We start from the raw sequence: 134,081 nt of genomic DNA, 5'->3' as shown, positions 1-134,081 counted from the left end.
GCATGCGCAGTAGCTAGCAGCGAGACCGAACCACTATATATCAGTGGACTGAACACTTCCCTTTCATCCGGCCGGCAAGAGGGGTGGAGACGAAAACTTGGAAAACAAAGTCGAGCCAGATTTCAGCGCACGGTTTGTTAGTACAACGTTAGGCCGCAGCAGGCGCCGTTGACATTGGTCGTTCAACTATTGTCATTATTGAGCAAATGTTGTCAGCAGGGAGAAAGAGAGGGTTGTTTGTTTACTTATTTCGAACGACCGTAGAACACGAACGCGGCGAGTGGAGAAGATCGGCACGACTAACTCTGCCCTCGACACAGGGCCACTTTTTGCTGGCACGCAGGTTTGAGTTTCGTCTCCTTTTCTCTTATTATGACTACTGGCCCACCCAGATCCACCGAAGCGTCATCAAAATTTATCCGCAGCCAGTCATTTTCGCCTACTCTTTCGTCAACACTTGGGTCCGGGATTATCACACTGTATGCCGTGCTATATGCACGTAATATACATGTTTGTTTCACAGTATTGGGAATGAGTTTTAGCTAGGCACACATGTATAAGTTGTGAGAGAAAATAACGCTTACAGCAAGAGGAAGACTTAATTGGGACGTGAGCATCCTCCATGGATTTACGAAATGCAGATAGGTATAGGCTGGCAGACGACGAGTTTAAAGTATCCAGTTACGCGTGAAGCAAGTTTTATGTACACGCATCATTTAAAAACAAAAAACCTCTCACAATCATTTTAACTAGGTAATCACCATCAGATGAAAATCCCGATAAATACCTTTATACGCATATACATGCAGCAACTATAGTTAATCGTGCCTATTACCGATTGTGTATTGCGTTTGATTCCCTGTCGAATAGGTGTTCGATTCGAACCCATGCAGACACGTGATCATACCCGGCAGTCTAGTCTAGAGGCACGCCGGCGCATAAGTGGGTAACGAGAGAGCGAGCGAAATTAGTCTCTACCGAACCCAACGATCTTGAGTACCGAGTACCGTCTACGGATGGGGGATGAAAAAGTGACTATTGATTAGAAAGAGAGGGAGTTAGGTTTGAGCCTGGTTCTATCGTTATCCTTTGCATAGTCGGATGAGCCGGATACTCGGTATACTCAGTAGGAGAAAAACAAAATGTAATCGGAAACTCGCATTTTCTACTTCTAACTAGAAGTCACATCGCCATTGGGTGATATCAACGGGATCCGCAGTCTATCCGTCATGTCTGATCGAATCCATACGTGCGCCTATGTTATGAAAATTCTTTACCAGTCGCCTTTCACCAATGGACGTAACCTGCCATTAAAAGCTCTGTCCGTTAGCTCCATTCGGAATCAGTGCCACGTGCAGCCGCAGTGTGCGTCGGAGTGTTTCTTGACATTAGCACGATCACTTAGATCGCATTAAAATTGCAATCGGTTCCAAAGTGAACACAATACACGACTACTATCAAAGATCCTTGAATTTCAACCCACTTCTCTTTCCAGTATACACTAACAAATTACCACGCGTAAGTAGAATAATTTATAATGTATGATTGAGATCATCTATGATAATTCTATATTCTTCAGTCAACGTCGGGTGCAAAAATTCTGTCCGAAATACAGTAGAACGGTAACCAATATTCAAATGAGCATGCTAGATAGATCATATGAATTCAAACCAATTTGAATTTTATGTTATGGAGCTTCCAAAATGTGTTTTCGATCAATTCGATTTGAAATGGCGGTTTAGTATCAGTGCCACGTGCAGTTGCAGTGTGCGTCGGAGTGTTTCTTTACATCCCCGCCCCACTAACTCCGGGTTATCGTGTGACATTAAAATTGCAACGCCACGACTTACATAATTTCTGTACACGTATCTGCATTTCCGGTCTCCAAAACATCACTTGCACTCGTGCCGTGATTATTAATGCACACTGCATCTGCTAAGTTATAAATCTGATGCAACCTACTTGTAATCAGATGCAATCGGTTTCAAGTGAACACAATATAAGCATTACTATCAAATATCCTTGACTTACACTCCGCTTCTCTTTCAAATACACACTCATAAATCGCACGACACGTAAGTTGGAATTTCAGAGTTATGAAAAATTTAATAAGGCTCCGTTATTGGGACTCGTTGCATATCTTACGTGACAAATCTGCTTCGCTTTTTCGGTTAACGTAACTCCACAGAAATAATTTTTTAACCCCGACTGGGTGCATGTCGTTTCTGCCAATAAGTCGCTGCGTGGGATCAAGTCGGTTAATGATGCATTTTTGTGTATACCCAGAATATCCTATAGGATATACCTGTCAATTAAATATTCCGGAGACTTGTGTCGTCCAACGTTTTTCCGTGGCTCGAAGACCAGATAATTACCATGATTTGAGTGCAGCAACAAACTGTTCTTCTGTCATTGTTATATAGCCAGTAGTACCCGGATACTGTGATCGTGAGGTGTTGCGAGAGTTGATTTCACATTATTCGAATATTGGTAGCCTATTATGCGGAATGGAAGAGCATATTATGTACTTAAAAAGCCAGAACTTGGTCTTTTCTGCCCGCGTGTGCTCTCTACATTAAAATTAGTGAAAATTCACAGTAGGTATAAATCACTGGAAAAACTCAGTGCATATACACTGACGACTCAGTTATTTTTCACTGACATTTCACTGATTTTCAGTGTATATGGGGCGTTTCACGCCAAATCGGACGGTTTGAAAAATGTTGATTTTTTATTTCCACACGATTTCAATATTTTTTAGTACCTCTCAAAAAAGCGTTTCTCATAAATTTTTTGATTACTTGTTAAAAAAATATTAAATTAAAAAAAAAAAATTGGCGCAAGTACAGTTTTGCCTCTAGTCCTAGTAAAATATAGTTAATTTGATGTTGAAAGTCTTTTTGTACGAGTAAATAAATAAATTTGTCAAGTTTGTTAATTTTGAAAAAATTTGCAAAATTTTCAGTAGAGTCCACTCTGCTCGCCGTACCTCGATACGTTATCACGGCACCGGACTTTAATCGTATAAACCGGTATTGATAGTCGGTTCTTACTGTCTAAGCTCGAAAAATAATTCGTTTCACATGACGACACCACACAATGTATTCGTTAAATCAGTACTGTAGGAACACATTTTTCAGTCACTACAAATATCCAACAGCTTTCCCGTTGCTTGCGTTAATAGGCCATCGAAATTGGCTTGATTCGCGCAACAACTATTTATTCATTAAATTTAGAAACCATATACAATTTTGTCCAAAAAAATTAAAGTTTTAGAGATTATTGTGAAACTTACGTGTTGGCAATGGTAAATGATCCATTCTCTTGAAATTAGGTAGTCTAAAATTCACAGGTACCTTATAACCCTCATTGTACTATTTTTTTTTATTTGGATGATCGATTTCGTTGAAAAATCTATCTTTGTACCTAGAAGCTCGTTAGTAATTTCTCGATAAATCTGTTTTCCCTTGCATTAATAAAAGAAATTCGATCGCTCAGTAAGCCCCACCTTTTGGAAATGTGTGGAATCTGGGCTGTATTCGGCTTCAACAAGGATGCCATCCAACATCTTAGTAACTTTACTAAAATCAGCCACCGAGGGCCAGATGCGATGAGAGTTGAATCCACCAGCATAATTAAGGTAATGTCAATGTAATTTCAATTCTACATTTCCATTATATACTTGCACATATTTTACCTATGTACGGGGTCATTTACTGAATACTGGCCACAAATGCAACTGACGCAGTCAATTTCGGACCTAAGTCCGAATAAGCGTCCCTTCATCACTGAAGGGTCGTGCGGCCAGTACTCAACAAAAGTATCTATAAGTAGCAAAGTAGGTTTTATCGCAATGAAGTGTGTAATTAAACACTTGACTTCCGAACGCATAAGATAGGTATGGGTATATGAAGACAATCACACTCATGCAAATTGAATTTTATTACACTAATCAACACGTTGGAAGGATTAATTATAGATGCAGATATATAGGGTAGATGCACCCTCTTAGACCAACGTCCAACGTTGCGGTACAGCGCCGGATTGACACGGGACCGGATCGACTCCGACGCGCCTGGCTGCGGCATGCCCCGGCTCCGCCCGACGACGCACAATACGGCACTTTAAGTGTTTAATAACAAGGAGGCAAACGTGGTCTTTTCGGGCCGAGCGTAAGTTTGCAATCTGAGTCCCAAGTAAGCACGCATACCAGCCGAAGGCAAGTATGCTTGTGCGAGCCGTAGACGAATATTGCAAATACGCGAGGCAAAAAGTCCTTTGCCTTCATGTTGCAGACGGTACTTTATATAACGAGAGCATGTTATTTCGCGTTTTTTCACGAAACACGAAATTGAGATTATAGGGTCGCGAAATGTCAGATCGGTTCACTGTCCATGTCGCGATAGCGCATGAAAGCTGTACAGAAATGACCACTTTTAAGTCCTAGGAGTTAAAAGTGGTCGTTTCAGAACTCCGCGCATGCGCATGCGCAGACTCACTGGACCGTCATAGAACCGGGTACTTTGTGTACGGAAAACATCCATGAGAAACGCATAAAACGTGCTCGCGTTATACAAAATTATTTAAAATAGAGTTTTCAAACACTAAAAGTACTGTACTGTGCGTCACCGGGCGAGGCCGCGGCACAGACGGAGTCTTGCCGATCCCGCGCTGTAGCGCAACGTCGGGCACTGGCCTTTTTGACCACTTCAATGCCATCTATGGCCATCCATTTATCCATTTGTGGCCATATCAATTACATGTAAATACGGAAGTGGCCCTAAGTGGTACATAACTTTATTAAATCAGCTTTGATCATTGTTAACATTGCGGGTAAGTTTTCGTGATGAATTCAGTAATTAGATGGATTTGTAGTATATATTACAAGCAAATGAAACATTTCGGAAGGGGGCCAAAGGTGGTGCCTGGCCACAAACTGTGCTTCTTACGCTACCATTATTACAAAAGATTTTTCATCAACAATGCTGCTATAACACAAATACTGTGATTTCAGAATGGTCTGCTTGGTTTCCATAGGCTTACCATCATTGATAGTCTCTATGGAATGCAACCTATGCGTCTACATAAATACCCTCATCTTATTCTGTTGTGTAATGGTGAAATTTACAACTTTCAAAAGGTGAGCACTCGCCCAAAATTTCATCATAGTTTTGTAACGACAAGGAAGTATGGTATCTTTTCAGGAATATATTACATAGGCAACAAATTATCTACATACATATATACAAAAAATTTTATGAAACAGTTGACGGCCGTGGTATGAATATTTCATTATCATTGTTTAACTAAGTTTTAATATCACACAGTTACAGGCACAGGGCAAATATCAATACGAGACTTCTTGTGACGTAGAGTCAATCCTGCACTCTTATCAAATCCATGGGGCAGATACCACCGTTCGTTCCTTAGATGGTGTTTTTGCATTTTGCTTAGTAGATATGGAAAAAAAAAAGTTACTAGTAGCCAGGGATCCGTACGGTGTCAGACCACTGTTTAAATTACACAGTGATAGCGGAATGCTTGGTCTGTGTTCTGAGAGTAAAGTACGTATATTTGCCGACTTTTTAAATAACTACGTGTATGCGATCCATTGAAGTGGCTTCTGATTGATGACACCTTTCTAAAAGTCTAAGGATTCAATTGTTTAGTATATGACAAATCATTGAGAAAACTCTCACTTTTGATTGCTACAGCGCATTGAACAATTCAGTTAAAAATATGCTTTTATTCTGCTTCAACTGGTATTAATACTTTGATACTTACAAACGATGCACATGGAGCGAGTTGATTTTACAGAAACAAAAATATTTTTCAACTAAATTGGAATGTTTTGTTCAGGGTCTTATGGGTTTAATCGAAACGATGAATGGAGGCTTGGGAAAATTGGAGCCATTTCCTCCTGGTCATTACGAAGAGTACTCAATTTTGGAAGATGGGTCCGTTGAATTATTAAGAAGAATACAGTACCACAAACCTGGTGATAAGCCAAGTTTTAACGTGCACGTGCCTTGGGAAAGTGTGTTGACTTGTAGATAATTATTGTTTTTGATCCCTATTTTACGTAGCTTCGTTTGCAAATTCATACTGCAATACAGGTTTGTGATATTCTAACATTTTATAATGGAGATATTGATGTATAGGACTGAGTTCACCAGATGTTTGTGAGAATATCAGAACTCTTGTACATGGCGCGATTGAGAAACGTCTGATAGCTGACAGACGGATTGGTTGTTTATTATCTGGTGGCCTTGATTCAAGTTTAGTGGCTGCGTTAGTGACCAAACTAGCTAAGGAAAATAATTTTCCGTACAAAATTCAAAGCTTTTCAATTGGCATGGGTGAGAGTCCAGATGTTCTAGCAGCCCGACAGGTAATGGCAGGAGCAAAGACGTAATTACTATTTCGACCCTCAATCACTACACTGGTATGATTTCGCAACAGTAAAATTTATCATCTTCTGTAACAATATGAGAGTCAGGTAGAAGTCGTTTATCTCCATTACCTTCGACATGCAATCCAGGTCTATCGAATAAGCTGGTAGCATTGTCTCGGGTGACCGTGCCCTAGGAAATAATTGGTTTTAACCAAAGTTGTGCTATTATGACATTAAAAATTCCTATGTCCTACCAGTGTAGTGTAAAAAATGACGGTGCGCGGTAGGAGTGTGGCAATTAAGGGTTTCATACGTGACTCATACGACATTGGTAATAGGTTGCAAATCATATTGGCTCTGATCATCATGAAATAAGCTTTACACCAGAGGACGTTGCCGAAGTTTTGGACGATGTTATTAATCTGCTAGAAACATACGATATCACCACAGTACGAGCTTCCATAGGGTAAAGTGATGCATCAAATCTGATAATCATTTTTCACACAAACGGTATATTTCATCAAAGATTTTGACAGTTCCCGTATTGATGTATCAATAATTTTTTGATTATCCATTTGCATACTTGGAATTAGGCAGTAGATGTACAGCGTTGAGTGGAGATATACATATATGAAGATGTTCAGCTTTGGATTAATTTGTCCATCGCACTCAAGGGGGTTCAAGACGGTTCGGGAATAATTTTGTGCACTACACTTACCGATGTGTCTTATGGTATCTTAATGACTACATCTCCAGTGCACCTTACGATTATGTCAAAATATATATAGACCGTCACAATTGTATTGGTGCTGTTTTGTCTACCACTATTGGATTGGTTGATCCATTTCGCAAATCAAGATTTAACTATGCGGTATTGACGTAGTCAATGTAAAATAGAATTGGTATACAATAGAATATCGTAATTTTTCAAGAGCCCTTCACCTCCTCTTACTCGTGTACCAAATTCTGTAAGGTTCGCTTTGGTTAACTCTTTATATACCTTCAATCAACGCTGACAGAACTTACAGTTCTATAGAGAGGAATATCATGGTCTCGATGGTCGTTATTTTACAGAATGTATCTGGTGTCAAGATACATCAAGCAGAATACAGACACAACAGTATTGTTCAGCGGCGAGGGAGCAGACGAAGTTGCACAAGGTTACATCTACTTCCGAGAAGCACCAAGCCCTAAAGATGCACACGATGAGTCCATAAGGCTTCTGCACGATATATATTTGTATGATGGACTACGAGCAGACAGGACTATCAGTGGCCATGGCCTCGAATTGCGTGCACCATTTTTGGACTTGCAATTTACTAATTATTACCTATCATTAGATGCATCTACGAGGCAACCACAAGGTACTGTTTAAGAGATCTGAGGCTAAACAGAATTTCCTTTGGTTCGATTTCCACAAATTTGTCGACCAAAATTTTCAAAACAGTCCTTAAAACTGGAAAGTACAAACATGCCAACATTTTATTTAAATATTTGTGGTTATTGTTTCATAAGAAATTATAATATGTCATGATGAATTGATTGGCACACCTTTTAAAATGGTTTGCATGAACCTATGTTTTGAAGAGACGGTATTCGAGTGGAAAGAGAAAACTTTAGGCATCACAGATTGTTCCAATTGTTTCTATAATTAGAGTATTATTTTTAATACGTACGTCTGATCTGCGGCCAAATAATGCTCAGTTAAACACTTGTATTGCATCCTAAATATTTATAGGACAATTTCTATGTATACGTATGCTTTTGCAGGTGGAGTTGAAAAATATTTGCTACGGACAGCTTTTGATAAGACGGACTTGTTACCCAAAAATATTCTATGGCGACACAAGGAAGCCTTTAGTGATGGCGTAGCTTCCATAAAAAAGTCACTATTCCAAGTCATCCAGGAAATCGTTGATGAACGTGTAACAGACAAAGAACTTGAGGAAGCAGAAGTTATATATCCCCACTGTACTCCAAAAACAAAAGAAGCTCTCTATTACAGGTAACAATTTCTGTTTTTCAAACACATGGATGAGGATACAATTAATGTGCCAGTCAACGAGCTTATATTTGTCAATATTGAACGTAATCCTATGTGATATACTGATGAATAATTATAATTTACTTTTTATATATAGGAAAGTATTTGAGACCCACTACAGAGGACAAGCGGAAAAGTTTGTTCCATATTTCTGGATGCCTCGATGGGTGCAAGGAGTTACTGATCCTTCAGCCAGGTTTATAGCTCATTATGCGGCAGATGTTTAAAAGGAATAAATATGTTTGCACACATCTGTGGAGAAAAATATCTGACGAATTGAATTTATCCCTCAACCTTATTGATGTACCTATATAGTAATAGTATACACAGATTATATTTCAAATGAGTGTGGTTTTAATCGAAATTATTCTTTTTTTTTAACCAATCTAGTCGACTACTTTCAGGCGTGTAGTTCTGAGCAAATATGCAGTCAATCCCAATCCTAGGTCCATGTAATGTTCGAGCACAGATTAAAGTGTTTTCAACAAAATTTTCCAATAGGGTCGAGTTTTTCAACCAACGGTAGAATGGTTTTTGCTATGAACGCAGTCGGACGAATATACAGTTTGATCAAAAGCGTTATTGCAATCAATTATTATACTTTTTGATCTGTCTGTACGCTGCATTTTTGATAGTTCAGACGAAAAATATGGAAAAGTAAAAAAAAAGTTCTAATGGAATCAATATTATGTAGATTTCTACATTTAATTGATGGGATAAAGTTTTTTTGGCGAGAGTTTGGTTTTGTTGACGTCCATATTTTGCTTGAAATTTTATATGAGTTTAGCCGACAAATCATCGCACTAATCTATTTTAATTAATGAAATCACTTGCAGTTCGTCTGTAGATGATTGTAGTGCAGTTGGAATTGTTTGATCGTGAATCACTCTCTGAAAAAAAAAAAAAATTCTAAATGTATCTAGAGCAATAATTAATTTATGCAACTGTTTCCTTCTTCTGATTTATTAAAATTATAAAATTGCAAAGTTGGGGTTATGACGTCATTATTGGACAAAGATATCATTGCAGGATGTTTTAGCGATTATTACAGAGATAAGTAAGAGAATCTTGTAACTAGGAAGTATTAAAGTACTACCTAACTGTTTTAAATATCCCTAGGTGGAAATATTGACAAAGACTATTATTCACAGCATTGAATAATACATATAAATGAATATTGATAAATAATCAGTTTGATTTCACTGGACCTATCGTTTTCGTTCCCTTCATTCGTATTTCGGGTTTTGTTTGCAAAATTACAATTAATTTTGGTTAGGTTTAGGGTCGATAGCGCATGCGTTGCATTTGGCTGAACGAGAGTCGGAAGCTACTTCTTTCTCTCTCGCACACGATATCCTGACATCATGAGCGTACCTTTCGGCGTAAATAAAAATAATAAACTGAGACACCAAGAGGGCCTACCCCCACCACGGTCGTTGCAAGACCTGTATGTAAGACCATGGTTCCGACGTCGCACGACTATGAAGTGTAATTTCTATGACCATACCTATGTCCATGCTATGGAGTATGGAGGGTAGAGAAAAGGAGGCTCAACTCGGTGCTACACGTGATGCCAAAACTCAAAAAAATAGCAACTCTTCTTTTCGTCGCTACGTAGCACCCATAACGCTTTTTCTCGATACATATACATATGTTTGTATATGAAAAAACACAACGCTACCCTCACTCCGAAATGGACGAAAGCGCTGCCATTGACAAGAATTAGAACTATTATTTGCCGAAATTTCGGCCGCAGCTAGCTTCACGCACGAGGCCACGAGGTGCCGAGCGTTCCTTCTCTCTGCTCTCCGTAGTCCATGCTGGGGAAGCTACCAAGCCGTGCTACCACCATAGAGATAGAAGAATAGAGTACGTGAGTCAGCCGATACGACCAGCACGCAATAGAAAGAGAGAGAGCAACTAGGGAGTCTGGTAGTCTTTATCTAAGCACGCATGCGCAGCAGGCGAGTCTCGGTCGCACTCAATACGAAAATATATATAAAAAAATTATGTAATCAGTAGTAAGACTATGAATAGTAGTACTAATATAATTTAAATGAACTAATGAATCTCAAATTTTTCAAGGATATGTAAAGGTGACGATTTTTGACCATAGTGCGATTTTTTGGGGGAAGGCAACACGAAGCAGGTTATGTTTGTGTCAATAACGTTCAACAACTTTGGGCACGCCAGCGCATGCGTGATTAGACAAAGACAACCAGGCTCACTAGTTGCTCTCTCTCTTTCTATCGCGTGCTGGTTTTCACACTTTTCACTTACGTGCGCTCCTATGGCTCACGTACTCTATTCTTATATCTCTATGGCTACCACGGACTTACGTGCTACCAGTAACTGTAGGTAACCTCTACCCTACATTTCCGACTGTCCCTATCGTACTGTAAGGTACTAAGTCCGTGATCGTACTATTCGTACTGTTGCAACAAAAATATGGCCGACCGCCCGCGTTTGACTGTCGGCTTGATTATCAAACTAAGTGACCAAACAACAGTATTCACGTAATTAAACGTAATATATTCCATCCAAGGTAGGTCGCTAAATATTTGTTTACTGTTCACAAAACCCGGTACATACATTCTACAATAATGAATTTCTGGTATTGTTATTCGGAGCTTCGATTGAAGATCATAGTTATTAGTGTGATGTATATACGGACGAATTTTTTTGTTTACATGCGTTATTTATCCCTAATAGGTAGAATATTAAAAAGTTTTCAACTTTAATTTCTCAAAAAATTGTCAGCTAGTAGAATATTATCGTCTCATCTTTATGACAATATTAAACTACGACTAAATTTAGCATGAACAGCCGATTTCGATGTTCATCAATATTTTTCACTGCTGCAAGCACACGTTAGTTTAGGTTTTATTTTGGAGACCTTGAGTAGGATCAAATCACTTGAATTTTGCTTCAACATCAAACACAATAGGTATATTTTCAATTCCTTATTCTATTGTAGGCTTACTAACTCGCTTTTACTACATTTTACAGATGATTTCTACAAGATATTTTTCATTCATCTCTGGCATAGTGATAGCTTCAGTGACATGGACTTTTAGCTTATACTTATATTCAAGATTGTCGCAAAACACAAACATAGCTAATCCTACGATCTATGTGCCAGACTTTGCTCGACCTCTGAAGGAATCTGTGTTCGACCAAAGGTCAAATGATCAACACGAGGCAATTTACATCCAGAATTTCCAAGATAAAATTTATAAGCACCAAGTCAGTGGTAAAGATCCATATAATTACAAAGCCCAAAATGACTTTCAAAATAGCAATAAATTGCTGCAACAATTACAACCGGTCCCAGTTAAGCCAGCAGTCACTGTGGGAGGAGGTAATAAATTCAACAGTATATGAATGTTGACCACAGATTCATATTGTTTGTAATGGAACATGATCAATTGGTCCGTATTGGTCAGGGATGTTTTTTCAATTCCGCAATGAACATATGGGTGACATATTTAATATAATTATATATATATATTTTTATTATTCAGTTTTTCAAAGGTACCAAAAAACATTCCCAAGTTGTTCGCCTGCAAAGACAGATGCTTGTATTAGTAATTCTCAAAAGTCATGAAGCACATTTCAAAAATAATTGTCTTTCAATATAAAAAAAACTTGGAGTAGCTGCATTACAAAAAAATCACTCAGACTTATCAATCCATTTGCTTGGTTTAATTAACTGATTATATACTTCTACATAGTTATGAGATTGCTAACCTGATACAATGGTCTGTCACATAGTTATTATTTATTCAAAGGGATGCCTTGGAGAAATATTTCAATCCTTTCCTCTGCATCCCTACGTTATTGAAACGCTCAACACCATCCCGAAACCGTGTACCGGAGGTTGCATCCGATCAAGAGTGATTGGAAAACTTTCCAATAATAAGTAAATGGATAAATGCAGTACATATTCAATCTTAATTTTGCTTTTCTCTACAGCCAAATCAGAATCTCACTTAACTGAATCCAATAAGTCGTTTGAAAAATCAGGAATTTGAAACGTGAACAAACTTTTTGTATTCATAAATTCTAAAAATCACTATTAGCGGGAAAATGGATTTCGGGAAGGTATTGCCTTCATTGTAATTGAGAAAAAACAAATAATAAATAAATCGGCAAATAACGAATTATTGAGCAAGAAAAAAATTGAAGGAAACGTCACTGTGTAAGGACTTTGAGAAACGTTCCTTGTCAGAATGATTTTTACGTTATCCATGTTTCAGAGCTCGATGAAATTGGCATGGTGAAAAATTTTGAGGAGCAACAGAAAAGAGACGAAGGATACAAGAATTACGCATTTAATGTGTTAGTGTCTGATCAGCTGAGCTTGCATAGAGAAATACCTGACACTCGTCACAAACTTTGCCAATCTTTGGTGTATGAAAAATCATTGCCAAATACCAGCGTAGTGATATGCTTCTACAATGAGCACTACATGACACTATTGAGATCCGTACATTCAGTGGTTGATCAGACTCCGGATAAATTACTGCACGAAATTATTTTGGTAAATGATTGGAGCGACGATGACGCCCTGCATGTCAAATTAGATGCCTATATTAAAGAGCACTTTGAGAAGAAAGTAAGATTGTACAAAACTCAGCGAAGAGAAGGTTTGATCAGGGCAAGAATGTTCGGGGCCAAAAGAGCAACTGGACAGGTGTTGATATTCTTAGACAGTCATATTGAAGTTAACAACATGTGGGTTGAGCCACTACTCTCTAGAATCGCTCAATCAAAAACCATTGTCCCTATGCCCGTGATAGATATTATAAATGCTGATACCTTCCAATATACGGGAAGTCCCTTAGTTAGGGGTGGGTTCAACTGGGGGTTACACTTCAAATGGGACAACTTGCCTGTTGGAACCTTGGTTCATGACGAGGATTTTGTTAAACCAATAAAGTACGCAGTATTCTCGAATAATTGTTAACTTTTCATGCATGGTTTCAACAAATCATCAAACTGTTCTTGAATCATTTTATTAAAAAAAAATATAAAGATCCTGTATGCTTACGAACACAAGTCAGGGCTCGCGATGCTAATTATTATTCAATAAACTTTTGCACTCAAAATGATTCATCCAATCTCAGAATGAACATTCACCTTATGTTAAAGACTGACTTGTATTCTGAATAACGCGTTAATACTTATATATCAAGGTGTTCCAAGTGCTTAAGGTCAATATTTGGTTACTAGCTACCGTCTTCATGCATTATCTGAGAAATCTTGATAGAGGCAATTCTGTCGAGGCCTCTCAAAATTTGCCTTGCTTATGGTGGGACATATTTCAATGCGCGAAGGTGTGTCAAGAAACATTTACTAGGAATGCGCGAAAACGATGGCTAGTGGTCACGATTTGACTGTACAGTAATCCGTCTTCTGTTCTCATATACATATATCAAGTACTTTACGATCGTATTTGAAGATACTTATGTAGAATTTTTATTTTCGAAGATCACCAACCATGGCTGGTGGATTATTTGCAATTGATCGCGAATATTTCACGTATTTAGGAGAGTATGACTCTGGTATGGATATATGGGGAGGTGAAAACTTAGAAATATCATTTAGGGTAAGTAAGGCATTATAAATTTTTCATTGATAGCAAATCATTCGCTAATGATATTTGTGATAATTTATTGTGAATATGTGTACGTCAATGAATTCGATTGCGATTCATCGCAACCTTCCTGGTGAATTGAAAGACAATTTAAATGCTCTATCCATTGTTATTGTCATTATCATTATTATTTTGTCATAGATATGGATGTGTGGAGGTACAATAGAGCTAATCCCGTGTTCACGAGTTGGCCATGTGTTTCGAAGACGTCGACCCTACGGTGGGGATGACCAGCATGATACCATGCTGAAAAACTCGTTGCGCGTTGCTCATGTGTGGATGGATAAGTACAAGGATTACTTTTTGAAGGATGTTAAAAAAATTGATTATGGTGATATTTCGAAGCGTGTTGCACTACGGGAAAAATTGAAGTGTCAAGATTTTTCTTGGTACTTGGAAACAGTTTATCCAGAGTTAACATTGCCGGATGATACAGAGAAACACTTGAAAGATAAATTGGCGAAAGTTAATCAGATACAAATGCAGCCATGGCACTTAAGAAAGAGAAATTACACCGATCAATATCAAATTAGACTGGCTGGCTCTGCTCTTTGTATTCGAAGTGAGAAGGATATTAAGACAAGGGGATCAAAGTTGATATTGACACCATGTTTACGAACTAAATCGCAGGTATATATAACATAAAAGAATGGAAATATGCTCGAACATCAACAAACAAGTACATTATGTGAACTAATTGTGAACTCTTCATTTTCATAGATGTGGTATGAGACAGACAAAAACGAATTAGTACTTGGTCAAATATTGTGTCTAGAAGGGAACGAAAAATGGCCAAGACTTGGAAAGTGTCACGAAATGGGTGGAAACCAGGAATGGCATCACAAAGGGACCGTAAGCTCATATGGAAATATTTTATTTTTTCTATTTAGTAATATTCGATTCATCTGTGTTAGTTACTTGTATGTGTATACCTACTAGCCAAGTGGGAGAACAATATTGAGAAGAAATACTCCAGCAGAGCACGTGTGACACTTTGTAATATGCGATCTTTATGCAAGATCGGATTGTAAAAAAATAGGCCGTGACAATCATCTAATCGTATCGTGATAATAGCCATGAGCGCTTGGCATCTCATACAATGAATAATCGGCTGTGGCCATCAATCCCTTCCTTGGGCTGTCTCATTTATTTGTTCCATAACTGATGAGTTGATTCGTGTGAAAACTAAATATGTAGAACCGAACAGATGTACAGCTTTCTGATATTTCAATAAACGGAACAGCAACAAAGCAATTCCTCGCAGGCTCGAGGCTTTCATGCGTGAAGATGAATAAATGAAGTACTTTTCGAATGCAAAATTCTTTTGCAAGCTGTATAGACACAACATACAGCCTGTAAACGCCTTTGAAACTGTTCTAGCAAATACTGTCACTGCTTCTCACCTCTTAAATGTATTTTTCATAGTTGGCAGTTTCAAAATGTCGGTTATGTGTCATTTATCATTTTAAATTTCTTATTTAAACTTCTTGAAATACACACACTTTTGAAGACGAGGTGATAATACTTAGTAAATGTTTTGTACTTTCAGAAACGTATACCAATATACAATATGGCAGCTGGTACCTGCTTGGGAGTACTTAGCAATAGTACAAATGCACTGGTAACCATGAACCTATGTACAAAGCCTGATATATCCTTGATAAGCTGGGATTTGGTTCGATCTGTGTTAGCCGGACGAATGGATAGATGACACGGGCAAGAAAATCGTAAGAATAAACATAGGCCGAATGAAGATTGGCTAGGGAGAAAGTGGTGAAGAAATTTGTGCTTTGGGATCGACAATGTAATCAAACATGGCACTACCCTCGGATTTCATGCCGCATTATAATATGTTACCTGAGAAAAGCTAGGTATCACGGATATACGCATCGTACATACTCATACAAGCTGATTTTTATATCAATGGTGGCGACACGCTGACGCGGTTCGATTACGAGCAGAGGCTTGATACTTATGCTTGTGTAAGTACGCACCTTCCTATGAAGGTAGATGTGTATTGCAGGACAAAAATTATCTACAATAGCGATATTTTATTCAAGATTTGGTGCGTATCTGTCTATAGAGTCGAGTGTACCACTTCGTAGCACTTACGAATAATGGAAAATATTCGACAGCAAATTAATCAAATATATCTCATCCATTGATTGGAGTCGTTACAAACCGTAAAAACTTGGAAAACAGGATTATTTAAGAAATTCTTGAAATTAAGAAGCTGAAAGATTACGCCGATCCGCAGGCATTACGTATTTCATTGAAAATATCCCACAGAATATTTTCAACATATTAGCACATGTATCCTATTTCTAGACAAGACATTCCAGTATCTCGTAAAGCTCACCCGAAAATTCCAACTGTTTGATTTCTGTGTAAAAGCTAGAGAGACGAAGAGTTTCGTCAATGGGATCATGTGGTTATAGACAATATCGGGAAATAGAGTTCTTGGTTCAAGAATCTGAAACTTTTTATTGTAACTACGCGGAGAAAAAAACATATTAGACTTATGTGTGGGATGGGAATTACGTGAACATAACTTTTTTGAAAGGTACCCTAATTGTGGTATTCGAAAAATTCAAAGAACGTTCTTGAATAAAATTTCAACATACTGACAACAAATTCCACCGCAATCCCCGTAATTTTGACTGCAAAATTACCGACGCCTATGTCACTTCACTATATATTTTTCCGTGTGGCTTATGACTGGTCTGTGTATACTGGTCGGTAACGAGTGAGAAAATGGAAAATATTTCCAAGAAATTATTAAAATACGCTTATTACGTTCGTTCCAACTAAAAATAGATCTGCTGGTCGTGTTGATCATCTTAGTATTAATTATGGTGAAGTATCTGACCAAACCGTGTTTGCTACTGATAATTAATTACAATACAACTGTGTACATTATTTATGTGTAGAAATAATTCGGGTTAGCGAAATCATGTTTTACCTATTAAGTAGTAACTAATTTTGTAAATCAATAAAGGTACGAAAAAGAAGAAAAACCTTGAATAATGATGTTTTTTTTTTGGATGTAACACTTTTATAATTGGTTATATCTTTTAATTCTTCGCGAATGAACTCTGAATGGGATTAAAAGACAAGAAAACTATTAATCATTATGTAGACTGAGTAATTGTTTCAGATATTAATCTGGTATAATGTCTCTTCGGTATATCATCGGTTAAAGTACATTGTGTAATTTATATGGTACTTAATTGTATGTTACACCAATGGACAATAGAAAGATATTCCACTAAACGGAAATAAAGGAATCAAAGTACGAACTAGAATAACGCTGAAGATGAGTCGATTTTTAACGAATCAATACCATTTTGTATTACCTAGATTATTCAAAATCCTTTGTTGCAGTAGTTATGTATCAGGTAATTGGCATACTGTGTCCGCTATCAAAATTTGTGAATTCCATAAATGAAGACATGTACACTCGTTTTCTCCACGATCTTTTGCAAAAATTTATGATCAGGCTTGCAGGTCGTTGCTTTTTTTAATCGGATACCAATTTTGGAATAATACAAATAAATTTGGTCGGTACTTTCGACGGTGTCGTTGCGATTTCTAATGAAGTTTCAAGAATATCGATCGATGTATACCATGCATGTGAATCACCATATGTAATAAGACATGAGCGTTGATGAGAAAATATTCGTTTTAAACATTTTCGTAAATAATTGTATTGGCTTGTAGATTTATTACTGAAAAAATACAATTTTTTATGAGAAACTATGCATATTTATAATTTTGTACGAAAACGAGTTTCTTACAAATTTGGACGAAATTTTTCAACATCTCTAAAAATTCGTAGAAATAATTTTTACCAGGGTATATGCAGATAATGATTACTTATTTTACAATTTGCTTTACAAGCGTAAAATGCATAATTGTAGCGCGTACCGAAGTATTCTTGTAGTGCAACATAAATCCTTGCTTATTCCTGTTTATATAAAATTGTTCCTTATACGCTTGTTGCCTGATATTTTGCCACAACGAATTTTGCTCGCATGCCGTATATCCACAGATGAACCTGTAACCCAAGTCTCACGAACGCAAGTAACGCGTTTGAATCGTAGAAAACTATTATGATTATTTAGGCGCCTGCGCAGTTTTATTGAATCCTGAACTTACTTGGTCCGTATGGTTAAGTTACCCAGATTTAAGCTCCTTGTTACAGCAGCGCAAAATTTAACCCACAATCAAAGTCATGAATGTATTTGGTTTACAAGGGATGTGTCTATAATCTTCTGTCGTGTATGATTTCTACAGAAATCGTAAATGGCTCGCACGAATATGCAAGGTTCCGTGGTGTAGCGGTTATCACGTCTGCTTTACACGCAGAAGGTCGCCGGTTCGATCCCGGCCGGAACCACTTATTTTGCCAATTTTTTTCGTCTTGGAGAAATAATAATTGATCGTGTATCAACTCTTACTTGTTCGTATCTTGATAAGTTGATTCTGGCATTGTGGTTGCATAAGAGATCCAAGTTGGTTGAACTTGTTGCAAAACTTGTGTCCTGAAATTAAGAAGTTACTGCGAAATACTTTAATATCTAATTTTATCAATAGACTTGATAAATTTTTTTTCCTACTTCGCGGTGGCTAGTGATTTTGAACAGGGGTTCTGCGATTGCCAAGCTTCTGGGGACATATAAACCTTAAACTATGAAATCGGAGGTAATTTTCAAAGAAAGACAGCTGATAAAAGAAGAAATTTTACTACTTTCTATTTTCATCCTACATTAGGGTCATCTTTGAGGAATATTTCCACAGGTAAACAATTCATTCAACTAATTGACACAGAGTGATTCGCCACCAGTGCGCACGGATTGTACCAATAATATTTTAGATTCGTCCATTTTAGGGTTCCATACGGCAAAAGGAAAACACGGAACACTTATGGGATCACTTCGTTGTCTGTCTGTCTGTCCGTACGTCTGTCAAGACCATTGTTCTCAGGAACGTTTCGAAGTATCAAGTTGATATCAATATCAAAGACTAAGGTCTACGGTGCCTTGGAGATATAAAAAATTCAAACTTCTAAGTTAACGAAATCAAAAGATATGGTTATTTATATCAGATAAGTCTCACAGCACAAGTAAAGGACAAAGTTCGAAAATAGTATAAAAGTGTACTGAGGAACCCTCAGGACACTTGTCTGGTTTTTTTTTTTTAAATATTTTCTTACACATCTCTTTCGGCAAAGTACTTATTGACACAACATTTTACAATTTTTCAAGCGAAATTCGAAATGTAATTCTCAAGTAGAATAGGTTGAGACAGCGCGGGACAACGATACCAATGTGGCCTAGTTCCGAAATTAGGGCCAGAAAATTCTACTGGTTCCGAAATAATCATGCACAAACCGAAGACATCATAGTCCCGAGAAAAACGCTATTGAAAATCGGCCGTGTGCCATTGTCTGTTTCCATCTCGGTTTCCATTAGACTTTACAAACTTAGCCTATCTAGTAAGAAAAAATCTGAATGAAAAAGAATCTGTGCACGCAACACTATAGCTGTGAACTGAACTCCAGGCGCAATGATTCGCCTTCCATAGGTAAACAGAGTCGATTTTGGGCGATATAACATCAGCCTGACAGACACGTACCTCAAGGTGTGTGCGCTCGCTATCGCGATCGAGCATTTATGCATGGTTTTACTATTCTATAGGTATGATCCATTAACGGAAGAAACCTACGGCAATTGACATAATCGTTCCTCATCTTGCATTGTTACGCCGGAGGCGAGTGCCCGTTCGCCCCACTCGTAGACTTGTGGGCTGTATATAGCTTTTATGGAAGGTGTTGAGCGTAGGAAAAGTGGGACGAAAATCTGATGTATAAGATGGATATGTGCGAAAAAAGACTCGCGTAACAGGGGCGCGGAAGATGGGGCGGCGGAGAGAAAGTGTGAGAATCTGCAGTTGTTATCTTGTCGCAGCGGTTGGCGGTTCACACTTCTATAGTCATTCTCTGTGACAAGTGTATATATGCTGTTGAATCCAGGGCCGCGTAAAAGACCGATCACTGATTGCAAGAAGAACTGAACCCTGCCGAATTCGAGCGCATTAAATTTCGCCTCTTCTGTCATCAGCAAACAAGACAGACTTATAGGTATTGATACACATTTATAGGATTGATACAGTGCTCACATCCACAGTATAAGATTGCGGTAAAAAATTTTATCGATGGAGCTATGCTTTTCTCACCGGCATGTAACGGCTAATAAAAGACTAAGTTTTATCTTCTGCTAACGTAAAATCAGGTTCCATTCATTGCATTCACCGTTAATGAATTTGAATATGCGTGCATAGCTTATTGTGCATGCGAAACGCATTCACGGAGTGAGATAAATCCTATGCGAGTGTTAACTCGGTTTGATTGAGCCTTTGGAATGGGAGGAGAAAATGATACTCCGTTCAAGAACATCATGACGTATTTATACTTTCAGAAATATCAGAAATCGTGATTCTGTTCCCTTTTATTATATGCAACGTAAATTACAGATTGCTATTGGTTTTTGGGCCCGTCCCTGGATCCGTAGTACGCGACCCCTGAAAAGGGGATAAAAGGTTTCCCTGTTTAACGAAACAGCAGCTTCGTACCATTAGCCAATGCTTCCACTTCACACTTTTACCAAAATCTAAGAGAGGCAACCCAAAGAATTCTCTGCTAAACTCTCTTCGAATCTTCATTATAGGCGTCGTTGAAGTATACTTTATTGGTAAAGGGTTGGCATAGATTACCGGAGATCTGCAATAACCATCGTCGAAATCATCTGAAAGTGAGAAAAACTTGAAAATTTTTCACGGCAGGTCTGACATATTGCGTGACTCGCCTAATGCGGATTGGGACGGAAAATCGAAGCATTGGGTGAGCTGCGTACCACAAGGATCTCGCCATCATTGATTTCCCTTGAATAAGTAACGACGATTCAAGGGACATTTCTGCCATTAGAATCATTAGACATAATATACCGGCATAGCGTAAAAAGTGGATGTACGTAAGTGTATAGGTGTATAGTGTATACCAGACCTGCCACGCAGCTGGATTACGCCATATCTAACCAACCGTGTGAAGCTTCCAGGTGCATTCTCGCTCTTTATGATTCGATAGCGCTTCCACCAAACCCTGCGAAATGTGATACGATTTACGTGACTGACGCGAAGGTTTGAGATACCATTATGATACAGACAGCCACGTTGAATACTGCATTTTAACGTAGTGTTATAGACACACCTATATTGCTTTCTCGAAAGGATCAGTGTTACCTGCCTACGGTAGTTTCTCGCCGACGATACTGAACTTCAATTTTTCATCTGTGCGAACAAAAGTGTGATCTCTCGAGGTCGGAAAAGACAAAATCCGAAAATGAGAATTGAGTAATATGAGAATACCACAAAATTGTTTTCCATATTCCGTATAAATGTAAAAAAAAGATTCTTCGTATTTTTGTTATATTTTCGCAACTGTTGGTCCTATAGTGTTTCAGATATCTTTTCTGCATTCCTGGGAGTCGCATCAAGAAAGAAAAGGCCGTCCAAATCGATTCTGAGACGAAAAGTTTTTCAACCAGCTTCGAGATTCGGAAAAGAATGGAAAGCTAACCCCTTTGGATTTCACAGTACATTTATTGTGGATTTCTGAAACACTTCACTCAAACGCTATATCGACGTAATTTTACGAGTGAAATCCATTGCGCTTATTGTTGGTCTAAAATCGCTGCGGAGAAACGGAAAAAATTATTTCATTTCGCAATTCATTTTTTGTAAACCGGTTACATTCGTAGACATCTTGAACACTCTTGAATCGTGAACATTTCCAAAAAAATGTACACGTTGGACCATAAAATGTGGCAACATTTGGCGTTGCGTCCGACCGCATAGCCCTCGCCACATTCTTGAATGATCAATAATCTTTTCGAATGAATTTATACAATGTTACGGTCAAGGATAGGAAGCTCTGCCAAACAAGGACAAAAAAACTGAGTTGCCTTTGAAATACTGCACCTTCTAGTTTCTTGCCAAGGTCTATCGCTTTAAAAAAAATTCCACGCCCAAGTTTGGAGACTGTAGAATTTGGAGAGAAACGTAGGTTTGTTGCTCAAACTTTTGTAGCAAAATTATGCGGAGAATCTAGTTGATAGAATGAATTTGTGGATAAGGAACAGATTGTCAAAACTATACAATGCAGATTTTTGTTCGAATGGACTTGCAGGATTTTATATTAAAGTTTCTCTGAGTATAGGGAAAACTGATTTCGAACATGAAATTTTTTCGTTTTTCCTAGACTATATTATTATGTACATTGCATGGGGTGTTTTAGAAAACGATACTTAGCAATTTCCCACCATGGCACCCCCCAAAAAGTTTGTTTAGCTTCAAAGAAAGATTCCGTCAAAAAATGAGCATTTTACGTTATGCGGAAGATCGCGCTCACCTGGTTTTTCAGTTTTTTTCATTTCTTGCAACTAATGAAGTATGGTGGATAAAATTTTTTTTATTTCTTATATCAATCATAATATCAATCTACGTCACAAAGACAACCCATACTAATCTGTAATGTAATATTAAGTCTCCAGTTGACGTTGGAGAAGTGTATCTGACGACATTTTCGTTATTAATCCAATCTCAGAGAATAGTTATAATTTAATCTGAGCTTTTAATTTAGGAGGATAAGATTCCCGGTTGATATATTATTGTGTTATTGATCGTGACCATTTGAATATAAATGCTAGGAAAAAAATAATAATTGAGTGCTACAACATGTTACTTCGCAAGTTAAAAAAAAATATCTGAAAAAAGTGAAAAACCAAATGAGCGCGATCGTTCACATAACGTAGAACGTTCGTCATTCGACGGAATCTTACTTTTAACCCAAACAAACATTTTAGGGCATACCACGGTGGAAAATCGTAAATCATTATTACCTGAAGCACCACAATATACATCTTTGTTACGCTGGAAATACGTATAAAGTTCACACAATTACAATATATCTAGAGTAAGTACGTAAAATTTGAAAATTATTGGACTGTAAAGAGGGAACCTTGTTGCACTTATTATAGCTACCGTGATAGTAGGTTTTGCCGCGCGGTGAAATGCATTCTCAGATAATGATAGACCAAATTTAAGACTATTCTAACTGTGCGTAATGTGCATGTAGGGTTTTTTCGTACAGTGACTCCGAATGACATGAAACTTTTATTGTATTTCAGTAACTGGATAGGTATCTTCATATAAGTATAGAAATTTCACTTATTATCATTTGTGGTGCGTATCTAAATGAAACTGAAAGGATTTTAAAGTCGAATCAGGAGCTCTTGAGGAAATTCTAAAATTCCTTTTTCAGTGAAACATTTTCTTTTTGTTTATCACTGTGCTAAAACGTATATCGCTTCGGTAAGGCCTTCTCATACTTTTGTTTTGATCGTGAGTGCAGTGAGAGGTCTTCTTCATAGTTCGATAATTTCAAAATTTCATGTATTCCCATGCACGTTACTGTTTAATTTTCTTAAATAAGCATTTTTTGCCAAAAAGAAAGTATATTTACTACTTGAAAATACTCTACTTAGCTTAGACCGTGCGCTTTCCCGGGCTGATATGATACTATCGTCGTAGATCAATTAAAAGAGTTTCATCCAAGTTGACATGCTCTGGAAAGCGCAAGACTTTCATAAGAGTGACTGAAAATTTCGGCCTGTAATGAGGCAGCCATACTTCGACAAGTAGGCAGTATAGGTATGGTCGAGCGAGACACGCTTCAAGCATCGAAGGCATGACAACTTAAAACATAGCAAGAACTGATCAATTTCTTCTCCCGCGTAGTCACTGCAGAATTTTGCATTATTTGGAACGACGCGACTGGCGACGTGATTACGCGATGCACTCTGCCATGTGCGTAGCTATATCTATAGCACACTGTGCTTCCATCACAGTTACATCTTAGCCAACCTGCCCAACGTCAACCCCTATTCGGGTGTCGCCAAAACGTAGTACGCGGCACTATCGTGTTGAAAGTGAAATTTGCAAGCTGTCTCTTCATATACCTAACCGATGGGTACTATGCAGGTATATTTCCTAAACAGCCTCTCTTGCGTCGAGTTAAAGCTCTGTTCACTTTTTCAAGATTATTGGCAGGGCAGACGTCCATTCGAGCAGGACTTGCGCGCATGCTACCCACTCGGTGATCACGAGTTGAAAGAGACCGGCACTGTAGGTGTGAAAATAAGTGAAAGCGGAGGCAGAGATGATGACAGGCGGCCGACCGAAGGGATGAGGAAGGTGCTTTCTTGTGGCTTGGTGCTTTTTACGCAAGAGGTTCGCAACCCTCCAATTGCGAGCTTCCCGGAGGGTTGCGGTCGAAAGCTCCGCCTCTCGGCCAACGACGAGTGACTTCGGCCTGGAAGAAGGCGGCGCCAACGTTCACCCTTGGCCAGGATCACGATGGATCACCAGGGCACGAGCTACGTAACCAAAAATCAGGAATCATAGATCACCAGGACACCAAGCCGATCGGTCAATCGGTCGAACCCCTGCAATTATTGATTGGTCCATAAATACTGATCCTGTTCCTCGCGAACCAGTTCCAATTAAAATCATTTCCGAAAACTCGACAACCTTCGGCAGATCTTAGGCGAAAAATATATGTTCGTTGAAAGTTGACCTGTTGTGTCAATTTGTTACGAATTTCATCGGGGATTGTCACTGATTTGAGGGGACGAGACATATCTGACGACCACTGGAATTTTTCACAAGGTGAGTGAGTCAACGTGCAATTTTCTTCATTATGTTTTACGTGCTTTTGCAAATTATTGTGAATAGTTGGGTGGACGGACAAGACCTCTTGCAGGTTTGTACATCGTTATGACTAAACTAACAGGGATTTTTTTTTTTAAGCTCTCGATCACACTCTGCAAAAATTTAGATAGTAATTGTCCTCAATTTCTAAACGCTGATTCGGGTTGCAAAAATCAATCATCCCTTACAATTAGGCCGCAAGTATAATTTTATGATTTGCCGCTAGATAAAGAATGCAAAGGATAACGCCGTTTACGGGCAAAATGTTGACAGTTGTCAATCGCATTATAGTTGCGCAAATTGAGTTTCGGTATACCTACTCATCTTTCCTTCAGTTGGTGAACTGTTTCTTATAATTCTCGCACCTAGAAAAAACAATCAGTTACCGCGCCACGGTGCAAATAGCCTGTTGATAATAGAGACTCGGTCTACAATTTGGATTTTGTTTGAAATCTGTCCGAAACTTCCGCATAAAATCGAAATTCATGCGAGGTATAGACTGATTGTATACTGGCAATCATTCTTCGAGTAGTACAGAAGCAAGTAGGAACTAATAAATTATTCTTATCCTTGGTTACTAATAGTGGCGAATTAATTGAAAACACGAGAATTCGTTTGATTAATGAATAATAATGTAGTTTTATCAAATTAGAACTTCCACAATGTCCCGTGTCTTGATGCACTCGCAAAAATTTGTTCAAAACGTATTCGAAGATGTTTTAACCAACATCAAATTTTATCAACTAAATTGCAGCGATAGAACCACCATGTGTCATGATGAATATTCAATTAACTTTTTCGAAATTCTCTTCATTCGTAATACCGTTACTCAAATTCTTGAATGCCATTGAAAGTTTTCTTACAGGTCGTCGGCTTGCCAATTGTGTAAGGGTATCTTACTGTCGCAAAGTGGGAATATTTTTTATAGCTATCAAAAGCACGTCAAAGGACGATATTCTTCATCTTCCGAGGGGCATAACATATTGACAGATTCGAAATGAAGTAAGCATCTAATTTACTTTGAGCATGCGGAAACTTGATGACTATCACTTGTCAATCACGACGTATTATTCCATGAGAAAATCACGATTAATGAAACAAGAGACCTCGGTAAATTGGATGATCTAAAACTCAGGATTGCAACATTATTCATCTATCCGTAGTAGTAAAGCCGAAGTTTACACGATTTTAACATTGCGATAGAAATTTGTAGGATGATTACGGTAAAACTATAATGCGGTAATATTTGCTCTAATATAATGATCCCATTTGCAGTCTCGTACACGGTGAGCATAACCTACATTGAAAATCCTATCGTGTGCAATAATATTTTTATTAGCGGAATTCATGTTGCTATTAGTTGTCACGATGTATAGTTAATGTAATTTACTGGCGTACTAGCATAACTATAGGAAAAAAAGGGAAAAATGTTTGGTAAAAATATGAAATATTAAGTGAGAATCATCTAATTATAAATGCCTATAAATACATTCGGACGAAATGAAGAAAATCATTCTCAATATCATTATTCTCTACATCCAAAGAAGTTGTAGTCTGAAATCCTGAAGTCGAACAAAACTATTTTAATTCTAAGTAATAGCATAAAAAATAATATAGTATACCATACAGTAAGTAAAAAGATGTATAATATGTAATAAACCTGATGTAACTGTCATTTATGAATCCGAAGAGGTGGTCCATAAAAAATTCTTAGAATGAGCTAGGATATCAGGATTTCAGAATAGAACATGGCATCGTATAGGAAAGATTGATTTAAAAAATGACAATTATTTCGCTGTGCTTAAATATACACTCACTTAGTCTTGTATTTTAGGGATAAAGTGCCGCAATACCAGCTGCTATTGTTAACCTAGTTGAGGGTTTGCCAGTCTTAATTCTTTAAAATAATCTACCGAATCAATGGTATTGCAAATATTATTGAAAAGTATTTAAAGGGATGTTGACTAATTAATTATGAGATTTTTTGGTGAAAATATTCGTATGTACAATGAAACTTGAAAAAAACGATTTTTAATTCATTGCATCACGTTCAAAAAATTTAACGTCGGTGATTTCAGGTGAGACGTATCATGAAAAATTTATGGCAAGTCGTTTTTTTGCAGCATTTATAATGAAGATTCTATGTCGGAAGTTCTAACTCTTAAATTAAATTATTAGAAAAAACGTTTCTCTCATTTCAACTTCAAACCTTGAACATTACGTATACATATTACAAGAATTTTTCCCTTTTTCACTATCAAATTTAATGATAAAAAACCAGAATAGACTCTTTCCTCCATTATCCCTGTATTGAATAATTGGAAGCGGGACTTATTATTTGTGATGGCAGTATCGGACAGTGTCAGACAGTTTTGGATTAATTTCCTACATGACTCTTTGAAGACTGCGGAAGAGTCCGTGATTTGTCAAGCCTGGTTGAGTGACCTGTAAATTGTTGTCCGATGTATGAGGAGACAGAGGGGGGTGAGTCGTCGGTAGCGTTGCACAAAATCGTGCTATAAATCTCGGCTGGGCCTGCAGCTTGGTGTGGTGCTACCGTCGCTTACATGGAATAATTTCCGTAATTATATATAACTATAAACCCAGGCACGGTGGTCGTGCAGGCTTCAGTTCACACAACCAGTGCTATGAAGCATATGGTACACATCAGGCAAATGGGTTGCTCCATGGACTCCCGTGGTTTGCTGCCCTCGCGGAATGAAAATATACGCAATGTCAAGATATCTTCGACAATTGCTAGGCTTCGAAAACTAATATTGGTGAAGAAATTAATGTTGATGGAAAAATTTTATTCCATGGATTAGAAATTTTTAGCGTTAATACAGAGAAAGCAAGTAGGTATTTTAACTTTTGAAGTGACAATTTTCAATGGCATAGCAAAGATCTTGCAAGTATAGAGTCAAGTGAGCTTCATAATTTAGCAGGCTCGTTACTTTCAACTTGCGAAAACCTAACTGACGAAACAAATTTAACTTAGGGACTATCTTTAAATGAACGCTGAAGATTGCAAGTTAAATTTCATACTCTCACAGTTATTCTATGGAATGATTATTTTAGGAACTGTAGGTTAGCTATTTAGAATAGTACCTACCTGACTTGAAATCCGGGGTGTTAGCGAGGTCTACCGTAACAAAAAGTTCGAATGCAAACCTGGTTGGAAAAGTGGAGTAAGAATTATCGTAATATGAGCTCATCAATACACGACGGTGGATGCAACTGAGGATTATACAAGTGGTAGGTACGTCTGTTCGTATGCCGTAACACCGGTAAAAGTCAAGGGGAGGTTCTGCTTCTGCATAATAAAGTCAGCGCGTCACGCAATCACGACTAAAATTATGGCGTGCGAAAGTCGCACATGTTTTGCGTTGTTTCGATGGCGAGAATGGAATATGGCAATTAAATTCGGGATCGACACGAAATTGTGAATACCGTGGACTTAAAAATCGGTTTGGTTTTCGGTCGCTGCAGGTGTCGGAGATTCTGTCGTAATACGTTTGGTGCAATCCATATTGACGGGTATACCGATGTGACGATATCTTCATTGTCTTAGCCTGAGTAGTAAAATTCACTTGGCCCGCGTTATAAGTAAAATCATATAACAACCTCTACGCATATATTTTCCGCCGCATTTCCGTCCATATTTCTTCAACGGATGAGAAATCATCAATTTCAAATCGATCTCTCCATCGTGTTATGTATCAGTTGGCGTATTGAGAACAATTGGCATCGCGTGAAAAAGTGCACGTGACGTGACGAGTTAATAATTTGGGGACAAAAAAATTTGCATATGTATGTAAATTGCGGATATTGCTATATGTGACGTGCATTTTTTATCCACGCCCGTTGGTGACAGTTTGCAGTATCCGGCGCTATTGGAAAGTCATCGGACTACCAAATAGGTACCATCATATCCGTCTATACGCCACAACACTTGCTGGAGCGTGTGAGTCGGCAAGAACCGGGAGACTAAGTAACTTGCCAAACTTTATGATCGATTGCTTGGAAGCGGTTGCAATATTCTTGCCATTATGTGGAAGACCTACAAGATTCGTATAGAATCAAGCAACCGAACACCGACACTGCGATAGAAATTTGAATTCCTTTGACTTCCGTACAGCAAGTCGGTTGACGTCTCCGCGATACGACGCCGCGGTAGGAGTATGAACCGAACGGAATGTATTTTTAAATTAGAAGTCATTAACATTGAGTCTTAATTCAATCACCAGCAGAAGTCGACGAACGCATATCGTAAGTTAACAGATAACTCATTATAGGAGAGCTTATTATAGCTTGTTTAACAGACAACTTAGTCTCAAAGCATGTTCGGCTCTTAGTTAGCGTATGATATCTACCAAACAAAATTCACTGATCATAACGATTTCAGGCTGGAAACACGACCGAGTTCTTAGCACCGAACAGATACTCAATCTACACCGGAATAAATGGCTGGAAATTAGACATTCCGAAATAATTTCCTATCGTGAGCCATGAACGCCTTGTAGCGACATTAGCTCGGATCATTTTGTACTGTGTGTAATTGATGAACCAACGGATGATTATAATTTTTGGATCGGTAAAAAATGGTTTTTGGGGCGAAAATTTTGCAATGCGTAAAATAATATGTAGGGTGAAATCAAACAGATATCCACATGTTATTTCCTGGAGGTGTTGTGTAAGTAACGGTTAAACTAATTGATAGGCAAATTTCTCTGTTTACTTATACGCTATGCCTACGTCGTGTACTATAGGTGGAATATAATCGAGAGCAATTATTGGGTGAAGTTGACGTCCGTCCGAAAGTTCTGCCGCGGGAAGTGTACGACATATGGCGGTGTATTGCGTGTGCAACACGCAGGGTTAAACAATTTACGTACCCGGCCACTGCTTGCCCGATCACGTGTACGTAACATCGAATTCATCGTCTGTAACTCACGACAAGGGGTCACTCGGCTGATCGTGAGTTACATCTACTCCGTTACCGTTACGGTGATTTCTCGGTAAAATCGATTTCAAGCTCATGCCGACAAACTAGGAGAATACTCAAAACTCCGGTTTCCGTTGCTACTATTATTGATAGCCAGTATTCGAAGTAAAACTGACGTTTGATTGTTGTTTGTTTTTCAAACAATAGCGAAAAAATAGGTCACTCGGGGTTATCATAAGGTTATCAATAATTTGTGAAATTCATTCTTCTAAACGAGATACATGATTAGAATTTTTTGGCCCATTATTCTTTTCTTTTTCACCGTGATTTAAAGCAGTTCACCTCATTTATGCTTCATATGACAGTACACTAATTCTGGTGGTAGTCAGCAGAAAATTTACCAGATGTCTTTTATACAGAGAGCTGCTAGAAAGAATAAAAGTCATGCTAGCTAGTTTGGTGCAGTTTCCTTCTCTTTATTGTTTAAATTTACGTTTATTCGTAGGGTAATAATATTCATTATTGCTAACATGTTCCTTTCCGCTAACTTGTTTGCGGGACGGAACAAATGCGAGTTTGATTGAACGCGAATTTTATTTCGGATCGAGAACAAGTTGGCAGGAAAGTTGTGGTATTCACGAATATTACCGTACATTGTCTTTTCCATCCCGACGAAGTTTTGCACAAGTCTTCGTAAGAGCTGAGCTTTCGAAAAGACCTAACGTATAACAACAGCATGTGACTACCAGAGGGAGAGCATACGGTCAACTCGGAAAGAAGCAAAGCCATCGACTTTCTGCAAGTAGCGTCAAAAGCTTACCAAGCTAACGATCACCACCAACTATAGACAGGTATATGGAAACCTGGGAGAGGGTTGCAACGCAACACACATGCACCTATAATGCACGTATACACGTACGCTACATCCATATCTCCACAACCCTGTTCGAAGGCTCGCGGTTTCGACGAAAAGCCACCGCGGTGTTCACCGCCATTGAGTAACAATATTATGACAAGTCGATGCTCACAAATGAGGGCTTCTGGATGTCAGGAGAGCCCGACGCCATATTGTCGCCGGCCTTGGCTACGCCGGAGGTCGACTCTGGCCGATGCTCCATGCTCCCTGCTGCCGCTGCATTATTGAGTCTGGGAATCGAGCAGGTGGTCGACGTAGCCCTATTAGGCCGCGCGGGAGTGACGGAGAGGTGTTGCATCATCGCCGGCGAGGAACTATGGGGAGATAAAGAAGGAGAAACGAGGGAGAGGGTTGTTACAGAAGTCACGAGTGGTCGTGCAGTGGCATTAACTCGGTGGTTTCGAACACGGCGGAGACTTGGATATGAAGATAACATATTTCCCGCCGCTTCATTGCGATTATGCTGCGTTTCGCAGCGGCAAGGAAAGAGGGGTGGTTTTTACACACTTACCGATAATATTGTATGTCTAGGATACAAATTAGATGGAAATAGTAGGATGAATTATTTCCGAAGCATTGTACGGAGAACCATCTGTAATTATTGTTGTGCGACGCATGGAACAGTAGGAAAATTACGTATCACTCGGACACAGGCTTGCCGATGGATAGAAGCTTGATAACAGAATGTTTGTATATGGAGAAAGCAATTCCACTATCCGAAGAAATACTTCGAATTTTCGAAATCAAATTACCAAATTACAAAATTCATCTCAGAGGTTTCACAATTTATATTTAGCCCAGTGATTTAAGCAGATTTTAGGAGTAGTTTCTTTCCGCAGCATGATATTGCGAACAAACGAGCGGACATTGCCTCAATCTAGGGCGTGTTATGTAACAAGAGAATTCGTTCAAAGGCAGCTCACATGATTATACTGAAAACAAACTCCGTCCACTTTTCTCAGTTGACTAAAATTTCACCGAAATGTCGAACAAGGGTCACCGTAGTTGACGATAGATTATTCATTCTTATTGCCATTGCGATATACGAGTATGTACATACAGGGTAAAATATCTCGAAAGTGTAATGAAATAGTTATACATTAATATTCTGACACAAGGGTACGTACGTAATTCGACGAGATATGGAGGAGGGTGGCAGGGGTGAAGTCTTATGCAGAGTATGCGGTGACAAGGCCTCGGGAAAACACTACGGGGTGCCGAGCTGCGACGGATGTCGCGGTTTCTTCAAACGGTCCATCCGCAGATATGCGAGGTAATTATATATTAACTTGATTATTTGTCCACGGTAGGAGAACGGGTGGATTATGCTTGTCGTTTTCGACATTGAAAACCTGCTGTATCGGTTTTCAGAAATCTGGACTATGTGTGCAAGGAGAACGGCCGATGCGTTGTCGATGTATCCCGAAGGAACCAGTGCCAAGCATGTCGGTTCACCAAATGTTTGCGTGTGAACATGAAGCGAGACGGTATGCCCGGTTCTTGTCTGACTTTTTCATTCATTATTATTAACGATGAGCCGGCGGGACCGTCGGAATCAATAGCTGTGAAAAAATGGCAAAACCGTTTAAAAAGTTTCCACTAAGGGTAGGGGTAAAAAACTAGAATTGCCGATTCATATAGAAGCACCAGAATACCTATTGAATGTTCATAGACGCGAAAGTTTTATTCGTAGAATTTGAAAATGTGTAAAGTTCAAGTACAGGAAATTGAAAACTGTATAGCAGGGTCAAAACACGGAACAGCAGAATCGAGAATCTGTTTACGATTCTGTATTATCGAGATGGATTCTGACGATTCTGCAGTTTGACATTCGATGTTCCGACCTTTCTCATCTTTTACGTCTCCATGCTTCGACTCTTAACATTTTTAAATTCTATATATTAAGTTTCCGCTCTTTTTCAATTTTGATATTATGGCCCTTGGATTTTTTCATCCTTCTATATTTTTACCCCCACCCTCCAGTAATGTTATTTGCGCTGATGATAGTAAATACATGAAAACAACATTTCACAGAAATATTCCGAGCAAATTTGAGTAGCGCAAGTTGTAACATCGACAACTTGAGGAAATGTTTCATAATTAGAGCTATATGAAAATAAATATACTCCGGTGGTGTTTTTTCTAAGTTGTAACGTGTTTGAGCTTATGTTATTTGTCAGTGATTTCAAGGGCTGTGCGGGTTCCCGAAATATCGGAAAAAGTAGTTCGGGTTCGGAACGGGTTTGCATGGGATTGAGTTTGTCAGCGATCCCAGAATGGTCGGGAATCAAGAAATTTTTGAAAGACCCGAAACATGGGTAATCTAACTTACCAAATATCTATAATATTGGACAAGTACTAAGTACCGAATACTAATAGTAAATATTATACTTAAATGGCATCAATATTTCCAGTAAAAAGTACATCATCTTTCATCGGGAGGTCCGGAAATTCCGAAAATTTGGACAAAACTGATGTTTCGGGAATCCCGACATTTTCACGAATCCCAACATTTTCGGGAAACCTGACCCGAAACTAACAAATGTTTTCCAACGCGACGTGACGTGAAGAATTCTGGTACCCGCACAGCCCTAGTGATTTCCAAAGCTCACCTGACAAAACATTTTACAAACAGTCATCTCCAGGCAGTAGTGAATAGAACTTTGATTTGTGTAAGTACGATGCAAAAAACATTCGTCGACAGTTTGATTAGCACCTCTAACTGTGCTGTAGTGTGGGATTTCTCGAAAATTTTTGAGGTATTTTATGGAAATTTTATCTTGTCAGCGAGTGAAATTCCCATAAAACATTCGACTTTGATTGGGAGAACCATAGCTAAACCATTTTGAACGTTTCGATCGTAAAATCATTTCTCAAATTTTTGACATCTTATAGTTAGCTTGTATTATACAAATTCGCTTACATCAGCTTCTGTTAAACGGATCCGATGTTGATTTTTCATTTCTTTTCCTGACGTTCGTTTGAAACGGTCCAGCCGATCCATCCTTAATCATAAACGATGGCGATTGTGAGGCTGGTGTCAACCCTGGTGAACAGATGAGTCAGAACCCATTTCACAGACTACGCAGGGTGGACCCAAGCTTACAATTAGTCGTAAACTTTCTTCTGCGAGGCCCTGATTTCGCGCTTCCTAAGATTTCCAGCACTCTGAAATCCTATACTTTCACACTGTTAACACAGATGTATATGACAGCTGTTTGCATGTTGTATTGATTTTCTCACAATTATCACAATTTCCTTCTCTGTTTGGATCGTCACAATCTGTGGATCTGTTCTGAAACATAAAATCTCTGCCGTTAACATGTTCGTCACGGGGCAATAAGCCCCCTCTCATGCCTATAAACATATACCTATATAATATTCGGCCTGCATATTACACAAGCATATCAGACCCACGCTCATCTACATACCTACACAGAGAAAATGCTGGCCGTTGCGGTTTGTCGAGCCACCGCGGTACTTACTCCTCGATCACTTATAAAACGCGTCATACGTCATTTATGTACACATCGTTGTGCAAACACCCCTGCCGTGGCAGTCAGCGAATGCCACCCTGCACCCTGAGAGTGTCGCCGTACGGGCAACCCGTCGTTCCGATACCCAAATAACATCACAATGCATATGCCAAGTGACGTATTTACTTTAGTTGTGAAAAAAAGAACGAAACGAGAAAAAAAAAAGAAAACCGAACGAAAAACACCCATTACACGACGGTTTGTCGGGGCGGGACAAAGTGTCAGAAGCAGGCCGAGGTTCGCAGCTTTTGTAAACAAAATGGTACTTGAAGCGGCGACGCCACTCAATGCCAGAGCCTTCTCCCTTCCCCCTTCGCCCTTCACCAACCCCCTTCACCCACGCAACGTCGATCGAATCACAATGCAAACGCTTGATTCCGCTTGGGTATCAATTAGCGAGTGCCATTAGAGTAGACAAGGGCAAAGGCGGAAAAAGATGCGGTTGCTCTCAAGACAAATGGGGATGGACTGGTTCTACGGAAATCTGTTCTACGGAGTAAAAGTCCTTATATAAAGAATATTCTGTAGGACCTCTGCTAGAGAAATTTCATTCCACAGAGCGGGGTCCTACAGAAAACTTTTGACCTGAAATGATAAACGTAATCTTTTGTATAGAAAGTTTATTCTACAGAATGCTCTGTGCGATTGTACAGAAAAATTATTTACAAAAGTTGAGACCTACTCGTGCGAACACTGGAGCCAAGTGTTCCCTGGCACTCTAAAGGTTGGAATATGTTAGCCCATATCCGGGACCACAGCACACAATCCCCTGATGAAAACGCAAAGGGTGAATGCAGTATCACCCCGAAAGCCAGAACAAGTCAGGCTTCGCTTTCCGTAGAAGCGAACTCTGTAGGATATTCTCTGCAGGACTCTTACTCTATAGGATAGATTTCTGAAGAACTGGAGGTCCGCCGAGACAAATAGACAGGAAAGAAATCATACTTGAATGAAACAATCATAATTCATATTACATTTCTCGTTATTCTCTTGTCTTATTCATTATACTCGCATGAATCAAACGTTTCCACAATGTAGCGGTACAGCACGAGAGAGCACCGAGAAATGTAGCATCTTTTGCGACCACCGTCCGCAGAGTTCCATCGGGGCTTCATCCCGGGATTCCCCACATCTACCATACGGCCACGGGAGCTCCGTATCATCCGCTCATCTACCCAGCCTTTTTCCCATTTAAGCCAACGATACCGACCTTTGCACCAGGCGTGGGTAAGTCGATTTTCATTGATCTATTCTTTTGAAAATTCGAATGGCAACCTGGCCGGCGTACCAAATCTTACCGCAAGTAAGATGATTATTTTCCGACCAACCTTCAAAACTCAAAGAAATGACAAATACAAACGTGTAGCCGATGTGTCGGTCTGTAATAAATGGAGGTTTTATGAAGCCGCTGTTGACCCTCAGGTATAGATTTCAAGTGTCAGGCATCGCCTCCGATTCAGGGGTTGTTCCTGGCGCGAGCTGCGAACGAATCTCTGCCGCCACCTCTTTCAGCCAAGGAAGACGAGGTGACGAGTTCCGAAGAAGCTGCGACCGTTGACAGCCAAAACTCGGGAAAGGGTGAGTGCGTAATTTTATACGTATAACTGATATATCTACATATCGGTTAACAACAGGGTACCCATCCAACGAGAACAGCTAGGATTACGTACGTAACGTGTATAAATATGTATATTAAAGACAGTGATATAGTGATATCAACATGCGAAGCGACGAAATGACTGGCCGAGTTATTGATTTTTTGCAGAGGACGCCCGTGGCGATCCTTTGGCATCCGCGCCATCGAGCCTGGCAACGGCAATGTCGGACTACGCCTCCTCGGGGTTGACGCTGTTGACAACGGAAAATGTTTACGAATCCGCAGCGAAACTACTTTTTCTGGCTGTCAAATGGGCCAGAAGTATACCCTCCTTCCTTCAGGTTGTTCTTCCTGAATGTAAAAAAAAAACGTTCTTCATTTCTCCAGCAATAAAATAAAGAGCGCCGAAACTTTATCGTCGTACGAATGAAAAAATCATCCGTTTGCCTAAAATATGTTTTACTTCTTCAATTATTTCAGCTATCATACCGAGACCAGGCGATACTCCTCGAAGAGTCCTGGAGCGAACTGTTTGTCCTTACCGCGGCGCAGTGGAACTTTCCGGTGGAGGCGGCTGCTCTGGTCTCGGCTGACGCATCCATCGACCGGCGATCTGGCCTCGAAGAGGAGGCAAGAAGACTCAGGGAACTTCTGGCGAGATGCGCAACGCTGAGGATCGACCACTCCGAGTACGCTTGCCTGAAGGCGATCGTTCTTTTCAAAGGAGGTACAAAACCGAACCTTATTACACTTCAGGGACAATGCACCCCCACCCGGCTAGAATTACAGTGAAACCTCAGTTATACGTTTCGCACTCGTAAGTTTTTCTCGGTTATAGGTTTAATACGTAAAATTTTCTTGGTCCTGGTCTACGAAAAGAGGATTTTCACTTATCGTCACTGGACTAACTTTAATCCTGCGAGAACACACCTATTTTTTTGATGATGAGAACACCCACTCTGGTTCAAAATAATCCTGTCCTATTTTTCATGTGTGACCACTTCAAATGTACGAGTCCAATCTACCTGAAAAACTCTAGGGGTATATTTTCACTACCTTAGAATGTGATAATGTAGTTTAGAAGCACAAATATAAAGCATAAATATGAAAAAGAAAATCTGAAAAAAGAAAAATTATTGAAGAAATACTGTCTTAGAAGAAAAAGGTATGGGTCGGGATAACCCAGTATGTTCTTGAGGGGTCAACAAAAAGGAAATCCTTCAATTAATAATATCAGTAAATTTCGCTAGGGTGAATAAAATGACAAGATGATACCTTATAAAAGCTTTGAAACTGAAATTCTTTATCTTCGAATCATGAAGGTTTGAAATATTTGGGCATTTAACTTCAACGTTATTCTCACTTATACGTCAATATTGCCATCAATGGTGCCCTTGAGAAACGTATGACTCAAGTTTCACTGTATACGCTCCTCCAATTTATGAAACAGAAAGTGGGAGGTAAAGGAAGGAAAGTGTTGAACGCCGATCCCTCCTTCGCAGAATCACGAGGTCTAGCCGAGGCCGTCAGGGTGACCGCACTTCAGGAACAAACCGTAGCCGTACTCGGCGATCAGGGCGCGGGTCGCGTCGGACGGCTGCTTCTTCTCCTTCCACCGGTGAGAGCTCTCTGCCGCAGGACGCTCCAGGAGTTGCTCTTCAAGCCGACCGTGGGGGACGTTAGCGTCGAACGGCTTCTAGGGGATATGGTCCATGCGACGCGGCCGGTTTGAGTAGCCATTTTTTTATAATCCAGTTAGGCATTCCTAGTCAACAATTACATACATATGCCCAACATTCGTTCGACAACGTTTATTGTACGTGTTAGTATACCTATACTGTAACTATGATAGCCCTATTTCTGCTCCTGGTGTAATTACTGGAACCACGACGTCCGACGGAGGGCGTTTAGCAGGGGATACGAATCAGCTCGAAATTGAGTGACAACTCTCGTTAATTCGGTTCCCACCGAGATTACCTCTCGGCCATAAAATGTTAGCTTTATTTAATGCCCTTAGTTTGACCGAGGACGATGAGATCCGTATCGCAGCTCGTACCCAGGTCTTTCAGTATTTCACCTGTAGTCCACGTATGAAGTAGGAAAAAATTATTGAGTCTTGGTCGACGACACGCGCGATGCTAGGGCTTCTATTCTAGTCATCTTCGATTGCACTTGTGATTTGGCGAAATTTTGTTGCATTTGTCTGTTGAGGATTATTCGTGCAATACAAATGATAGGATTCCAAAGTGCAGTGGACAACTCGACCACGTTGCATGGCCTATCGCATCGGTCTTGTATAACACAGGTCTGGAAACACCGTTCCGTGTTGCTGGGGTCACAACTAGAATCACCGACCAGAACTAATAACCGCTCGCTCGCAGGCTCGCTGTGATCTCCATATTCACATGCTTGAAATCCGGACGGGTACCGTCAACCATTTCAATGTAAAGAAGAAGAAGAATGCCAGCTATTTCTGTGTGTGTCGCATGGCCGGGAATTTGGATTGTAATGAATCCAGCGGATCAATCTTGGTGGGTCTCACTATAACTATAAGTGAGACTCATTCCCACCAAAGAGTGCAACGCACATAAACTATCACTTGCTTGGGAAATGTGATTTTTTTTCTGCTTCTATGCAGTTGATGAGAATTGTTAGAAATATTCAATGGCGTGGCACACGTTTTCCGCCTCACTGTGAAACATTTCATCGCCGACTTAATTTCACAAATTAAAATATAGACGTACTTGAGGCATGAATCATGCTGCGCACGGAAAATGAGGGAAGGATTTTATTAAATTATTGTATTTTTCTGTGCATGGCTCTTGGATTTCACCGACACGTCAGATCGTAACTACTATCGAATCCCCACTAACGAATCTAGAGTTATTGCGCCCCGTTCTCCAGTGGCTCAAAATCATCCATTCATTTATTTCTCTATCAACATACATGTCCATCAATTTCTTTATTATAGCCTTTCTTTTTCGAAAACACCGTTTCGACAACGAAAAGATGTCTCAGATCCATTAAAAGTAAGGCACGGGACCATTTTGGTAAAATAAATTAAGCCCTACTGATTCATTATAGTATGTCGAAGCTGTATTATGTATCAAGATTATCAGGAGGTTCGCCCTTGCGCGCTTTGCATCTTACCCTGATATACAATATAAAAATTTGAACGTTTCCATTGATTTTTTGACTTCCTTTACTTGTAATAAACTTTTTTTTTAACTATCGTATTTTTGAGTTTACACGAGAACTTTGTACTGTTATATCTACGGTAGGTTAAAACGTTGGGTCGAGAGTAATTCGTTACACTAATACGAACAAATCTTTCAAAGCTTCCCACAGCCGTTAGGATGAGTTCCCGACCATGGATGTCTTACTTCAAAATATCTACACACCCTAGAAGTATGTCCGGAATTAACAAAAAGACCCTAACTTGTTCAGTTTCGTATGACCGACAACTTCACAATGATACAGAATGCTATTGTTGTAGTCAATAACATCGTTCTGAAAACATTTTCTACGTAGGTACAGGAAGACATTTGAAAAGATGTCAGATTTGCACTCCGTGATGCTAAATTACGGGCTCCTTGAAGTATCGGTCATGTTATAGGCACCGGAATCTGGCGTTGTCGAAATCGTGGACCTATGCTGAAAAAGGTGTTTGCCGAAGTGCACATCCTCACACGGGTTACAGTTTAGTTTTCATACCAAATTTTTTTTATCGACTTTATATCTATACCATGGAAAAAATAATATACCGATTGCTAATTGCACATGACTCGCTCGTATTGAAATATATTGCGGAATAACGGGAATTGGGGATAATTGAACAGGACAGAGCAGACATATTTATTAACTAGAATAATTTATTTTTTTTTCATGGTAGAAAAAGGAGAATGTATAATAACTCATGGACTGCATTGTACTCATATATATACAATTACATACAATCCTCGATTGAATGTTACACATAAATTCCTTATAAATCTGATTCTATGAATATTTTGCCCGAGAGCGGTTCTCATTTAATGTAATTTAATATATAAGTGAATGTGTATGCTGCGATACTTGCGAGAGACTGGCTTCAAGTGTATACGTGAATTTACCGACGACTGTTATTACATTATTAATTTTTGGATTTATATGTGTTATCAATGAAGACGAGGCTGCACAATTCTTGTGTTGTAGGTCATACATTTGCATTATATGAGTATATAACGAGCTGTGAATCGGGATTTAATTAACCTGGTGTCTACATATACAACCATTCATATGTTACGTATTATATTATAAAGATAGCAAGCGGTGCCAAAATACACAGATAAGCTGTATGCAGACAATATTCATCGTTCGATTGGCAAATCAAATAATTTACGAATCCCCGGTTATCCCACGGATAGTTCTCAACTGTTATATTCTGACTGTTGTTTAAAAACGTTTTTGGGATTGAAAAAATGTTATTTTAAATGTTTTCTTGTGTTTTTTTTCTCAATAATTTTATTTATCATTATTCTTTAGCATCTAAGCACATAAATCCATTTCGGATTTCCAAAATCTATACAGTGAATTTATTCTTACTTTTTTCCATTTTGCTTTGTTTTCTTAATATTTTAACGGTTTTACATTTATAAATTTCAAGAGTACGTTATACAATAATAATTCGCAATAAATCTTGATGCCACAATATTCGAAGCACATCATTCGTGAGGAATTGTTACCAGGTATTATATTAATACAGACGGCTGTACGCCTATAGGTAAAATACGTTATTACATGATCGGCTCACACTCAGTTTCCATGACGATTGTTGGACAATGGAGAAAAATCGAACAGTTTATACTTTCCATCTTGGCAACTGGCCTAGGATTCATTTTCGAAGAAGAAAGAAAAGTGAACAGCCTTTCAGGTATACGCGATCGGAGAATGCGGTACAACGAAAGAACGGTCAAGCCGGAAACGAACGGCTGTCCGACAGCGCTATTATACGGTTGAATGTTCGAAGAGAAATGATTGATGAATTTTTTCCAATGAATAAAAACATATCCACGGCCACTCTTCTTTCCTATTCGCCGTTCTACGACATTATGTGAGTAAAAAATCAATTACACATTCCGGCACACCGTGACAACGCTCTGCCGCGGGTGAACGATGCAGTCTCGGGTTTCTTTCTACATCTGTATTACACCCCCAGACATTCGGCATACTGTGTTTCAAATATGACCTGTCAACGTGCCAACAATAAGGAGACGATTCGCAGATGATTCGCAGATGATTCGCAGATGAACACACCCACGTATGTGCGATTGCTTAATTTCCGTTCCTACGCGCGACCGCTATTGTACCTCCCGGCTTTACGAAAACTCGTTCCTTACCGGGCAGTGAAGGGACCGACCCTCTAGTCATTTTTTATACCCGTTCTCGTTGGCGTTCTGCCGCGTACTGACTGCCGGGTAAGGCGCGGGCGATTCGAAAAACCGTGAAACATTAAGCTACCCTCGGCGAGGGTGTATAATGCTTGAGGGCGACGCGGGGGTTTAAGATCTTCTCGGCCCTGATCGCCGGAACGTCCGAGCATTGAAAATATACACACCCGTTCCGTCGATAACCATATTATATATGTACAGCGAATATGATTACATATATATATTATATATGTAATAATATTCATTCATCGCACATACCAAACGTGTACCTAACGGGATGGATTGCATAAATCTATTCTTCCAAAATTTCTTCCGCATAATCGTCATTATCGTCGCATGATTATTACCTGCAGTATTCTACTCATCGCACCATCATTACGACGTTTCATTATTCATTATTAATTATTTTATTATTAATTTCTTCACTCCCCGTTAACTTTATAAATACCTAATGTTTCTCTGTAGTATATTTCCTGGGTGTAATTGTGGATGTAGTATGGATTGTAACCTGTATCAAGCGTTACGGGACATACAGGGTAACTTACTGAACACTGTCGACGTGTGTAACGGATGCAGACGATTTTAGCTGCACGAAGCCAGCATCAGTGGCCCTCCAGCGTCATCACTCAAGGATCGGGCGACCAGTGTTCAATAAATGATCTTGTATATGAGTGTGCTAATTCGAGAAAGATAAGAAGACTTGACTGTTGGTTATAGAACTTTTGTTATATACCAACGTTCGAATTTCATTGCACACGTCAGCGTGTGTGTTTGTGTGTGTGTGTGTTTAAAGTAGATATTATTATATAGAATTACAACTGTAACTTTGTAAAAAATCTGTGTTCAACGGTCTACGTAGTATAATTATTATTTTCCATTGCGGATCATGAGGTATGAGTTTTCTGTTTGAATTCAGAGGAATTGTTGAGGTAGCATTGCGGCATGCCGACGTTCCGGATCTATTTCGAGTTGCGAGCAGTGAGTCGGAAATTCTTGTCATTTCCAGCGGACACTGTTAAAGACAATAACAATCATGATAGTGTTGCTGATAGTAATAATGATAACAACAACAATAACAATGGAAGCAGCAGCAGCAGCAGTCATTAGAAGTTATAGTAGTGATAATAGTAGTAGTAGTAGTAGTAGTAGCAGTCGCAGTAACAGTGGTAGTGGCAATAGTGGTAGTGGTAGTAGTAGTGATAGCAGATTGGTATTAGTCCTACCACCGACGGTGATAACATTAATCATAGTAATCATCATCATCACCACATATAAGTATTGGCCGTAGTATTAGTAGTAATAATAATAGTATAAGCATAATTATGGTACTAGTATTGATAATAACAATGCATAGCCGTGCTGGCGTGCGCAAAGATAATTCGCCGCAAGGGCTTGGAACGGTCGTAACAGCAAGATAAATCTCGGGCGTCGGCATGTTTTTACAGGGAATTGTGAATTTGAAACAATCGAACTGTGTGAAAAAAGTATCAATATTAACAATAATAGAGTGAAATTAACGGAAACGCTCAAGCCCTATGCCTGTGTCATTATTGCACTTGTGGTTTGTTTGATATACGGCTGTGGGTATATAGTAACAAATAGAAGAAGTGTAAATATAATATTACGAGCCATAGTAAGTATTGTTGATCGGATAGTTATTTCACCCGTTACGGAACAGACTTGGAACTAAAAATCAATCGTCCACAAATTATTATGTCCATTGTGTACGCGTGAGGACGTGAAGTGTGTATGGAGGTACATACATATATATATATATATATATAATACATGGATATGTATGTGCTGTAAAATTATCGTATTTAGCGAATGATCGCATAGTCTTCGACAGATTTGCGTATCTTAATTTATATGTCGGATCGATAATTTGTCGAAACGATAGCTAGGTATAATCCGTTAGGGTAAGTTTATGGTCGAGGCGCATCCTTCTTTCTTTCATTTCTTTTTTCGTACAACTAATTTTTAAACATCCAATGCAGTAAGGTTTTCACTACAATTTCTGATCTATGGTATGTGGCAATTCCTCACATCAACAAAATTTTAATCAAACTCAGCGGCGAGTTTTCCCTCCACGGTTATAGAGTCCCAAATGTATTTTTGTTTAACTTCATTTTTATTTTATTTCATTATTCAATCAATTTTTCATAACCGCCCAAGTATATCTTTTTCGCATTTCATATGTATTTCAAGCTGGAGCGTGGGTATTCTACCAATACATACCTATATTCTACATATGAGGTATTCCACGCCAACTCGACAAATGGTTTCCCTCGCCATATTTTATTTATTTCGTTGGAATATTTTTTTTTTCGAAATCAAAAAAATGGCGTTTTTTTACATTTAAATTTATAAAAAAATAACGGTTCGTGACAAAAGTCTGAAAAAGTTCAGGAGTGCCATTCAGAATCAGGATAATGGTATAAGAAAGGGCATTTGCCGAGTTGGCATGGAATACCTAATATATAGACCTGCAGGAGATGATCGGATAAAAACCAACGAGATCAAGTAAAATTGACCAGACGTTTCTTGAGCTTGAAATTAAAACGCGTTGTTTGAAGTTGTTCTATCATCTACGATGTGGCGTCATTTTTTATTTAAAACAATTTTGATTGTTGATTAGTTTTACTCAACTTTGAGGTAAAAGTTGTCGACAATTTTGCTCTATGGAGGGATAACCGCACCATCTGTCTTGTCTTATATTTATTAATTTTATTTTTATTCTTTGTATACTTAATGATTAACCATATATGTAGTAATCTTTGAACATTATCCATTAAAAACACCATAACTTTAATTTGTCATCAAAATTTTATGCGCCTTGTGAAAATTAAAACAATATGCAGTGCACAAGTTTTGTTTTTCCATTTTGCGAATACGTAGTAGTAGTAGTAGTAATAGTAGTTGTAGTAGTAGTAGTAGTAGTAGTAGTAGTAGTAGTAGTAGTAGTAGTAGTAGTAGTTGTAGTTGTAGTTGTAGTAGTAGTAGTAGTAGTGGTACTGGTAGTAGTAGCAGTATTAGTAGTAGTACTAGTAGTAAATAAAATTGTAGTAGTCAACATTATAATCATTATCGTCGTCATAATTTTATTTATCAATCATATTTCAAATTTTGCATGTTATTCTGTTTTCCGTCATGATTCTCGTAGAATTACCAATACATATTATATGAAATACAAAAATTAAACAAATTCATACATATGCATTTTACTAAATTCATCAAAGTACAGCAAATAATCAATCACTGAAGGCACAAAAATAGTAGTAGTTATTATAGTAGAAGAAATTATAATAGGATAGTAGCCATTAAAGTAATCAAGGTAGACAAACAATAGCAATCTCAATAGCAATTGTAGTGTAATAATGCAAATGATGTATTAATAGTAATAATAATAATAATAATAATAATAATAATAATAATAATAATAATAATAATAATAATAATAATAATAATAATAATAATAATAATAATAATAATAATAATAATAATACGTAAGACATAATAATAATACATAGTAAATGATAAATAATAATAATAAAAGTGTGATTCATTACCAAGAAAATATCTTAATGGAGTTTCGAACACGGACTCCCGCTCGACCGATTTAAGAGTACTTACGAGAATCGGTCTGACATTTTTCCTCAATAATTCGAATCGATTCGAAGTTGTTTTGAAAATAGATCGTGCCGTTGTGAAAAAAGTGCGCTCTGGTCAGCTATGACTGTATAAATATCATACAAATTTTCAATCAATACATTCCGTTGCGAGACTGGCTTCGATGTTGTACACACAAGCTGACATCCGACGGCGGTTACATAGCACGAAGAATCGTAAATTGATCCGATGTTCAACGAACAAGTGTGATGAAATCTCGTAAGTACGTTTAAATCCGTCGCGTAACCTCGTGCTTGACAAACATGAAATTCAGTGCGTCCTTAGTTTTGAAGCTTGTTTGTGGATCAGAGTTTCCACTTGTTTTTCCACACTGGTTTCCCATAATCGAACAATTTCAATCGCACATCTTGGGCTCGATTATTATACTTGTTATTGTTTATGTGTTTTATTTTATACTTTTATTCACCGATTTCATTCCCTTCATCACCCACACAATATTTTTCCTCTTTATAACTGCAATCCAATTTTCAACGCGACGAATGCGAAAAACGCCAAATGATCGTGCGAACTTGCCAAGGACCGGCAAACTCAAGCAAACGGCAATTATATAAATTATGGTGCAACGAAGCCCGCGCCGCGTTAATTGTTGGTCGTCTACGCATGTCGCGGCGATCAATATAGGTATACCAAATACTGCATGTATAGAACATGTGTCTGCAGTAAAGCGTCATATTATACGCATGCATTTCGAATTAATGATTCAACTGCCGGCCAGCGTCCTGCTGATCAGAATTATACGTGCTACAGCAAGCATCAATACGTTATTCTACATAATCATGTTCCTGAGAAATGAACGCTGCGTTTTCGTTTGCTCGTCAATCCAACGTATTAAATTCTCATCAATTTCATCATTCTTCTTTAGTATTTTCTGCGAGGACTGTTTTGACATCGTCGGTATTACAGTTATCGTTACAGCTATAATTATAATAATAATATTAATAATATTAATTATTATCATAGTAGTTATCATTATTATTATTATTAATGTTTTTGCTATCATTAAATTTGAAAAAAATTATGTTGTAATTATTAAGCTTGTTATAATAATCATATTACAATTCTATCATTTATTGTTGTTGTTATTATTATTATAATTATTATTATCGTTATTATTACTACAATGATTACTATTACTATTATTATATATTATTATTACTATTGGTATTGGTATTATTATTATTAATATTATTATTACTATTGTTATTATTATTATTTTTATTTTAGTTTATCATTATTATTATTATTATTATTATTATTATCATCATTATTAATAATAGTAGGTACTATTCCTTAAAATGGTCACATGCTGCCATTTCATGAGCACGAAACAGAATTATCTCACACATCGGTACGAAGCGTGTGTACTATATCTGTCAGGTGTATACCGTGTAGTGTATTTTAAACCACGAATGTTGTTGGATTATTCCGCTTATGTCGATTCGTTTAATACAGTACATTTTTTTTCAGTAGCTTCTCTGTAACGATCTTCATTTATACTTTACTACTTTATTTTTATGAAATTTTTCTCGATCTCGCCATAGTGCAATAATTGTAATTATGTAGTGTACCTAGGCTTCCCGGCAAGTGTGTATATCTGTATATATGATAATGTTTGCCAGTCCGGTCAGAGGCTGCGGATCGCGGCAGTCGTTATATTGAACTGCATGTTTTCTCTTTTTCTTTCCATTTCTTCATTTTTTTTCGCCGCGCGATCGAACTGTAATTTGTTTTCTAGTCAATTCAGGATGAACCTATTACAGCAGAATGTTACGCGGAGAAAGTCGAAGATCGATATTGTTTTGGGTTCGTGCGTTAATTATTAGAGTTTGGCGAATGAAAAAGGGTCATCTATCGAATAGCATGCAGCCGTTTTACTCGAAGCCCTCCATCTCACCCGAGGGTCCGCCGGTCGGTATTTAATAGATGACCCTGTACGCCGTGTCTGTATCGTATAATATTATATAAATGGAGATTGATTCTTCTTCTTCGGTTGTTGCGTCGGATGGAAAAAAATTGACGGTTCAAGTATACGGTAACCGCAGCAGAATTTATGCAGAATGTCGGATTACGAATACGTATAATTACACAAATCGTGATAACTTTTGTGCAACCCTAGTTACATGGGCGTGTGTGTGTGTTTGGGGGTGTGTGGGTAGTATCGATACGGTCTATATTATCTGTCTTACCAAATATTTCAATATCTGTATCTATGTGCATAGGAGTGTATGTAAACATCTGCATAGACGTATAGGTCTATTTTGTCGGCAATATTTCCGAGTTCCTAATTCGGATCCGTGACCCGACCTAATCCGAAATTAATTAACCAATCGGCCAAAAATTTCACACAGATTTGGCCTCGTCAATATCTATTTAGATTCGTGTAAGCTTAGATCTGTTAGAAATATACAGTGGTTATTGACAAGAATAGGAACGAAACGATCGAACAAACGAGTAAACGCTAACAGTTAAATTAAAATCCTATGAAGCAATGTTCGCCAATTATCTAACGAGATTAAGGCTACTGGATATTTGACGAAAGAAACTTTCAGTACTTGGTCACGATTGTTCAGTAGCGAATATAAATGAAACGTCGGATTGGACACTTGCTCAAGCGGTTAGATCCCAAGTATTTTTTTTTTTCCACATGGTAGGTACGTCACTTTACAATTTTCGTCAAATATTTGCAAGCAGGAGCCTTGTAGTTTCTTTATCGAAACAAAATGACGGTGAAAGTACAAGACATAAGAATCTAAATGGGAAAATATGTGTTAGTTTTTTCCCCTTGCATAGTTTCTCATTCTTATTTTCATTATTCACGAATTTCTTTCTTGGATCGTATTTGTTTCTTTATTGTTATTATTATTATCAGTATTGTTATTATTATTCAATGGAAAAAACCTTTTGGATTTACAGGCGATACGTTGATTATATGGAGAACGCTGTTTTGGATTAAAAATTCAAGGGAATGCAGTGAAAATTACCTATCCGTACATTCAAGTTAAATTCGCGAATGTTCTTTGAACTTGTCAAACACCATAATGTCAGTGATTTTGACCGCAATACAGCGCTGTTCTCATAATTACCGTTGGGCGTGCTATTTCAACAGGTTTTTCCCAGTATATTGTTGTTTTTTTTGTTGTTGTTGTTATTATTATGATAATTATTACTGTTATTACTATCATTATCATGATTATTATTATTATTATTATTATTATTATTATCATTATCATTGTTGTTGTTGTGTTCTTGTTGTTATCTTTATTTGCATATCGTAAAAAATGGTGGTTCTGAGGTATAACGGATGCATTTTTAATTCAATGATGCTTACAACGTTCAACTCATTGTCAATCAGCGAGAAACCTGTGTTTAGTTTCTCTCCGCGACCAAGTTCCGCGGAAACTAAAGTTTGCCTACCACTCTATCGAATCGAAGCGCAGGGCACGTGACGACACGACTGTGAAGTCATGTCGCAAGTAAATTCTGATCCAATAACATTTATAGGGGGGAAGAATGATGGCCTGACGATTCACAAGGCCAATGTTTTCAGTCAGGTATTAAGAATTCACCATTGCGAAGCCTAAGATTTTTCGTAATTCAAACGACGACCCCGCGCTCCCAAAGCGAATAAACGAACTGTTATTATAAATGATTTTGCGAATGCATTTTGGCTTTTAGTACTAACAGGGACCGTTTGGCGCCGAGTCACGGACGTACATACGGAGTGGTTTGCTTTGCAAATGCAATTTGAGCACTTGCCGCTGGATGCGACACATTTGCGATTGCAGCGGTATAATGCGATACAGTCGACCGACTCATCGTGCCTGTGGGTCATTCGAAATCCCGGTAATTCGGTATAACTCATGCGTCAATCGCCATCGTCCCTAATATATGTTACCTAAGCAGTAATCTTATTCACTATTATCCGTAACGAATTATACATTGCGATGTAATCGCTTCGAAGTGATCCGTAACTATGAATTTATTATACTTCATTTTTATACATTCTTTACTGATTCAATGATTATTCGTTTTTTTCTTTTTGTTATTTTATGAATTTTTTTTCTTCCTTCATATTTTCCATTTGTTTTTTCTCTCCAGTTCTCTCTCTCGATTCAGACGAATCGTGCAGTGGAATCAAGACGCAGAACCCAGTAATACCACATCGTATTATTCAATATCTATTTCTTTTTTCCCACCAATCGGTATGCGGTATGTACGAAAGGATTTTCAACGTATATATTTGTCCAAGTATAGGTATAGGTATAGGTATAGGTATAGGTATAGGTATATGTATATGTATATTTTAAACATATGTAATATGTATGTATGGATGTATGTAAGAGACAAGTGTTAAGAGACCCGCGTAGTTTTCATAATGCCCATGCTGGCAGCAATAGGATAATAGAATATATTAAGGCTTGCATATTATCCGCACACATATCGATCAACAGATCTTATCCTCGTTAATATTCTATTTCAATTATATATAGATCAGGTTTCAACAATATTTCTCGTACGTGCGATATTATTATGTACACGTATAGCTATAGTAGTATTTTTTTTAGCGATATCACCACTTTCTCTCTTCGCTTAACAACAATGCCCAACAGTGTATTACTATAGGTAATTATAAGGCCTTCGATCTCTGCCAACTATTCACCTCAACGTATTATATCTTCACCGTTATCTTACTTATATACCTACTAATGTGTATATGTATAATATCAATATGCATATAGGTATGTATGTATATGCAGTGTATAACATATATTGTAGAGTATAGAGTAATTTACACATACACGGAACGAAGGAACGAACGAGCGAACGGATGTATACTGCGGGGTGAATGCCCAAAATTAATAATAGTAATAATATATTACATATATATATATATTGTATAGTATATATATACGTATATTATATATATATATATATATGCATCGACGTATACATATATACATATTGGTATATGTGTATATACACCCACCCACATATATGTATACACAAATTTATACATATATATATATATATATTACTTGTAACACGTGGCGTATGTACGTCCTTATCGGGAATCTCGTTTTTCACCAAAACCATCCGCCCCTGGCTGCGAAGATAGTCAGTATCTATCTATCCCATTACCTATATAAAATTCGCGTATCGCCCCGTGACGCGTGCAGGCATTGTTACGCGTTGGGCCATCTTTCCAGGGGGATTGCCGTTTATACCGATACGGGTGATCGCCCTTTCATTAATACTAAAATCCAAAATGTCACGTCGCCAATTTCTGTCACCGGTCATTACGCACAAAGTATAGTAAGGTCACAGCATTTTGATTACATATTGTATTATAGGTCTTCGTATCCATATACGTAACGTAGTTAAAAGTTATGTATGTATGTATGTATGCTTAGGTGTAACGAAACGCGCGTTATACGTTGAAGCGGGCATAGGTATGTATATGTATGTGTGTATAATGCGTACACGTAAAATTATCTGAAACGTGAGGCGTAAGGTGTAGAAATGATATGGTTACCTAACTGCAACTATTTTCTTATTCTCTCCGTGGGTATTTCAATCTGCACAACGGGTATCTACGTATATGTATATTAATAAGTATCTACAGAGGTATAGTATTGTACATGTTTGATAATATTAGCGTATAAATTCTACACGGATAGCGAAGTTTTCGACGATTCGACACGGTATGCATGCGTATAATTGGCATCAGTGGATTTCATGTCTTGATTCATGTCTTTTTAATTCCGGGTGTTCGTGGATTACGCGAGGTCAAATTCAGCGACGATGCTCAAAAGTTACCGAGGTGCTCTCGTTATCGTTGTTATTACTGTTGCGTCTATAGTTTTTTTCTATTTCAAGCGATTCACTTCAGACTCGTGCGGATAATCCTGATAAATAATTACGTAGTTTGTAGGTAATGGAGCGTCGAACGGCAAAGCAGAAATTTTTTCAAATTAAAATTATACATTCAGCCTTATCGCGAATTGACAATATGGCTGGACGCAAATTCGAAATTACGCGCAGCTGGTGGCGAAACCAGATAATTCTTGCCAACGGAATGATAATGAGGAAAAGAATAGGAAAATAGTACATATATCATTACTCATATGCGTAATACGCCGTCGTAAGGAATGACTATTTGTCGAAGCAGAGTGTGGCGACGTGTTTGTTATGTTCGAAAAAATTGCACGCATACGTGCCGATCTCTGTTGCGGTGCTTCTTGCAATTCAGCTCTGCAGAAGGAGCGGAACAGAGCTCGATTTATTCTGATTCCTATTTGTTGATCATTTCAGCGCGAGATACGATTGTACCTGTATTTCGTTCGATTACTACTTGTATGGCAGATATCATGTTCTGTAAATTTTTGCGCCACGATGAATTTTCAGGTGAAATTTCCATCAAATTATCTTATTGTTCGTTATATTTTTGTTTTACTTTTCCTTTTCCTTTTCCTTCTACTGCTTCTGCCATGTACACTCAGCCAACTATATTATATGTATTTCACGTTGTAGGGCTTAGAAATGGCGCGTTTCATTTACTTTGCCGGCTTGCAGAACTCGCTTGAAAAAAAAGTTAACTAACGATCGTTTCTTTAAACAGTTTACCGTCGGATATGCGGCTACCAAGATATGAAAAAACGAAGGACTCGGGGCTGTTACACCACCCGTTTGGAAAAAATGATTGAAAAAAAATGAGCCAGACGAAAGTTGCACTGATTGCTAGCATTATCATGTTTCTCTCAAGATTTGTTCCGAATGAAACATAATCCGTTAAATCATTCCAAAGATGTCCTTATCCTTCGTGTTTCCAAGCGTTAGCTTGTTCCATCGGCCTTTCGGCGCACAGCCGTGCTTACTTCGCGGACATATAGTTACGACATGATAAAGTTATACTGCACATTTCGCCTGCTCTCTATACACGCATGCAGACTTCAGATTGTTTGTCAGATGATTGTGATACCAGTTAAGACGTTTAACAAAAAAAGGAAAGTAAAAATCCGATGCAAGGTGGCAATTCCCCCCCCCCCCCCCCCCCCCCTCCAAAACCGCATTCCAGCCTAGGTGATTTTCCTCATGGGGTGAGCAGCCTGTGCGGTGTATTGTATGTTAAGATCCTCTTTTTATAGTTACATATTTAAATATCATAGATACTAACGTTTAAATTTTTAGCAATTAAGTTTGTACATTTTCCTGGTATATAATATACTCAATGCATACCACATTGTTTATTTTATTCTGTTAATTGTTAGTTTTTATGCTTATTTTTTAAATCCTTATCTGTATTTGTATTTTATTCTCTTTAAGTATAATTTATAACTTTAAAACGTTTGAAATTATTATATATAATAATTTCTATGCTTCTTTTCTTTTTTTTGATTTGTACATTTTTATGTATCGAGTGTGTTGTTCGTTTCTAAAATGCTAAGGTGAGGAGTTAGTCGAAATAGAGTTAGTTCTTTCTCCAAGATCTGGTTTCTCCGCTTTGTATGGTCTAGTTTTTGTTTCCCTTTCATTTATTTTGAGTTCGAATCTTGGTATTTTTAATGAAATTTTGACGGTTCCTTGGTGTCGCGGGTTTTCATTTATGCATATCATGTCATTTTTATCCTTTGCCTTATGAGTTTAAGAGTTAAGCTAGTAATATGTACAATTAAAAGATTCCAAGCCTTCCTAATTCAAACGAAAGCATTGTATGGGGCAGATTTTTTAAATTTCTATCACCATCATTTTGCTGTTGCTAGCGATTTTTTTCTCTTGTTCATCGAGAGATATGTCCTGAAAGAGGGTGAAATTTGAATGTAGAGTCGTGACTTATTTTCCGTTCATTTTTCGTCTCTCAATTTCGAACGCATTACGCCACATAATATGCAGAGATAATAATTCCTTATCGGTCACGAGGAGCGCTCGAGCGCGAGTAACAACACTTAATTTTACAACGCGATATATCCTTATATCAGCGATAAGGAATAAGGAATTACCAATCCTGCACGTATGCATAATACATCGTATTATTTTGTAAGTGGATTAGATTTTGCGTAACGAAGCGATAATAATAAACATAGATTTTCTCCAATGTATAATAAATAGTTGTAAAATTTGGGCTATAACTTGATGCAGCTAATGGTAATCTTATAACTTTCAATGTTTCATTGGGATGTAAAAATTTTTCAACGACGTGGAAGGAGGGTTAGAAATTGTTTTTCTTCTTTCTGTTTTTTCGTTTTTGCTTTTTATGTGGCCTAATTGGTTTTAATTTCTTCAAATTTAACTGTGAATCAGGCCGCAGTCGGCTTGCGGGCTGTGTTTAAGTTGATAACCATACGTGCCGTTGTGTCCGGCCGGATCTTCGATGACTTTGCGAGTTGTTGTTGTTATCACGCTTATTATTTGTTCCTTGGCACTGTATTTAATTTTTAGAATTTATTTATTTATTTATTAATATTTTTTTTCGCTTTTTCGTTTTTTTTCAAACATTTTTTATATTCACGCTTGATAAATAAACTTGGCGGCCACACCAGCGATTGCGGCGACGGCTTGGAACCGTACCGGATGGGAGGCGTCCATGTTTCCCCAAGCTAACGGATCACATAAAACTGTGAGCCCGGCTAGGTTGCCACGCAGGCGCCAGCCATCGTCAATTTACAAAACCGCCGCTGCTAAAAACCGGTTTCATCACCGTATATATTATATTAAATATATTATACAATTTATCCGACTAAAAATCTCCTTTGTTCCCACATAGTGCAAAAAGCTATGTGCCGTTTCTTTCACGAATTTATCATTTCGTTTTTTTTTTTTTTTTCTAATTTTTTACGTTTAAGTTTATATTAAAATTTCTCCTCATATTTTTGTTTTTATTCACTTACTTTTTTCAATTTGCAATTTGTTTTTTTCTAATCCTTTTTTTTTATCTCTCAATACTTTTAAACTTCGTTAAGTTATTTGAAACATCTAATAAAAAAAAAATCGACAAACAATGAATTGAAAAGAAAAAATAATTTCTTAAATGGAAAAAGGAAAAACCATATCAATAATAGTGAAAATAAAAAGAAAGATTCACTTGAAGATCTCCCCAACAATGTATCAAAAATAAACTTATATATTTTTTCTCCTTAATCCTCTCTCTTAATTTTCATATCTCTTTTCGATAAAATTTCACTTATTCAAATATCCCTTCCGTCTCAGACATGGTAATCGGAAGTTCCCAGGCGATTCGGGGCCTCTTCAAATAACTGATTAAAACACATCGCACGAAACGAGAATCAGTCTGCGGCCGCAACCACCCCGATAACCTGGTCAACTCCCGATTTCCGCTCACTCGTTATACTCTACCCCAAAACTTGCAGCCTTTCCTTAAACTCGTATTTTAATCTTTGTACTAAGAGCGTACCACCGAGTCCCTTAGGCGGTTAATTATCGATACTCGAATAAGCCAGCGAAATACGTTTTATTCACGTATTATGCGACCGATGTAACCGCTTCCGGCGAAACGATGGATGGTACTTCAGTCCAATTTGGTACAGGAGTTTTCGGAAATCGTTTAAATCGCCAAAAAATCACCCGTTTGTATAATATGACATCAAATGATTCATCCTCACGAGCCTCCCTCCCCCCCTCTTCGATATATAATTACGCAAATTTTCAACATTTTTTTCGCATCCCTAACCGCTACAATCCCATAAATCTTACACATATAATATAATCGCTCGGGGCGCGAGGAAGAAGGTAATTTGTAAACCTTACCTCGAATCCCGGATATATAGGTTATCCGTAGATCCATTCATTTGGTTTACTCGACATAATTTCTTGGTAATTTTCCTGCCAATCGTCTCATTCCGACATAATTCCACAAGTTTTTTATTTCACCGCGCGGCCATATTGAATATGTCGTATAGAGGAATATTGATAATATTCATTCATCCCTCGCGCCACGCTGTGTATATATACAATACATTTGGCATGTACATATATACGTATACATATTCTTAATCAGTAATTTATTACTTATCATTAATAGTATAATTCGACACATGCACACTCACACGTTATTACATTCATGATAAAATAAAAATCCCTGAAAGAATTGTAATGGCTGGTTTCTCCTCCCTATCCGCTTCATGTATTAACCACCCATATATACACACACGTATATCATCTATACATATAATGTACAGGCATAGCTGCTGATGTTCACGTACGTACTTTCATATTGTACAATAGTCCTTAATTTGTATAGTGCCGACGCGTATACACGTACATCTATGTGTAGATATTAGTTAGAGGCACCAAAATTTATGCCTGTACGCAAAAGGATAACATGTGAATCATTTTCGAAATCTTCCCAAATCCCGAATAACACCGCGCACTCCAAAAACCACAAGAATTGTGCCTCAATATTTAATTTTTTTTGCGTGTTTTTATCATTTGTCGTTGTCGTTGTTGTTGTTGTTGTTGTTACCGTTTCTTTTTTCTTTTATTATATTTATTACGTTCTCAACCATCCCTTTTTTACCCACCAACTTGATTTGATTTTTTTTACTCTCGACAGACTCTAGGCGCAGCTTTCTTTACGCACCGCAAGATCACCATTTGTCAATGGTGTCTAATGTCAACGGTGCAGAATTTTCGTTGATCCATTCTCCGTTGCCCTCCTTGTTGGTCTTGATGATGACGTTGCTTCGATTACTTCAACACCAGGGTTCAATTTCGGCTCCCGGCAGCGTCTTCGCGTGAGTATGCATACAATGGATATCCCAGCTGCAGCTGTTGCAAGGAACTCTCTCTTTGTCCGGCGGTACATCAAGTCAACTTCCGCTTTTTATTGGTAATGCAGTTTTGTTTCGTCCTGTGAAGTCGAAGGTTTGTTTGCATAACTCTTCGTCACTTCTTTGGTATGGTGCTCGAAATACGAAGGGCCCACGCGAAGATTTTTCATTCGTATTGCTAAATAATCGTCGACGATTCAATCAACCTACCAAACAACCAAACAACCAAACAACCAAACAACCAAACAACCAAACAACCAAACAACCAAACAACCAAACAACCAAACAACCAAACAACCAAACAACCAAACAACCAACCAATCAACCAACCAACCAATCGTCCGTCCGTCCGTCCGTCCGATACATTCATCCATCCATCCATCCGTCCGTCCGTCCGTCCGTCCGTCCGTCCATCCATCCGTCCGTCCGTCCATCCATCCATCCATCCATCCATTCATCCATCCATCCATCCATCCATCCATCCATCCATCCATCCATCGATCCATACATCTATTCATCCGTCTGTCCAGCCCTCCCACCCTCTCATCGGCTGATGCATGCAGGTCCGGTATTTCTTCGACTTGGCATGTTGGCAGCTTGCGCATGATACATAGGATTTGTTCTGATTCGGCTGACAAATTTAGGGTGGGTGGGTGGTCTAGGAGGAATTAATCTGATTGTTAGAAACCAAACGCCGTTATCGATGTCGGCAGACTGCAGCTGTTAGTTGGTTTAGTACAAAACGTGTATCTTTTGACATATCTGTGGGAGGGATTTCCACGGGAACTTGGCAAAATTTTCACAGCCAAGCGTATGTAGAGTACGAAATTGAAAAAAAATTATTTGATTCTGAAATGATGAATTTGTTTCGGAGCCGCCGTAGTTTTGTGTAGGAACGTCGTGACTAAAACAGAAATGATAACAGAAAAAGATTTCATTAGGCTACGTAGTTTTTGCAATACAGATGTTATTCCATTTCCGTTCCAAAGGTTTCGGAAAAATATTCATTCCGGCATCTTGGTGCATTGTGCTTCAAAATATAAGATCTTGAAAACTCCAAGTAATTGTTATCCAAGTATTTAAAACAATTGACTCGGGAAAATATCCAACGACATTGTCAAAAACTTCGTAAAATAGTGCAACGTGTTCATTTTCCATCTTTTTCTATCTGTTACGACTATTTAGGGAGATACATGTCAGAGTATGAAACTTATGACACTCCGGAACTTCCTATTCGAATCGTACGTTTGCTAATTAGAATTCTGTCTAGTAGTAAGATTGAACCCTGTGGAGTATTACTTGATCTAGAGAAATTGTGAAAAATAACGTGGAAACCCCTACTATGTACGCATGTGTACTTTTAGGTATGTATATGCACAGCTTGCACAGCGTTTTTTATACACCATTATTATGGTTGGTGTTTCTACTGCTGCTGTCGTCGTCGTCGCCGTGTTGTTGTTGTTTTTGTTTTTAATATTAGTATTATTATTCGTATTATTAGCCATATTATTATTATTGTTATTATTATTAATGTTAAAATTATGATTAATGTGAATTCTATTATTAATATTATTATTATTATTTTTGTTGTTGCAGTATTTTTTGTTATTAAAAATGTAATGTTACTTAAATTTTAGTTTAAAGTTACTTTAACGTTTTTCATTTTACTTGATATTCATTTTGTTTTGCTTCCGATCATTGTGTCATATTATTCATCTTTAATCGTTTTCAATGAGGTAATAAGGTTGTGTGTATTTCATCATCATCATCATAAACATCATCTTTTTCATCATCATCCATCCATTATCATTCATCATCATAATCATAATCATCCTCAACGGGGTGAATGCGTTACCAGTTTGAAATGTATTCTACCGTGTCTCTTCACCTTCGTCGCCCCGTTAGTGTGGCAGACAGCGAGGGAGAGTGGTTGGCAGAAAGGGCGAGTTTCAAGGTCGGGTCGGGACCGGATGGGTATAAAGGTAGGTGGTTCGACAGAAAGGTGTAGAGGTGAAAAGAACGGACAGAGAGAGAGAGAGAGAGAGAGAGAGAGAGAGAGAGAGAGAGAGAGAGAGAGAGAGAGAGAATAGTGAGTATAGACACGTGTCACATTGTCCCCGTCATATATGCGTGTTATCCGTATACATATTATGTAATGTGTATCTGGATAATTGAGTTGGTAATTTCGCGGATTTCTTGGAATCTTCGAATTACGAGTCCTATCATTCTTATGGTTAGGCTGCAGTTACGAAGCGTTCGTATTGATTGTACGCACATTGTATCAATATGCGTCGATCCGCATATGCTTGTCGGGATTTCAAAATGGTAAAGATCACCCCGTGTGGGAAGAATGTTGGATACATAAATTGAGGCATTTGGTTGGCATCGGGTGGTTTACTTCAACGTTACTGATTCTGTGGTGGTTGTTGTTGCTGCTGCTGTTGCTGTTGTTGTTGTTGTTGTTGCTGCTGCTGCTGCTGTTGTTGCTGCTGTTGTTGCTGTTGCTGCGGTTGCTGCGTTGGTTGCTGTTGTTGCTGGCTGGCAGGGGAGGACGATCGCTGCTGCGACGAGCCACCCTGCGACGTCGCGCTACCATCACGTCGAGAACGTGAACCACCGTCCTGGCTACCGCCACGTCCAGTCCGCAGCCCACCGGTAGGACCGATTCCCAGCGTTCCGCTACCTGGTGCTCCGGATTGTAGTACCATAGCGCGAATTCTTCGCTGTGCCGACTGGAAGAAAACAACCGATAAGTAAACGCAGGCTTTCTTATTGTCACTCATGTATTTTACTTTGCACATATTATGTAAAATGTAAATCAAAGACATAATACAAGTAGATTTTGTGACGAACTCTCGGAGGTTTCCGGGTCCGAGGATACTACACGTCTTTGGAATTTTTCTGCAACTTCAGCATGAAAATAACACAAGTAAATTGACCCTTTGTCCAGGAAAAAGTAATTCGATATTTTGGTAGCAATTTCTAACTATACAAGACATGATTTTCGTGAATTTTTCAGTACTCGATGGTAGGGTATAAAAATACGGGAAGCAATTTCGTCGCTATCTAAAGTATAGTATACTAGCGACCAGGTATGTACAGAGCCGCGTATTAAGAGTTATGCTTCGAATGTAGCCATTTTCGGAAGCTATGTTGATTATTCTTGTGCTAAACACCAAGTTGGATTGCGGTTGCACGAAATGAGTGCTACAGGACATTCAAACGAAGTGTGCATTAAGGTATAAGCGATCTTCTTCGGACCGATCTCTTCTTCGAAACATTGATTTTGGAGTTTTTTTTACCGACAACTTGCACACGATAATTTATGGACCTCACGGACATGAAAGTTGAGGCAAAAAAAAAAAGAACGGAGCGAATCATCACCTGGACAGAGAAGAATGGTCCGATGATGTGAACCGTCGTTTCCTCGTCGGCCTGCGGTGGCGTGGCCTGCTGTTCCGAGAGTTTGATGACACTTCCGGTGACACGTTGTAGCTCCCTGACGTTTTGACCACCCTTTCCGATGATTCGACCAACTTGAGCACTCGGTACAAGGATCTCGATGGTAAGCCTGACGTCCTCCGTACCGGCCACGAAACCCTCTTCCCTCATCTTCTCAAAGATTAAATACTGAGCCTGGAATGGTTATTATTTATGTGTTATATTCATATGTTTGATATTTTTTGGGTATTTGTGAATGGGAAGTTTAATTTTAGTCGAAAATTTTATAACAAAAAGATAAGAATCTAAAATATCCACAAAAAGACGAACATCACATGGTTTCGCATCCCCCCGTGTCCCTCTGCATGGTAATGCCATTTAATCGAAGACCCCCCCCCCCCTGCCCAAAAACAAAAAACACAAAGACATTGATTGAATGACCCCTGTCAAATGCACCACAGCATGTTATTCGACAAAGACATTGAATTTTTCATTCCTCTTTGGCTAGAGCCTCATCCCGTTTCACCCCCAAGTCGCTAGACATGTTCGTACATTCACAGAGTAAGCAGTTGGTCGAATCGCTTCGACTATTGTTCTCACCTTCCACTGTGATTCTGGCGACCCAACGATTGTTACTTTCCTTTCAGTCTGTTGGTCTGCCGGCTTGTCCTGTTCAAGTGGTGCAATTTTGACACTAGCACCCGAGAATCTTATGATGTTCCTTATGTGGGAACCCTTCGTTCCGATGATAGCACCAACGCTGTTGTTGGGAATGTACAAGAAGGTCGTCTCCTGGGTGTCACCGGTCGGAACGCCGCCCTGCTGGGCTGGCATGCTTCCCTGGTAGGGATACGGCGCTGGTCCGGAGCCGTAGAGACCCGGACCACGCGAGCTGTACCCCATACCTGCGGTCGACATCATCGCCATCGGATGGAGTCCAGGGAACATCATGCTTTGGGGCTGTAACAACGGGTAACGGCGTCGACTGTCGGTTTTTTCCTCATTTCACGTATCACAACGCTTCGAAAAAGATATATCAATCATATATCAAATCACGGCAGGTGTTCTCCGAATCAATCTCGAATTCGTCACTTGCCGACGGGGTCAAGGTCTCGTTTCATTATCTGCGTACGAATGTGGCTCGCATGGTTTAACAGCCTGGGCTGAGTATTTCGGATATTCTAATTGCGATAAGTAATTATATGAACGCAATTGATCAATTAACGAATCCGCGAAGACTCTGTCTAACGATAAGAGTCAGAGTCTTGAGGCGCTCAACGGTCGTTCATGCGTTGAAACCATCCGCGTCTATCTCTTTTGCTTCGAATAATTGCGAAACATGAACGAAAATACCAGTGAGACGAACATTGATCGAACATAGACAATTTTATTGACTCGCAATTGAAGTGTTACATATAAGTTGCGTACGAGATAATGTGAGGATGTAACAAAAGTACATACATACATACATGTGGAAGAAACATAATGTGTGTACATAGTACGCGTATTCGGCGGCTATAAAACGTACGTACGTGAGGTACTCGTATACGAAGGCCGGTGTGGTTGAGGTGAGAAAATGCAAAAAAGAAATATGAAGGATAAAAGTAAAATATAAGAATAGAAAAATTTATGCACACATTTCTTTGCCGGAATCGGAAATGCAAATTGGTATTCCTTCACACACACGCACATTATCAAATGCAGTGGTAATACATAGCAGTCTACTCTTAGGTAGCGACGCGGAGACGCGAATATTTTCCTAGTATCACACTAACCCCCGATGAGGACGAGGAGTTGCTACTTTTCCGAGACTTCGTACTCGATCCGGGCTGTTGGAAAGAAATGAGGTAACAAATTTCCCTGTGTTAGGTTAAAACATTTGCCTCTTGGTATACTGTTTGTTTGGTGCTACTGCTAATTTTCAACTTTTGGATAACTGGCCACCTTGAATTCTTTGCCCACAATGGACGATATTCCGTTTTCAACGGCTGTACTAAGACACATAGATCGACGGAGTGAGTTAGCGTATTGCACCCGTTTGAATATATGTTTGAAATTTGGTCTTCGAAATTGTACGCGGCAACGCAGCTTTGTTTTCCGCGTACACTTCGAGATAACGCAAGTCCGAAAGATCAAAGGGGTTCAAGGATGCAGATGATGAAGAGAAAATATTTAGAGAAACAATGGAGTGACGGTAACAGTAAACTCACAGCCATAGCCTGAAGATCATTCTCGTAACTCTGACGGAGCTTGCTGGATATCATGGATTCAGCTTTGCTCATATTTTCAATCGAACCCTTGACGGTGATGATGCGTTCCAGATTAAAGCTGTTGATATCGTTGATGCTGCTCACGGTTATCTTTGAGTCGGTATCCTGCATGATCCGTTTTATGGTGTTACCCCCTTTCCCAATAATCCGTCCGATAAGATTGTTGTGCGCAAGGATCTTCAGGGTTATCTCACTGTTTTAGAAAAATACAAGTTTTTTTCAACGAAAACACTTTTAGTTATGATCGAATAGAGATAATCATCATTAATCACATTACGGTACCGAGTTCAATGGAATCGTCGGACCAAGTTCCCAACCGGAGTCGTAAGACATCCCAAAGATAAAATAGCAATATCACGACGTGTCATCGACTTACCCCTTGTTCGTGTTGTTGGCTTCCTGCTGCATGACCTCGAGAATTTTCTTGCAGGCGTTCGTGCAGTTTTCAGGATTTCCGTATATGGTGATGGCCTTCTCGAGGGAGCCAACGTTGTCTTTCCTGTGCACGTCGACGCGGGCGCGAGTCATTTGAGTTATCTGACGTATCGTGGAGCCCTGTCGACCGATAATGGCACCTACCATATCGGACTGAACCAGAATACGTAGAGGAAAGTCGGTCTGGCGTCCGGACCCAGGCAGCCCCGAAAACGCGACTCCCCCGCGCTGGCTGCGTCCTCTCCGCCGATTCTCCGGACTCGACATCTCCACCTTTAGCGGGTTGCCTTCGTACTCGTACCCATTCAACTGATTTACAGCCCTAAGAAGGTGAAAGAAATTCTTAGGTCAAGCTTTCGACCACTAGGCCTCGCGTCACGGTGAACATTCATTTTTCGAAACTTGGTTCGAAGGCCAGAAGGTAGTTTTCTTCTTAGTCAAATACCTATCGATTCTCCAACTATATGCTTCCCCATCGTTATTTGTAATTAATAGTCTACCTGTGATTCAAAACAAACATGTGCATATTCCGATTATTAAAGTGTGAAACGCAATGTCGTAACAATTTGAATGAGTTGAAATTTTGAATTGCTAGACCGTTTCAGGACATTTCGATGTGAATCACCGAACAATTTTACGAGCAATGGTAAAGAGGAATATACAAGGGTCATTTCAACAGTAAGTTTTTTTCTTCCAATTAACAATGTCCATCAGACACGTTGGAGGTAAGAAATAAACTTTGTATTGAGGTCTGACGATAATATTCAGAAAATTTGATGGGGAAGCGACCCTGGAAATCATTGCAGAATGGTCTTTACAAAGGTGGTCGTTCGTATGGTTACGTTTTTGCGTTTTCTTAGTGAAAAGGATGAAAATACGGCAAAGATTCATCGCAAATCAACTTCCGTTTATGACGGACAATGCATGAGCATTCAAAAGATTCGTCAATGGCATTTAACTGTTACTGGAAGGGTACGCAGATACGAATGACGAAAATGCGCATGATATGCGAGCGGTAACAGGTCTGCTAATCCGATGTTCGTCAAGCATATGCACAACTGTACGTCATTCCGAAAAAGTTGAACGCCGTTGAAGAATCGTTTGGATGCTCCTGCATTGTTTCCCATAAACAGAAGTCAATCTGGGGTGAATCTACGTCACACTTCTATGTTTTGCGGTGAAAGAAAGTATAATGGTATAGATTTCGCATGCAGTCAGACACGACAAATTTTAAGAATATTGTCAGCAGGCTTCAATACGAATTTGATACATCCACAGAACCTGATAGAGGTTGCTCGTTGGAAAAAAGAATAGAGAAACTTAGTGTTGAAACGACCCTCGTATCACAAGTTCGAGGGTCTCAGGCATGTTTTGATAATTCAAATAAATGAGGTTTCACCGGACACCGCAATTTATTTTTCGGATCATTTTTTTTGTTGAATCTATTAATATCTCTTGAAAGCGAAAAATATTTTTTCCCACATTTCTTCACCATATTTGTTATAATCAGAAAATCCTTTCTCGGATTGTACTTGGAATAGTATAAAGACGTTATGAATATCCAAGCTTAACGCCAGGTAATCTCATGTCAATTGCCTTCCAATAAGTAAGTGTCATTATCATAAGCCGTAAATCTAGGTATAGGTTACATACTGTTGTGCTTGTTCTTGCGTCTCATAGCTGACCAGGACTGTCTGGGTGTTTGGATCTCGCGAGGAAAGTTTCTCCACGTTTTGGACCTGTCCGTAGGTCGTCAGGAGTGGTTCGATGTCCTCGAACCTTGCGTGGGCTGGCAAGTTGCTCACCACGATCTTACCTCCGGAGCTGGCGCTGGAAGATGAAAGAAGCATTGTCATTCACACGCGTTGATGTTAACAAAGGGAGATAATAGTTGTACCCGCAGCATGCAAGAATCGACTTATTTGCACGGTCGATGTCTCGATCCGTACAGGCGTGCGGGTGACCACTCAGTTTTCACAGTTCGTTATATATTCCATTCGAGCCTCTGGAAGGGAGGTTGAGGTTTTTTCGTACGCAATAATCACGATCAGGCTTTGCATCGCGAAAGTAAAATCATCACGAGCATTAACGCATATGAGTAACATAGGTATGCTGATGAAATCAAGCCTCCCTAGGCAAAAGTGTAACTGCGACTGTGTATTACATAGGTACAGGTAGTAGGCATGTGCCTCAGAGTACAGCGAGGGCGCGGATCGCTGCGGGTGGGTGCCCACGCGTATGCAGAATGCAGATACACAACGGATACACGACAGGTTTGCACGAACGGCGGGTCTACGGTCTTCCCTTTTCATTCATTTCACTCGGAGCGGGCGGTCGCGTGCGTATTTAGGTGCGTTACCCTCCCCCACTGGAGACCTTGCACGCGAGGAATCCTTATCGGGTCACATCGATGCACAATGCTTACGTACACGGTAGTATGCCAATATACGGCGCTTCGTTCGGCGCACCGGGTTCAGCAAAGTTCAGATTCAAGGATTCTCTGTTCCATTAATTCGGTGCCCTCTTGCGGTTCGCCGATTGTTAACCAGAGGGGGGTGGAGGGGGGGGGGGGGGGGGGGTAGCATGAATGCTATCCGTGCCTCAGTTTATGATTTATCAGCTGCATAATACAATTAATCCTGTACCCTGTCCCCGTCACACGAACGCAGGGTGTGATCCCGTAGACCTGAGGTTCATTTTGGCGTGAATTATACTTTGTCTACATTTTCATCGCCTACAGTCACACTTGTGTTCGGTTACCTTTCGGAAAGCCGGGCAGACGGCAGGTGGATGATCAACGAAAAAAGTAGAGGGAGGACGAGCCATTCTTTGTTTATCATCGTCCGCTGTTCGGGACAATACGTGTATTATACAAGTATACGAAGGGGTGATGCCGTCAGCATGCTCTAAAATGGAAATAAGTTTAGGAAGTGTGAGTTGCAGGTCGGGGTGGATGAAATATTCGACCGATGCATCCACGTTGACAGTCTGCGTGTATACATGACCCCAGGCCTTTGAGGCCATGTAGGTAGATTATAGGTGGTTCTTCCAAATTTCTTACAACGCTGGCTACGAGTATTTCACCAGTGATTTTTGCCGAAACTTACAAGGGTGTCGCGTCGCTCACAATCGACCGGATTCGCCGGGAATTTCGACGTTTCGCACGTTCGCCTTTAACCGTATAACTACCATCGGGCTCGGGTTGTTTAACATTTCACGATTCTAGAGTATAATGTGTACCCATACGCGTTACGCCTACATACCTACACATTTACTAACTAACTAACCTCCATATAGTCATTACGAGTGCGATAGATAGTGAGATGGGGTGAGGTGAAAATATCTGATGTCGAATTGATATTACTATTCTTAGCGAACAGTGATAAGATAAAATAAGATAAAACCGAGCTTCGTCGAATCCCCCCGACCGCACCATAGTGTGAGAAATAAAAATAAAATTAAAAAATAAAACCATGTGATCGATATGTTCGGATTGTCAACCGCAGGTCCCATTGATTGTTGTGCGAGAAACATCTCGGCATACAGACGGCGGTTAACACGATAGCGTAATTAATGAATTCTTCCCCGCAAGGTCATATACAGTAAAAATTTGCGACTGGAGTGAATGAATCGGGATACTGCAACGATTATTGGTCGTTGACAGAAATATAACTAGTCTGCGCGATTCGTCTTTCGGCGGCCTATATGAACAAGGTATATTGAGAACAATATCGTTTATTACAGTGACTAGAAAATTCAAGTTAAGGGCGTATTGTTACAACAACTGTTTAGACACAGTGGCCATTAAAAATATTCCAACAAATTCGCTGACGTTTCCATGACTTGCCCTGACCAAATAATGATTTTTCCATTAATAAAACAGTTTACACCATGCAACAGTTCACACCTGGTAGGTAAACGCGGCACAATAAGCCTACAAGTATGCACATTTGACAAGCGTCTTAGTTTATGTGAATTGGCCATTAGTTGCGAAGTGTTTTTTTTTAGCATGTAGTCAGCCCCCAATCGTCGTAATCTAAGTGAGGTCGAGTGGCGGGTCAGACTAATGGAAAAAATCATAATCGATTAAATTCATTCCGCGGGCTGATTCGACTGCCATCCTCTTGTCCACAAAGTTTCTTGTATACTCTTTATGTGTTGGGTACATGGAACTGATTGAATCGGGTTTTCAACATTATTTCTCATTTGAATTCATAGGAACGACGTACAAAAATTTTCAAACATGTGTTATTCTAAAAACGCCGATCTACAGTTTCGAAAAATTGTGCCTCTGCTTGATGACCAATTGTGTAATTACCGCTAGCCCTTAAGGGATCTTCATTTTTCAGTGTCTAAAAAAATAGAACTCTCTCTTCATCATCTTCCACTCCCTCTTTCCTTTCTTACTATCTTCCTCCGCGGCTCGTACAGGCGTCGGGAAGCACGCGGTGCAGCCTTACCGCCTCGCGCTCGAACTGCACCTATGGCATACTAACAAGTCGACAAATGTTTAGCGTTGCCTGAACGTGCAGGATTGCGGTGAAGCCACGTCACCTTTGTACCAATGTGAGAAATCAGTTCCATTCGAAGATCAAGAGAAATAGGTCTAGGTATCTACTTAATTAGGCATTGCTTGAGGGAAAACGCAGGAAAAAAAAAACAAACCTTACCCTTGTCTAATGTCCGTGAATGAAAAAATGAAACTTACTATATACATAGTAAAGTAATAGAGTATAAGTTAGTGAAACGGCATCGCACATTAATTGTGCCGGTAAGAATTATTATGCAAATCATCACGAGTAACGGGTTCAAAGGCTGCACAAGCTCCGTATTGGAGCATTAATTGTTGACGGTATCAGTGGCCGCGTTGAATGGGAGAAAGGAAAACAGAAGAAACGGATGGGAATAAGTGAGAAACGGGAGCCTAACAACTCTCCTTAACTTCCCCGGCTGTTTTAAGACTGCTAATATTAGACATCATGGTAGTCGAGGCGGTAGTAGTCCGTCCATTGCCTTTAATTCTCGACGCTGCGGGTCTCAGCTTCTCATTTCAATCCTTGTCCCTCTCGCAATCAGCTGCGGGGGGGGGGGGGGGGGGGGGGGGTAAGATCAAGGTCCTCGAGAGTGACTATCTACCCCAATGGTATATGGTATATACGCGAGTGTTCGTTACCTTTATCACTATTGTTATACCATTAACATTATTATTTTTGTCATTTTTCTCATTGTCGTCATCATTTATACCTGCATATAGTTAACGCAGAATTGTCGTCATAGTAACCATCGCCATCGCCATCACAATCACAATGATCATCGTCATTGCGACTATTAACAGGATTATTACCGCATCCCATTTTCAGGTAAATATTTCTGGTCATGACACGTTGGGCTATACCGTGTTCCAGCTTATTTAGACCGCTGCAACAGCAGTATGGCGCACGCGTGTGCGAGGGAACACCCTGTTCATGCTCGCAATCAGCGCTACGCGATACTGCTGCAGCAGCATGGCCGTGAGACACATATAATAGAGTGCATGAATATTGTGCTCACAATCAGTGTTGTAAACTTGTATGTAACCGCAGCAAATATGACGTCGTACTCGACTTTGAATATACTATATTAGTTCTAATCTTTAGAGCTATTAATGGAAACTCGGCAAGTATATAAGGGAAATGCAGTCTTCGAGGCAACTAAAGATTTAACGATGAGCCCGCATACGAGATGATCGAGAGGACGGCTTGAACTCATTGTCAACCTCGTAAATATACAGCGAGAGTATTTACTCTGTTCAGAGGAAGAGGTCAGCGCTATTGTCCTCTAAGAATTGTGGATCGCATAGACATCGTGTAATCTGAGCTCAGCATAAACTGACACACGCGTCGAAATGTAGCTACATATCTTCATACCTCCGGTACTTATAAATGCTGAATTGGCGTGATCTTTCAGAATAAACGGAATTTTTGCGCGCACTGTTCTGTAGATTCGTTGTCTGTGACGAAAGTTTCTTCATTTCTCTGCTTTATATGAATCAACTGGAAAGCGAAAAGTTGACGAAAAGATATTGGCTTCTATATTCAGTTCTCTCTAATACCTTCTGAGAAAGTTTGATAAATGTCGGGCGTGTTTTGTGTAGATAAATCAATCCACAAGACGTTTGAATTTCATTTATGTTCCTGTACTGCCGATAATTTTTTTTTGTTTTTTCGGTGCCATGTCTGGTATTTTTCACAGAATAAGTATTTCATGTGATAGCTAGACGTGAGAAGCGCTATGGTAGAAATACGATACTTGAATATACTGTACAAAAATTGCCTTCTTCGATCATTTTTCTGATGAAATGTCAACGAGAGGATGGTCATGCTGTAGAATACTGACGTTTGTAAAAGGCGTGTGTAACGCCCTTGTCGTTTTTCCGTGAGTAGGCAAGAAATTTGTAGAGAGAAGGGCGATAGTTGAACCAGAGAATAATTAAAAAGGAGGGTACTATTATTTTGTCATACGCAGGTGACTGCGGGAAAAGTTACACACGTATTTGACAGATGGCCAACACACACGCGCGCACACACATACCCTCGTACGCGTACATGTAGCGACGCCGCGAAACGTGTATGCCAAAGTAAACATACAAGGATAACGACTTCACCTCTATCAGGCTTCGTTGCGATTAAATCCGTCTCCTCGGTTACAAACGAGAACTGGGCGAAACGACACTAGCGAGAACGCTCTCTGCAGTTTACCTATGTATGTATGTATGTATGTATGTCCAGTGTATGTACGTTTGTACATATGTATTTATGTCACCGAAACACCCGCCGTTGCTCCTTGCCTCGCTACTCGAAAGCAAAGAATATTGGTCAAGAGTAGGTAAGTAGCGATTACAAAAAATTATTCATATCTAAATGGTAGTTGGCCTCACCAAATATTGATCTGCAATTATATGTATATGTATCGGATGTAGGTATAAGTCGCACTTCTTGCAATCGTTGCCGTATAGGAATAAGATTGTACGCCATGTGTGCCGCCACATTTTAATTAGGTGGTTTTCAAATTTTTGACAAATCGACACAGATATCGATTACATCGCAATAGCGCGACTAATGCAGTACGAAGCTTTCCGATTCAAGGTGTATGTAATTCTATTTTACCAGCAAAGAGTAAATAGCTGAGGGTCGTTGCACTACCGCACGCTATCTCAATGTTCCGTCATCTGAATGCTAATGTACCTAATCGTTCCAATGTGATTATGAGTTTACAACGGTGCGGGCAAATATTAAACTCTTTTACAAGATCAAAGGTAGATATGTACTTAATTATAGAGAGTATAAAGAAGAGTCATACGGCGAGTTAGCACCACATGAGTCGAGATTACACGTAATCTAGTTGTATGCGATGTGCTATAATCGTTGCACCGTTCTCCTATAGGAATAAATCTGATAACATATTCGTATATATAATAGCATCCGTTTTTTCTCGCATTGTTATTCGTATGGATTAGAGAGACCATGACTATTCGTGAAACTAAAAGAAAAATAAAACCATAATAATAATAACGATGACAAGATTGAGGAAAAAAAATCGCGGGAATATCGGACGCCGCGGCTCATCTTTGAAAAGTAATTAGTTACGTCTACTCCGGTAGGTATCAGACGCGACTCGACGTTGCAGATATTTCCGGCATCCGCGTTCATATATCCTGCGGTCCGTTATTGTAGTTACCACACACGTCGGTGTGTTCTCTTTTATGCCTTTACCCCCCCCCCCCCCCCCCCCCCCCACACACACACGCCGCCGGTCATTCCATCGCTCATACAACGCCGCCTGTACGGCCGTTCACTCTCAACCCGTTTGGCGTGAGACACAGATCAAGCAGAGGGAACGTCCTCTTCCCGTCCTCTTTCCCCGCGGTTTACAGATTTGAATCGACTTATTACGAGCAATTAGTTACACAGATGAATCGTACCGTAGGTACGTGAATATGGGTACGTTGCGAGTGCATTTTAAGCTATGTTACGGAGTCGAAGAAACGGGCAATTCCACTTCGACTGAGGAGTCGAAGAATGCAGGCAGCGGTCACGACTTTCAGGAGGCAGCTTGATATTCATCGCCACCAGCTTACATACGCGGCTAATGATGAGCAGGTACTCAACGTAGATGTCGAGTGTCGCGATATTAAAATTGACAGTTCTTACCGTATCCTTTTTCATTCTCCTCGAACGGTCCGCAGGATAAGTCAATTCTGGGGATATTTACATGCACGCGTCTGCAGGGCGCAGGCAGGCGTACACATAGCAAGACCACGTGTGTGATATAGGACAAAGAGCCAAGGCAACGTCGTCTATGATTTGACTATCGAATGATAATAATTACGCGAAAAGCGCGTCGGAGATGCCACGCTGTACGCGGCTGGTCTCTACATACACGGGCGCATAAATTGAGGCGCTAACGTGTGTTAGTGCGGCGAGCGTATGTGCGCACGTATGTCGCGGCGTGATGCGTGTAGCACGCGCGGGTGAATCTCGAGGCGATGCGTGACGTGTGATAACTACGCGTACGTTTTCGCGATGGACAGCGTTTGAATTTCAACCGATGATATAATATGGAAGGCGGAAAATTCAGCGTCAATGAAAATGCACAACACCTCACAGCACTGCATAGACAGAAGAGAGCCACCTCCCTTATACTACATTGGCAAGTTAACGACGAGTGTACTCGTGCGTGTATCCACCTATACCTATACCGACATCTGGGTGAGTTGGACGGGCACGCGAAATGACGAAGGTTCACGAATGACTGTGAGTACCGCGAGAGGCACGGCCCACGCGAAGGCTAAGGCGGCGGCAACGACTCCTCAGTTCGTGGCTTTACGCCGCGCGGCAGCACCGGCAAAAAGCCGCTTCGCGGTGAAAAAATAACAGACACACACACACACAGCGTCCCTTGCGTCCCTCGCAATGTCGAAAAGGGGGGAGTTTCAACGTGCGTGACGTTGGATCACCTTGTTTTCTGCGATGATATGCCTACCTAATGTACGCGTAACGCGTGGACCTCGACGAAAAATGCGAATTGGCGAAAGAGCGCGATTTTTGGAAAGCTAGTGCGAAACCGGACGGTCGGCGGTGTGCTCTGTGCTATGTGATGTGCAGTATCTACTCGCACATCCGTATTGCAAGTAACGGGTGAACCATGACGGGGAAGAGAAACACTTGATGTAGGGAGTAACGTACGGCATGGTTGGGTGAACACCGTTTGTTGTTACGATAGCGTTGTTCCACGTATGTGGAAGGGATTTTAAGCATTATGTAAATCCAGATGTAAACGTGAAAAGTGAGCTTCACGGATGTGTACGCGTTGTACAGGTCGACATTTCTTTTTCCCCTGATTTACATCTATATCTAGCAAGGCCAAATTCCGCACAGACCGTCCTGGAATCGATTGAAACTATTCAGGTTGACAAAAGGGGTCCAAAATCCGAAAGACATGTTATCTGTTACATGAATTTTGTGTAGCATACCTAACGCTGCGTAGGATCGGTGCTTGTTCGTTCCCTCAAGGTGAGTACTGTGTTCGCGAACCAAGATGTAGAACCGGCGAGTCGGTTTAAAAAATAAAACAATCCGAAAAACGTTCGATGAAAGATATAGATCTGGTATACCTGTTCTATCGAATGGTACACTTTTACATTTAAAACCAATAAATGAGAATCAGTAGGTGGTGCGCGGTAGATTTTGAGTAAAAAGAAAAATAATATGAAAAATTCAATTTCAGTTACGAATTATTGGGTTTTACTTTCATCATTTGGTAGCAAAAAGAAGTAGGAAAATTTAGAAGGGAATCAGGGACCATTTTTTAATGAGATCTACTGGTTGGGTGCACGTAAGTATTGGGAAAAAACACCCGTTTTTCATCTCCGATTGATCGAAAGACGCGCTCTTCTCAGACGTACTGATATATATTTCTCATAAATCAATTTTTTAATCAGGAAATTATGTGATTTTAGGTATAAGTGCAAAAGATTGATCGTTTTCAAAATTCCTGCGTTTTCTTCTGACACAGTGTGCGGACAATTGTGTTAATTAAACATATGTGGATTAACTTTAAAGGTCTGAGATAATTAATGTAACCTACGCCACCTGCTTTTCGTGTTTTCCAGGCATATAATGCGTGGTGTAGTTCGGGTGGTGTGCGTTACTCGCGTGTCTGACGTTGCGGAAGTGTACCTCATCCCAGTCCGTGCTTTGGCTGGTTATGGGTATCGATTAATTAGAAAAAGGGGGAAAATCGTAAAGAAAGAACGAGCTGGCGGTGGTGGCGGTAGCTGGCCAGCTGGGGTCGTCCATGAAAAATTTTGGGTACTATTTAATGAAAGTAGGTGGATCGGAAGATAGCTAATTGAGAAGTGAGTCGATGACGACGATATCGAACTTGAAAAGTCAAACGTATTCTCGTTTTGGGTTTAGGTATCTAAGATGCATTCGCATTTTATGCCTGCGCATTATGGGCGAGTGCTGCAGCTTCATATGAAATTTCTTTGACATACTATCAGAAATACCTGTGACTTATGGGTGCGCGTGAAAACTGAGATGACTCACTGTATACTAGCGGTGCCTCATCCGGTCGTGCGAATGTGGCGTTTCCCTAGAGAAAATATTCCTCTTTTCAACCGCTGGAGATGCCGACAGATGGTCGGAAAAGGTTCCTATAAAATTTTTCGTTCCACCCCTTTCCAGCTGACCCGATTCTCTCTTTGACGTTTTTTTTTCCAATTTTTTATATCAGGTAATGTTATTGTAAATTGATACGATCAATTTTACACGACGCGTGTTGTACTGCAGATTTATGAGAACGTACCAACTGCGACAAAATTCGGCCCTATATTTTCCCCCAATTACGGCATAATGTTAGAATACACACAATCACCAATTACCTAACGATAAGCTATCCATATTGCCAAATAGTAGAGTCTGCTTGCTTCACTAAAAACCAATGTTCTAAAAATGTAAATCTCATTCTATTCATATTTAATTGAAATAATAAATGCACAATGGTGATACATTGCAATCTTATCTAACTCTCAAGCTTCTATGATTTCGTGGATAATATTCAACTTTTCAGGCATAGCAATGAAAGTACAATATCCGTGACCAGGTAGAACCTCTCAGTAGTGAGAACTTCCTCGACACAAGTTCTGTAACTTTTGACATTTTTGTAGTAACGGGCACACCTGCCAGAGCAGCTGCCTGCAATCGCTATGCTGCAGCTTTTACGATTAGATGTATACCGGGCTATATTTCGTCCACCATATAGAGACCGTGACTGCAGCCGTCGTGCACCGCCCTCGTCACGAAATTATCTCTGGCTAGCCAGCTCCCCCCTCCCCCACCCGGCCCGTCTTGAAAAACTATTCACAAAAGGCAAAGTGGCCGATTATACTTTCATCCTCGTAATCTTTCTGCTATTTCATAAACAGGGACCGGTGCAGGTGTGGGTGAACAGGGGTTACTTCGTCGCTCTTCGAAGGGTCCCGCACACTTACAGTGGGCGCCACTCACAGTGGGTAATGCGAGGCCTACAATCACCTCGAGTGACCAGATTCGCCTGCTATCACGTTGTATATTCATTTCTGTGTGAACCCCTTTACCACAATCATAAAAATTTCCCACCCGCGAAAAGAAACCGCAAACAGCTACAAGTGCTTTCACATTTTTCCAAATGCACAGTTTTAGAGTCGTGGGTAATGAGGTCTAAAGCACCTACTCCTAAACGGTAGGTGGAAGGAATCTGAAAAAATTAGAAAATGTATATTCGGTGGAGTAGAAGTGATAGATAAATCGGCGACCAATTCAGTTGGAGCGGGGGTTAAACCTTGTTCACCTTTGTTTGGACTACCCCATACGTATTTATTTATTTATTTATTCCACGAACAATGATTACTATTATCAATACGGTCAAAGATTTCGTTCTCAAATTATTTGCAACTTGATGAAAAAAAAAGCTTTTCACAATGACGTATCGCGGTGAAAAAAAATGTATTGCAAGTCTTCGGAAGCTATGCTTGATGCAACGAGGGTTAGTGTAAGGGACACATTCACGCTTTCGATAGTTTTTATTCCTGTTTTTTCTTTTGCTCTTCCAAGTTTCACAGATCAACCGTGATCTCACTAGCTTGGCCACGTTTATTGCCTTCAATTGCGAATTAGAACTCTGCTGAACTCCGCACCCTCGCAGTTTTCGTATGATATCGGTATTGCCCGGGCTAACACATTCACAATCAGTTTCTCCCCGTGGTACGACGTCCGCATTATATCATGAACTGAAAGTTTTTTCAGTTCCGGGTCTAGGTGGATGCAAGACATTGTCAAGCGTAGATGAACGGTCTACATGTGAATCGTGAAAGAAAGTCCGCAGAATATAGAGACTCAGATAGGTGTCTCTGTAGCAACAAATTCAAGGGAATTGGTAGGTACGTAACTGTAATGCAGGCTATAAGCCCAGGATAAAGATGAACCGTGTAAGAAAAGTGCACCCACAGAGAGCTCATTATAGACGCGTATACCATCGTATCGGATAACAACCGACCTCCGTCCAACGTGAACTTTCGATTTCCAGAGGTACGTCGTTTTTTCATATCACCCGATTGGCGAAAGGCCTTTTAAGACGGTATTCTTTCCCGAGGTGAGACTATACGTGCCGCTTTGCTCGCCGAAGTAGGTAGGTACATAACATGTTTCTAGCTGTGGGTATTTTATCGACGATGGAATTTGGTGACGTGTTTGCGGATTAACCAAGGGATACGATACGGCTTGATATCGGCGTCGGGTGGTCGGTAGTATTTCAGAACATATCGGTGCACCGGCAGCAAGTGCAAGCGGGTGTGTAACCTTGGTAAAGAATGTAGTGAAGATATTCAAACGTTAGGATCGATGGTGGCTGCAGTTGGGGCGCGAGGTAACTAGAGCCGAGGGTTTTGCGGAGGGATCACGGAGGGGGTAACCTTGACCCGGGGATGAACGACCCTCTTGGAGCGCGTGGCCTCCTCCTCGCCCTGCGCCGCCACTCCGCCACGATGGGCGCGCACCCTCTACTGTGTCGATGCCTACGCCGGGCTCTCCCCCTCCCCACCCCTGTCCGTTAATCGCGCTTCGTTGACTCGGCTCCTGCACTCTCGTTCTTTGCAACCGGCACAGGACTCGCCTCGAATCCCTCTTGCACCCTCTCAAATTAGGACAGAGCTATACGAATCCGCGACGGTGCGTCGCGGGGCATACCGGGGTGGAAAAATTGGAAAAAAAAACCTGCCCTCAATTTCACTCATACAAGTTGATACAATGGCCAATTACTCGCAGGCTCACGATCAATCGTACCGCATACGTGACGAAGCTGTAACAGTACATGTAATATCTCCTTGCATTGGTGTATCTTCGACTTGATATTCCCAATGGAAACGAGGAGAAACTGACAAGACCTATCGCTGAATGAATTTCGTCCTCCCAATCATGTTCCTTGCTTTCCCGGCGCGGTGTTCAAGGGTGTACATGCACCAGCTTCCTCAACTATTCGTGGTCACACTTATTTGTCGTCCGATAAGAACTACATGGTTTCCGGTCAAAAACGACCCAGTGTAACCACGGAGGGTTAATCTTTACCTGACACACTTCTCGGGGATCACGTGAATTCCATGTGGGATGAATTAGACCCCAGTGCGATAGCTAATGGTTAAATTAAAATCGTTTTTTTCAATTGAATCGCGAGCTAGGATAATTAGAAAAAACGCTTAAGAAGTATTTGTATAGTTGTTATCCTGTACTACAAAATTCTATTATCGATCTGATGGTTAGTGATCGGTGAAAGAGGTATTTTGCGTGTCCAGCTGAAATGCATTATTTAACTACGGTGCAGACTGATATAGTCGTCTCCTTTAATAAGGTACAACATTTTGGAATGTAAATAATTCTTTACTGATATTTTCGGCTCCGAACGATTCCTCGTAGGTCCTAGCATTAAAAAGAAATACCTACTACTGATTGAAATAGTTGATTTAACCCCTCATTGTTAGCATGCGGCCCTTTTTACGACTTCTGCTGGCCAATTCACCATATTAGCACGTGTACAGGCTGCAGGGCCGAACTAACTGGCCCCCGGTCTCTACCCGTTTGCAATTCATTGATGCGTGGGTATTTCTCCGGAAAAAAACATAAAAAAATTCATATAAGACTATACATATGTGCAGTGTGTCTGTTTTCGGCAAGAAACAAGATACATAGCGGTTGCACGATTCCGAAACACGATTACCGCAATGCCCTCCCGCTGCCTGCATGATTTTATATGAATTAATTCTCCTAAGATCTCCATCAATTATTCGAGTAGGGTCGTTAGTCTTTCAAATGTGAGAAGAACTGATACGATGTGTATACGTAGGTATAGGCAACTATAGCCAGCGGGGAGCGAAACTAAGACTTTGAATATTTTCCAACCGAGTTTCCCTCCCTCTTCCCGGTTCACAGATCTCACTCCTATTGTTATGATAAAGTGATTCCTAAAGCGTAGTGACTTACTTCTCATCATCATTTAGTCCTACATTTTAAAGTAGCATCATTGCTCAAGCTCGTCAAGCTCCCTTACCTGCAACAAAGAAGAAAAAAGAAAACTAAGTAAATAATTGATTGACAATAATACAAGTCACGAAATTGCTCAGAATTGTTTTATATATCTAATTGATACATGCTTTTCGTATCAACAAAAGGATCATAATGCAAATTGCACTTTGACGCGATAAGTGTGCGCTAAATGCGTATGGGCCTCGATTGAAAATTCATAAGCCAAACACCAAAGTCAATGAAATTGTGCTTTCGATCGTACAAAGAGAGAGTTTGCTTCTCCCCAAACAAGAACTCTGAACAACGTTGATCTTATTTGTCATAAATGCATCCATTGACGCCTTCTGCGGGGAGCTGTGGCGCAATCCTGGGGCACTGGGTATACATGGTCCGAATTGTGACCAATCGTGGAAGGTGAAATTGGTTCTGTAGGAAGATGAATTAAATTCTCTGAGCACTATCTCGCAAGCAATACTCATGAAATACTTCGGATACCTCAAAGCTTAACTACGCTAACCATCTACATTTTTTTTGACGACAATCCAGAAATTTTTTCCTCAACTCAGGGTTTTCGTACTTGAGCTAGACAAGATTGATCGCCCCATTGTAAGAAGCGAATAAATGTTTTTAAAATACTACCAGTATTCGATTGCAAGAAAACCCAATGGATTTCAAGAAATCCGAATGTACCTAGTCTTAAATGAGGAAAAAAGGACAATACAATTAAAAAAAAGTCGATAATTATACCGACTGACCTTTCAACTGTGGAATATGAATTTCCCTATATCATGATCGGGTGGCGTCGAAAAATCGCATCGAGTAATAGTTGAGTTAACTGTTTAGCACGTTGAACCATCCGATCGTTGAAACTGGAGGGTAAGCGTGTGCGTTGTTACGTGTGAAATATTTACTCGCAGCTTATATAAGTATATTATACATACACGGCGCTGCCAATGTTTGTAGGTATGAAGTCGTGGTACAGGGGATAAACTTGTACAAGCTGCAGCACGCATACATGCGTACAAGCGGTGGAATCGTGCGGCGATTTTGGGGGATGCACGATGCGCGAGCGGTAATCGAGGCCTTTTCCTGTCGCCTTTTGCTCCGCGCTGCTCTTACGTCGCGTCGTCGTCGTCGTCGTCGTGGGCTACACGTATACAGCGGGGTAAGGTAATCAATACTATGGAATGGTGCGTGGGCGTTGGGGATGCCGGGAAACTGCGGGACGAAGTAAGAGGAAACGGAAGAGGAAGACCGAGGCAGAGACGAAGAAGAAGGGCGACGAGCGTCTCTGCGTGTCGAATGATGTAGGTAAGTACTGTATTAAATATTTACCTAATGCGCGGAAAAGCAACACGCGTCGCTGCGGTGATTGCTACTCACGACATTATACGTTGTATATATGATACATTGAGAGCTAGAGATAACTGAAGGGTGTGACCGTATATGAAAAAAAAAAGTACCTACAGCACTGCCAAGAGGGCGTATCGGCCGAGCCAGTGCAGTGCTTTTCGGGGTAAGGATGAAGTTGGTAATATTGTACTGTAGCGATGCATGTTTAGGAAAGATCGTTAATTTCCTTCCACCTCCAACGATATCACACGGTTGTAACGGGAAACGTGTCCCATTCCTTCCAGTTTTCACGTTTCGCTTTGACCGGAAGGGCGTAATGCCAATTTTTTATTTTTGTCGCTTGCGCCCTTCTCGCGGCAACTGCTTGCAACCTATTTCTGTGTTTACAATTTTATTTCGGCCAAAATGGTGTAGGTAAAGATTATTTTTCAATATTTGCAGCCTACGCCTATCTGCAGCCAGTAAGCGCTTGCAATTTTTTTCGAAACTTCTGAGTTTCCTTTCGTAAAAAATGTCGGATTGAGAGAAAATTTTGAAAACAACTTCGAAATGTGTCTCATTGCGTTTTGCAAAATTGTTTCATGTATTTTGCAAGAACGAAGGGTATGTGTGTGTGCACTTTTTCGTTGGTCGAAAAAAGTGCATTGTTTAAATCAATAAAATGACTCATTTGTACAGAAAAATTTTGCGCCACATGGATGTTGTTGTTTGTTTATATCTTCGTCTCGACATATATGCTGAAAAAAACGTTTTTACGTAAAGAAGTGTTTTTTTTTTTTTTTTTTTTTCGCGATATCGTCTATAGTGATTAAATTTTCAGGTTTTTCGACTTGTGAGATGAAATACTGTTTGTTTACGATGAAAAATGAATTTGAAATTTGCAATCCGTAAATCCTTATTGCAAGAAGAAGCGTGGACAACCAGCATAATTCTCAATATGAAACCTTTTATTTGGATTGCAGATGAAAATATTTCATTAAAAAAATGGGGTCTCCGAAGATATCACCGGCTTACTGGCATCACGAAACCTGACGAGCCTAATGAGGGGCTAATTTATAATCATGTATGCAACTTTGTCAGACCTATTGGACATCCGGTTTTGATATGGCGAATTTCGGAACTTTCAACAAATGTGGCTTATGAGCTTATGCAGCGGGATGAATAAACGGTTGAATCAATTTTTTGTCTTAAGTGTCTTCTCGAGAATGCCCGAAAGCTCGTTAAATCACTTTGGAATTTATTAACGAAAATTAAGAGAACATGATAAAAAAAATGACCGCTTTCTTAACGTAACAAAGGCTCGTGCAAATTAATTCACACATTAGATTGACTGTATACGTAATATTGGTAATTTTTTTAGTATTTCTAACGAAACCTATAACAAAGAATTTGAGATTTCAAACGTAAAATTTTATCAGTACAATCCTGAACAGTTGAATATGGTAAAAATATTAATAGATTTAGATTTTGGGGCATGATGCATTTACGTGCGCAAAATCTGGAACTGTCTCTCAATGGAAGGAAGACTCTCTCAATGATTAGCCGATTACGAAATTGAGGTAAACGAGAGAACATTCTTAAAGCAAAGCCTAGAAACAGAAAAACGTGCTGAGCAGAATCGTTTTTTCAAATATAGACAATGGTGCACGATCGTTTTTCAGTTTGGTCAGAAGCAGATCGACCGTTACACCAATATATCTATAAATTTCCTAAGAATTTGATGAAACAAAACATGACTAATAGTTAAAAAAAAATGTCCATAACTAGGGTGTTAGGTCTAGTCCCGTCCGTTATACGGTCCCCCAACTTTCTCACGTTCTTTACTGTAACCCTATAGTTTCCCGCCTGTATTCTTATTTCGTCAAGCTTCGCGTATTATGCACATCTCGACCGTGAACGCACATGGGACATGCAATTATCCTTACTCAGCTTCTTCCTCCTTCTCTATCTCCCTCATCTTTCTCAAGATCGTATACTTCTGAAACCACGCGCTCTTACTTTACCCTCAGAACTATGCGCTAACTGCGTATTTTCACAGGCAAGGAAATATGTTTGCATCGCTGTGTAGGTACATGCACGCAAGGCCTGCTTACCCCGGTAACGCCAAGACCCAAATAGATGGCGCTTATAGTCGCGCACGTAGACGTATTGCGCGCACACACTCACAGCGCGTTATATACACGCATGTCACGCCACAGACGCTTTGATCTGCTCCTGAAAAGATCTCATTTTTCCCCCAACTCTCCCTTTCGCATTCAATCATCCCCGATTCGGCTCACTCGCTGCATCATCTTTGTTACAATAAATATCAAGTGTCATTATCAACGAACCAGCTTGTAATAATATATCCCTTTCTGTTTATCCTCCTTCCCGCTCCTGATAGTAGAAGGGTAGTATATCGTATCACACCCGACGTAAGACGAGGAAAACGAACCGAAAATAGTAACCTACACATCTATATTGGTCGTGGGGTTAACTTTGATAGCCGCTCGTTGCAGTGAACCATCTACGCCATAATTTACGAGAGCATAGAGAGTGCTATGGGTCCGAAACTTTAGTCGTGACATCAAAGTCAATGTAGAATTGCAGATTCATTTGCGTTAAGAATGCACCTGCCAAACGTACATTCGAGTCAAAGGTCTGTAAAGACGGATATATCATGTATCAAAGATTTGAAACTGCAACCAAAATTCATCGAGTTGGATTTAGTTGCAACAATCTTTCTGTGGTTGTGAAACAGAAATTCTTTCAGAGTCCTAAATCTCAGCTACAATAGCACGATTACCGATGGCTTTGAAAAGATCCCAGTATTGAATCGTTTCAACAGAATCGTATTTTCGTTTTGGCTTCTCGATTGATTGATTAATTATGGGTGATGAATAGTCTACCAGTACCTTAATAAAAAATACTCCACCGTTATACAGAGTCTGATTTCGTGGATTTGTAAAGAATTTAGTTATAAAAAATGTGAGCCTTGGTTCATTGTAATCGTTGAAATGGATTCGAAAGCGAGATCTCTTCAAAGTCATCGTAATAACCGTGGTATTTCATCTGAAATTTATGGTTTTCCAATTTTTTTCTGTTTTAAGAGAATATTGTTTCAACTGTACTTCAACTCGATCAAATTCAGTTGTATTTTCGTACCTTCGGTACATCATATGTTTCTCTTTACATCTCTTTGACTGATTTCAAGCTGTACGTTTGATACATATCGAACATGCATGAACTTGTACCAGCGTAAAGAACAGTGATATTAGCAAAAATTTGGCTACGCCCATCTAGTGAAGTGGAATTGAAAAATAAAAAAAGGCGCTAGAAGGATGCACGCGATGATAATTAAAAAGAGACGTCACGCTCTTCTGGTCGGAGTCAAGCTGAGAAAAAGGAAAAAAAAATAAACGGTCACTGCCAGAAGGGCGAAGCATCGTTTTTAAAATAATTTAACCCACGCCGTTGCGAGCACACTTGATTACAATGGAATGCCTTTAAATATTTGCCTAATTATAATGGGTACGGAGCTTGAGTGTTAAAATTGCCGATACGTTCTTATTAGGTATGTACATGGGAATGTGTGAAAGAACAGAGAAATGTCGAAACTTGGAGAAATTATCAGAACCCAACATGGTGCGAACGAGAAAATGACTGCAGACGTTGGAAAATAGTTTCGAACGATCGAAAGAATATTATACAAGCTCTCATGCCAGGTGCGAATTTCTCCGTAGTAAATTCTACTATAACTCAGGGTATTTGAGCAGTCACTTGAACAAAAAACTGCGCCAGTCCCTCATGTTTCGCGCGACATAATAATAAGTCGTACAGTAATTTTTTTCCGTCCGTGATAAATACACACGAACTATTTGTACGTACTGACGTTAGATACTTTCATTTGCCGGTGCAGTTCGACCTACGTTGAACAAAAGAAAAGAATCGCAACAATAAGAAACGGATAAGTTGAATGTGTCAACCGCGAGTGTCAACTGCAGTTACCAGAGCATATTTAGTATGTACAAGTAATTAATCCCGTCGTAGCGTTTGGCAATTAATACGGGAACCAAGAACTATGAAAGAAATTTAAAACTTTGACCCTGCATGTGCCTGATGCAGCAGGGCCACCATGGGTATACCTACTAGGTATTACATGCCCGTGATACGGGTATAATTGGATTGATATCATAGACACGCATGGATCTGTGTGCGTATCCACTGTTTTCAATGACTACTGATACAAGAGTAGAGCGAAGAAACTAGGACAAGTCGAGGGCTACAGGTGATAATTTCAATAACGAGCCTCGTAACTAACTAGATAATATCTCTAATAACTAGATAACGATGCGTCGTACAGAAAATTCGTAAACACGTTTTTGTAGGAAATGAAACGTTCTACAAAAAAGGTCTTTTGTCATTTTACGATAAATCTATTCTTTCAAAAGTTATTTGAGGTCAAACATCAACAAAGGACCTCAAATAACTTTTGAAGGAGTAGATTTATCGTAAAATGACAAGAGACCTTTTTTGTTTAACGTTCAATTTCCTACAAAAACGTGTTTATGAATTTTCTGTACGACGCATCGTTATCTAGTTATGAAAATCGCAAGGAGCAAGAACCATTTTTGCCATGTTATTCTTACGGAAAGTAGAAAATTGCGATGAGGCACTTCTTAGTATCAAAATTAAGAGCTCCCATTTGGACAGGCGCCTATTTTCGGTATTCTGAACAATAATTTCAGTATATTTAAAAAAAAAAAAAAATAGTCAATTTTTTTGATACAGTCTAATATAGATACTTATATCACTTTCCATAATAATACATATAATAATGTGAATTATACATAGAACTGGGATTTAACAGCGATGCATGGCGCAACAATTACTGAAATTATAACCCGTTATTGAGTACGCATCAATAATAAATCATTTGATAACACTCTTCAAATTTGTTATTACTGAGAAATGTGGGGCGGTGTCGAAGTTTAATTTTATATTTTAGATTTATTAATTATATTTTATATTATAATAATTTATATTTAGATTTTGTATAATTAGAAATTTTACAAAAAAATTCGGCATTCTGCGCTTTCGGAACTTTTCAAATTCGGAACTTCAACACCGCCCCAGAAATGTAGGTAGATATTTGGATAAAAAAAAAAATAAAAATAAAAATGATTATAAGAAATTATAACCGACGTGTAGGTATGTATTTGTAAGAATAGTGCATTCGTGGTTCTTGCGGTATAACTGAGGTGCAGGGAACAGACAATCCACAATATTTAAAAGTATCTAAATCTGTATATTTTTATAATCGAAAAAAATTAATACAAATTTATTTCAATGGCCCCAAAGAAAAAGTTGCGAAAAATCTAAATTCCAATCATATCTCACTGCGGAATGCTAATGAATGTCTATATCAGGCCGGTTCGCAAATGGTGGCTGGCGGTGGCCATCCGCCATTTTTACGCGACACGCACTTCGCCAATTAAATTGGCAGACACCCCGAAAAGAACCCGATATTTATTCACTTTTTTACATCATTTTGTTGCGTGAAATGTGTCGAAGAAGGTGGCAAGGCTTAACGGTATCTCTCTTCAATCCCAATGCAGTTTGTAGTCGCAGTGCAGGCCAGTGAATGTCTACTTAGTGCAGAATCGACGCCAGATCAACAAAAAAAATGAGAAGTATGCATGTGTGGAGAAAAATGGCTTGCAGTTCGGTTTTTCGGTACAATAATTAGAGTCTGTCAGGAACGTGTTGACAACGAAATGAAAAATTGTGACGACGTAAAAACTTAGAAATATCTGAGATGCGGATGGGCCGAAAATCGGTGTGCATTACGTACATATATCTGGGTGGTCCTTGCTTGGGGGTCAGACAAATTTTCATCACGTCACCCCCCAGACCTGTTCCAAATCATGAAAAAAAAATAAAATTAACGATGCAGTTTCAAGCCACTACATCATTACAACGGGGACGCGTGCCTCACCGAGTAGATGCAAGGAAATTCTGGTCGACAAGAGCATTGTATTTAGTTGAATTCGAATTATTTTTATAAAAATACGGTTACGGTTCTTAATCTCAAAAAATAATATTCGAACAGAAATTTTTTTATACACGCGAAAATCAACACAGCGGATGAATTTTTTTTTCATCCTGAATTCGAAAATTCAAGCTCGTTGAGGCACGTGTTTCAGTCGATGCAGCGACTTACAACCTTATGGATTTTTCTTATAATTTGGAACAGGTCTAGGAGCGTCAGAATGAAAATTTTCCCACCCCCAAAGAAGGATTACTATAATACATAGATATAGGTATACGTAAGAGTTTGTTCCTCGGGAGAATAAATCGAAACCTACTATCCTACGAAAACTAGCATGACGGAGGGATGATTTTCCGTTGATCTTGAATTGTCGTCTGTGAAATTCGACACACGCGTCCGATACGGTGGACGTACATTGATGAGGAGACCATAGCTTTTGAACTTTGTTAATTTTTCGCCTCAGCCGAACATAACATATTTCTTTGGGTTTGTCATTGAATTTAATGCTGAATGTGGAAATACAAATTTTCTTGGGCATCGTGTGCGGTTCAAAAAGTACAAGAGAAGTAAAACTAACAGAGCCGAATTGGCAATACACAGGTAGGTATTTATATGAATACAACCGTGATTTTAAGAATGTGGTCATAAAATGAACACAAGTGTTTTAAGCTTGACTTTCGAAGTTTCCGTTAGTCAGTTAGAGTTAATACCATGGGTATAGGTTAGAAACGAATATGCTTAGTGTACATATACAATATCTAGACCTGCAGTCCACGATACTCATTAAACCGATGATAGATTGTCTTTCGTTATCCTTAGATCCATGCATTATTTTCGCATTGAACGAAAAATATTGTAGATAGTTTTGTTCGGCATTGAACGTTAAAACGTGCTGACCGCGACATTTTTGCATCAGTGCCGCGTAGGGTTTCATAATAGTCGTAGTAGGTAATTGATATTTTACTGGGCCGGTAGATACTAACTAACTAGAGCATCCTAATAATTTATCAACTATAAATTTTGACGAAACGGTTGACAGAATTAACGCTGCAATAGACAGAGTGGACAAATTGTGAACCACACATCGCGAGAGCTAAACAGCTGTAACGTAAAGAAATAATAAAGTGTAATATTGTGAATGTTGATTGTGTAATAAATGTAATGTAGCAAGGAATCGGTTTGTGTTGATGATGCTCAAACGCGGTAATCTGGTGAAAAAATGAACGTCTTTGTTTATTTTTTATTTATAGGGCTGACCCGTTAAATTTGAACTTTCTAAAACTGCGTAACTTTTTTAAAATCCCTGAGAACTTAGAGATTACTTGTAAGTGAAAAATTTCAGGAGATTAAACTGGAAAGTATCAGGTGATGAGAATTCAATTTCCGGGAGATTGGTAGATCGATTATAGAAATATCGGACAATAAAAAAATTCACATTGGCTGTATAAACCTGCAGATCATCCAGTCGTGACTATTTCGTTGATTACGGACCCTCGTATTATTTTTTTTTTTTACTACTGTGACAATATGATGTTGCTTCAACAATAAATCGACTTTGAGGCCTCATTCATACAAAAATAGGTAATTAATTGAACGAAAAGATGTGCCATTGCCACAACCAGAAAATATATAGTATCGATAACCTATAATCACACCCAATAGTCGTTTCTATCCCATTTTCTTTCGACTACAACAACGTTTCAACCGTTATATTGCAACGATACCCATTCGACTATGATTTCAATCCAGTAACTCGAAACAAACGAAATTTTACACTCGGTGCACCGAGTATATTAACCCTACTACGGGGGATGGGATATTAAAACAACGGGAATTGAAATGATGGTTGATATTATTGACGACGATGCATAAATGCCGGATGTGAGATTGAGAAGTTTCGGCGAGATGATTATGCGGATTGGAGGAGGGAGTCGGGTAAAAGCTCGTTCCCGATGAAACCTTTGATTTCTGGTTTATGGAAAGGGCGACAGCATTACCGACAGTTGCGGGAGGATCTGCCGCGTTAACCGACCAAAAGATAGAGCTACGGACATGCGGCGCCACCGTCTGACGTACGTCTCGACGTATGCCGCGGCGGGCCGCCCTCTACGTCAGCAAGCAGGCTTCCACGCATTTTCCCGTGATAGCCGACCTGACTAATTTCGAGACAGAACACACCTAACACGAGTCAACGAGTCAATCCGGGTACGGCCTTTTCTTCAACTTCCATGTACGATGCGATCAATTTCCGCGTCTCTTACGGGCCGCCAATTATCGGCCGACCTGTTAGACGGACTCGTGAGAGCCGTTTCCCTGTGGATCGACGCGTTTATACGCCAAGGTGATGACGCGCGGGTCGCTTTTTCCAGCAAGATGGCCGCATAGATTGTAATGCTAGGTAGAACCCGAGGCGGGCGTCGAGTATACGGAATTTCAAGTTCCCTGAAAATAATACGGTGTACCTACCTAAGCTAGGCGGGTATGCGTACACGACCCGGAGAAGGATTTCGTTTAGGATTTGCGCATTACATTGCACGCGATCTGATGATCCAGAATTAACACTCATTATTTTCGATCCAGCCGACATCGATGCCGAACCAAGCGATCGACGACCTGAAGGAGAGTTGACATCAAGTCTGGCTTTCAAATAAAAGCTTTGCAAAGATTTTACCGTACGCGGATTGCGGATTGCGGATTGCGGATTGAACCGCATTAGATCCTACCTACCTACCATCCACGAGCTCCTTGAACTCACTTCAATACCGTTTCGACGTCGCGTCTGCGGCGCAGGCGTAGAGGTGATCTCGCAGTCAGTACCTACAAGTCTACGAACGGTAGGTATAATCTACCTAGACAAAGCTATCGAAACTTGCAATGTAGGTACGACGGGTGGGAGGAAAGTTTTCGAAAGTAACCGAAAATTTCTCGACGAGGGCGGGCCGGGCCTTCTTTGACCGCGTACCGTCAGGGAGCTGTCGTATGTTTTTTAAAAAGTTAGTAGATTTGGGGAAATAACCGCGTGTCTCGTCGTCGGCAGCGCGCCGCATCCGTACAAGTTTCTAGCTGCTATATGGGGTATCTGTACATACAGGCGGAATATAACATGCGGCGCGTATAGAGTGACTTTATACACGAGTTGCTCGGGACGGGACCTTGTACCGTTGTGCTCGTCTCGGCGTACGTACAGTGACCCGAAAAACTTCTTGTAGGGTTCGAGGCCTTCTGTGTCTAAGGCTCGGTCTAGTCTGTTAGATAATTCACAGGCATGCGAGTAAAATATACCGTTCGCCTCGCTTATGGGACACGCATCGAAGCGGAAGCCCTCGAACCCTGCGAGACTTCTTCGAGCCACTGTACCTATGCATACACGTGCGTGCGTGTGGCCTGTATATACGTTATGCCTACTCGTGTAGGTACCTGTAGGTAAGAAAGAGTAGAGGTATGGATATGTAGGTACACTGAGAATAGAGTTTATTCACTGTTAACAAACGTATGTTTGGATATGGCGAAATAAATGTTTCGTTCGTTATTATCATCGAACCTTAGTCGAGCCAAATAATGATCGATAAAAATTTGACAATCGTTAACAAATGATATTTGGCTTGGATAAAACTTTGATAATACCTAATCACGAAACATTTATTTCGCCATATCCAAATACACGTTTGGAATAGTAAATAAACTCTTTTCTCAGTGTACTTAGGTGTATACCTAGGTATGTTTGTGCACCGCGATAATATTATGAATCTTTGTAGGTGCCGCCCAAAAGCCAAATTCACTGTGTATAGGTATAATCACGACGTACCTACTCATCTACTTCGAGATGTTGGAAATTTTCATCGAACCGAATTGTGACCTGCTTGTATAATACCGTTCTGAGCTATTTGAGGTTTTTAATGGCGGCCATGTAGCGACAGCAATGTTTCTTGTACTTATGCCAGTAAGACAGTGCACAGGTCTACACGTACTTTCCTGCAATTTCGGCTAAAATCTAGTTGTTATTTCATTGGTTTTAGTTGTTTCGCACCGACGTGTACTAATCTTCAACAACATAATCCGTATTCGGATTTGAAAAAAACTAGTGGATTCCATATGTTATTTCGAATACTGCGTAGTGGAAGAATTTAATAATTTTTTTTGTCGTCCACGAACCATTTCTACCCTTGGTAGAAGGCGAGTCTACTACTAGTTTCACCGTGAAAATTCACTTTTACACCGAGGCCTGCGACTTATTAACTTTCCTGGTTACGACAGAAAACGACGATATTACAAATACGGTGTATTTTCTCAACACTATTAATAACGATGTCGACTTTGGCGCTTTATTTTTGTACAATCGGAGTCCTATTTGCGCCGCTTTATACACATATGTGAACAGACATTTGTATAGGGAATTCCACGAATTAACTGAGTATAGTTGGTGTTTTAGGAAAATTTGTTTCGTTCTTTGTCGATCATCGTCAAGTTGCGTCCCTGGAGAAAATAAGAATCACAGAAATGTGGAGCCTGGTAGCCTTTGCCTTCTAAAAGAATAACGGACATCAAAGTTGACACTTTTCTCTCCATCAACTTCAAGTTACATTTGTTATTATACTTGTTTGCTGTGAAATCTTAATAATATATGTATACGCACAGGAATGCCGGTTCGATCGTAGAACTTTCGGTCATTTCATATAACGTGAAACGTTTCAGAACAGTTGGAAAAGTACCTATAAATCTAATAATAAAACTATACAACTTATTGCTTCTATATAAATGATATTAGGTCAGAAATTATAATGGACAAATGTTGTATATTATTGCGGTATTTTATTTAACGTATAATTTCTTTTTTCACAGTTAGGTGCTGGAAAAATTTAGTAGAATGGGTATCGTTACAACAGCCATTTCTATATTTTCTAAATTACAAAAAAATATAGTAGACGTAACTATTTGGTGTAATTATAGTTAACGATACTACATTTTCTAGTTATTACAACATTAAGTTTACACATTCGGTTCGCTACAGTTTTTCAGTATAATGAGGCCTTGCAGCGGCATCAATTCATGACAATAGTTGTAAAAAAATAGAGATCGCGTGACCAAAATCTAAAGGAATGACAACACATACTAAATTTTGATTACAGTTAGAAAATTAATTTTCATTTTGTAACAAGAACATATTTCGGTCATTGTAAAAAATAAAAATAGTCAAAGACTGTCTAGTAATCTAAGTCTAACAACTAGAAATTTTCCTCGGCATATATATAATTTATAAATCCGTTTCAAAAGTTCTAGAGCAAAATATGCTCGATAATTCTCCTACATTTATCTAACAATCTAATTCTTCTGCCCGAATTCAATTCTTAGAATTTGTATTCGATTAGAAGTTGAATAAAAATTCTTCTGCCGCAAACCTAGAACTGTTCGCAAGACTTTCAAATTACGATTGAAAATGAAAACTCAAAAACAAGTCATAGGGCTGTGAAATTTGATGGTTTTTTTATCACGTTGATAATTAGCTATGATGCGCTGACGGTTACACAATTCCGATTTTCCGGCATTTTTCACATACGTAGATATTGAATAACCGATATGTGATACCTACGATATAATACATGTGTCCCGACATTATTTAATGGTGAAAAATACGTTTTCAGGGAATAACAACGAACCCTTTGTAAACAATTTCTGCATCTAAATTACACCCGACCGATATATCTGTCCACAGCGATACAATTTGAAGAATATAGTGAGTTATAAAACAAAGATAGATGCGAAAGCAAGGCGAAAATATACATGGCGAAAATCAAGTCAGAGGAGGGATCGTGCCTGCAGCAGTCCGAGGTGAGCGTATTCATTCGTTTGCCATATTGGTGCGGAAAACGCGTTGCCTGGTATCTGACTCGCCGCAAGTGCCAGGTCGACCGGGCATCCAGCACTCCTCCCGACATCAGTTCGTCGCCGGGCTCGCGGAATTCGGCGTTGTGCCCGACCCAGTGGTGGAACAACCCGACGCCATTATGGCGGCCCCTGTGACGCCAGGCCTAGGGACGCGATAATACGAGAAGCGTCGTGCCACGTGTGACACGAGTGAGCGCGGGAGAGAGTTGGAGAGAGAGAGAGAGAGAGAGAGAGAGAGAGAGAGAGAGAGAGAGAGAGTGAGAGACAGAGAAAGAGAGAGATCAGGCAACGGAGGGGAGAAAAAAGTTACGAATATGGGAAATTATTGAGTGCGTGTCGTATAGGGAGAATACTATACCGGCGATAATTTTCACTTAGGTATATATGATATTACTATTGCAAAATCGTTTTGTACACAACCATTTTGTCTGCACCGGTATTGTACGTGTGTTCGATATTTCGCTCAAAGAACGTGCCCGCACTTGCCTACCTTCAAGGGATCTTAGGCAGGTACCTACACTGGGTTATCTGATAATTGTGAACTTCCTCACGGTCTAATTAAAGATGCAGAGACCATACACGATACACGCTGGCCTTATACAGATTTTTATCCTATATGCATATGATTGGCATCGCAATTGTAGCTATACTTTCAACACGGATGGCGGTATCAAGTTAATACAGGAATTCAGCATCGGCATCGCAAAAATTAAAGGTGGGTTCGCTATTTCGTACGATTCCTCCTCTACATGGTCAGAGAGAAGGAGCAAGGATCGATACGTATATACCTAATATACCTACCCGTACTCTTGGGTAACTGCGCCTAATGTTTTTTAACGCCGGAACGGTCAGTGAAGCAGGATTTGATCATGGTAAGCAAAATAAACGGGTTGCTATTATACAATTATTACGAGAAAAAAAAAAAAAACAAGCCGCGGATTGTGCGCGTTTGTGGACAATAATAAAAACAACGGGAAAGAAAAATAGAAATGAAAATAGGAAATAAAAATTATTTTCTAATCAATGGTCGTTCTGCTTCTTGGAGAAATTTCCGAAGCTATTCCGTTATAAAAGAATTATTCTCAATTTCCATTCTTGTTGTTACTTCCTTTCCCCTAAAATCGTGTATAACGGATTGCGATAGCTGCAATACCCACATATAGAAACAAGTTAGTAGGTAACTTGTGAACTTATGTAGCATGCGCGCTATTGGATGGATCGTTCAAGTGGCCAACTTTACTTTAAAACTATATAGTAACACTGACAATGAGCCCCATACGTAGGTATATATATACATAAGCCGTGCTTAAAGAAAAGAAAAGTAATCAAAAGAATGAGAGCTAAAAAAAAAAAAAGAAAAATTGACGCGGTCCTTCGGCCGGTCGGTCGGTCTGTCGGTGATGTTACGTAAGGTATTGATGACTCTTGCGCCAGACAAGATTTGCGAGTCGCCAACACAGAATCGTGATATGCTGTGTTCCTTAAAATTGGGCGTATCTTTTTCTGTGTCACTGCTTACTGTATAAAATTATGCCTATAATATCCGTACATATACCGGGACCATCTCTAGAAACTAAACAGGAACTGCGCATGCGCCAAATGATTCAATTTCATTGGCCAGCGAAATTGCCCCGCGGAGTAATTTTCGTCAGCTAACCAAGGCGACCAACGTACACGAAATGTGACAAGGCTCTGAATATCTCGCGCGTAAAGTAGCGTATTGAGGTTAGGTTGTTATTTATTCCTACTTATCGTGAATTTTCTAAGAAAAGTGTCATTCAGCAATACCGTAGTTGATATTAGCAGATATTTAATCGACACAATAAAGGCGTCAATGGAGAAACAAATATCAAAAGCTACAGAAATTGGATCAGTTATTTATTGAAAGAAGAAAACTGAAATTAAATGTGGAACGTCATCAACGAGTGGGAGTCTAGACAAACTGAGGCAGGTAAGTAAAAATATTGTTTATTTCAAACAGATTCTTTATTTACATAAAATTAAAAATAAATGGATTGTTGAAACCCAGTAGAGGGTTGCTCCAGAGTAAATTTGTTACAGTGCAGTGCTCCGGAAGCCAGTAATCAGTGCCAATGAACATGAAATATTAAAATAAAATCAGTAACTAGGAATAAAAGAAATAGTGTATCTTGAAACACAAAGCTTAGGAGTACAAAAAGTAGCAATTCGTTTTTCTGTCGCAATTTATTGAAAATTAGTGGTATTCAAAACAATTAGAAGCTCTTGTCTGATGATAATATCTTTTAATATTTTCATGTGGGAAACAAACATCATCGAAGCGAGACTAAAGTTGTCAGGCGTTGAAGCGTGTAAGTAAATTTCTGATACTATGATATTTGCATATTACAATATTTTCACATGTATTCAATGATAAAATTCGTTTGTTCTGACAGACTTGAAGTTTCAAGTTTGGATAATAGGATGAAAATCATACCTTACCTGATGGTCGAAACGTTTTGGTGGCTAGGACCCTAGTTTCTCGATTGGTGCCACCGTTCCAACCATCGAACCTGGTTGTTCCGTTGTTCCATTAGACAACAGGTATCCGAAGGAATTTCTTCTGGTCATCGCCACCTTCTGAACATCAGTCGTGGCAAAATTGAAGAGCACGACACACTACAGATCATGGTGTTTGAATATTCCATCATTTTAGATCTATCGAGCCAATAGTAATAAGTTTGTTATTCAACAATTGCTGCTAACTAATTTTACAGAGCAATCATTCCGTGCACCATTGTAATCCAAGCAGTATTATTGGCCCGCATTATTTTTCAAATTTTATTTTCGGCAGTTTTGATATTTTATTTTTCACTCTCTTGGTATTCAATTCAGATGAATAGTGTTTCAAGTGTTAAATCATATTCCAAGGATGAATTTTGATGTGTAAACTGAACCAATCTCAATCTAAAAATGTTGGATAACTTCAGTTGAAAATGTCTTTAAAATCAATATTAATCGACAGTATCATCTGACTAGCTAGTTGCAGCTAACATCCGTGCTTGAGCCTCGTTCAACCCCAGCAAGGTCTAAGGAATGCATTCACTTACTAGTACACGTTACAAATGATCACTTTCTCTACAATAGGACTTACTTGCTGGCTAACTTTTTTATGATGAATCTTTATCAGGGAGTCATCCGGTAACTTATTGAAAGCTTGAAACCAGATTCAATTTTATACTCTTACAATGGTCCTTCATTGAAACTGAGAGTTTGTGAATCTCCATTTATTACAATTAATTCTGCATCCCATGTTAACACTGTTCGAAACAAAAAATCTCATCCTAAGATTGGAAATGGAATCTGCAATGCAAAAGTTATCTAGTGGCACAAGTTAAAAACAAAGAACCTTATAACGGTTTCTGCGACAGAGGGATTCCTTCCGGATATTCATGTTACTGGATGATGTTCGGAGCACTATGAACAAGATATTGTATTGGATTTAGGTTTAAGTAAATATTTTCATGAACTTCAGTGAAAATTAGATATTCATTTGTTTCAAAGGAACAAGGGGTACAATGTTGAATCCGATAAGTCAATATTTTCATATGAATGTTCTGAACATTACTCTAAAACATGATTATCCTTAAAGTTAATTACTGAGGCACATTTTGAAAATGTTGATTTTTAACTTGTGTCACAGAATGTTTCTGAGTTTTACTCTTCGGATTAGATTTCTTTAGATTAGATTTGAAATTGAAAGAAACCGTAAGATCTACAACTTCCTTTTCCAACCAACAAAAGTGGCCGATGATCTCTGCATGTGTCACGAATTGAATGGGAAGAGAAGACATCAGCTAACAGCAGAGATGCTATTATTTTGGCTGTATTTTCTGTTGAAAGAAAAAAATTTCATTGTTATTCATAATGTATGAAGTAATGAAAATGATTGAATAAATTGTCCCCACCTACCTGCTTCGTTTCTTCCAAGCACCCAACATTTGAACAGATTTCTTGTTTCAATCGAATAGGACGAATTTTCAAAGAGCATCAGCATTAAATTCCGACCGTTCTTTGAACAATCAATTTTCAATAACAAATGCTTCCCAAGCCTTTCCGAGTGACTATCTCAATGACTTGAGATTCTAACCTCAAAAATGCATGTGAACTACATCGCCGACAGAAACAGAGTTTGACAGCAGGGTCTCGGGGTGGCCAGACTGCACGGACGGCGGATTTAAATTCGCGCATGCGCAGTTCCTGTTTAGTTTCTAGAGATGGTCCCGGTATATACCTATACGTATGTTCGAAAGTACGGATGCGTTTGTCTAGGCACCTTAGAACGGTAATTTGCTTTGCATAAAACTTCATTGACGTATGATAAGCGCAATTGCAGGTACTGGGAATTATCTATCTGTTCACTCTCTGTTGTCAGTTTCTCGATCCTCTTAATTTTTTTGAAGAACGCCGATGGTGGATATGCGGTGTCCAGCATTCGTTGAATAACACACCATGCGGTGATGTTACGTAAGAAATAGGATTGATGGCGGGGGGAGGCTCGACTCTCGCGAGAAAGTGGTGCGCTGCATTGGACAGGTTTGTTTTTCGTCGCTAAGAGGATGTTACAGTAGGCCTTTACCGACCGAGTAAGATTTTACTACTTATTACCGATATTAAAGCCTACGCAGAGCAATGACGTAAAAATTCTCCGGATGGCGCAATTCTACTCGTAATGCCGAACAAAAATATCGAAATACATACTTTTTGAATTCGTAGTAGGACAAGACCTAGAACTAAGAATATTCATACAAAAAGTGGTAATTCTATTACAAGTAGTAGTCAAAATGAGCACGCGCGTGTGGAGACTTATACGACGGGGGGAGCCAGCAAAAATCATGGTATATGATTGAAAATGACTAAAGAGCGAAATCACGTATAGAGATCGTCAGAGCCAACGAATTCGGAAATCCATCAACGGTATCAACCAATTTTAACGGTTATTGTAAACTATTCTTTCAGTGTAATCATCAATTCAAAGATTTGATGAAATAAAAAAATCGTAAATACATCGAGAATAATCGATATACTTATTTGGAGATTTTCGTAAATTTGCACGCTTTGTACACAGAGACACGTCGTACACTTGAAGCAACAAGACGGGGTTATTTTTAAGCTTCGACTTCAATTTCTAATCTCGCATTAAGAGCCAACCCGTTTTCTTTTGCAATTATATATATAATACAGTACCTACCTACGCTGCGCGTACAAGTGATTTTTCACACAGCATAAATGCATGGAATTCAACGGGTATTTGTCTAATACTTGACCGAAAAAATAATGACGTCGATGAAAACGTTTGTCTTTAAATAACATCCGGCAGTTGAAAATTCGCAATACCGAAACAAAAACTGCATTTTGCGAAGTTCGTTGGGCTGATTGGAACATGGCGCAGAATCGAAATGGCCCCTGACGGATGCACTTGTAATTTTCTGTCGGTTACGCACTGCTCTTCGGATCTCAGTGGATATCGTATGTTATTTTAGGTCGAATCAAATGACAGCTAGAGTAGCTGAAGTTTAGTCACTTATGTGTGTGTAGGTACATGTATCGCAAAAATAAATGAGTTTGGTTGGCACTTGATATTTATTTATTTATTTATTTATTGAATTACTGAACTTGAAATTTCATTTCGTGTTGCTGCTCGTGTTGAATGTAAAAATTCCTGCTTATCATTGTCGTCTGAAGGGATCGTTGTGAATATGGTAACTATCACCGCCATCGTTATGATTTACTTTTCAATTCTTCCGCTCAGAATATTGCAATCCTTATGAAAAATAATCAGAATCGGTTAGCGCTTTGTTATAAGAGGTTGTAATTATTTTAATGTGGCACCATCACGATCAAGGTGAAAATTCTGCGGGCGCGACGGTAGGGCCAATGTGTTTTTCAAACTTGAGTCAAGTTCTGAACATGAGAAAAAGTAATTGTTAGAAAACTCCTCTAAAAACTACCCGAGGACTCTATCTCTCTCTCTTTTTTTTAAATTTGCATAGACACGAATACACATTTTTCAACATAGATAGATTCCTATTTACTTCATTCGACTTTTTATCGAGCTGGTGTTGGCACCGTCTCAACAATATTACAGGTATATGTATAATCTGGACTATCGCGGGACTGCTAGGATGTGTGTAACATGGGCGAGTATTCATTTTTCGCCTTTTTGTATTTTTTTTTTTTTTTTTGTAATTTTATTGTTAGAACGATTTTAGTTTACCTTTGGCCATCGCCGTTGCGATCCTCGATATCCAATCGTTCCATATCCTTTTGAAGCATTCCAGAGTCTCCAAATTTATCCATTGACATAGCTCTTTTGCTAGTATAAGTTTACACGAAACAATATGTACAGTAATAGTAACCTTTCGATGTATAAATTTATATATATATATACATATAATGTATATACTATGTATATATATATTTCTATATATATATACGCATATATTTACGCATATGTGTATATATATATACTTTATATCTCACGTTCAATTGATTCAAGTTTTCGTTAGCTCCCGCTAACTTTGAGGTAGAATATGCACTGGCACACACTGGATTTATTAGCAACGAACTGAAAACAAAAACACAACACAGATTTTTTTTCCGTAGATAATTACAGGTACCCGAAGTAAAGTATGTATATGTATTATAACGTTTAACTTGGAATTAACCAGTGAATTCGCGAACCAAGCGTTTCGTATGAATATAAGAATGTCGTTATTACGGTTTTTCTTTATTATTATTAATATTACGCGATGTGCAGAGTAATCGAGCAGTCGTAGCAGTTTTGGAGCCAATTAGACACTAAGTATGCTGCTTCTGTATTTCGTTACTTATGTTATTGTTGTTTTTACTTCATTACGTAGAATTTTTCTTTCATCACTCGGTCTTATCTTTCGATCTGCTATTTACTTTTATTCACCGTTTTCCCGTACTCCTTTGATTCTTTATTTCAATCTTCCTATAATATAGTATAATAATATTCACCCTGTGCAGTACAGTCTTTCGTTTGAACAATCAAATAATACGAGGTCACAAAATCACAGGAGGAAGGAGGTAGTTACCGGTAGTTTTTGAAATCATATGTACACGCGTGTATACACATACACCAACTAGTGGTTTTTCCGTTGAAATTTGAATTTCGAGCGTAGGAGCAGTTGGAACACGTGACACTTTTGTGTTGCGGTGGAATCTTTGGCGACGACGACCAACAGAGCCGGCCGCTTACGATTAGGAGGGAAACACAGAATTGGCGCGGCGACACACACGCGGTACGTGCGATGTAATGTATGAGATGAACCAAGTCCTATAACGTCTTGTCGGAGGAACGGGAAGCGGAGAGGGAAGCACAGGTACACCGTTGTACAGGTACTATACCAGCTTCAAGTATCTCTCTTCGAAATCCTTTTCAACTCGCCCCTTCTTCGCTCCTTTCACCTTTCTCGCTCTCGCGCGTTCCTTTACTTGTCTTTCTCCGTCCCTCTTTCTTTCTTTCTTTCTTTCTTTCTTTTCCTGCTTCTCTCTTTATCCCTTTCTCCTCCTTATCTATCTCGCACTCTTGTTCCCTCCCTTCGTTTCCCTTTCACTTCGGTAATCACGTCATACGTCCACCTTAACACGATATTCGCGCTGACGGCCGGAGTTCCTTGTTGGAAATATTCTCGAATGAAATTCGATCGAGCTCCGTCGACGTCGCCTTGTCGTAGTTTATCAATCTGCTCTATACCTAATATTGCTGATCGTGTAGCGCGGAGCATGCAGCGAGCTAAGCGCGTCCCGTAGTACAACTGGTAGCGGCGACCGAGCCAAAATGGTGGATTGTCAGCGATATCGCGGGAAAGCGCACTGGTTCAACGGCGAAATTTTCACTGGGTTCCCTCGCGATCCACCGGCACACGATCGTATTATTCAAGCACCAAATTATAAATCCAAAACACCCCGGGTCAGCCTCTAAATGCGAGTGCTTGCGTGCGTGCGTGCGTGCGTGCGTGCGCGCGAGTGTGTGTGTGTGTGTGTGTATGCGTATGCCTGTGCGTATGCGTGTTCCGTGTGAGCGCGCGCGCGCACGCGTGTGTTTCACTTGCGTGTGTTTCACTTGCGTGCGTGTGCGTGCGTGTGTGTGTGTGTGTTCGCGCGTCTGTGTGCAAGGGTGGCGTTCTCACTCGCGCGCGCGTACCGTGTCGATTCTCGTTTTGATTTGCGTCCGAAAATATATATCACGACTCTGTAGGTACCTCTTGTCCCTTTTTTTTCCTCGGATAATTTCTTCTTTCTTTTCCTGTTCAGCCTTTTCGTCTCTTGCTGCTTCTGCTGCTGGCCGTGCTGCTGCTGCCACTGCTGCTGCCGCTGCCGCTGCTGCTGCTGCTGCTTCTGTTTCTTTTTCTTCTTTTTCTTCTTCTTCTTCTCTCTTCTCTTACCTTGATTTTTCTTTCTTCTTGTTTCTTTTTTTTCTTCGGAATGGAAGGAAATCGAGTTGAATTTTGAATCCGAATGATTTCTACGGTAAAACGATTCCGTAGCGCAACACCGTGTGACAACGACAGCGTGTGCCTCCTCTCTCGCAGTGTAGTACTAGGGTATCTAGCGACAAGCGCGGCACACTGATATTATTTTTATAATCGTGTGCGGCAAGCGAACGGGGCGCCGTAGGCCGCGCCCAGCTACCCCCACTTTTCACTTTTCTCATCCCCCCCGTTTTTCCCCTCACTCACTCCCCCCCACTCGTGGAGGGAGTCGACCGCCCCGACCGACATCCTCCCCTTCCTTCTCGTCCCGCTCGATTTCCCCCAGGTCCCTGCGACTCTGTCGTGGGGTCCGTCTTCTCTGAGGGGCAACCAAGCGACCGGCTCCCCCCCCCCCCCCTCCCTTTAGGCGCCGAACCGATTAGAAAATGCTCACGTCATCAAAGAGAGAAGCTGCAGTGCCGCCTAGCGGATGCCGGCAAGCATTGAACATTGCCCCCTCCGCCCGAATAGCAGGGTGAGTACGCGCAGCTTCTCCCTCACTCGACGCCGATGTGCCGCTGGGTGACGCGCGCTTACGCTACCGGAGCGCCATCGACGCCGAATCTGCAACTAGCGCCGCGTCATACGACGTGACACGCGCTGCGCTGATCTTGCCGCCAAAACTGTCGGGGCGCTGAATAAAGATGGAGGAATAAGAAGCAGGTGGTGGGGGGGGCGGGGCAGGGGCGGTAGGGGGGGGGGGGTGAGAAGCTCATCCCTTGCCCTAGAAACATAAGTTCTCCAAGATAAAATTCAGGTATACGTGTTGTTATTCGGTGCATTTTTTCTCTACACAAACGATACAAAAATAAATAGCTAATCGTCAAGATGTTGATTAGGATTGCGGGAAGAGAGGTGAAGAGCGACGCGCGTGGAGGATGGAGCAGGGGGGGGGGGGGGGGCATGGAGTGCTCGAGTCACGGCGCGCACGGCGCGCGGCGCTGAGGTACGTTTGCACGCGGCGTCGCGTGTGACTGTACATTTTAAGTTTTTAGTGACCAAATACATCGATACCGGGCTAACTTTTCTCACCATATTGCTGAACGACTCGTTCTGTGTTGGGAGATAGTGCATCGCGTGCATATACGGGTAGATCTAGACGCTGAAGCCATGTGAAATCATGCCGACGCCTTTTACCGTTCCTCCAATTTTCCAATAAACACATAACTCAGCGATGTACCTCCAAGATAATGTCCCTCTACAAGAAACGTAATACGCAGCTCACAATCAGCCATGGCCCAGTAACCGGGGAACGCCCGCGTTGGCCCAAATATTTCATGACTAATGACTCTTCCAAGGCTCATCGTGTTCTAGAACTATGCCTGTGTTTGTATAGACCACCACATTTATGAATACGAACTGAGCATCATTACACTCAAATTTCACAAGGTGCTTGTTGCAAGAGTCACAGAGAGAATGCGCAAGCATGTATGCTTGCAGCAAAGCCATTGCTGTGCGAGCTTGGATGTAAGATAATATTCATTATGTCTTTCACTTCCATTTATAGCGGAAGTCTAAGGCAAATGTGAACGATGGAGGGGGATGCTATAGATCTCTCGACTCAAAACCGAAAGTTTCCAATCAGAGTTGAACTACGTACGGTTTAGACCGGATATACTTGATAGTTGATAACTTGGAGTTAAGAGAGGCTTGGTGTTGCTTCGATCTCACATAGGGCGCATCTTAAACAATCCAAGCCAGTCGAAAATCACAGCAAATCGTTAATCTTCATTGCATATGAACGATTTCGGTCATTTTAGATATTGACAATATTATTTTAGTGCGATTATTGAACTCTGGAATTCAACTGGAAACAAAAAAAAATGGAAAACTTGTATTGTCGGATGATCTGAGCATTACTTTCGTTCACAAATACCATGTCGTAAGAATGCCATGTCTTGATTTTCTATCAGTTATGAAATCAATGGCCCCACCGCCGTGGTGTGCAGAGATGGAAGATGAGAGATTGTCGTCAATCACGGTAAATATCTAATTAGCGCCTTATTCAAATACAACGTATAAGACTAACGCTGTAGTTTACATTCGTCTGGTCTGTTCAAAAATTAATACTTAATCAGGAAAATCAATGGAACGGATGGAGCTTACTATTACTGACGACGAAATGTTGATACAGATAAAAATTCACGCTATTTCTTCCTATAGTTAACACGTGTTCTGGTCCGTGTGGGAAGCATACACCTATCATTACCCAACACCCTTGGAGTTAGTCGCGGTGACTTCTCGGCTCGTGGTAACCGAGGTGAGAAACGGAGAAACATTAGTCTTCTCGATCAGCTGCACATTCGATTTTTTCACCTCGACTATATTGATGGTATTTTGTGCTCGATAACTTTCCTCGAAAACTGACATATGCGTGCGATGTTCCAACAGACAATGCCCACGCATACTACCTAGCCGTTTTTCAATAATACTTTACCAAGGAATAGAAAGAGGACAGCCGGTACTTCGGAGACGTTCGAAATACAATGGTGTCATCAATATCTGTGACCCAGAAAAGGAAAACAGAACAAAGCTTCGATGCATGCCTGAATCGTATGGTTACAACAGGTGTGCTCGTTTGAGGGAGTGGTATACGTCTATTATAAATGCTAACCAATCAAAGACGTATGCTATCATTTTGAAGCAGGATGAATGACTACGGAATCTTTCGAGTGATAAGTAGGCAAAAGTGAACCGAGAAAAACGGAAAGAAATGCGCTGCTTATAATTCCAAGGGGAAACGGATTAGGCCCGTCCAGTTATGCAAAGCTGGTCACGATTTTCAACCTCTGTTCCAGGAAGATTCGAAGGTTGGATACCTAGTCGTGAGGAACCAGGAAGCTCAGAGTCGAACGAAGGGTATATAACGGTGCCTGCAGCTGAATCGAGCTCACGGAGAAGCCTAGATGCGGAGCATACTTCACGTATACATGCATGCATACGCGTGAACCGTAAAATCATAGACTCTTTGTAGACCCTCGTCGTATACCTGGCCGACCTGAACTTGCCTCGCCTTGCCCGGTTTGTACAAGCTTATACAAGGTGATCAGACATTAGCATCGCCCAGCCCGGTAAATTGTTCCTTTGGAAAGAAGTCGTGAAGTCCCGAAACACTTTATTTCAACTACCTAATTTGGAAAGTTTTCAGGTGCAAGTGATACTTCTTGCAAGATTTATCATCGAGTCCATTTACAGTGATTCAGAGAACTTGTTTTCAGAATTTCACTCTGGATTGATTGTTCCAAACTTATGATAAAAACAATATGTGTCTCTATTTATTCCCATCAACATCGTACATACTTGTGATAATTTTTTTCAAGAATATAATATTTTTTCTATACGCGTAGCTGCAAGGAAAATTCACGGAACGCCCCGTTTGCAATTTTTGAAACGCTCTCTACATAGTTTCGTACCCGAAAAAGGCGAACGGGTATCAGAACCCAATGGGGGAATTTTCATCTACCTGGTCCAACAAAGAGTTCTAGGATCGACCGGGACAAAATCGTCCCAAAAGAACCGGGTGTCTGCTAAGTAATATACCCGGGATGTTGTATTTTCTAAAATATTGTCCTACCTGAACCGCGTTGTCGCCACTTTGCATGTCCGGTAAATTGTAAGCAATCATGAAATTTTCCTGAGGACTGTAAGAAATTAACATATTTCTAGCCGTGGCTGTTACGTATCCGTCATTTTTACACCCGTAGCGTGTGCGCAAGTACAAATTGGGTAGGTGAGAGGTCGCAGAAGTAAATTTTGTACTCTCATTGCGAACTGAAGTTTCACGTAATTCAAGTCTTCTTATTGACAATACTTTATCTCTGTCACCTGCAATCTAGAGCTACCTCACTGTCATTTGAAAGTTTTATACATGCTTTACGGACATCGAGAATCGCAGGTAAATTTTGGGGCTCGATCAGATCGGGAAATACTTGAGAGCCCAGATTTGATGGGGTATTATGCACTACCGATTGAATTTATGTTTCTGAAGGTGCAGGTATGATGGAAATCAGATTCCAGAATTGCTTTTCCGTGATTCAAGTTATTGCTTACAGAAAATGAGAGTAGACATAATTTTTCATACCCTAAAGAAATTAGTAGGGCTAATTAATGAATTCTTTGTAATGTCGGAGGAAATTGATAATCTTAATTGAAACCTGAATGCATAATTTCTTCAATGTCATGTGTAAATTTATACACGGCACAAAACTCAAGTTTTGACACTACATTAGAGATTTAAAAAAAATGTAATTATTGCGGTCACACCAAGAATTTGCGTAGAGGTGTCAATGGCTTCAGACGTACTTCGATTTGAAGGAATCCAACGCGGTTATCTTGAGATTCGATCGTGAAGTGTTGTAACCTACCTTATTCTATAATACACTGTACCAAGCACCCTTTGGCATAGGGATTATAATACAGGTATTTGCCAAGGCGTATGAGTGTCAGTTATGCACGGTTGCCGGAAAGAGTTCGTTGTAACCTAGTTTGGCGGTTGGTTTAAACGAAAGTAGACAAGGACTGGAGCGGATGAACAAACGGGACGTCGAACAGAGAATACGGAAGCCGCTCAAGTTTCAATGGATTCACAGACACGCCGTGAACGCCGCGGCCCTGGGATGGGGCCGAAGGGATGACGAGGGCTGATGGGAGAGAGAACAGAGGATAAGGGGAGAAGAGGGAGGGCGCTTTCAACGGGAGCTTAGAATGTGGACACGTGTAAATAGCACCCATACGGCCACACGCACGTATATGTACACGCGTTTGTACTTGAGAAGACGGGCCAAGGCCATGCTGGGGCAAGTACGAAATACACGGCGCGGCAGGCTGATACGAATGCAGGACCTACACGGATCCGCGCTCGTCTAGTTCCATCACATATCTATCCGATTATACAAGATTAAAAATGTAGTACAAATATACAATATCGCAGTAGTCTGCAATATTCGAGACGGCGGCGAAGGAAAAATGGCAAAATGTTGCCACTAGCGAAATGGCAATTGCTGAAGCGGGTTAATGGAGTACAGGGTTGACCATTGGTGTAGTGGTCGTAGTGTGAATGTTGCACATGTAGCTAGTTACCTTGGCTGCTACCCGATTTCGGGGACGACCGGGATCGAAATATTCAGCTGCTACCCAATACGTGGATAAACGAAACAGTATCTACGAAACCCTGAAGCATGATAAGTATGGTTATTGATGATTTGGTCAATAGCGTAGTTGAATCTAGAGGCTCGTGGCTATCTTGAGGAAGAGTGCTCTTTGTCAAGTGAAAGGTACCTTAGAAAACTCGCAGTTTTCTGCGATCGAATTCATTAACGAAAGGTCTGTCTCATCTTAATATTCCATATCATTCAGATGCGTTGGCATCGTCTTTTTGTCAGAAACGATACCCGAGCACACTGTCGATTTGAAAGGCAATATAAGCTTTCCGTGGTAATAGATCTGTTTAGTTACAATTAACACCGATTTATCGTCGGATAATCGACCAATGATTATAGAAAATACAAACGACTGGTACACTCGGACGGTATTTGAACTGATATTCTACTTCCAGAAGTTTGAAAACTTCGTAGTTTGGAAACTCGAAGTGGTCCTCGTATCGAACAAATTGTTTCAGTGGTTAGGGTATTTAGGTGGAGGTCGATAGGATTACGATTCATCGGTTTGTAGATGGTTATTATACACCCTAACAAGGCCGATTTTTTTCTATACACCTTCAAAGTGAGGGGTTACACTTACGAAAAGAAAAATCAAAAGAAGTTTGGTTAAAACAGTTGAAGTGTGTTCCAATTGAGTAAATTTTTCATCTAACTAAAATTTTGTTTACTTGATTGAAACAAATTTCATTTGAATTAACCAATCTTTTCCCTGTCTGCACCCTTACCAGACTTTGGAATCTTAGAAGTGTTAACTTTATGCCGATAATATAAATCCGATTGGATTTTCCTCTCACAAATAAATTCATTTAGCGCTAGTGAAGGTCTCTGTCAATGATTGTAGTATTTTTTATTACTTTTGTAAATTTTTCCAAAGTATTTCGTTTGAGATCATTGAAAATCTTCACAACCCTTTAAATCCTCTTAGGCTTTGCTAACGTCTTGTTTGCTCATTTGGGTTTCGATTTTTCAAGCTTCAGCTTCAGTCGCCGCTGCACGAGGGAAGATTTACAATTTTTATACACAAGTACGAGAAAGCTTTAGTGCACAAGGCGGTACACTTCAGCTACCTCAAACATTGTTGGAACTTTCCGTAAGGGAAAGAAATCCAGAAAAGCTAGAAGTACGGTCGCGCGACTTCACACTCGGCCGAGGAGATAATTGATTAATTGCTCAATAAAGTAAGCCGATCAGACAAGGTGGCTACTGGTTATGGGTCGAGTGAAGACATCGCCGTTAACAAAGGCTGATCATGAGACGGGTTCGGTGGGAGGCTGCAGAGGTGAAAACTGCGAATAATGGGTTACTTCTATTGCATCAACCACAACATTTGGTCCGCACGTTTGTACAGGGTGTACGACGCTTGTTTGTTGAAAATTCATATACTTTGCTGCGTCACCCAGGAAAAAGATTGTTGACACGAAAAATCTGTGTAAGGAATTCTTAATTCCGAGAACAGTACATGGCCTTATGGTTTTTAAAAGCATTACGAAAGGATTTTCTATTTGATGATAAAGAGTTTTTAAATTTCTGAAAACAACCGAAAACAACGGCGATTTCCGTTTAATTTCCTCTGAATGGAAAAAAATAATAATAATCGATACATTGTGTTTGAAGGGTGACGAAAAAGGCGATCACGAGTGTGATGTTTCCCGCCCGAGCGATGCGACAATGGTGAAAATATATTCGACCAAAATCGCCTTCCGCCTGTCAGCACATGTCTTTTACGTAAGAATTTTCGGCTTTCCGAAAAATTACTCTTGTGATCGCTGTTGCGAAATTTCAAAAAATTAAATTTAAAGAAAAAATTGCGTATCTGAGCATGAATGCTCACTTCGATTTTCAAATTAACATTTCTCTTGTGTGTTTGGCGGGTTATTTTACTAGGACCAGGAACTTTCGGAGTGGAATTTGAATGGTTATTTAGATACTATTGGAAAAAGCAAAGAAGAATAGCGTTTTTACGTGCTCAGTCTAGTTTAGCTAAAAGCCCTTGGTTTCATTAGACTAAACAATCCCTTGCACATCTTGTGCACACCTCACTGTCTCCTCTCAGACAGAACATTTTTCTATAGTTACAGAAGAATTAAAAACCATTTGGCTGGTAATCGTCCTCGGAAAGTCAAGAATTACTTACGTCCATATGTGATCATTTATGTTTCGTCTCCGAGTATAATCGTACAGACCCACAAAATGAACATGTATGTTTTCATATACGTATCAACATACAGCATAAACTCATTATTGTCAACTTACATTGGTCGACAGGCTCTTTCCACTTCCGTAACCATTGGTAACGTGTCGTACACGACTAACATTGATTCTAATCAGTAACATATTTTTTTTGCCAAAGTTATGTAAGTAATAATAATATGAAGTGTTGAGTAAAGGATAAAAAAAAAAGGGGAAAGTGAATAGAAAACTGGAATGCTAAGGATTTACGTTTTTAACGGGTCTCGAGAGTTTGTGAAGATGAGCTCCTGGAAGCTATATATTAAGACACCGCGAGAAGAGACCATTAAGATCAACGAGCGAGTGTGCGTAGAGGCTCACGAGTTGGCGCAAAGGGGTTTGCCCAATCAATATAGTGGCCAAGGATTCTAACTCTCTCGAGATTTCGCACTCCGAGTTTTCCACTGTGATGCCGCGTGAATTCGGCGTGAAAATAAAGTACCCCACGTGCGATAATCATACGAGGATTATCATAAGGCGAAGAGAGTGAAAGCGTAAGGCACTACCCGGAGAGCTGCAGATTCGTTGCAAACAAAAATCATCTTGCCCTGCGACATATGAAGCATCAAAAATTATAGGTCCTCTGGTCGGTGGAACAATTGATGAGCAGAAACCCAGATCGACGCTGCATCGGGTCCCAACAATTGCAGAGGACATAAACGCTGTCGCGTTGGGGGTTAGCCTAGCTTTGGAAACTGGATGAACTCCCGAACGTGGCCGTGACCTTTTCGCTTGGACGGAACTTCTACTCGCGAGATTTCGCTCGACGAAGCGTTTAGCCTTCCATTTCCAAACAGTCGACGGCAATTACGGGACTCTCACCTGTCTAGTCACGATTACCTTTAGTAGCGTCTTTAGAGCGGGCGTTTAAGGTAGGAAAGCAAAGGTATTATTAGAGGTAGACCGACAATTCAACGCCCTGATTTTTATCGGCTATGACAAATCCGTTCACACTGGGAATGAGAACTTTGAATTCTTGGGTGACACTTGTCATTGGCATCGCAGTCTGAGGACTTGATGATAATTAAAATCTCAAAATTTGTCGATTTCACTTATCGCTATGTAATACAGTACAATTCGATATTAAGGGAATGAAGCAGTAGTGCGTCGGACTCACCTCCATCCATTTCCGACCTGGTCGACAGGAGATTCTGGCAGCGCGGTTCCGCTACCTCTGTAAGCAGGAATATACAATCTGTAGGATATGTGAGGATTTGGGATTTTATCTATGGGGGTTACAGGGCCACGTCTATATGCTATGTCATACCTTTCGAATCTGCCACCTCGATTGGTTCTGCGTGATAATAAGGACTCTTGAAACTCAATTTTGGTGCGAAAAATCGGCAGATTAAAAGAAAGAAATAAATACGATACAATCTAGGTTCTGGTTATCTTAAGTCAGAACTACGTTTACAAATTCAAATAGATCGTCAAATCAAATTATCAATCCATTTTTACAGTGTAAATTCAAACATAAAAATTCAGGTCTGTCTGAGTCTGACGGAAAAAAAAACTTATTCAATACAAAGCAAAAAATTAATCTGATTCCAATAAAAGATACAACTGTTGCAATTTTCTGCCGTTACTTTTTATGATTATACCCGTAAGACGATTCGAGAAAAATTAACGATATCGGTGCACAGTTCAGATGAGAAAACTGTGCAATCATTAATATTGAAAATAGATTTGCTATGTAATATTTAAGATTCAGGGTGCGGGCTTCAGCAACCCGAAAAATTTAAAGTGTAGAATACTCCACAGAATCCACACAATTGACCGCTCCTGTATTTATTTCACATAATATATGATTGTGTTCAACGGAAAGTATCGAACCTGCGAATTATAGGCTATTAACGCGTTGGACGAAACAAAGAAAAAACAATCGCCAAGAGTAGTTTTGTCTGACTGCAGGTGCGATTCACCGCCCGTAGGTATCGAACGACGGGTGTTCAATACACCAAGGTTGAGAATTTGGAAAATAAAGTGAGCAAGGTACCAGCCAAAACTGATTGCGATCAAGATTGTAATCGAGCTGGATAAGATTCTCACGCATAATTTTGCTTTGCGCCAGGTTTGCAGGCTCTTTTGACAATTATTGTGCCACTGCGCAATACTTTGAGTAAACATTTGGTCTGAAGAAGCTTTTGAGGTTTCAAGGGGCGATCAGTTTTCGAAACCAGCAACTCGTATCTGGAGATAGGAAGTTGTTGCCGGTCCAGTTTCTGTTTGCACATCGCCTTTCATTATGTAGGTACGTTAACGTTGAACCACTTTGCTCTCGCCCTCAGACCTATGTATACAAAAAGAGATTTTCTGATTCTAATCTCGGCCGAACGTTTCGTATAAACAAGTACATAAGGGTGTATACTATTTGTCAAAGTAATCGGAAACCTGATCCGAATATCACTACACTTTTGTTAGGTATTATATCACGCGTTGGTCGGCCGCTAGTTTTGGAAACGCTTTCAGTTCAGTTCATGAAAACGTGTTCGAATCACGTGTAGGTATACGAAAAGATTTCGTCCTTCTTAACCGCATTACGGGTATAACGTTTTAAACAGAAATCTAGTTTTTTATTCGCAGGAGGAAAGTACAAGTGTCCAAGTGCTCATAAGTCTGCAGGTGTCAATATTAGACAACCCTTTCGACGCTGCCGATACGAGACACGCGTACCGATAATTATTGAGCCTGGTCCGAAAATAATTCGCACAGCGAATCAAGTGTCGAGACTGAGGCAGTAATCTCCGGCAAAGCTGACCGGTATTACGAAATGGCGAAGTCGATGTGGAAGAGACGCAACAAGTGTGGCCGAAGCACCTCACCGTCGTACTTTCGCACTGAACAAGTGGGACAGGGCCAGCGGCGAAAGAAAGGGGGGTTATAACGGGTGGGGAGGATAAAGGATAAAGCATAGGGTGGGATGGGGGAGTCAGGGGGTGGGGCGCACGCGGCTGGCACGCGCCAAATGCAACGGTAGGCAATTCATGCGCCCGGTTAACGGAGAGCGATCCGAGGCTTCGCCGAGTGCGCGAGAGACGAAAGGTCACCACCACACGTGAATGCGGTGCAGTTGCACGGCGTGCGCCCTGCCGCGAAGCGGACTTAACTGCATGCATCAGGTACCAGATGCTGCGCTCTGGCCACGGACGTATTTACCCACGTGCACTGGTGCCTGCACCTACAGGTAGGTACATACGTACCTACGTACCACCATACGTGTGCATGCGCGCAGGACATGGGACGGGCGATGCAGGAGGTCGAACGCTTGTGCCGAGGGATGTGCGCGCGTCGTCTTCCGCCTTTTGGTACCTAAGCCTTGAGAAGGGCAGGCAAGGTTCTACCTGTGCTCGTCATTGTGTATCAACCTGCATCTTCGGGCCGACTCATGCGGCGTTGCTGCCGAGGGTTGCACCCTGGTGCACCGCGATGCAGTCCGGTGCAGCCTCGTTGTCATTCAAATGAGACATCTACACTCCGGGCTTCTTTGTCAGTCCCGACAGAAATCATAATAACCGCTCCTTATGTATTTCAACTGTACCTACGAGTTGCGGATAAATGAGCCTGTTTCTTTGAGCCAAGGTGACCACTCGTTCAGCAGCGCACACGCCCCGGGAATGATCATCGAATAACTCGTGTCACCCGGCAATGGCCCCCTTGCAATTTGCCAATTCAACCATCAACGAAACGACATATCCGCTAAATGGTACCGCGGTGGTCGATGATGGGATGAGGCGATGTTTCGTATACGGGGGCCAGTTATTTTCCAACAAACATTACAACGCCATCTTGACCCTCGATAATTATATAATTTTCTCCCCGTAATCCATACCTATACCTATGTACTCATCCACCGAAGGAGTATGTATGTGGTTTACTTGCGCTGATCTAATTTAAATAACAAGATCCCGGTTCCAACTTGAGTCCCTGGCTAACCGCAGTACAACCCGTCCAACTCCGAAACTTTCGTTTCAATAAATGAAATTTTCTTTCGAATGTCTGGAGATTAAAAAGTATCTTAAAAAGGAGCACACTTTTTTAATAATTCGGCAATCTCCAAACGAATATTCAAGAAATACAGACCTGTTGCAACAAAAAAGGAAAATCTCGTCAAAGCCAACAGTGATGAAGTACAACCAATGCAAAGCTGTAGAAACAGGCGTACAAGGTAACTAATTTCTGCAACGAGATAATTATTCTTACGCGAACGAATGATTGAAAAATTAAAATGTTCAACATCAAATTACGAATTTCATAATCAAGCTTCCTAACAGCTGCTTGAGAAAACTCTATTAATTCTAGAATCTTTTTATCGATGGACCGGGAAATGTTTCAAATAGACGCCGGTGAATAGTACTGCGTGCATTTCAAAATGATTGTATACTAGAAAAGAAAAAGCGAATATACCAAAAACAGTTAATTTACACACAAACTACTTGTGATTGATCGCGAGTCGGAGAAAACGCATTTTTAGTCTCCAAAAAAGCGGTGCACGCATTTTTTCTATTCAAACCGGAAACTGTTCGCCAATTCCTACACTACTATAGTCACCCGTCAAGTGGTGCCTACAGAATGTAGATCTGTTGATGGTAAGAAATCCAATTTAATTCCCCCAATGATCAAAACTTTCTGACAAAAGACACTTCTAGTTTATTCAACAATACGCATTCTCCAATGCATGAGTTTGAACGGAAAATATTAACGTCGCTTAGTCTGACGGAATCACACTTAGGGGTTGAATCAAAAAGATTAGGCTCGATTTCGCGGATTACTATATTCTGCAGCGACTACGTACTATTTGGTGAAAGTGATGGCACACGTTCAACAACCGGTACATCCCTCTTTAACCGGATCGTTTCAGTTGGTACAGCTAAATATTTTTTGGAACTGTCAAATTTTGGTTAAGCTGATTTGACAGAATTTATTACTTTAACTGCGGTATGTTAATTTCCACAGAATAATGATTGAATCTACAATTTTTCAACCAATCAAATGAATTTGGTTCATTGAGCAACTTTTTTCTCTCTACGTGCTTATGACTTCGTTCGCTTCTTTTACTTCGTTACACAACATTTTTGCTTACAAATTGTCTGTCTGTTCTGAATTTCTCAGAATGAATTGGAAACGTCTATCTAATATTCCGCCAGTATAAATCCTTGTGCAATTCGCAAGAAACACGATGTACTTTCAGTTACACACTGTGATAACGTTATAGTTAAGGCACGACATGCACGTATAATGAAAAAGGAAACAAGAAAATCTGAGCACCGCAAATAAAAGTAAAAAAAAAAAAAAGAAAGAAAGGGAGTGAGGGCACAAACGAGAGAGGGGTAATCATAATAATCAGCTTTCAAAGAGAGGGTATTCCACCAGAAATATCTTTTGATGGTTATTTTTTTTCCTTACCGTTTCTTGGCACCGCTGGCTACGGACGGTTCGACGACCAGCGACGATCCGAGATACGTGTATCCTGCAACAGGTGAAGCAAAACATTCAGAATGGCACTTGGGACGCCTGTGAAATGTTTCGGAAGTAAACTGCAGCCACTGCTTATATGCGTTTGCATGCACAGAAACGCTTACAGTTACCCAGTCAACTATAGTTAGAAAAACCATGAGATCAAATGTAATAAGCACAAAAAAATACTTAAACTTTCAAGAACGCCTTAACGTGTACTTTCCCCAATGATAAGATTTATTCACCCTGAATACGGGGACCGTTAACGGCATGTATACAAAAATGATTAATGCGTCGAACGAAAAGGAAAGCATTCCATTCTCAAAGACTAGTCCGACAGGTTTTTATGATCTGCTTGGACTTTTTTCAGGATACGTCATACCTTTAATACCCTGTCATAGGCACATGTGCGCACGGAAAAGCGAATAGGTAGTTTGCGGCGCTGTGGCAGAGCGTTTGAAACGTGCATACATTGTCCGCGTACGCAAAATCACACACATAGATAGATAGGTGCGCATAAGCGGTGGTAAGCTTCGGGGATGAGAAACGGTATACTAGAAATCAACTTGACAATCAAGAAAGTAGATTTTTTTCATCGGGAGAGGTGAGCAGACAAGTAGGTACGCGTTTACGCCGCGACTCTTTATGCTGCGCCTACCGAAGTTGATTACGCCCCTAGACGCTGCGTTTCCCAATCTAACCCCGTAGGGTAACTAGACGCCAGTGATGGGGTAACCCTCGCTAGGTGCACCGACCGCACGCACTTACGCCACGACGTCCCTTTGTCGCCGGGTCTGGGTACGCTGGCCTATATCCGGCCGTGCAGTAAAACTTGGTTTGTACCGTAAGGAATATACTGGATTTATTTCACATGAATCGCGCTCACGCGAGAAATCTCTATTTCGTAGTATTCTAATCAGGATCAAGAGGTTGTGTGAACGCACCACGCGGTCAGACTTCACCCTCCATTTTGGGGTTTCCTTTCCTAGCGCCAGGTGTCTCGCCTCGAGGAACAGACTGCCTGCACTGGGTACTATATCCACTTCTGCTTCTGGGTATCTACTATTGCCACTACTACCTACCCCTCTCCTCCGACTCTTTGTCTCTTATTGTTAGATGCATCGCATTATCTGCGTTTCTGGTACAACCAGTTTTCCATCGCATTATTGCTGTCCGTAGTTTCACCCGAATTCCGCATCACTCCACGTCCATCGCCCCCTCGGTCGATTTCTAGTTCATCTGTTACTTTTGGACTTTTTCTTTCTCTCCGCCGCGCGAGGTTCTTTCCCAAAACATAGAGATTACTTTTGGCACGTAATTTAATGATGAATCCGCACGCGCAGGTGGAGAGCAGGCAGGCAGGCAGGCAGACAGACGGCTAGATATGTGTTCGCGGGTCAGCATATGTGAGCGCATCTCCGTCTCATTCTTATTTTCTCTCCTCGACTGCCAAGTGCTTACCTGGCACCGAGGAATCTGAAACATTCCGCCCTTTCTCTTCACGACTCTCCTCTCCGCGCTTTACCTGGCTATCCTCGCCTGACCTCGCAACGCCGCCGTTTCCCTTCAAACGGCTGTTTGTTAAGCGATGGCATGGTCGAGGAGAATCGAATGAAACCGAGCCCGGCCGAACCTGACCCAGGCCAACCTAAAACAACAAGGAGAGGGAGGTGCCGAAGTGACAGCAATTCATTACCTTGTTTCTGAGAATTTTAGATGACTCGATCCAATCGCCAAGTTCCTGTAATACCTACCTTGATCTCTGCTTTATCTCTGCCTAATTTAAATGCAAACAGGGCAATTTTTGTACGATACTATCTGGCGAGTAAGTATAATTGTTTCCCAGGAGTCCATTAAGGGGGCGTGCAGACTGGACGGTCTAAAATCATATCTATTTTTAGGATTTTTTTTGTAAGTCAATGAAAACATTTAGAGCAATTTGAGTTTGAGAGCTTTATTATTTATAGTTTCAAGAACATTTCGGAATTTTTTCATTGTAATTAGTAACAAAAAGGTCGCATGACGCGTATAAATAGCGACCAAGTTTTCAATCCGGTGGCGCTGATTCCTCGGTCAATTTTCATTCGATTGACTTGAAATTTTGAGACAATTTTTAAAACTTGTTTATCGATTTGAGATCGTGGCTACATTATTTACTTCAATCCCAAAAGTTTTTTTCTTCATAATCGTATATGATACGTAAATAATTTTGGTTTAACATTTAGGCTACAATCTCAAACCTGAAAAGGTGTTTTTGACTGAAAAAAATTCTTCCAACTCACGAGCTTGACAGTGATGTCAGGAGATACACCACCGCAAAAGCCCTTCAGTTCGGAGTCGTTCGCTACTTATATGTACCACGGCGCCATTTTGTTATAAATTTCAATGATAAAATTCTAAAATGTTTTTGAAACTGTAAATAAAAAAGCCCTCAAATTCTCATTTTATTTAAAAAAAAAAAACTCCTAAAAATAGGTAGGTATGATTTTAGATCATATACGAATATATTAAAGCCCTAAAAGATTAAGTCTCATACAAAACTTGAAGAGTTTCGGCAGGAAAAGTTGATGCAGATTCAAGTTGGCTTCCGCATTGTGCCATTCTTGAGATTTTGCAACTAAGACATGATTTTAGATGGGAAATAGGTGTTTTTGATACGGACAGCCGACAGCGTAATCGAAAGCAAATTCGTGGACAAATTTTCAATGACAATTTTTTTTTATCTATTCCCTTTTTTTGTTCGCCTTATATTCCTTTGCACGTATTCATTGTCAAGCCAGAGCACGAAAACGAACTTCAGTCCCAATAATTCCGCAACAAGTAGCAGATAGTGGAGAAATATTCGACTCATTACCGGTAGAATATCGAGTCCGCTTATTCGATTTTGATGTTGAAGGCGTATTTGAAAGTTATGTGCTTCCATAATATTTAAATACTTTAACGAGACTTTGTAAATAGTGCAGGTATTATATTATTTTTTAAGTAAAGATGTCACGCATAAGTGACATCGTTAGAGACCCTCAGAAGAGAGTCTAGCAAATTCACGTTTGAGTTTTGATCGGTGCCGTTACGATGATCCAAACTTGCCTTCGGTATATTTCGGAGGACATCGAGTCGGGTTCGGATCCGTCGTCGCTAGTAACCGCCAAAGATCGTATAATACGACTTCGCGACTGTATAAATATACGGTATTCGTTGACTTATAGATATCTATCTGCGGTCCAGGCGTGAGTATACGCATATTATTTTCAAAAAGCACGCCATGTGCACCATGACGCTTTGCCGCATCATAGGGATATTAGCAGGACTCGCCCTCGCCCTCGGGAGTCTTTGGGAATCGTACACTAACGCTTCCACGGACTTATGGACGTGGCCTTACCCCGTGGGGGTTAAGCCAGAAGACGGAAGGGGAAACGGATCCTCAGCCATCTTGCGGAGCAATACTGATATACCTATGCTCGCATATTTCTAGACTCGCTGCGCGTACCTTAGTGTTCTTTAGTGTCAACTGTGGTGAAAAATCGTAGTTAGTGTATATTTAGGTGCAATTCTTGCGTAAATTTATAAAATTGGAATAATAGAAATATAGCTACCCCCAGAGCAATTATGAAAGTTTTATCGCGATGAATATCAAAGTATGTTACTAATACCCATTAAAACCACGTCGATGATGAAAGGAAACAAAGAATAGAAATTTTCGAACGAATTGCGGCGCTTCGTCGATGAAAATATGATCGTCCGGTGATAATGGTTTGGACGGGGCGCGCTAACATTACTGCTCAATATGGCCGAGGTTCCACCTCACGTACTCCCCCCGGGATTCATACCCCTTGTTAAAAAAAACTTACTTTGCGCTCCATCCATAAGTCTGTAACGCAACTCTACTGAATGGAGTATAGGGAAAGTAGCTTAACGGGCTCAAGAGCGCCACAAAGACGGGGCACGGTAGCAGGTCTAGGTTGCCACGATGTTAGAATGGAAAAGGAGAAAGAAACAGAGAGAAAGAGAGAGAGAACGGGGTGAGGGGGAGAGACGGAAGAAAAGAGAAGGAGAGAGACGGGGGTCGAGAATGCCTCTATAAGTCTATACTCTACAGTAGTGGGTCACCACTAGCTATAACTCGACTGAGCGGGTAGGTTCGGTTTTCTGCCGTTCAAGGTCTTCCGTGCCCGCTCCCCTAAGCAAAATCTCTCAGGTAGGTAGGTAGGTAGGTAGGAATAGGTATATTGTCCCTACGCTGGATTCTTCGGCCCGGGATTGCAGTCTTCCTGCCTCTTGGTTCAAATTCTTTCCTACAATATTTGCTTTGTCAAGTAGATCTTGCGAGGCCGGAAGCTTTTTTGAATAATTGAGACACGTACGTGGGGAGTCGTGAACGGGAATCTTGCCGAAAATCCAAGAACCACCAGCCACATGAAATCGCTTATCAGATAGAACGTACCAGAGCTGATAATCATTCGTTGTAAGTGCGGCCGAAATGAGAAGACTAATTGATATGGTTCTATATACATGTAGTTTTGACATGCAGTTTTTGTTGCAACTATCCGCAATATTGTTTGGAATAATTTTTACCTGTAAGCTCGACCTGTATTTTATAGTGACATGTAAGGCACCGCACGCGTTTGATAATTATTGAAATGCAGGAAAAGTAAATGGTACAGCCTAATTCTGGTTCGCGTTTGGTTCAAACATTTTCGTATAGAACTGCGGCAAAAAGTAAAAATTGTTTGGCGGTCTGGATTGGCGTTGGCCTTGTGGCATATTTGGGTCTACCGCCGCTCAGTCCCAGTGCATGGCTGGCGGGCGTAGGTAAGGAGGGATTGAGAGACCCGCAGAGCTGAAAAGAAAGAGGACTAACCGCACAATGGATTACTTAGACGGGTAGGTTAGTTTAGCGGCGTTGAGCCGTCCGATTGCCCGGCGAGTGCGTTAAGATAGGTCCTGGCTCGGATCTCGGTATGCTGGTAGGTATATATAGTATAGAGTGAGGCTGAGTAATATGCCCAGGACGTACTCCAGATAACGAATGTTACTACTTGGATATACAAATTTTTTCAGTCAAAACATGATGAATCTGAATAGCGTACCTGCGTAACTTCAGGGAGTCCATTACACCTTAAACTGATTGCATGACGTGATCCTTTTTACTACAAGATTTTAAACAATATTTTCTTGTAATTTTAAATTTGTACAGTTCCAAAAACCGTTTAAATAATTTTTTGTTGAAGAAAAATACTTTCCCAATCCATCTTCCCCTCATTACAAAGCTGATCTCGTTAATTTTATGGATTAATCGAACTGGTAGCCCGAATGGGGGCAAAAAACTTTGGACGCAACCGTAAATTGTTTTGTTATTGTGGTGGACCATTGGGACTCTTTTATACAGTTAAAATCCGACATTCCGATTGTACTTATATGTTAACAAATACTTGCTACACGACATGCTAAACAGTTGATATCGAGCGCTAAAGCAGTGGCATGCTCGAGAAATTTCTGTTGCCAATAAGCCACCAAAGGAAGATCGCTCAAAAATCTCTACCATTCAATACAGGCCTCCGATTTGCCCAGAGGCATGAATATATATTATACACAGATAGACGTAGGTACCACAGTGTGTGTTTATGCGCGCGCACCGTGTAACGGGACTCATTGGTAGCTATCTAGCGATGAACTATGTTAACGATTTACGAGTGCATTTGTCTGTTCGATTCCACACATTCCATTGATATCATCACGGATTATATTTAATCTGGTAAAGGATTGAAGGTATTTACCTCTTCCAGTGTTTATAACTCTCGCTGAAAAAAAGGATAAGCTAAAATGATAAGGGAAAGGAAGAAAATAAGGAAGGAAAAACCGTCATCAACTGTGACGGCAAAATTTGCGACATTCGTCAAAGTGAAGCTAATCGTGTTCAACGATCTGTATCTATGCCTGAAACCGGAAATTTGTTATCTTGTCGATGCACGCATCGTTGAATGAGGATCCCGACATGTCCTTACACCTCCTTGAAATCGTAAAATTATCGTAATAGAGGTAATAGGTTTCATCCTTCCATACCTACTTGTGTATTGTAGATAGGACTGACGGGAGCGGTCCCCATTAATCTTCAAATAAGCCGATATTATTTTAATTCGCAAGTCTCGACGGTCGATTCTTGGAAGGCGATCCTTTGTCCAGACGGTTAGGAAAGGAAGTACTTTTGCGTGTGCGTGCGTGCGTGAGCGCGTGCTGTCGGAGGGGTTCGCGAAAACAGTGATCTGCTTCTTACGCCGCTTTCGTCTAACAGAATTTGCTTCACGATTTCCGGAAATGTCGACTGATTTGACTGTTCAAACGATGCGACCATAGAATATACGATATATCGAATGGGTATCAGAGAATAAGCGAATATATAATAAGAGTTGTCGAATAGAAAAGAATTGGCACCTCGATCGACACTCTATTCGTTCGAGACATCAAATGAGGCGTAATAAGTTTCAGTAACAGTTTGTGTTTGTTCTTTTCATCTCCTTGTTTCCATCAACTTTTCTATCAAAGTTTCCGCGTAGATATATAAACTCTATTTCGACTCCATGAATTTTTCAAAATCAATTGTGAAAAATGACTACAAACAGACAAGTACGTCTTGGAGTTCGAAATTTAGAGGTCATTGATTAATTATCAACGAAACAAATGAAACCCCTGTAACACCGAATTTGCTATCGTTTTTAGTTTATATTATATTGTGAATATGCGAAAACAATGCGAATGATTCGAGGCCTACCAAGGAATTGAACCACAGCCTGTATGAAGCGCAATCTCTTCGCTGTATTGTATTGTTGCAGGTATTTGCATGAATCGCGTATGTGGTACCGCGCGATATTGTAACGCTATATATTTGGGATGAGTCAGCATCTACTGCAATATATGAATCAATCTTTATATGCCTGACACGTTAGGAATTATGAAAACGAGAGCTTTCCGTGCACCAGAACCGATAAACGCCGAACCTATAAACTTATTTGGACGGAACGCGGGGCATCGGGTATAGTTTGATCATTTTAAAAGCAGCTGCGAGGCTCTCCTTTCCATCGCATCCGAATCGAACACTCCTCAGTATCGCCTAATTACAACGACAGAACTCTAGGTTCGCCCGGGTTGTTCGGAGGAAAGAGGAAGTCAACGGCCCCGTATCTAAAACAAACAGATGTCGGTGCCAGCAGTGGATACACCATGCAAGCCGTAGCGGGCAAGCCTGCCAATGCGACGAAATACTTGAAAACTTTTTAATTCAAACAAAAAAACTATGATCACCAAGTCACTACGCGCCGATATCCATTATAACACGCGGAAGAAATTCTGAACCGTATACGAATCGACGACGTGTATGTCTGTAACGAATGTCGATGAAACCGACGTATACCGTAATCGCAATATCATTACCACCGGGGGGTCATCGGACGACCTCGATGGATGGTTCCCAAGTGAATTAGCTATGGTCTATGCTGTCATTGGTGGGGAAACGTCCACAGTGATAAGGTGGGTGCAGGTGTGCGCTGCTGCCTGCCCATCTCCTTGACTATTATAACTCGTGTTTATTGTCAACCACATTTCTCATAGCAGTTATACCTGCATCGAAACTTTCATATTCACCATTCGAAGACCGATTGACAACGATGGACTTAACATATAGCTTCGCGATACGCCACTTGGGATAAAACGCCGATATACCCACAAGATTTTCGACGTTTTCACAGGTTTTCAACATTTCTAAAGGTGCAGACCGCGTGACGCAGCAATCTGTAAAATTTCTCTTACCCACGCTTGATCTAATTTAAGTGCAGACGTAGTTACCATCTTACACATATACTTGTGTATGCAGATAAGTTTTTGACATCTTTAATTTAGGACAGTCCAACACAACGCCAATACAAGAGCAGTGTAATTTGAACATACCATGTCTCACTTGAATTCAGGTAAGCCTGCGCAGATTGTCAAGTAACTGTGCTCTCTTCTGAGGTCAACTGTATATTGGTTTGGTTAGATAACGGAGAGCAGTGTGGTAAGTTCCCTGAATTTTCTTGTCTTACGCTGACGATGAGATCGTAAAATATCCAACTTCTGCTAGAGTATGTATCTTGTAGTAACTGAAGTATGTATCTTGTAGTAACTGAAGTATGTAAAATGCTACCTAACATTGAACATTTTCAAAATAGATAACTCAGGATTTGTTTTTAATTATTTCAGTTCGGCGGTTGAGTTAAGATCATCTGTGCAGCAGAACCTCATGTATTCTAAAGTTCAATTGAGTTCTAATTACAACCCGACTATTCGTATCTGGATTACCCTGGGAATAAGGGAACGCTTATGTACATGTATGGGTTCGTATAGATTTGCGCCTACACCACACAACGACTCCAATTCCCCTCCGATCTAGTCGGTCCGTACACCATGAGAATTGGAGCTTCGAGCCGACGCGATGCGGGCATTCGTCTGCAATTGATGTCATCTAGACTTGACGTCCGCACGATGAATTAAAAAATTTCTGCCGGAACCTCGCTTCCATCTCTAGTGCCACCGCAATACTACAGATAGGCACGGACTGGCTGGCATTAAGACATCGCACTCTATGCATATTACGGTAACTCGTCACGAGGCATGGAGGAATCGCGCGCCAAATCAATTCATAATGATTGAACCAGCTTGACCAACCATCGTTATCGTTACGGTCATGAATTTTTATTTTTTATTTCCTGTTTTTCCGTAATCGATGACTGTCTGCCTATGATACCGAGTTATGGCGCACTATTGGGTATAAAAAGGGTGTATGAAATTGAAAAGTGAGGAATAACGCATTCATAAAAGCAGTAAAAAATGTGGATGTACCATTGAACGCGCACGTACCAATACTAATGCTCCCTTGACATAGATACTATTAAGATACCTACTGTCGATACGTATTAAACTCGATTAGTATAGGTAAGCGAAAAAGTGCACTTAGTGCATCTTCCGATTCAAGTGCGCGCAGAACGAATGATCGTGTCAATAACATTCAGCACGGTTTAAGAAATGCAGCTCGTTTCATAAGTTATGACTTGTAATCGACGTTTCACGAGGAGTCCGCGTTACGTATATTTCTGTTATCGCATCAACGGCACGAGTATAATAGCGATACCTTCGATTACTACAGCGATACCTGCTCGTCGACGCCACTGACTAATCCCCTGCTAAAGTTGAAGCTTCGTAATTATGACAACCAATGGGGTGAAACCAATATTACATCGCTATTTAATGATCTTTGCCTGGCATGTAGATCTGACATTATTGTAATTTCAAGAGCTGTATATTTTTCTAGATAGGTCAAGTTCCTCCGAAAAGTGAAACGATGATTGCCAAGACGAATATATACCTACAAGATAATAAATTTTGAGCTTGAGGTGAATGAAGCCCACAAAATTTGATAAATTATGTTAAACAGATTGTTCCACGCGCGTTATCAAAACAGGATTTTGATCTGACTGCAGTAAGGGCCGGTGTTCAATTTTTGTCAAGATTAACAGCCAATGTACTTTAATTAATAGCTAATTTTTTTGTAGAGAGAGCGGCTAGTTTTGGATAACTACGTGTTGAGAAAAGTTCCCGATGGTACATTTTTATTACAAAATCCGACTCGTATTTTTAAATGTATATAAATATGTAAAAATTCACTTCCTGGTTGATGAATGATGAGATTTTACGGTGAAAATAAATTTGGTTAATCCTCAGCGAATCAGGTCATAGGGGAATTCATTTTGAGATATCTTGAGCTTTGATTCCTCGGTGAAGATTCTATCGTATCTGACGATAATTTTGTTGCTTTATTCAAGGCCTTTTTACAAAATGTACAAAATTATCAATTAACAATTCGACTCACGACGTGGAATTTAGCGTACTGAACTGGCGAAAGAGACAGTTGCAAGGAAGTATAAAGTTTTTGGTGTCTATGAATGACTACTTGACATTATTCGGGTGTTTTGAACAAACACAACTCGACGGGTAAACGAATGCTACGGAACGATAAGAAACAGCCAACTTAAGATAACGTTACGATCTCTGGGTATCTCTAGGATAAGCACTAAAATGAAAACAACATTTATATATTTATTTATACATATATATCTATATTATAAAGATATCTTGCCACCACCGCCGTCTCAGGAATTTAGGATTTAACCCTTTACGCTACATATACTCTTATACCCATACCACCCCTATGCCCTTATACTGAGCCATCCCTCCCACACTCAATCACACACGCACACACGCATGCACACCCAAATACACCCGTGTATATATACGAGTATACATGTAAATATGTATATGCATATACGTATTTATACATATTATATGGGCTGATCCACGAACCTTCGGCGGGCTTTTTAAGATAAAAATTTCGATTTAGATAAAATTTGAAACTTTTTTCGAGCACGTAATTATATGAAAAATCTTGGAACCTCAGGTTCATAGGAAAATAGCTCACCACTCCAGAGTGCGTATTGAAACGTAGGCTTGGCGTTCTTAGGTGGGTAAAATAAATCCTGAAATTGCAGTGAAAATTGTCTTCACTCATCGACTTTTAATGATAGAAATTGCGTAAATATGTGTCTAATCCATGTATAGTTGGATACGCATCATCTGTAAGTTAGGTATATCTAAGTAGACGGTGCGGACTGCTCCGTCCATTTCAAGGGCAGCTGTTCGGTAACCCAATGAAGGTAGTCGAGCACGCGACGAGTTGATCAAACTACCCAAGCAAATTACTTTGCTCGCGTATGCGTGCACGTTTCTACACATACAGGTATATTTACACCACAGAGGTGATTACGAGCAACGCACCGAAATATTGAAAATCCTTATCCTGTAACCTATATTCTTTACATATCTATTTTACAGATAGTCATATTTTAAGTACCCCATGGTCTTCAACCTACGTCACTTTGTCCACCAAATTTATCTACCTGTGCATATAAAGTAATTCGAGAACAATTTTATACGATCACTGGCAATAGTTATAAACAATTTTCTTACACCATCGAATGCTCCCACATATTGTCAATAGATTATACCGAGGTATAGTTTTATAAAAATATTTACATTGTATTGTTCCTCTTCTTCTGTACTCAAATGTAACGGACATAGTACGACTTGATGAAAAAATGGCTCTATTGTTTTACTACTGGTAGAGAGAAGGAGGCTCAATTTGGTGCTTCTTACATGAAGCCAGCTGCGGCCGATATTTCGGCAAATAATAGTTCTAATTCTTGACGATGGCGGCGCTGGCGCAGATTATTCTCGGATTTGTAATTCGAAGTGGGGGTGACGTTGTGTTCGTTCATATACAGACATATATATACATCGGGAAATAGCGTTGTGGGCGCCACGTAGCGGCCAAAGGCAGAGTTACTGTTTTCTTGAGTTTTGACATTACGTGCAGCGCCGAGTTGAGCCACCTTCTCCCTACCCTCCATACTTATGCCTGCGGTTCCAGTGAGGTGTATTTCTGCACCTGTGTGCTACCTAGCTGTAATCTCCAGTAGGCCTGGGCCTACTACACCAACGCACGCATCTAAACTACGCATCTAGTAGTCTAGTCAAACGATCGAACGGAAAATGAAATAAATATCTCGAATTCATAACGCGCTGTATACGATATTGAATCACGCGACTGCCTGCAGGACAGGCCGCGTGTAGTCGCAAAGTAGATGTGTTGCACGGTGCTTCTGATTCTGGAACTGAGTTGCCTGCAAAGATATTGCGACATTTTTTTTCTTTCCTGCGCGTTTGTAGTCTCGGAATAATTAGCTTACGATTAGACCCGCTGCTATTCCAGGAGCTTCTGTACACAGGTGTAACCAATTGTTGCGCTGAAAAATATTATACTCCTACGAATAGAACGAAGATCAGCTAGAACCCGAAGTAATATCAATAGCCATCTGTAATATACACCCTGTTCTATTACACCGTTTTTCATTTCTTTAGAGATAATAAAGAAATACGCAATGAATGTAATATTGTGAGCATAGAAAAAGATAAAATGCACATTTTACTTGGATCATTTTCTACGAAGCCTGCGTCTGGATATCTTTGATAAGCAAAACTAAGCTCCGAACAACAAAGCGTAGGTACCCCCACTGCGTTTCTCAAATTATTTGAGTATCTCGAAGAGGTAGCCACACTGCAGATGCAGCTACTCCTCTGCAACTCGTACGCGTACACGCTTGCAGACGTACCTGGGTAAGGTGTACATATACGCACTTACAATTCTTAAACATATGTTTGTGTATACAGTTATAGATAAATGTCGAGATGTATACGTAAAGGTATGCGGTTTATTCGAGAGGTCGTCGAACGATAGATGTTTTTGCCGTCCTCTACCCACTCTCCCACCACCTCGCGAAGGATAACTTAGGGAGCGGGGAGTTGCTGTCAAAGGGGAAAATATTGTAGGTAGTCCGAGGGATGCGAAACTTGACGGTAGCGATATACGTGTTTAATTTCGTTTTACTCGTCAATTTTACACATTTCTCCGTGTATAGTCGGAGCCGACGACAACGAAAACTGGGGAGGGGGGAAATGAAATTCTGTACTCGGAGTTACAGCATCAGCTCAGGACACAAGTTTTCGTTTGAAAGAAAATTCAACGTGGTTGTATCAGCTTTCCAATTATTTAATTGTCATATTGATTCGCTGTGTGATTTATGGAATCTAAAACAGGCATAAAATCCCACGCTTAGATACCAGTTGGATGAAAGTGATTCACTTTCGCTGTTAAATGGGTTTGTATTGTATAATAACCGCATATTACAAGGCTGTATACTTGTATTCATTAACCTTCGAAAGATATAACAATGCGTCAAAAAACCGAAAAGGACACTGATTAATTATTTGCGTTTCAAATTTGTTACGGGAAATTATGTTAGGAGAGAAGAGGTGCAAAAAAAGAAAGAAGACGTCACCGAATGACAATGAAACGAAACAAGATGGTACCGACACAGCCAATTACTCTTCTACGCACAGGGACAATGTATACAAGCTTGCACGAGAGATTGGAAAAAATTAATACATATGTACGTAGGTATATAAGTATAACGTGTTTCGCAAAAATGTATGTGCCCTTAAATATTATTGACTCGAAAAATTGCATGTACGTAAGACGGAACTATACAGTACGTTAATTATCGTGACGACCGTACGGCCGTGCCAAACGTCATCTTACCGCCGGTCAACTTTTTCATCACGTATATAAATACGGTATACAAGTTGCCAGGTATGTAAGACATCGACGAGTTCTCGCAGCAATGGAATTCCATTCATTTCCGTGCCGTGGGGCAACTTCCGTAACGTTACTGTACGATACCTATGTTAGAGAAGATTCGGAGAGGTTTAATCATTCTCACTAAACGTACATCTTTTGTGAGTTAATGACGCGAGCAATTGCTCTTCCGATATTGAAGTGTCAGACGTAGACACCTGTGCAACAGTCGACGGCGCCTCTCCGTACCCTGGTGGCGCCTTATCGCAGAGTAAATAACATTTATCAGGTCAGGCGAATTGTCTGAGAATATATAATGACAATTAAAAGCTGCTCGATTATTCGATTATTATAGCGATATAATATCGAGTGCACCCATTGGAAAATGAAACGACTGACAAAAGGTATGATACAGATAGTAACGTACAAGAATCTGCACAGGTCGAGATGTAAAATAACGCAGTCGCGTAGGCTTCAGGCGCAAGGAAGATACAGACAGACTGAGAAAACTCAGTCGGTAGCTTAACTCTTTGTATAATACGAGTCCGTGCAGTATATGATACCTTGCGGTGTTTAATAACGTATAATATTATCTTGTACTCATTATTGATGTATAACCGCATCGCGTTCCTGATTTGCGCCTGTACAGTACGAGTAACTACATTGTTGTTATGGTCAGACTTGTTGTTATTGTTGGTGTCGGTGTTGTCGTCTTCGAGATCGTATATCATTGTTCTTGTTGTACTCGGTTGTTAATCTGCGGCGCGGGGTACCAGGCATGGGGCAGGTTTTGCTCAACGGGCGGTAGCGGAGGAGACGTAGCTAAGCTATAAGCTATATAGGAATAAGATGGAGGAAGAGACGAGCACGACACCGGAGTCTATAGAAGAAACGAATATAATGAAAGAATGTAACAGTTTCCTGTTGTCGACTCACGGTGCTATGCCGCGGCTGCGCAGGACAGGCGGCTCTAGAGTCTAGAGTCTAGAGTCTAGAGTATGCGGCCAACGGTCGGACGCATTGCTGTCTGTTGCCTGCCTCAGTCTTCGAGCCCATTCGAGCCTTCTCAAGCCTCCTAGTCAGAGACGGAGACGTGAGTCAGTAATTCAGTGTACTGCCATATCGTAGTACCAGGGCTAACCGAATCGCGAGCCTCAACTTGCCTGCCTGCCGCTTGCTGCCTGCATAGCCTCCGTTTCCCCTCCCCTCTCGCCGTGCAGTTGTGCCGCTCCGCTCGTCGAACTTAGTTCTAAAACCTAACCTACCAAACTAGTTCCATCCACTTCGGGAAACGGACGGCTAGCATTTGCTTATTGTTAACGCCGTGCGAGTACTCACCAGGGTATATATGTATATACACATACGCACGCGCGCAAACATACGTATATGGTAATACCATGAGATGCGTGTATGAATGTTCAAGCTGTGTGCGCCTGCGTGTACAGATATACGCACTAATAGAATAATGCTTCTCTATCAAGCTAGGTAGGTATACGCATAAGGGCTATATAAGCTGCTGAAGAACGAGACTCAATCAAGACTCTACCTGCCTGGTACATACCTACATACCGCTCATATTTACAAATCCTACATTTCTCGCGAGGAATGTACATAGGTCATCTATGTCTCTACTGTTAGTATATTCGCTATTGACTTTTTTCTGTTATTTTCATTCGAATTTTTCGACGGACACCAGTGCGCTATCTTCGAAAGGTGCGAAAGGTAAGGGCAACCCCCACCCGCCCTGTATTATCCGAAACCGACCAACTAGCTTCTCCCTACCAGGATTCTATTTCACCCATTTGACGCAGGCTTCCGGTTTATCCTTGTTGCCCGACTACATGAGATTCTGCGACCTTTGACCTACTATACCTCACGTTATAGTTTTATATTATACAATCATATTACATGTCGCGACTTTCAAGTTCACGGTGAAAATATCCATCGCAACTCTCTTTGATCGACGTGTCGCGTCGTATACCTACGTTGTTTGGGGGTATGTCGACGCTGTACGTGGATTGCTCAAATTTTTAAAATGCATGGGAAAACATTTCGTGATTTTGCGGGACACACTTATATGTATATAATACGAGACTGGAAAATTGGATTCAAATGCAATATACCCGAGTTCAGTCAGGAAATACCAAGGACAGCGTAGATACAACGAATCATCAACGAGGGGTTTCTGTATTGCCACAGGGAAGTTTTTATTTAATCTATGTACCGGCAACTTGGTGTTTCAATCTAATGCAATATGAACATAAGCCCCATAGTGCGTGTAATGTTTTGCTATATGCACATTGCAGTCATAGAAGTTGACTCAAGCGAACGGGATGCAATATGAACAAATTAACGCAATGGCATGTATGGCAGGTATTACAAGGATAGAGATTATAGTTTTTAGTCAAAATAGAACTAATACTTACATCAAGTTCCTTTTTCCGGGCAATATAAGCTGGCTGCAAGCAAAGTATATTGAGCGAAGCAAAGCAATGTACAATGTACACGAGGAAAAGCTGGATCATTAATAGCTTTCGTATAGATAAAGCCACTTGCACATTAGCATAATTCTCGACCTTGCTGTAAACAGTATACCGAAGCACAAGTGCGGCCACACCGAAGCAACCATTACTGCTTAGCCCTGTACTTGAATGTTCATTGTATAAGAGGTTGGCATCGTGCAGTTTCATGATCACTGATTCAAGATGTTGATCTTGTGGATGGGAAACATGGGAAAAGATGATGTGGACGGTTGAAGAGTGATGCAGTAAGCGATGTGTTGGATTGAAAAACATTTTTTTTGTATTCTCATCACAATTTATTTTTATTATTCGATCAGTTTAAATGCTGCAAGGAACAATCAATGTATGATAATGAGGTAGCGTAGTGTGGTTTCAAATCACGATTCTTCGCAAAATTGGCTTTCCGGTTTTAACGAGCGAAAATCGGTCACTTATTATCGTTAAGATCTCTGATGACAGATACATATATAGATATAACAGATAAAGGTATGACATATTATTCACAAATGGTCATACTGTTTGAGTTGTATGCGATAAAAGATGCGCTGGGATAATTTTCACAACGGCTCACTTTTATATCAATTCATTGGTAAGTGTGGTGGGATTCTGATGTATATACTTGCTAGTATCGTCTGCTGCCATCTCCTTAAGCTGCGTAGCAGATGAAGCAGATGGCACGGGTAGCCTTGAATGGGACAGAATCCACCTCCGTAGGTGTACGAACCACACAAGTTGAGTTCATTATAAACGACTTGTACGCAGAGATCAAATTTTTATTATTCTCATTGACAATGTAATCTTTTGAGAATTCGAAAATATTGTTTGTTAAGTGGACATAGCAACGGACACATAGAACACCCGGATAAATATTACCCCAACCTATCTGTTTAGCATTTATGTAGCATTCAAATCGTCTTGCTTATGCATATTTGGCACAAATTTATAAATTACCAAGGAAACTGATGATGTCGGAAATGTTCAAATATAGTTTACCAGAAAATGTTGGTTTGGCAGTACGAGGAAGTAAAGCGGTGCAGAAAAAATTTCGTCGATCAAGTTGGTAGCACCGTTGTGATTAACCTCTGAGCCCGAACCGACCGAATGTTACAGATTTTGAGTTTTGCATTAACCGCGGCATTATTCCGGCATGAATTTTCCACCCAATTCAGCAATTAGGTATAACATCGAAACGTAAGTCTCTGGGTTAATTGATTTGCGGTACGATGAATTCGGAAATTACGGAGCAGCGAAAAATATAACCCGGCGTGCATCATAGGCAACGAGCGAGAACGAGAGAGAGAGAGGAGTAGAGCGTACGCGAGTGACCTTGCTTCCGTAGACAAACGAGTCGCCATCTTGGGTAATCAACTGCCGCTGCTGAGCCGGCCGGCCGGCTCCTGGCAGCGTGCGAGACCGACTTTTTCATGCGAGAGATAGGCTCAGACATAACCTCGCTGAGTGGCGAGTAAAACTTCATCCACACCAAGGCAGAGTTACGAGCGAACGCAGATGAAGTTGTGTTGAGAGTGTGGACGGAGCCCAAGGGCCGAAGGCGTGTTTGGGATGAAGGCATGCAGGCATGCAGGCATGCTTGAGTCGTTTAACAATAAGTAATAAATACCACGATCGAACAAGCAAAATTTTCGAAAGGCAGTTGGGAATTCAGAGTTCGGAGGACCTAAGTACGCTGCTTCTGTCACACATAGGAAACTAATTCAGACCTTGCAGGCGGTTAATGCATATTACGATCATTGACACATACCAATGTTTTCATACACACATTGCATACATAGGTTAATAGATAAGACAAGGTAATGCTTACAATTAGATTGCAATTAAAACATGTCAAACGAGCAGGTTAATCGTAAGAACAGGTACGTCGAGGTCTAATTTTAAGCGATGTAGTCTAATTTAACGAAGCGCAGTCAGTATAACGTTGACGATATCGAAGGCTGGGCTGGGAAGTTTTACTAGCGGCAAGTACGCTCTACGTTCAAGCAGCGCAGGAGGAGAAAACAAGAGGTGAATGGGCATGCGGAGAGAAAGAAGGGAGCTGTCGCAGCTGCGTCGTCGTCAATGGATGCATGACACGACTCCGACGAGTGTGAGCGTTGTTATCCAGAGTTTCAAATCAGAATGATTGGGTAAGTACTCACCGTTCAATTTGTCGATCGCTCTATCGGCGGTGGACTGGTCAGTACAGTCGACGAACGCGTAGCCGCCGCGCTTTACGAGGATCGTCGTGCAGGACAAATTGTGGTCTTGAAATAGCTGGCGTAGCGCGTTCTCGTTGCAATCCGACGGTAAATTGCCGACGTAGAGCTTCGACATCGTGCTTTGTTCTCCTTTGGAAGTAATGGTGATGGCTTGGTAATTCAACTTTCGCGATGGCAAAATGTTTCAACGACGAGTCGCTCGATATAACTAGAGTGCGGGGTAAAGGGGCGGGCGGGGGGGGGGAGGATAGGAAAAAAATATATGTTTATTTATATATATGTATATATATATATATGTATATATATATACACATGTATATATACATGTATATGCATACACACATATATATGTATACTATATGTATGTATACATATACGTTTACGTGTAAACGGTAGTAATAATTATTAGAAACTCTCGGTACGATCAGCCGCGTTGCCTTCGATGCGATGGTGTGGCCGACAGGGAGGCGTGAAGTGGGTGGGTGGGCGGGGAGGGGTGAACCGAGAACTAATTGTACACGCATACGCACGCACACGCACACACATTCGCGTGACACTACGCACGCAACAAGGACGGGCGCGCGCGCACAAACAAGCACACCCGGCACGTATTTTATGTAGGTTTATTCAAGAAGTGAGAAAATGGAGAAAAATCAAATTTGCCGACGCGAGAGGTGAATTTCCTTAATTATCTCCCTCCTCACGATTTCTTTCTTACACACACACGCCTCTTCGAGATATAAGTCGGCGGTAAACGGCGACGACGCGGCAACGCGGTGATGCGGTGCTGCTGCGCGATACTACGATTTACCAAATAGTCACGTGTGTCGCCCCCGCCAAGCGAAGCAGCCGAATCCGACAGTCTCGTCTCGCCAGGACGTGGTGTGCTGGCGCGGGTATTTGCCTGGACGCGGATAATATATTCACACGCACAACTGTCGGAGTTGAATACGATCCGATGATTATCGGTGATCGCCAAAGGTTTACTTATTTTACGTATCACGGGTGAACGACGTCTCGTTCTCCTTCACGTACGCGTTTCACTGTTTTCAATATTATTTATTTATATCTATACTATTATTTTTTGTTCCTCTCTTTTTTTTTCCAATTTTCCGCGCTCCTGTGTTTTATCGCTCTTCCTCGCCGCTCTCGCTCACTACTTCGCCGCTCTTTTTCACCACTCTCACTCTCTTTCTCTTTCTCACTCTCTCACACACTCTCTCTCTCTCTCTCTCTCTCTCTCTCTCTCTCTCTCTCTCTCTCTCTCTCTCTCTCTCTCTCTCTCTCTCTCTCTCTCTCTCTCACTCTCTCTCCCTCTCTCGCTCTCTTTCCGACACCGTTTATCCTTGCGTTTTGTGTTTCTTTATGTCACCTCTCTCCTCGCCCTTGGCTGATATTCTTCTCAATTCCTCGCTACGTCGCGTTTCACCGATATTCCTTATGATGGAAAAAATATTATGTGGCACTGCAGAACAGCGTTTGAACGCGGTGGTGGTTCACGGCCTGACTCCTTCTAGCTCGCGGACTCGGCGCACTCGCTGCCACGGGCCTCCTCGCTCGCTTGCGACGCGCGATGCGAACTTGTTTTCTTCGTTTTGGTTGTTTCTTTATTTTTTTTTTCTCTTTATTTTTTTCTCTTCATCTTTTTCCTTCCTCCTCTTTCGCCGACGGCCGACACGCCGGGTACGCTTAAATCGAGCCGGCGCGCGAACCTCACTGGACGAGGCCTCGTCACGTGACTCCGGCGACTCCCGCCTCTGCGCGCGATTGGCGCTGCATACCTTCGATATTCGCTCGTGTATCAACGCTCGTGCTCGGGCCTCCTGTTTGCCAAATCTAACGGGTGTTTAGACGCGGATAATATTCCCGCGTTTTTAACATTAGGTACTCCATAAGCCCCCTCTCGAACCCTGCGCCTTGTTACCGCATGTCAGTTTGTAGGTATAATCTGTTTCGTCCAATCTCATCACAGACCCCTTAATGTTGAACCATTTTTTTTTTGATCGAACTTCAATTCCTGTTCCGCGGGATGAATCGCAGGCTATAATTGCTATTACGCACCATAATTAGGTTTCCCAAGCTAGGTTCACTCATTTTCCCTTATCGTTTGAATACTACTTAACGTAAATCTGTACTGAAGTCTTGTTTTCTACTGATAAATTGCGCGTGGTCATTTACACATGTGATATTCACCGGCTTCCAGGGCGTGAACTAATATCTCTGTTCTCCTCCGTACCGTCTTAAACTTCTCAATATCTTATTAAACTGTAAAGCCATGCAGTGATCATCCATTCAATGCCCAATAAAGCTTATTATTATATAAGCTTATGCGATTCATCACGTTCGAGATTAATTAAAACGACATATTTTAGCAGTAGCTACGCTGGAACAGCATTCATAGACATTAGTTCGATATCTTACTGCTCCAGTTATGTGCGCGGCCTACGATTTCGGGATGTGGCGCCTATGCCGTGGTGATGCGCACGCTTTCGCATGCGCTGACTCGTGTGTAGGTATCTATGCATGGTGTGGACATAAGTGTATCCTATATGCCATGAACGAACGTATGCATGCATGCATGTACATACATACATAACTGCTATAACACAGCGTTCTGCATTCTTGTGGGCGTATTTTAATGTGCATATACCTATAGCTACGTCGCCCGAACCTGATACACGCGTTTCTAGGAATGAGGAGAAATGCAGACCGCTTCCCTTGAGATTTTCACCCTTGAAAACATCCTGCGAATTCCCCTTGCGATCTCGGGATGAGCAGCTACAAGCATAAAACTTCTGGCGGCAACTTACGTCGTCTCACAACTACACATGTACATTGGAACTACTCTGTATGTTCCGTGTTTCCTGCTAGGCTATTCGCCGAAGGAAAGTATTTTCCATATGACCATCTAAAGAAGAAATGTATGAATCATGCTCTTGCGGTATGAATGAACAGTAATATCAATAAATATATATGCATATGTAGAAATGATAAAAGAGACTTATAGGGGTGCCCTAGTCGATTTCGACGTTGTCGTATACATTTTACAAATATATAACAAGAGCCTCATTGCCTGGTTCTGTACACAATTTTGAATAAAAACACTCCAATGCATTTTCATTTGACGCAGAAATAAAAATTTAGTGTTTTTGTTCAGAGTTGCGTATGGAATAAGGCTGTTAAGCCCTTCTTCGCGTTTGAGATACGTGGACTTTGATATTTGGAGATATAATATAACACATATATATCAACCCCGAAATCTACTAGGGCACCCCCTTCTGAGCATTTCAATGGATCAGCTTACTCAGAGATAAGTGATGTGATAGTACGAAACTGCGTGCCATAAATTTTTCACTGGTCTCTACGCGGACTTCCGCATGGAGGAATGTGAGTCCAGCACATGTATCTTCGGTAATCCAATGCTGCGTCGCCACTTATCTGGTTCACTAATTATCTACCGCTCAACCTTTTTTTCATACGGTTTCTGCTCGCCATAAACTTTTACTTCAATACATCTATTCGCTATCGATTTGACTCTTGCGACTTTCACGTAACTATCTATAAGTACGTACGTCCCGAAAAATTATATTATCACCATTTTTGTGAATGGTAAACTCTTTGGATCGGCTATCAGGAGTACGGGGCCAAAGTCCAATTGCGCTTCTCGTTATTCATAGGTGCCTCAGTTTTGTTTCCGGGGTGCACGTGGCGGCGTCTTTCGATGAGAAATCTCCTTGCAATGTAACAGTCTTATACTATATATACATAACAAGTGCCAACAATCATTGCGTACTGCAAGTATTCATATTACTTGAGTATTCTCTGCACTTATCGTGCGCTGAGATCTTTTCAGTAACATCCGGGTGGGTTGTACAACAATTTATTGGTAAAATATCTAATTGGTGGAAAGGTAACTTCTTCCTCGGACTGTAAGGCTCATCCTCAGCCTTCATATTTCAACTCTTATGGAATTGTTATTGTTATTTCTACTGCTATTGCTATAATTCTGTTTGCTGTCACAGTTACAAGTACTTCATGGATTCGATGAGACGAGCTCAGACTTATGAATGGGGACATTTGTTGACGGATTACGCGAGTTGCGGAGTCATTTCGACTAACAGCCTGAGGTGGCCTGCCATAATGTAACCTCACCGCGTGAATTCGCTAAGTATTGTTTTAATCGAATATGATGGAGAAATAAGAACTGCAAAATCCTCAAACAACGAAATGATTTAAGAATCATTCATTTGGTTGAATTTTGGTCGCTGCTTTACGACGGTTACTGTAGCAGATAGTTGCAATAAAAGAAGTTGAGATGGAAGTAAATGTGGACGGACAGATAAATAGATACATAAGTATCGCTTCATTCGACTCTAGAATTGCTGTTTCATCAGAGCTGCACAGTATTATAGAAAAAAGAAATGCGCGTGATTAGAATACAAGAATATTCATACACAAGATATGAATAATGCAAAAACAAACAAAAAAAAAATTAAATTAGTACGTAGTGAGACTCATCAACCGATAAATACCATTGTACAATTCGCGGCGACAAGAAATAATTGACAGAAATTGGAAAATACCTTAAATACCGGGAGAACGACCGAGACGAGAGACAGAGTGAGAGAGAAAGAGAGAAATATACATAGATATTTTATTTTTGCCCATTACAATATCGGACAATATTACCATTTTACATGTATTAAAACAATAGCAAAAAATAATATAAAGCAAGGCAAAATCGTAAAATTAACCTGAAAAACTAAGACCAGTCTAACGAAAGGGTGCTCGAGAAAGCTCCGTATCGAACAGATACCAATCGGATTTTACAAACGGGGGGCGGAAGGAAGGGAGGCACTTGTATTATACATATACAAGTCG

General features: G+C 40.3%; 4 protein-coding genes and 1 non-coding gene across 14 annotated transcripts; 4 read left to right on the top strand and 1 right to left on the bottom strand.

Moving 5' to 3' along the window:
* The first annotated feature begins 1,288 nt into the window (after positions 1-1,288).
* LOC124409826 (asparagine synthetase [glutamine-hydrolyzing]) lies at positions 1,289-8,696 on the top strand. Of its 3 annotated transcripts, none has more exons than XM_046887705.1 (10): positions 1,289-1,518; positions 3,499-3,640; positions 5,015-5,140; positions 5,328-5,564; positions 5,860-6,037; positions 6,162-6,391; positions 6,733-6,860; positions 7,469-7,758; positions 8,165-8,399; positions 8,536-8,696. In XM_046887705.1, exons 2-10 carry the CDS (start codon positions 3,518-3,520, stop codon positions 8,663-8,665), a joined length of 1,677 nt encoding a protein of 558 aa, XP_046743661.1. In that variant the 5' UTR covers positions 1,289-1,518; positions 3,499-3,517; the 3' UTR covers positions 8,666-8,696. The 3 variants fall into 3 exon arrangements, with proteins under 3 accessions (XP_046743661.1, XP_046743660.1, XP_046743662.1); XM_046887704.1 differs by lacking the exon at positions 1,289-1,518 and adding an exon at positions 1,750-2,075; XM_046887706.1 differs by lacking the exon at positions 1,289-1,518 and having other exon boundaries at positions 3,518-3,640; positions 5,020-5,140.
* A 2,155-nt stretch (positions 8,697-10,851) lies between these two features.
* LOC124409062 (polypeptide N-acetylgalactosaminyltransferase 35A-like) lies at positions 10,852-17,043 on the top strand. The gene is made up of 7 exons (XM_046886456.1): positions 10,852-10,983; positions 11,448-11,799; positions 12,698-13,379; positions 13,932-14,049; positions 14,239-14,727; positions 14,818-14,949; positions 15,647-17,043. Exons 2-7 carry the CDS (start codon positions 11,448-11,450, stop codon positions 15,806-15,808), a joined length of 1,935 nt encoding a protein of 644 aa, XP_046742412.1. The 5' UTR covers positions 10,852-10,983; the 3' UTR covers positions 15,809-17,043.
* Positions 17,044-18,423: 1,380 nt separating this feature from the next.
* Positions 18,424-18,496, top strand: Trnav-uac. The gene has a single exon. It is a non-coding gene; the product is annotated as a tRNA-Val (tRNA).
* Positions 18,497-24,640: 6,144 nt separating this feature from the next.
* Positions 24,641-37,822, top strand: LOC124409468 (nuclear receptor subfamily 2 group E member 1-like). 2 transcript variants are annotated; one of them, XM_046887082.1, is made up of 8 exons: positions 24,641-24,882; positions 31,904-32,058; positions 32,157-32,272; positions 35,360-35,548; positions 35,744-35,899; positions 36,087-36,259; positions 36,399-36,645; positions 37,421-37,822. In XM_046887082.1, the coding sequence occupies exons 2-8, from the start codon at positions 31,928-31,930 to the stop codon at positions 37,648-37,650; spliced, it is 1,242 nt and encodes a 413-aa protein (XP_046743038.1). In that variant the 5' UTR covers positions 24,641-24,882; positions 31,904-31,927; the 3' UTR covers positions 37,651-37,822. The 2 variants fall into 2 exon arrangements, with proteins under 2 accessions (XP_046743038.1, XP_046743039.1); XM_046887083.1 differs by lacking the exon at positions 24,641-24,882 and having other exon boundaries at positions 31,870-32,058.
* Positions 37,823-57,391: 19,569 nt separating this feature from the next.
* Positions 57,392-130,719, bottom strand: LOC124408965 (insulin-like growth factor 2 mRNA-binding protein 1). Of its 7 annotated transcripts, none has more exons than XM_046886311.1 (10): positions 130,573-130,719; positions 129,141-129,408; positions 111,139-111,202; positions 106,853-106,909; positions 63,621-63,797; positions 61,909-62,289; positions 61,473-61,725; positions 59,863-60,222; positions 59,206-59,457; positions 57,392-58,553 (listed from the first exon to the last, which is right to left on the bottom strand). In XM_046886311.1, the coding sequence occupies exons 2-10, from the start codon at positions 129,313-129,315 to the stop codon at positions 58,227-58,229; spliced, it is 2,046 nt and encodes a 681-aa protein (XP_046742267.1). In that variant the 5' UTR covers positions 129,316-129,408; positions 130,573-130,719; the 3' UTR covers positions 57,392-58,226. The 7 variants fall into 7 exon arrangements, with proteins under 7 accessions (XP_046742267.1, XP_046742268.1, XP_046742269.1 ...); XM_046886312.1 differs by lacking the exon at positions 130,573-130,719 and adding an exon at positions 129,623-129,747; XM_046886313.1 differs by lacking the exon at positions 106,853-106,909.
* Positions 130,720-134,081: the final 3,362 nt, after the last annotated feature.

This window comes from Diprion similis, chromosome 8 (genome assembly GCF_021155765.1).
Source record: "Diprion similis isolate iyDipSimi1 chromosome 8, iyDipSimi1.1, whole genome shotgun sequence".
In the NCBI taxonomy this organism is placed as follows: domain Eukaryota; kingdom Metazoa; phylum Arthropoda; class Insecta; order Hymenoptera; family Diprionidae; genus Diprion; species Diprion similis.
This window is presented reverse-complemented; position numbering and strand designations above follow the sequence as displayed.

Excerpts from the sequence above, each read along its gene's own strand:
- LOC124409826 (XM_046887705.1), top strand. The coding sequence starts at position 3,518 with ATGTGTGGAATCTGGGCTGTATTCGGCTTCAACAAGGATGCCATCCAA. Across the intron at positions 3,641-5,014 it reads AATCCACCAGCATAATTAAG|AATGGTCTGCTTGGTTTCCA; the intron begins GTAATGTCAATG and ends CTGTGATTTCAG. Across the intron at positions 5,141-5,327 it reads AAATTTACAACTTTCAAAAG|TTACAGGCACAGGGCAAATA; the intron begins GTGAGCACTCGC and ends AATATCACACAG.
- LOC124409468 (XM_046887082.1), top strand. The coding sequence starts at position 31,928 with ATGGAGGAGGGTGGCAGGGGTGAAGTCTTATGCAGAGTATGCGGTGAC. Across the intron at positions 32,059-32,156 it reads TCCATCCGCAGATATGCGAG|AAATCTGGACTATGTGTGCA; the intron begins GTAATTATATAT and ends ATCGGTTTTCAG. Across the intron at positions 35,549-35,743 it reads GACCTTTGCACCAGGCGTGG|GTATAGATTTCAAGTGTCAG; the intron begins GTAAGTCGATTT and ends GTTGACCCTCAG.
- LOC124409062 (XM_046886456.1), top strand. The coding sequence starts at position 11,448 with ATGATTTCTACAAGATATTTTTCATTCATCTCTGGCATAGTGATAGCT. Across the intron at positions 13,380-13,931 it reads GATTTTGTTAAACCAATAAA|ATCACCAACCATGGCTGGTG; the intron begins GTACGCAGTATT and ends TTATTTTCGAAG. Across the intron at positions 14,950-15,646 it reads AATGGCATCACAAAGGGACC|AAACGTATACCAATATACAA; the intron begins GTAAGCTCATAT and ends TTGTACTTTCAG.
- LOC124408965 (XM_046886311.1), bottom strand. The coding sequence starts at position 129,315 with ATGTCGAAGCTCTACGTCGGCAATTTACCGTCGGATTGCAACGAGAAC. Across the intron at positions 111,203-129,140 it reads AGCGATCGACAAATTGAACG|GATACACGTATCTCGGATCG; the intron begins GTGAGTACTTAC and ends CACCTGTTGCAG. Across the intron at positions 59,458-59,862 it reads CGCCAGAATCACAGTGGAAG|GCTCAGTATTTAATCTTTGA; the intron begins GTGAGAACAATA and ends TAACCATTCCAG.